General features: G+C 36.2%; 3 protein-coding genes across 3 annotated transcripts; 2 read left to right on the top strand and 1 right to left on the bottom strand.

Moving 5' to 3' along the window:
• The first annotated feature begins 24,606 nt into the window (after window positions 1–24,606).
• Window positions 24,607–26,311, top strand: LOC120766331. Its single transcript, XM_040091756.1, has 4 exons — window positions 24,607–25,057; window positions 25,117–25,282; window positions 25,344–25,875; window positions 25,941–26,311. Exons 1-4 carry the CDS (start codon window positions 24,672–24,674, stop codon window positions 26,117–26,119), a joined length of 1,263 nt encoding a protein of 420 aa, XP_039947690.1. The 5' UTR covers window positions 24,607–24,671; the 3' UTR covers window positions 26,120–26,311.
• Window positions 26,312–30,449: 4,138 nt separating this feature from the next.
• On the bottom strand, window positions 30,450–32,312 carry LOC120782690. Its single transcript, XM_040115085.1, has 4 exons — window positions 31,649–32,312; window positions 31,416–31,581; window positions 30,804–31,329; window positions 30,450–30,680 (listed from the first exon to the last, which is right to left on the bottom strand). Exons 1-4 carry the CDS (start codon window positions 32,032–32,034, stop codon window positions 30,499–30,501), a joined length of 1,260 nt encoding a protein of 419 aa, XP_039971019.1. The 5' UTR covers window positions 32,035–32,312; the 3' UTR covers window positions 30,450–30,498.
• A 23,189-nt stretch (window positions 32,313–55,501) lies between these two features.
• LOC120782431 lies at window positions 55,502–128,734 on the top strand. Its single transcript, XM_040114714.1, has 6 exons — window positions 55,502–56,460; window positions 66,551–66,937; window positions 104,766–104,920; window positions 112,185–112,395; window positions 113,530–113,787; window positions 122,938–128,734. Exons 2-6 carry the CDS (start codon window positions 66,868–66,870, stop codon window positions 123,426–123,428), a joined length of 1,185 nt encoding a protein of 394 aa, XP_039970648.1. The 5' UTR covers window positions 55,502–56,460; window positions 66,551–66,867; the 3' UTR covers window positions 123,429–128,734.
• The last annotated feature ends 15,445 nt before the right edge of the window (window positions 128,735–144,179 follow it).

Raw genomic sequence — 144,179 nt, 5'->3', positions numbered from 1 at the left:
TATAGCGTCACAAACACGGAGCAAAATAAAGAGAAAATACGGCATATTTTACAGTACTACTACGATAAAGGCAAAAATGCATCTCAAGCCGCCAATAAAATTTGTGCAGTTTATGAACCCGATACAGTTTCTATTTCCACCACACAACGATGGTTTCAACGTTTTCGTTCTGGTGTAGAGGTGGTCGAAGATGCGCCACGCTCCGGAAGACCCGTCGTCGAAAATTGCGATAAAATCGCTGAATTGGTCGAAAGAGACCGACATAGTAGCAGCCGTAGCATCGGTCAAGAGCTAGGCATGAGTCATCAAAAATTCATTTCAATTCAATCAAAAAAAAAAAAATTATTAAAAATACCGCAAGACTTTTTTGACAACCCATTATTAAGTTGCATGCATGCGCTGCTTCTGTGCGAACGGGGGCGCTCTTATTGCAACGAGTCAGCGAATGTGCTGCTAGAACAACAGCAACAATTCCAGCTTACGAGATCTGAGTCAGTGTCAATGCGACAAATAAAGATGTTTACATGGAAGAAACACTAAAAGTAGAGTTGGATTGACGCTCAAGGTTTTTGCGCTCAAATTAATGCGTTCTAAAAAATAATTCAATGCAAGCTGCATCTCTACTGCGACTACATTTGATAAATAAATTATAGAAACTGTGATCGCATATGAGCAGACATGTTAAATTCACAAATCCTCGTAAGCCAGTGCAACTCAAACTCAAAATTATTGCTTCATGCATAAAGGTGTGCACAGGCTGTCTACGGTTACACTTTACATACGCCAGTTGCTCTGCCTGAACTTGGATTGAGAAAGATGTTTGGTCCACCTGCATCGAACACATTGTAAATTAGTTTATATGCCTGCAGGAATATTAATTAAGTGGCCACTCAGGACTCAAAGCACAATGTGCTGAGTTGCTCTCGTGCATTTGCTGACCCACTGTTTACCAAGTACGAATCCACTATTTACATTGTTTGTGTGGATGAAAAGTGATTGACAAGCTTTTGGATTAGAAATCAACACTTGCAGTGAAGGTATAGGCAATGGCTTTGTGTTCACATATCGCAGATATAATATAACGAGTTTGTTTCTTTACTGCCTTGACACTGATGCCTTGGCTGCCACGTCAGCCTTTTTAATTTTCTTCAAGCTGCCTGAAACCGTAGACACAGCAGTAATTTTCCGCCAAACGACAATTTACATTTTGAGAAATTGAATGTTTCATATTCACATACACATGCAGCCACTTAGCTGATACACGTCAGTCCAGTGTCACCACGAGTTGACACTTTGATATGAGCAGGAGGGTGAGGTCGTGACTTGTGCGACGCACCGCAACTAAGTTGGTTGGCTGCAGCCAATTGACCTCGGCTATGTCGTTGGCTTTGATACATAACAATGGCGACTGGCAACACCAACTATTCCACGAGACGAGCGTATGTAACTGTATGTGCATGTGAGTGTGCGCAAGCTTAAGAACATATTAAGTGCACTAATATTGCAGCGTGCTATGGCTGAGTATAACGTTATAAAATAATATCACATATAGCCAATGGCAACAAAAAAAAATGTTGATATTTACTTGAGTAGGGGCTTTGGCTGGGACAAGCAATAGTTGCTTGAATTGTATAGACAGTGTCACCACAGCTCAAGTGATGACGACAATTGACCCTTTCATTATTATTTAACCTAAATGCTTCGCCAAGTCTTCTATTAATCTCTCTTAGGGTTTAATACCGGGAAATGGTCTTAAAAATAGTTTAGAATATGTGGGTTTCAATAAAGTTACAGTTATATAATATTTGAGGGATCTTCTCCAACTCCGGCTCTAGCTCGTTAAGTAAAGAGTTAAATAAAGTGATCAAGCCTCGAAAAAAGCGTTTATACTGGGTTCCCATGTAATGAGGATATAACGGGAAACGAAATAATGGATGAAAGTACCCAAAGTACCATTTCTCTGGCTACCGAAACTGTACAAGGAATGTCCATTGTGGAGTTTCTCATAATGACAGACGGATCAGGTTGAAACAGAATGCCTTAAGAACACATAGGAGTGCCAAGATCATGTGCACGGGCACTGGAAGAAAACACGCATACTTTTTGCTCACACGGTCTTGAAAAGTCTGCAGAAATGTTATTGGCCTAGTCACAGATTACAACTTACTGACATCACATGTGAGCTGGATGTCCATTCGCCACAATCATGCCGGGAAATAGACATGCGACATGACAGTTCTCTAGTATTTTTATGACTCATGCAGAAATTAAGGAAATTAGATATGAGAAAGACACTGGAACACCTTCTCTACTTCTGTCCGACCTTACTAAGACTCGTCCAAGATATCTTTGAGTTTTGCAGTTCAAGTGCTCTTGCGCAGTTGTCCCGCATAGGCAAGACTGCGCTGTAAGAAGGTATCGACAGTGAAGCCTCTTGCCTATTGAAATTCGGGGCAAGCGCAGGCATCTTAAAGGATTACTACTTCTCATGTAAGAAACTGAACTCCATCTGGTATCGCAAAGGGCCATTCGCGGCATATTGGCCTATCAGATTAACCTAACTTAACCTACAGTTCAAGTGACAAGATCAAGTATTAAAACCTAATATCAAGTCTCTCTTAAACTTTGAAAAAAGTGTTGATGTCCTCCATGCGAATTCTTTAGCTCGAAATAAAGTGAACCTCCAACTGGCATTACTAAGGACCACTAGATCTATGTAAGGCGTAACAGCTAGCCACTGTACTATAACCTAACATTTGGATCTAACGACCTACTTATATTGCATACCCATATTTATATATCTACTTCTAGATATAAATATCGATATATGGATATACATATGTACTATAAAGTCAACCAGATAGACGAGGACTTAAAAAGGTGGTATACTGGGGACCGAGGCATATTTAAACCGATTTTTGGATCGGAAAGAAATGGAAGTAGATGTACTTGTGAACCAAATTAGACCATTTCACAACTGTGAGAGGTGGTTGTAGGAAATATATTTTAAACAAAATTTGGTTCAATTTGTCGAAAGATTGGCATTTTTACCAATTTTAAGCTTGGCATGGACAGGTTAACGGTTGGATAGAGCAAAATAAGAAAATCTATTAAACGCGGTATTTTAATCAGGCTCTTTATACACCCCGATTTACTTAATTGCTATGTTGTTATAAATAATAAACAAAAAACAAAACTACTATAGCCATCATCAACAATTGAATGACAGTTCACCAACATTTCTGTTGATTATTTCATTTCCAAACAATTATGTTAGCTTAGTACGTGCAGCCAGTAAATAATAAACGCATTAAGCCGTTAAGCTAATCCGCTTAATGTTGTCCATTTGTACATACACAATGAATACATGTGCAAATGTGTAGGCAGAACACGGAAATATTACGTATACGCCATGTGGACGTAGAAAAATAACAAATTATGTCAGCATTGCTATTCCTGTTTTGTTTTTGATTTTTTTGCATCAATTCCCAAATACTTCTATGGTATAGTATAACTGAGAACTGCGAAAGACATTGGCCTTTAATTGGTATTTTCTACATCTCCTATATTATGTATATTATATTATGAATAGGCTTACATATGGCTATGTACGTACTTCTGGCGTAGCGCCGACAATCACTTTTGAATGTGTGCAAGAACAAAAGTAGAGAGACCGAATTATGTCTTGTTACTATTATACACAGATTATGCGCATGCGAGACGGAAAAGAGGATTAACTAAAGCGGACAAAACAGACGGTGAATGCGAGGCGCGCACACACGCAGACATCACAGACACACACATGCGTTAGGCTTCAATTGCACACAAATCTGCGAGTATTTTGTTTCTACCGTTTTAATTCTATTTAAGTGCACTTAAGCAAATATTCGTGCCGCACAATTGACGTATTAAATATGTGCTTACGCTCTTCACTGCCATTCAGATATTAAAGCTTAGCTTTTGATATAATTAAAATGAAGTATGCTCAATTGTGTGCTTCTTGATTTCAAACTTAATACGTAAACAACTAAATAAAACTGTTTTCCTAGCAAGGGCATGATTTTCATTTTTTACTTTGAATGGCAGCTATTTGCCCCGATATCGGCAAATGAGAAATTTCTTGGAGAGCAAAGTACGTGTGAAAAATTTCAGGTCGATAACGCAAAACCCGGGGTACCAGTTCACGGGCATGTAAGCGGATACACATAGTTATAAAGGTGTTGGGTGAATTTTGCATACTTGTAATTAGAAAGTATATGCATCGTTCCATTAAAATTTTGCTACAATTTCGTAAGTATAAGTTAATTAAACTTAAGCAAATGCTTTTAGATATTCTGAATATTTATGTGTACACCATTCAGTTATAACCCAGTAAAGAGAGCGACTACTCCATTAATGCTTTGAAATACCACTCGCTATTATGATTAAGTAATCAAATGTATGTACATAGCAGGCAAAATACGAAAACAGCGTAGTACTTAAGTAATTAAAAGATATTATTTTCAATAATAATAATGTAATCATTACTCTTTTATGAATATTTTGTAATCATTAATCTGTAATCTTTACTCCGTAATCATTACTCTCTACGATCTAATTTGTAAATATTAATATGTAATCCTTAATATGTAATCATAACTTTGTAATCATTACTCTCTAACATCTAATATGTAAATACTAATATGTAATCCTTAATCTGTAATCATTTCACTTGTAAACATTAATTTGTAATCATTACTCTGTAATCATTACTCCCTAATAACTACTTTGTAAACATTAGTATGTAATCATTACTCTGTCATCATTACTACGTAATCATTACTCTATAATCACATTCTGCTTGCCAGTCAATTTTGCAATGTGTGACGATTACGAACCCTAAAACACGAACAGTAATCGGATAGCAATGAGCTGGTATGCAGACGTGCTTTGATCAGCTCCTGTATCACAGAAAATCATTTTACAGAATACTCTAATATTCCACATATGAGCCTCATGATCCAATAATTTTTGCCAGGGAAAACCTTGTTTGCATTTGTGTATGTCTACATGCGACCAAGCATAAAAAAAGTCTACAGTTATGTATGAAGCGCGTAAACAGAAATTCGGTTAGAGATACCAAAAGTAACAGCTAAGTAAGAAGTAAACAAACTTTCTCTAAACGGCATAAAGGTCAACATGCTTTCGGGTGAACTTACTTACTTACATACGAGGGCTGCTATTTATATTCTGGCGTAGGGCAACACTAAGTGTTGCCAGTTGCAATCTGACATTTCCATTGGAAAGTTTGACATTTTTTAGCATAACATCACTCAGAAGGTTTGGTCATTTAATCGTGAATTGTTTTATTTACAGGGAATTAAAAAATTCATCTCGGCCAAAAAATGGAATTAACTCGTGTACATTTTCATGCGATCATTTTTCACAATTTTCAACGTGGATTATCACAACAAGAGTGCATCGATGAACTAAAATCTTTGTATGGCTATGAAGCACCATCCTATAGCACTGTGAAAATCTGGTACAACGAATTCAATCGTGGCCGACGCTCGCTCAAAGACGAATTCCGTGAAGGTCGTCCAAAAACAGCCGTTGTGCCAGAAAACATCGATGCCGTACGTGAACTGATAATGCAAGGCATGCCTATGCATTTCTCCCACCAGCATACATTCGATATTGCATGAACACCTGGCCGTAAAAAAGGTTTGTTCTCGTTGGATCCCGCACAATTTGACAATCGCTCAAAACAAGGTTCGTGTGGATTGGTGTATAGAAATGCTGAAAAATACGATCGCGGTGCTTCAAAAGACGTTTATAAGATCGTCACAGGTGACGAATCATGGATCTATGCGTATGAGCTCGAAACAAAACAGCAATCGACAAAAAAAATAAATAAAAAAAATAAAAATAAAAACAAAAAAAAAAAAAAAACATTTTCGTTGATATATATGCCTATTTACATTATTAGGCCAGAAATATATACAGCAACCTACGCATTATGTGCATATTCGAAGAAAGGGTTTAGGTTAATAAGCATAAGTACTGCCCGATATTAGAACAGACAAAAAAGTTTCGGTACAAGGAAATAAAAACAAAAATATACGCTTTTCGGAATAAAATTTTTAATTTAATTAACCGCCACTTAACATTTATTACAAAATATAACATTTGTTGAAATTGTTTTTTTCTGATATTTTTTATATATAACCGCAGATTAAATATCAGCATGTAACCAACACGATTCGTTAGTCAATTGATCTGCGAAATTCACAATTCGTTCACAATTAAACCACTCATGCAATAGTTAACAGGCGCGACTTTTACTAAAGCGTATGCCTGGGTATGTTTATAACTAATTAATTCTCAATAATCGCGATTAATGTTTTATTACTAAATTCAAATAGTCAATTGTAGGCTTAAATACTAAATTTGTTATGATGTCAAGTTGATGTATCTTTATTTGTGCAAACAGCTCTGATATTGCAGTTTTTCCCTAAATAAAGCATCCAACGCACACAAGCTCTTTATGTTCACACCGTACACCATGCCGTATGAGCAACACAGAACTTGTAATGCACTCCCATGAATGCACAACTGATGTGTAGAGCGAAAATGGTTGTATTAATATAACACCTTCTCAAAGTTGTAGATTTACTTGCTTAAAGCGAAGTATCAACAAATCCCATTTTATAATAGGTTGTCAAAAAAGTCTTGCGGCATTTTCGCTAGTTGACGCTGAAAGCGCGTAGTTCTAGTTTTATTCGTCGCATCGGGTCATGCTATACCTTTTTGGAAAGCTCATTTCACGCGCTAACACGTGTTTTCGTTCGTGAGTTATAGCGTCTTAAACATGGAGCAAAATAAAGAGAAAATACGGCTAAAATATGCCGTACTACTACGATAAAGGCAAAAATGCATCTCAAGCCGCCAATAAAATTTGTGCAGTTTATGGACGCGATACAGTTTCCATTTCCACCGCACAACGATGGTTTCAACGTTTTCGTTCTGGTGTAGAGGTGGTCGAAGATGCGCCACGCTCCGGAAGGCCTGTCGTCGAAAATTGCGATAAAATCCCTGAATTGGTCGAAAGAGACCGGCATAGTAGCAGCCGTAGCATCGGTCAAGAGCTGGGCATGAGTCATCAAAAATTCATTTCAATTTCAATAAAAAAAAAATGCAATAAAAATACCGCAAGACTTTTTTGACAGCCATGCGAGCTTAGATCGCATTGTCGACCTGAAATGTCTCTTTTTACTAACAAAGCTGCTTATTTGTTTGAACCACCGATATTGGACCACTATGGCGGTGGTATGTATTTCACTTTAATTTTTCACCACTTTATTTAATAAATTTTCCCAATAAAAACTGTTTCTCAAGCATTCTATCATCTTCATTACGCATTGCAATGTACAATTCGCGGTAGTTACTAAGAAATTAAAAAAAGTTTATAAATGTTATGCACACATTACAACGGTACTTGTGTGAGAGCGCAATGGCATTTACTTATAGAGACATGCATGCTTATTTTACGACCGCAGAACAACCCACTAGAATAACACCAATACTTTTTAATGGAAGCGCCGACACCCACACCGCTGAGTTATCGTTGGACGAGTTAATAATATAACAAGTAAGAAAGGGTTAAGTTAAGCACAAAGAGGCAATGTTATTATAAAAACACGCTTTCCTAAATATATTAATATAATCAAGTATTGACCCGATTCAATGCATTTTTAACAACTATAGGCACTGGAGTCACACATATTATTAGTTATTCGAATATAAAAATGTTTGGAAAAGTGGGCGTGTCCTCGCTCTTTAATAGATTTAAGTTGTTTAGATCGAATCGTTGTAGTATGTATATACAAAGCTGTCATAGAGACTGATCAATCGGAATCAGGTTTTTGTATGGACAACTTTTTCATTCGTGAAGGCTATTACACCGCCTAAGCAACGGAAGCTAACTTATTTTCTGGTCTTTATTTGAAAACATCAGAAACCACATATTTATACGAACAAATATGCAGGAAAAGTATATATTTTGAATAATATTTTCATGTGGACTACCCAGCACAGATTAGCTGCTTGAGTGGCCTTTGATTAAATTACTCGTGTGTGTGTATAATAAAAAATATTTTCTTTGTACATATTTCTCAATATTCAGCTCAAGGATTTTTCGTACGAAAATCTGTATTTCGGAAATTACTAGGAACTTTTAAATGTTAGATACATAAACATATGTACGTATGTACCTTTAGATTGCGTCGAAGCAGGAGAGACAAATAGTTCTTTTAAACTGCGTGGAAAATGACAAAAGCGCTCCACTGCTGTGATTGACAGAAGGAAGTACCAAAATATGTTAACTTTGAGCTACTAACTGAAAGAGTACAAAAAAAAACTTTTAAAGCTACTAAATGGAGTATAAAATTTTCGATGTCTGAAGCTCACTTCCAATAGAGATATTTTGCATAATAGAAAAATTATATCTACACATACGTGGATATTAAAAACAAAATAGTTAAACAGAAAGCAACAGCAGCTATGAATTTCAGCTCAAAGCCGTTGAAGGGTGTAATTTTACCTAGAAAAGCGAGTTGCTCTACGAGAAGATAGCTGAGAAAGCACAGGTATATCAAAATATCTTGAATATCTCAATTTCTTAAAAATATGTCTCAATATGGACCAATCTGTGTCTATGATAATGCTATTGAAGAACCGGCTTATTACTCCCATTTGGAAAAAAATTTAAGCGAAAAATATAATTAATTTGAAAGATAATTTTGATTTATATTTATATTGCTTATTTGCCTTTGGTTTCTCTCTCTGTTAGATCGTACTCGCTACCACAGTGGGCAGAAAATAGTAAGACTTTTTAAATTCAATTTCGCGCGAAACATTTTAATTTTTCGAAATCTTTTTTTTCCATGTGGTTATACCAACATTGACAGTGACATCAAAACAATCATTAGTGTTTAGTATACGCTTGTCTTTCTGAGGTACTTAAAGTGCATCCGACAATTTTTAAAAAGAGTAAAATTATTCAACAAAAAACTTCCACTAAATTTGGTAAAATTTCTATTACCGAAACGTTCAGAATGTTGGAAAGGCCTTCGGTGACAATTTTCAAATTCTTCAAATATGGCCGCGAACGCGTAGACGATGAACCACGTTCAAGATGACCATCCACATCAAGTGATGATCAACATAAAATAAAGGAATTGTTGTTTGAGAATCGATAATTAACAGTCAGAGATCTAACTGGCATCGTTGCAATGTCGGAAGATGACAACCATTTTAAAAGATCATTTGCGCTTAAGGAAATTGGAAGCATGATTGCTTTCGAAATCTTTTTTTTTGTTTTTTTTTTTTGGAAAACAGCGTCCCGTAAACGTCTGTGAAACAATATTTTCCGACTACCAGGATGCCATAAAATGTATTAATACTGGCGATGAGTCTTGCAGCTATGCTTATGATCCTTTAGCAGACGATCAAATGGCCGAATATCATGGCAAAGGATATCAAAGTATCTCAAAAATCAAGGTTATGTTGACGTTTTCTTCGATTATAGAGGTGTGGTGCACTCACTATCAACAAAGAACACCATTTGATTGTTAACCGTCGTTTGCCTGAAGCGATTCGTAAAAGAGGCCGCAATTATGGGCCAACAACTCTTGGTTTTGCGCTGCCATAATGCGCAGTCGCATAGTGCATTAATTTTTCGTGAGTTTTTTGCCAATTCTCAACCAATGTCGTGCCGCAACTACCGTATTTGCCTGATTTAGCTCCGTGTGACTGCTGGCTGTTCAGTAAACTCAAACGACCGCTTCTGGGAAACTGTTTTGAGACAAATAAAGACAGTAAACGTGAATAGCTCTTTGAAAGCTCTTCCGGAAATTGACTTTAACAACTGTTTCGAGGATTGTTAAAACCGTTGGCATATGTATATTGCGGCCAAGGTTGTTTACTTTGAGGGGAACGACATCGACTATGAAGAGTAAATTTTAAAATTATGCTCAAAGTCTTACTATTTTTTGCTCATAGCAAGTAGTAAGTATAATATTTTACCATATTTTTGTCTTTTAAGTCTATTCACACAAATAGAAAACGGAGTTAATTGTTTTGGATTTATGCAATTCACACGCAAACGCACACAAGCAGAAGCAATTTCAATTTCGAGAAACCGTTCCAGTTTGAGTGTATTAGCCACATATGTATACTATATAGTATATGTATGTATGTATACTCCACATATGCATAACGTTCGTTATGTGTAAATTCATTCGATTTCCAATATTGTCTATATTTAGCGCTGTTAGCAAGCTATAGGGAAATAAAACTGTCAACCCACTAAGTGACATTGTGAAAAGGGGCCAAATCTGTATCTATGCATATATGTGCTCACATCGTTGTTTGTTTTTGAAAAGTACGTTGTGTGCAGCTAAAATGGGGAAAGTTCAATAGACATGTGGAGCTAAAATGTTCTCGAGCAATGAAGACAAAAAAAGGAAATGAAATGGAAAGCGAAAATGTGCTTGTGCCAGCGCACTCGGTGCTATAATTGTGCAGTTTCCCAATGAATACTTTGATTGTGCACACAATTTGAGCTTGCGAATCTACACACCATATATATATATACATATATACATATATGTACTGTATGTCTGCATTGTGTGCGGTTCATGCAGTTTTATTAGGATTGCAGCCTTGAGCTACTAAAAAATGCAAAACGCTCACAATCCGAATAAAAGCAAAACAAAATTTCGAAAAAGCAAACAGCTCTGCCAATTGAGACTTTTACTTTACTGTTATTTATACACATATATATGTATGCATTTTTATATGTAAGTTATATAGAAATATCAATTCTTATCGATCACGTAGTCGGAGAGTCATGCTGTCACTGGCAGTGACTTTCAACGCTAAGTGGGTGATTTCGATGAAGTCAAGTGGTTTGCAACAAATATCGAGGCACGAATCATGGTGCGTGCCGAAATTCGACGAAAGAGACGCGTATGTGGAATACATGTTTGGCTTGTGGATTTGTGGCTCAAATGTTCCCCTTATTTTATCAACGAAATACGCTATCCGGACGAAGTGCTTCACATGTGTCGCCATATGTATGTATGTGTAGGTATTTATATCTGCCACTTGCGTTTCTGTATTTACTTTGGACAATTGACATTTTGCATTTTATTGATTTCTGATTTTTATAGTGAACTCAAAAAGCAGAAAAGGCGACTTGAAAAATTTATTTCGTTTTGACTGTTGTTGAGTGAGTTGTTGTATCGTTATTTTGTTTTGCAGCTTCACACGCGCCACAGCACTTGGCAGTAGACACGTGACCATTTTGCGATTGCAGCTTTTACGGCCAAATCAGCGCGAGTGTGGACGTGGTGAAATAAATATTTATAGGAAGTATTGTTCTTGCCGCACGACTCATACTGCCATAAATGGGGCCAAAATACGAAAATAATGAATTACATAGCGGAAAATCTGAGTTTATAGTTTAATGGGCATATATGTATCAGCATATACCCGAGGAGGGAGATCCCACAATCTGCGTCAACTATCGTGGGATAAGCCTCCTCAACATCGCATTTAAGATTATATCACACGTAGTGTGTGAATGATTAAAGCCACCATCAACAAACTGATTGGACCTGATCAGTGTGAATTCAGGTCTGGAAAATCTACAATCGACCAGATATTCACTAGCCTCCAAGTCTTGGAAAAGACGAGTGAAAAAAGGAACGACACACACCACCTCTTTGCTGATTGAAAAGCTCCTTTGGCAGCACGAAAAGGAGCTGCATTTATGCCGCAATGTCTGAACTTGGTATTCCCGCAAAACGAACACGGCTGTGTAAATTGACGTTGAGTGATAACAAAAGCTCCGTCAAGATCGCGAAGGATCTATCCGAGCCGTTCGATACCAAAGAGATTTCAGACAAGGCAACTCCCTTTCGTGCGACTTCTTCACTCTACTGCTGTAGAAAATATTTCGAACTGAAAAGCTAAATAGGGAAGGTACAATCTCCTATAAGAATGTACAACTGTTGGCGTACGCCGATGATATTGATATCATTAGTCTCAACAACCGCGCCGTTACTTCTGTTTTCTCCAGACTCGATTCGGAAGCGAAGCAATGGGGTCTCGTGGTGAATAAGGGCAAGACGAAATATTCAGTCGTCGCATTCGCGGCTTGGCTCACATGTCACAGTTGACAGACATAACACCCAAGCCGTAGATAATTTCGTCTCTCTTGCAACCAGCACTAACACCAGCAACAACGTCAGTCTCGAAATCCAACGCGGAATAACTTTGGACTTGTCTGCACTTGAGATCTCCAGTTGGCGCCAAACAGTGAAAAAGCGGTGTCTACGCTAATAAAAAAGAGGAACATTTACCCGAGGAATCTCGAAAATGTTCGGAAAATTAATAGAAACCGGTGCAGTCAAGCAAACGGTCTAAAAAGTGACAAAACCTTTTCGAAGTCCTTCGAAGTGAGGTTGTTCCTGTGGAGTTCAAAAAAGGAAACTATCTTTTAAGTAGTTTAAAGTAGTAAGTCTTAAGTTGACAAGAATTTGTAATCAGCTTTCTCTTATTTTATAGAATTTATAAGGTAATATTCTACGTGTTAGAATGCTGAGGTACAAGTTCATATAGTAGTAAGGACATTCTATAAAATTCATTGAGTTTAAAGCGTATTTCATTCTTGCACTCTTAAGATTGGACCAGTTTTCACCACATTTCAGAACGAAATTAAAGCTCTTTCTTGTTTTATAATAATTTTTCCCGGAATGCACCAAAGTATATTAGCATTTTTCCTACAATTCTACGACTACGCAATTTTCAGTAACTACCGGCCTTTATATGAGACGTCTCTCATACATATATTCTTATCAGGCCTCTCTCCAAGTTCAACGTTATTTATTTGTTTGTTGTATAAACTCAATTATCGCAGAAAAGCAAATACTGTACAAAGTAAGTATGTAGACCCTTAAGAAGGTACGATTAAATGAACGTTAATGAAATGATAAAATGTTAATTTAAGGTGCTCTTCACAAACAGTCCCTCAGAGAGCCGCCTCATCAAAGAAGAATATTGCAATAAAACTGCTCATAGCACAACACACATGCGCACTTGTGTACACAGGCACGTTGACTCGCGTTTGTCAGTGGCGCTGCTGAAGTATGATAAACATAAATCTTAATATTGTATATTTGCCAAAACTGTCATAAATAACGACTCAATGCGGCGGCGACTGTAGTTGCGGCTGGAAGATGTTGTTGAGCCTGAGCGCACGAATGTGGAGAATGTTCGTTGGAGCGTATGCATTCGAGTACATACACTCAGTTAGTGTGTAGAAAATGCATGAGCGTATATGCATGGCTATATCACATATCTATTGAGTGTGCAGTTGAGTGTCTCTCTGAATGCGTGAATGGGCATGGCGCGTTTATGACACGAAATCATGATAAACTACGTTTGCCAAGTAATACGTATAATGTTCACATATCTACATACGCAAACATGTACGTGTATTTGACAAATTACCGTATGCACTCGTACGGCAGTGAAATCAACTAGTTGCAAGCAAATGTGCGACTAGTAAGAACCTGATAGCCTAACCAGTCCGACTTTACAACTGGTGCGCGCTGGTGTCTTATTGCTAGATTGTGGTCAGGTATACATAAATGAGGTTTCATACTAGCGCAAAACAGATGAATAACTTACTGGCTAAATTTACTTATATTAAAAACATTTTTTTTTGGTCCTCACGCTTTTACTCTATTAAAATGCTCCTTTCCAACCTAAACTTTCTAAAAACATGTCCGTATTCTGTCAGTTTTATGACTAGTGCGTTGTAAGTCAGCCAATTGTGGTTGTAAATTAATATCCAGTTCGGTTCGATTTACCTCCGGTTGTAGAAATTTCCATGCTGTTTAATGCCTTGTTATTCTATGTGCGTGTAGTAGGGGGTGTGCTGTGTGTGATATTATAATTTATGATGTCTCAAATGCATAAAGAAGAAAACGTGCATAGACCTTCTCACACATGCCTATATAGGTATATACATAGCACAAAAACATGAATGTACAAAAATTAAACACGCCATAATATGGTACATGGAACCACTCACTTATATGTGCTCTCAGCAATGTCTAAGTGTGCAGCGAACAAGTACAAATTCACTCCAAGAGAGCTATCCCACACACTATGCGAATATTTATTAGAAAACGGACTAAGCTCTACATTTTCCTTAAGCGAAGCAAGTGTCTAAGTTTTTTGTATTTTTCGATCGGCAAAAATTCAGTACAGAAAACTGGTAGGTCTTTGTATAAAGATCTATGAGGAAGACAGAAATTAATGGTAATTTCGCAGGTTTAAAGAATCCAATAGTGGAATGTTCTTTTGTTATGTTGATATACATATATACATACATTTTCCTGATGAACCATAAAACTTTCAACAATATTCATTGTTTACTTTATCTGTAGCGACCGTTAAAGGCGGTCCCTACGTTGTTTGTTTGTGAATTCTAAGCCACAAACAACACTGTAAGCGCGGTGCCTACAACGAGCATCCGTATTTGCCAGACAAGGCTCCGTATTATTTTTTCCAATTTCCAAAAGTCAAGAGAAACTCAAAGAACTGTCGTTTTACAGTTGAAAAACGCTGAAAGAGCTAAAGGCTGTCACAGATATCGAGTTAGAAAACTGTTTCGGTGATTGTAAAGCCCTGCCAACGCGATTTTCAAGCATTGAATGTGTCACGGAAGGCATTCTCCGAAATAAATTTAAGAGCCGAGGTGCATGCTGCTTAAATCCCTTCTGTAGTGTCACAATGCTTGCCTTTCATCGGTATTTTCAGGCAAGAAAACAAAAAAGTCCGGGCGGGCCACAAGTAAGTTATAGGGCGGCAGCTGTTCACAAGAAAGCTGGTCTGAGCCGGGGCGTTGTCGTGGTGCAGCTTTCAATCGGCTGCAATGTCTTGTCGGACTCGATTGACCCTTAGTTTGAGTCTCTTGATGACTTTCACGTAAAACTTGGCGTTGATGGTTAGTCCAGCAGAAAAAAAATCATGGTTAACGATGCCTTTGATGTCAAAAAAAACAATGAGCATCGTTTTCATTTTGGATTTTCTCATTCTTCTGGTCTTCATCAGCGACCTCTTCCCGGCCCATCAAAACGGCCTTGTGCCAATGAGACACACCACTTCTTACTAAAGCAACCTCTAGGTAAGCCTAATTGATCATATCAAACGTCTCTGTCGCCGATTTATCGAGTTTCACATAATATTTCATCGCGTACCTCTGCTCTAACGGACGCTGTATTTACGGCTTGCACACTCACAGGAACATGACATGCCAAAATTTTTGTCCTGACTCTCCGAATACACGGAGACTACTGACCAACCGCTCGATCGCTAGGAACGTCTCTACCAAATCCAGTCGGACGCGCACGCTCTGAAGTAGAGTCGCGGCGGAAGAAAATCAGTCCTATCACTGTAAAGTCACCCCGAAGTTCGAAAATCTTTATTTTATGTACATGGTAGCTAAGAGAAGTATCGACCTGGTTCAACCCATTTGGCACACACAGACATGTTACTATCAGGAACGGATTCTCTCTGAATTTCAATTATATTTGAACATATTGTCCGATATATTTGGTAAAACGTCAACTGTAGGTACTGGGGTCCAAACATTCGGCACCGGGGGGTTTGAACAGTTTTAATTTTTGGACTTCAACTCATCTCATCATACCGATCACTTATAACCCTATATCTTAGTCGATTATTTTGAGGTGATACAAACAACCGTTATTCGAAAAATGCTGTTTTAGCAGATTCAACTGAGGTCAGTCAGTACATTTTAGTAGTCTGTAAAGCAAAACCCTTTGTTTAAAAGTGCCCTCCAGCAGTACCCCTTCAGTATATCTGCACCTAATTCTAGCATATTGTTTGTTTTTACTATTTCTTTTATTTTCATTCAAATACTTTATTTCGCTTAACATTTGATATTAAAGATTATAACAATTAAGGCTCTGTGAGTGTATTCTAACATCGAACTCTTAGAAAACGTGGCGCTCAGTCCTTTACTTCTGCATATTTTTGTAAATACATGCCAATGCGTCTGCGGTTCGTCCTTCAGAATTCAGAAACCTCATATGTTAACGAGTTCTAACTCACGCGCACCTTCAGCTGCACTTCTTGATGTTGACGACTACACATTACTTACTCGCACTCGTCGAAATTTTAATTATAAAAGTTTTTCAAACGAAAACAAAGTGAAGAAGTTTAACACAAAAAAAAAAAAAAATAACCAACAACAAAAGAGACTTTCTTTTGGATATGTTTTCCTATTTGAATGTAAATTTTTTTTCCTGACACTCATACCTCGCCGTTCTTGCTTTCCTTTCGAGACGAATCATCTCAAGACTATTGTAGTGCTCTTTTATTTGGGATACCAAAATTTCAAAGCGCTTGGCATTGAGCTTCGTGTTGAAAGCGCCCGAATCAGCAGCAGCTCAAGTTGCTGCGTGTGCGAAGACGACGCGCATTTAACTACACATCGAGCACCTGTTGGGCAACAGGGGAGCGGAATTTAAGTACATGTTTTGGAGCCCACTCGTATATGCGTATATGAAAGTTTCTGCACAATTATGTGTAGCTAGATTCACACAAGTCAGCGGATAGGAACGTTTACACGCACGAAGAAGTAAGCTCGTTGGGATGCGTTTTGTACTCGATCACAGTGCGCCTTTACTTTGAGCGTTTCGAAAAACTTTAATTAAGAATTTCAATTTTAAAGTTTGAAAAATAATTTTACAGAATTTCAAAGGATGTAAATGTCAGTCGAATAAAAGAAAAGTGTATCGTTCTGTAAATGCCATTGACCACGAATAATCATTGAAAATATGTTACATCTTTGAGCAGTTTCTATGTGTGACCTCATAATACTCTCTCCTCTCTTCCTTAAACTACTGATTTTTGTTTGGATATAGCACCGGTGTGATTGTACAACAACATTATTAATAACAATAATGTTGTACTGCAACTGATACATAGTATATGAATATATATGTACATATATATTCACTCACAGGTTGGTAAGTGCACTTCGTTTGTATTATATTAAGCTGGCTCATGACGCTTTTGTTTTATTTTCTTTAAATATTAATTAGTCCGTGTGCGTGTGCCTGTTTACCAAATATGAACAGCTCTCTCTTTAAGTTGTTTGCTGTTACAAAAATAATAGTCAAACAAATGTATGTATGTATGTATCTACCCACAAAACAATAACTGCAATGCATATGCGGCGAATTAGATGGTACGACTCTCACTCTCTCTTTATTAGTCGTGCTGCGCGTTGAGTGAATACAGCAGAAATGAGTAATTCTCAAGTGGCTCGTGCTGAGAGCGAAAGCTCTTATGTGAACTACCGCTCAGCATAGGTATACGTATAAACACAATTAATTTTTTTGGTTTTCTTTTTAAGCAAACTTGATAACGAACTTTCGCAAGAGATTGTTAACAGATTACGACAAATGGTGAGATTAACATTCGCTGCTAGAGTTTTGATAACCAACTTCTGTATTCAGTAACATTATTCGATTATACTGCAGCTCTGTTAATAATATGTTATATGCTGTTATAGTCATTAACATTCCGCGGTTATACTGCAGCTCTGTTACTAAAATTTTTGTTTTAATTGAGCAGCAATGTAATAATAATGGCCAAGCGTAGGAGAGTAGTCAAACGAACAAACCATACTTATAGTACAAAGTTTGCTTCGATGTTAGTACCACCCAAAAGGTATCCTATAGAGTAAGAAAATATAAGTGAATAATGTAACGAACTGAGTCGATTTAGTCATGGCGCGTTTGTGTGTATATACTGAACTGGTTTTTGAGTTTTTAAAATATTGATCTTATGCTTAGCACACGTTCTTTTCTGCCCAAATTGTTGGTCATTTGTCGGAACCGTTGATATTGGACCACTCTATCATATAACTCCCATATAAACTCATCCTCGGAATCAAGCGCTTGCGTAGAAAGCTTTTTCATTTGACGAGATATCTTCACGAAATTTGGCACTGGTTGTTATCTAAGGTAATTGTGCAATCCTCGAAGAAATTGTTCAGATCGGAACACTATAGCATTTAGCTGACATAAAAACTGTTGTTTCAAAATCAAGTCTTGTAAGAAGTCTTTTCTATGTATTTATGCAGACTATGATAGCTTTGGGGAGCTTTATGCAAGACATTATTATTTCAGACTCTTCCTATTCCATGGCTATTGCGTTAATTATAATTTTGCTTGCTATTTCTCCACTGCTCCAGAACATTCAAATTTTTTAGTCGTAATAAAAATATAAGAACAATAACGTTTCGTTATCCTTCACCAATTGCAACTTATGTAACAATTATGTCAGCTGATTTTTCTTGCGTAAAAAGCTTCAGGCACACAAATTTTTATGCGCAAATTGCTGACCAGAAAGTGCTTGACACATTTTCAATCTCAGTAACAGCGCTGTCAATAATTCATATTAAATTATAATCGAATATGCTGGAAGGGAACTTCGCTCATAAAAGCAGCTGCACACCCCAAAGAATATAACTAAAGTAGAAATGCATAAGAAAAATGCAATAAAGCGTATTTGACGCCAATATGAAGAGTTTTAAAATATGTTGGAATGGGGAAAAAAATTGGAGACATGCTAACAATGACACCGATGAATGAAAACGCTGCTTTAGATGGTCAAGTAATGACAAATTATTCAAAAAAACTCAGCGAAATGCCATTCACTTTTTTTTTAGGAGATTTCGTTTTCAATTTTAACAATTTTTCGCCACTCTTTGGAAATCCGTAGAAAATGCAACTAATTTTTTTCTGTCACCATGAGAAGTGGCATTTGCGCGTGTAAAATGCGCGATTGAGCTTTTAAATTGAAACTATTTGCGTCAGCTCGTTGCCAAGCGCTTTGCGCCCTTGCACGATCACACTGCTGCCAGCAGACAGAGTCATCAATATAACTTTATGCTGCTGATAGTTTTGTTCGTGCTCAGACAAATGCGAAGTTGCTAGTTTAGCACCGGCATGCCGGCGTTCTGCGTCCACGCACCCACTCATATGTTGGCGCGTGGCCACCTGTACCCGCACAGCTTGAGCTAGTTTCTGCGGAGTCTAACCATTTAACGGCAGGAATTCAATTACCAAAGTTTTGACAGTGAAAAATTTCAAACTCACTTGTGTCATTGCTTTTGCGGGGCATGATGTGGCAGACGCGTATACAGGTGTATGAGAAGCAGATAGACACATGACTATTAACGCAACTTCCTTAATGTTTGAATACACATTCTTATGTAAATTTTATAAAAAAATACAGAAAATAACAAAAAAAAATAATAAATAAATAAAAAATAGATAGACAACCAGAAGGACAAAAATCGTTTTATTGGGTATATGAGTAATAGGGAAAGGTTTGGACTAATCTACTTTTGACATAAACCAAAAAAATTAATACAAATTATTTATTTTCATCAATTAAACTTTTTAGTAATATATATATTCACAATATACCGGCATATTGTTATTCAGAGCATCATAAATCAAAAAGCATAGAGGGGCTCGGGTAATTCATGAACCGATATGGCTCGTTTTTGACACTAACGTATAATTCTACTTCTACTGTCTATACTACTCGTATATACATACATGTACGCGCACTAGTTGGGAAATTTTCGAGATATCCATCAAACATTTTTCACACGTCTTTTTCTCCCCGCAAAGCTATTCATCTGTCAGAACAGCCGGTATTATGCCATTCTAGTATATAGCCACCATAAAAACGGAACGATCGGAATTAATTTGCTTGCATCTGAAACTTTTTCATTTAAAAAGAAATCTTCATCCAATTCGGCATTCGTTGTATCAAAGGCAGCGGTGCAATTTACATACAAACTGAACGATCAAAGTTCTCATAACGAGTTTTTCAAAAAGAGCGCAATAAAACAAAAACGGTTTGGGATTTCACATTTCTTATTCCTGTGAAAATACATTCGATGCCATTATGTATGGAACTCGATTTCTTTTGCATGGCCACCACGGGCACGTTTGCAGAAGACCAGACGCCGAATCCAATTTTCGGCGGCTTTGAAGCATTAATCGACCGATACTACTTCAATTTCACTTTCGATATTTGTACGAAGTTCATCAATCGCCGCTAGCTTGTTAGCATAGGCCACAGACTTGACGTAGCTCTACAGGAAATAGATTCACGGCGTCGAAATGCACGAACGAGGCGGCCAATGGATTGGGCCATTTCGTGAGATAACACTCCAACTCATGAAGTACATGTGGATTGCTGCCTGACCAATAATGCATATTTTGCTTATTGACGAAGCCGTTCAGTCACAAATGAGCCGCGTCGCTGAAGATGATTATTCGATAAAAATCCGGATCATTTTCAAGTTGTTGCTCAGCCAAATCACGAACACGCGACGATTCTGCTGGTCAATCGGTTTCAGTTCTTACGTTAATTAGATCTTGTAAGGATATAGGTTAAGGTATTTTAAAAAAATTCGCCTCTCACTGATTTGGGTCTTCCTTAATTGATGCGCTAGCGGCAGCAATATTCTCGACACTACGAGCGCTTCCTTGTCTCACTGGACGTTGCGCTCTTAAAGGTTAGGTCACTGACACCGAATTTCGGTGGTAAATTTTAATGATTTCGACTCGTTGTTAGATCGTACATCTGTTCATGATGAAATAGCAAACCTTACTGAAGCGAAATGTCAAAAGAGCCTAGAAAAATATGGCGTCGTTTGTTGTCCTTATCGCTTTTGTAGCGTTCGTATTGAAAACCCCGTTATGTGGAGCTGTTTATTGATTTGATTTCTAATTTACCTGTAAAAATTAACTTGCTACTTTTTTTTGCAAATAGAAATGCTATAATATTTGCATTTCTATTTGCCGCTTTTATTTTCACACCTGCCCTTCGACCACAACTTCCGTCTATTCTCACTTCATTCTATGATCTACTTGTCAATGCATTTATCCACACTTTTTTCTTGGGTTTGCAGTTTTCGTACAGAAATTAATTCGATAAATTACAAATAGCAACAAGTTAGGCAGATAAGAAACCAGCAGCAGTAAAACCACGGAAGGGACACCACGCCATCAAGCGATTCGCACTGCTCGCTTTCCAACTCACTCAAGCGAATTCATTTAATTTTGATTTTCGATTAAGCTTTGTTAGTGATTCCAATCGGAGCATGTTTCTAATTGCATTACGCTTGTTGCAATTTAACAATCAAGGTCGTCTCCAAGCGTCCACGTAACCGAGTAGTAGTAATCAAAGCGACCCTCCGAAAAAGAAGTGTTTGCATTTGAAATTGATTTTCAAGAGCTAGCGATGCAACTCCCAGTTACTGCGGTGAAAAGAAAAGAAAAGTGAGTTTGCGTAGACCTTTAAATAACAGTATTCAGTATAGTTTGGATTTCTTCAAATCACTTTTAAGCTGTCGTGGAAATTTAGAATCGCAGTGACTCTAAATCGATCGAACTATTTTTTATATTTTATTTACAGATATACTTTTTACCGTTATTTTGTACTTATCCTTTATCCTACAACATCCTGAAAGAGTTACTTCACATCCAACGCGATTTTTAATTTCCGTTTACTCAGTATTTTTTCTTAAAGCAAGCATGTGTCCTCTCTTGTGTGAAAACATTTCTTATACCTGCATGTATTCCATTTTCCTTTGCGTACTCCGGCCCTGCTCTTTAGTGCATATACAAGTACATATATGCGTTTCTCCTACTCTTTAGCTACAGATACGTTTTCTTCGGCTGAAGGGCTGATATGTTGAAAGCAACTTTGGTGCATAATCAATCTTGTTGCCTGCTATAATGGTTACATCTAGCGCCACAGCCACTCAACAGCGGCGCAAGCCCCAACCCAGGTGCTCACACACACATACACCGCCGCATTGCTGCAGAAGTTTTTAAATACATTTTCGGGTCGCACTTCCGGTGGCAAACTTAAGATGCCACGCATACTAAAATAGCTGGTAGCAACTGTCTGAGCCACGGTGGGGATGGGACTGAAAACAATTGTACTTGCTTAGCTTAGAAGGATATAATGAAGAACTAAAAGAAATTTCAGCAGCAAACGGTAAGAACGAAGTTGAAGATATTGCTTTACCTTGCTGGCTTGCGCTGCTTTCTGCGTGTTTGTATTATTCTGCAAGGATTACCTGTCCATCGGATGTGCTTGTCTCAGCCGCAACAGGCGTTAAAGGTTGCACCTCGCCTTAACAAGCAGTGCAAACTGTACGTTTATTTCGCAGCATTCAGCGCATTCACTTTTCTAAGGAGTCTTTATTCCTAACTAAACCAAATGGCTTGCTAAGAGAATATTGCTTGAGCGCAGCTTACCGTTCTTCGTTATGGCGTTTGCAGTGAAGAATTTTAATCAGGACAGTACTACAGTGGTAAGACCCAAGTGCTCCAAATCATGATTAATGTTGCGTATCTAATTTTACTTCTGTGTCTTTATTAATAATGACAGGTAACGAGCGCGCTACGCTTACTTAGTACAGCAATGTGGATAACTAATTGAGGTCTAAACTAGAAAGTGGTATCAAATGGGTTTTAAAGTGATACTTCAATTAATTAATAAACAAGAAAAAACGTCAACTTCGTCTGCACCGAAGTTGTAATACTATTCACAGGTGATACCCTATACATATCTTTATATATAAAATTACGTGTCACGTTGTTTGTCCGCAATGGACTCCTAAACTACTGAACCGACTTTAGTAAAATTTAGCACACTGCGTACAGTTCGAGCCAACTTAGAAGATATGTAGGATAGTAAAAACCATTCATAAATAAAAAAAACCTCTATTAAAAGGACACTATTTTAAACGTACAACGCTATTAAGTGGACGGAAAGGCTGGCAAACATTGAGAAGGCAGCCGTAAATTCTTTATTTTATCCAATGAAATTTATTAGTATGAACATATTCAAAATTATATCTGAAGTACAATCCATTGGATTCTTATTCCGTGAAAAACGTTTTCGCCTTTATTTGTAAAGAAAATTTTCACTATTGAATAGTTTATTATATGAATAATAGTGTAAAATATATACCACAGCAACGGGTGGCCGGATCCACTAGTAGTTTATATATAATATATAGGGTATTAACGGTCTTTGGATCAGTCAGTTTATATGGCAGCTATAAACAATAGTGCTCTGAGCTAAAACATATGTTAGAAGCTAACCTTTGACAGATAATCCATGTCAAATTTTATGAAGATATCTTAACAAATATCTCGTACAGCTCATCGTTCTATCGACTGCGATACTCGCAGTAGCAGTACTTGACTCTCAAAAAAGCGTAACGTCGACTCAACAGATGCTGTCATCGTGCATGCCTCTGTACCGTATAGAAGGATAGGAATAACAAGTGGCTTACATGTAGTCACATAGTCCCAAATTATTGCTATTATGTATTAGATTAATATATGTACATACTTTCGCCTAACAATCCGTTACGTTTATACATACTATATTTCCATTAATAAAGACAGGTTTTACACAGGTACAGGTATTCTCAATTCATTTGTAGTCTAAGTGCGTTGGAAAAATAACACTTAAATGTGCAATTACTACTTGATATTCACATAGTGTGGACAGTAAATATTTGATAACAAGTATAAACATATATGTAAATGTATGTTAACTCACAATTACGCAGCATATTTTTTAAGCGTGCTGTTTAACACAACTTTAACTGTTTCTGAATTATATACCGATTTTTTTTTACTGAACACACTTATATTTACTAATGTAAATTTGTCTCTCACATAGAGCAACAAAAGTTAAGCGCTCACAACTCATTTGCTTGCGGACTGAAGAGAAAATTCGTTAACCAAATACTTGCTATATATATATTGCCGCAAATTCAACCGGCTCAGTGGCATACTTAGCCAAGAGAGCATGCTAACTACTACTACTAAGACGTCTTAAATAATTTCTGCTTTAATGGAAACATGACAGCAACTCGATCACTTTGTGGTCTTAATTATCAAAATTGCCTTACAAATAATATTTCAATGTGCCATTTTTAATTGCTCTTAAGCATTATTTATAATAGTTGAGTACTTATTATCTAACTGAGACCGTCTTATGCCATTTCACCTGCAGTTTTAAACCCTAAGTGCTAGTATATTGTTGGGTATATACACTTGTGAGTTAACAATGCTCAGCTAAGAACCATCAGACAACTGCTCGAACGGTACTCGAACTGAATATTTATACAAGTATTTATCAAGCAATTTTGCGCTAAGTTAAAAATTATACCCATTTTTGAGTATCAACTTACTATATCATTTATGGTTGTGATGACACCACCAAAATGCCAAAACCAAAACAAAACAAAAAAATACCTGTCTACCTTAAAATACTCTATTTCTGCTACTTGTATAGAATTTCAGAGTAATAATCTTATCTACCTATAAAATGTTGCTTGGTCATTTGAGAGAAATCGCACTCAACGCTTCGCGCTTTAGTATTTAAAGCTACGTTCATTTATCCGCAGATCGCAAAATACGCACAACGATCGACACATAAACAGTGACTGACAATATAGAGACAATATGGCACCTAAAGCAGAGGAATACAACGAGGATGAGCTGCAGCCGCCACAATGGTTGGATAGTGAGTTTTTTATGCAAGTGTTGCAGAATTGTGAGCAAAACGCAAGTGATGTGGTGTTGAAAAGCTTCAAACTCACTCCCGCCACTGTTAAGGGTGACCACTATGCCAGCATAATGTTTCGTGCATTGGCCGAGTATCGGTTAGGTGGTGTAGAGAAAAGCAAATCGATGATCATTAAAACAATGCCAGAGGTCGAAGGCATCAAAAAAGATATGTTGGAGAAATTTGACATATTCGAGGTTGAAATTGGCATGTATACGCAGGTACTGCCACGCTTCGAAAAGCAACTGCGCGATATTGGTGATAACACAACGCTGAAAGCACCGTAAGTACCAATCATTGTAGCAAAACATAAAAGTGATACATTTTTTTTTTGCGCTGAAGTGTACTCTACCATGCGTTATCTCCACACAAGCTCATCGTATTTGAGGATATCGTGCCACTGGGCTACAATGTAATGCGTGGACGTTTTGCGAATGAGCAAGAAGTAAAAGCTGCTTACGCCAAACTGGCCAAATGGCATGCGATCAGTCACAAGATAATAAAAGAGGTATGTGAGGAGGTTAATTTTGAATTTCATCTAGTAATTTTATTTTACAAACATCGCCTAGGAACCACACTACTTCGATCAATATCGCCACAGTTTCTTCTCGCAGGACAGTATTAGGGAAAATCCATTCTTCATGAACGGTACGAAAACTTTTATGAAATTTGTGCAAAAAACACCAGAGTTGAAGGAATATTTGCCAACTTTTGAGAAACTTTTGGAGAAGGTTGATCTGCTCGATGAGGCTGTTGCTTCCTATAACGAATATCGGGTTGCGCCGCTTGATGACGCTTACTATGTGCTCAATCATGGTGATTTCCATTCGAAAAATATGATGTACAAGCATAATCCAGATACCGGAAAATTTGAGGATGTTATGCTCTTGGACTATCAATTTTCCCATGTTGGTCCAATAACCAGTGATTTGATGTACTCCATATTCATGTTGTTAGATGATAAGTTGCGTCCGCGTACAGCTGAATTCCTGCATTACTACTTCACGATTTTCAAGGAAACTCTTGAGAAAATAGGATACGACGGCCCTTTACCGAGTTTGGTCAAATTGCGGGAGCAGTTGTTCCGTCACAGATATACAGGTAAGTGCACAGATATACATAAGCAGACCCAAGATTGCTAATTTTATTTTATTTTCATTTGGAAGAATTGCTGATGATGATGATATTTCTGCCGATGTGGCCTAAATTTTGTAGAGGAGATATCTCACCAGATTTGCTGACAACCGACAAAGAGTACGCTTTTAAGATTTATGACAAAGAATACCTCGACGAGTTGCTCCGGATTATTCCGAATTATTTACATTTGGGTTATCTTGAGGTTTAGTCCAAAATTTGAAGTAAGTTTCTATAAGGTGACAAATATGTGAAGGATTTAAGTGCAAGTTAGCGTTAGTTTTATTAAGGCTGTTGTTATAGAAGATGCGATTCAAGCAATAAAGTTGTTATGTCCGGAGAGTTTAATACTTTGCTCGACACAAACAAATAAAGAACCAAATAAAATAAATACTATATTATATATTAGTGATTTTTATTTTCCGAGAATTAATATTAGCGATAAATTTTTTTAAACGCCTTTTCGTTACCAAGAAGCAATCACTATAACGATATTGCATCACTATAGCATACAGCTGATATTTAAACTGACCGAGCAAAATCAAAAACAAGATTTTTACTGGCGTAGACACCGCTAACGCGGCTATAGCCGAGTTAACAACAGCGCGCCCGTCGTTTCTTCTTTTCGGAATGTGGCGCCAATTGGAGACTCCAAGTGAAGCCAGGTCTTTTACACCTGGTCTATTCAACCTAGTGGAGGTCTTCCTCTTTCTCAAAAGTGTATATACCCAACAATATACTAGCACTTAGGGTGTAAAACTACAGTTGAAATGGCATAAGGCGGTCTCAGTTAGATAATAAGTACTCAACTATTATAAATAATGCTTAAGAGCAATTAAAAATGGCACATTGAAATATTATTTGTAAGGCAATTTTGATAATTAAGACCACAAAGTGATCGAGTTGCTGTCATGTTTCCATTAAAGCAGAAATTATTTAAGACGTCTTAGTAATAGTAGTCAGCATGCACTATTGGCTAAGTATACCACTAAACAGGTTGAGTTTTCGGCAATATGAATATCCGCGCAGATGCAAGTATTTGGTTAACGAATTTTCTCTTCGGTCCGCAAGCAAATGAGTTATGAGAATTTTACCTTTGTTTCTCTATGCAAGAGATAGACTATTCTAACAATATATATATATATATATGTATGTATGTATATACTAATGATATAATCTTTAATTAATTCATATATGACAAGATGACTTTGCAATAAAGCGATGGAGCGGCAAGCGTGCTTCTAATTATATGCTTTGTACCTAAACAGTAGCATATGACGTTAGCAGAGAGCAAATGAGCACGATTAGCAAAAAAAAATTGCGGTAAACAATTCAAAAACAGTTAAGATTGTGTAAAAAAGCACACTGAAAAAATATGCTGCCTAATCGTGAGTTAAAATATATACTCGTATATATAAGCTTATACCTGTTATCAAATATGTACTGTCAACACTATTTGCATAACAAGTACTAATTGCCCATTTAATCAATATTTTTGCAACGCACTTAGTATTCCCAATAACGGCGTTCAAAGTTTTGGTCGAAGATCCTTGTTGAGCACCTCAGAATATGGCGCAAGCTTTTAAGATTATGGTTTCGTTGTCAGAATATCATTAAAGGTTTGAATACTGATTTTGATCGTTCTATTTTGATGGCAGCTATATGCTACTGTGGTCCAATATTGATGGCTCTGGCACATAAGCAGCTTCTCTGAGAGGAAAGATCGTGTGCAAATTCAGATTGATATACACAGAAGAACATGACTAAGTCGACTCAGCTCATCATGCTTTATATACAAGTACATATATAAATTTTATAGAGTCTCCCATGTTTGCTGCTGTGTGTTAAACGTGATAGTAAACTTAATATATCCTGTTCGGGGTATAAGTATAATAAAAGTTTCGATGATGATCGTTTATTTGAATTCCATTTACATATAGGGTCTCTTTGTGAGCCACTTCATCAAGAACTGCTCACTTTTCACACATTATTTTTTAAACTAAACATATTTCCCTTTATAGGTGTATGGTATACTTATATGACATAACGACTTGTGTATATCATGACATATATATTAAGTGGCTTTGGGTCAGAGATCGGCATTTTATAGCACTCTTGCTTACCTCACACCTGCAGCTTCACTTTATAGTTGGGGCATTGTCCATACAACAATGAGAAAACATCGCGCATGTCAATATGCGAACCATTATATAATTATTAACGTTTTCTGGCGACGTTTAATACATTTCGTGATGTATTTCAATATTTAAATAAAAAATATATCTATGCATTTTTACTGCTGATATGAATAAAAAATAAATAGAGAAATACGCGAATGAAGATAGTATCCAAAGATAAGATAGATAGTTTTCACTATGCTATATTTCCTCTCCAGCCGTCCATCAGCTGAAGTAACGTATGGGAGAGGCAAATGAAATAGAGAATCCGTAGGAAAAGAAAAAGAAAATCAAATTCGTTCTACATGCGAAGTGCAACTTGAAAAAAAACCAGTAGTGATATTTGTTCTAATTAAATAAAATTAAATATATCTATATATATATCTATGTATGTATAATGTGTCAGTGCACTAAAAATTAATTAATAATGTTTGAAAGCTTGTGGCAAGTGTTCTCTATTATTAACGAGTAAGTTTGAGTAAAGTTGAGTCAAGTAATTTACTGTTTAGTTCGAAAACTACTTAAAAGCAATTAAAAGCTTGCTGATAGTTCATAAGTACCACCAGTCAAATGCTTTAACCGTTATATAAATATTTTTTTTTATACTCATGCAACATGTTGCACAGAGTAATAGTTTTCTCAGATAGTTTTATTGATTTAAAAAATTGTTTTATTCAAGCAAATTTGTTGCGTAAAGTGGTTTCTGGGTCTTAGTATTGGGATGATGGGCGAAATCAAACTGCGGTCATGCCTACTTTTCATATATTACAATTTCATTCTCCATTACGGTACATACCTGTATAACGGTACTTATGTATGTACATATAGAGCGCTCACGAAGTTGAAAATTGTACTGATGAGGATATTTTGGCCGAATTTGTGGTCATCTTAAAAAAAGTTGAGTGGAACAAAGTTCACGAATATAAAATACTCGTTACATCCGAACTTTGCTCTGCTTTACTTTCTTATTAAAAAAGATTTGGCACATGAGAACACTTCACCACCTTCCGGTTATTCGTTCATTAAGCACTCCGCACCACATTATTATTATTTCTTTAATTCTTAGGTACTTATGATTAATAATGACTTTTTTCTTATCATCACACCTGCATTGATATTGAGTTACAAATATATAAATAATGATATCAAGTACTATAGTAAGTGCTTAAGTTTGAGTCAATACTTTTATCTGTTTAATTTTACAATGGTTTTTTCATAAATTGTCGACATTTTTATCTATTTGTTTCTTACCTTTTGGCAAATGCGTTCCTTCATTCCGTTGTGAAATAAAAAAGGTCTGATGTAATTCACCAAATGAATTACGCTAGCCGTGGGGAACATACAATTTTAGAGCTTTTTAGTTTTGTTTGCATAATTCGCGGAAAGTAAAGACCAATAACCATTTTAACAGATGATCATAATCATTTCAGAAATAAAAAGAATAAGAAACAAATACTGTTTGATTAATTTCGCTATTTAGCCTACCAAGGGTTTAAAAATATTTTATGCCTTAATCTGTTTGAACCATCCATACTTTTCTGAGCCGAGCGCATTTTCCTATTTATGCAATACGCGAATTTACGCGAAACAATGGCATGATAATACTATCTACCGAATTAAGTTGAAATCGATCGAGTAGGTCCCGAGATATGAATTTTCACCTAAATGTAGACGGCGTCATGCCCATTGTACATTTTTGTTTTCGGCTCCTATAACACTCCTAATATCATATCGAAGAATTTAATGTATATGGCATATTTATTTATTGACTTATCCCACTTTTCTTAGTTTTTAACAAAATCGTTATTTGAGAAGTGGGCGAGTTATAACCGGAATTCATACAATTTAAAAAAAAATGCTCTCAGCGAACTTGGTAGTTGTAGCTTAATTGATGTGGAAGATATGTATGATACAATAAATTAAAATTATTAGGGAGCGAAACCAAGCCCGCTTTAAAAAAGTGTTTCAACCAAAGATGCCGCTCTTTAATGCAATTCGTTGTAACAGCCTTATATCTTATTGTGGAGCTTACTTAAGACATTTTAAAAGTTTGTGATTAATGGACTTTGGTGGGCGGGGTAATGGTCCGATTCCAGTACCAACTCTCCTTAGATAGCAAGTAACATGAGACCAAGTTTCATCAAGATATCTAAATGTTTACTCAGGTTATTGTTTGCTCGTACAGATGGACGAACGAATCGACATTATTTTTTTTCGTTCTTATTCTTTACCCATTGACTATTGACGGCTACACTTATAAAAGCTATAACTTAAACAAAACACTTTCAAATACTGGAAATAAGCTGCACATGCATGTGACGTGTTCCTTACTTAATTAAATTCAATATAATTAAAAATAAGTTATTAATTTCAACTTTAAAAAATAATTTTTTTTTTATTGTTAATATACAATTTAATCCTCCAAATAGCCTAGATGCAAGTATTTAGGTAAAACGTGCTCCAAATATTTGATATATTCCACCGAATCGTAGAAAGAGCGGCGATATTCGTCGGATGTCATGATAAGTTCCACTTTAGTCTCCTTTTCATTGAGCGCGTACCACATGGGCAAAAATGTCACCAAGATAAACAGTTCTAATGAAAATAGAGAAAGGTATTCCATTGTATATTGGTTAGAAGTATTATATTCGTTATATAATTATTCTACACCGTTATTTGTGAACAATTTGTAAAAGTAATTAAGTGCTCAATACTTGCCCAAGTTTTTATGACGCATATGTTCTTGTCTTATCTGCAAAAGTGTTGGTGAAGTACCCTTAAAACCGATATTGACTAAAGTGTCTTTGAAAACGGTGTAGTAATAGTAAAGCAGTGCTGGAAAGTCTAAACGTAACTTCTCATCCAGCAGGCAGTAGATGGAATATATCAAATCATTCACACTCGGACCCACATAACAAACTTGGAAGTCTAACAGCATTACATTGACCATGTCATCACTTTCCTTGTGATGTTTAAACATCATATTTTTAGTATGAAAATCTCCATGACAAAGAACATAACAAGCGCCCTCTTTCGGCGCTTCATGGTACTCTGCATAAGTTTGGCGACAACTTTCAAACAGTGTGGGTTTCAATTTCTCAAAATATGGCAAATAAGCCTGTAAAGAAGGTGTTTTTCTTAGTAGATCTACGAAATTGACTATGCCGGATGTCATAAATGACTGCTTTTCTATGTTCGGCATGTTGAAAAAGCCCTTCTGAAAGTCGTCAAAATACTGCGGTTCCTGAAAATGCATGGAAGAATGTATTTAAATAAAGTCGGATATCCGGTTCAACCAAATATTTTCATATTTTCAAGTGTAGTAAGAACCTCTAGATTGATTTTATAACTGATGGCATGCCACTTGGCTAACGTAGAATAGGCCGCTTTCACTTCGTTCACGGTAAGAGCTCGATCACGCACCACCTCATAACCGGCGGCCACCAGGTCTTCAAAGACAATCACTTGCTTAGGGCTTAAAGCGCTGTATAAACACCTGCAATTATGCGTTCATTTAATTGTACTGTGAAATCGCGAAACATTGTTGTTTATGAAATACTAACTGTACTTTCAGCACTGTATTATCGCCAATGTCGCGTAGGATCTTTTCGAAGCGCGGTAGAATCTTAGTATACATGCTTATTTCCTTTTCAAAAATATCCATCTCGCCTAGCATCTCTTTTTTATGTCCATCGCTTTCTGGCATAGTTTTCAAGATCACAGATTTAGTTTTGTGCACACCATTCACTCGATATTCCAACTGCGCCCGAAACATTACGCTTGCATAGTGATCACCCTTCATGGAAGCTGGTGAAATGTTCACATTCACAATTTCTATTTTGCTTGTTTTCTGCTCACAGTTCTTCAACACCTTCAAGAAGAAATCATTGTCCAACCATTCGGGCGCCTCCAGTTCATCGGCATTGTAATCGTCGGTATTTCCGGTCATTCTTATTTACACACGCTTCCGTTTATTTTGCGAATTCAATGTAAATTCAATGAAATCACAATTCTAACTGAACGTAAATTTCAAATTACTTAAGCAGCTGAGCATGCATTGATAAGCGATATGGCAAACTATTTAACTAATAGAATACACTGACTGAATGCGAACATTAGTTTCACAACATTACTAAAATATTGAATCAGTGGGCAATATAAAAATTAACAAGCACAAGTAAGGAAGAGCAAAGCTCGGGTATAACCGAACTTTTTATAGCGAGCGAGCAAAGCGAGAGAAGTACCTTCAGCTGCCTAATGTTTGTTAGTTATGTGTATTCTAGGGCAAGTTTTCACCAAATTGTATTCCTTCTAAGCACAAGTGTGCCTCGTTATTAGAAAAATAAACTCTCTAAATTGTATTAAGATAACTCACGTATTGGCCGATGTACCTGTATGCATTATAAATTCACCCGGAAGTTCGAAAATCTTTATATTACCTTTAGGTATATGGGGGCGAATATTGAGCCGATTTAACGCATTTGTGCCACACATACAAACTACTATCAGGGAAGGACTTTCTCTGAATGTCAATTAAATACTGGATAGTCGAAAAAGTCTTTTCGTATTTCTAATCAAATTTCAACTTTTTTTAATATAAATAATAATAAATAAATAAAAAAAATGTGTGCCATTTTGGTCAACCAATTTTTGTCATTTTTCCGCTAGAGACATTATCAGCCCTATTCTGAAAAAAACTCTCAACTGAGAGGAAAAATTTGAGAGATTTCTTGTGAGGCATATTTTGTGTGGCTATTCTTGCTCAAACCTCATAAGAAAAAAGCTTAAAAAAGTCACCACGTGAGGTAAAAAGCTTTTTGCAGTCAAACAGCTGTTTTAATAAAAATAAACAAACAAAAACACAAGTGGATAATAAAGATATGTATGCGTCTGTGCTTGAGGGTGAAACAATCCCAATATGGGTACAATCGATTGCGCCGATTGTGCCCTTGATCCCAAATTTCATGCAAAATCTTTAAGAGAAAATTTATTTATTTATTTATATTTATTTATCTTGCCCCTTCTTTGTATCTGAAACATCCTGCGCGCTTGAAGGGAAATAAATTTCACTGCCCTTAACATCCATAATTAATTTCGAAATAAAGTGCAGAGCTCCAGACGCAGAGGACTGGCTCATAGAGAGCATATAACTATTACCAACGAATTTTTGGTAAGAGCCATGCCCGTAAAAATACAAACACGCCAGGAAACGCAGATCAAAAGATATATTCGACTTCTGCACATCATGCGGAACTAATTCACCTATAAGTACTTTACATAGCGATTTTGGGAATCGAAATGTATTTATAATTGTTGTGTCTTGCATAGTAAAAGGATCGCTTTTGTCTCGTAAACCCTTGAAAATTTTCCTCCTACCGGCCGATTCCCCCTCCTCAACAATTGTCGCATACACAAAGAACAGTTCCTCCATGCTATAACATAACATCCATAACACTCAAATATTTTTTAAAAAATGTCAAATATTGATGTAAAACAAAACAAACCCAGATGTTTTGTATTATGATGGCTGCTTTCACACGTCACAGATATTTGTGATAATAGTGAGCATTTGAGCTTTTGAATTTTCGCCAGAATAAGGTAACCCTCACTATAGTGAGAAACATCACTGTAGTGAGGTTGGTGACTTTTGTGAGGGTATGAGAATAGGGCTGTATTCTATCAGTGTAAATCGAAATTTCCAGAACGGAAGCGAGCAAACCATTGTTGTGTTACCCGAACTGATACAACATCGTCTCCGTAGACTTCTCAAATTTCATTGGTGGCTTGCGTGACATTCTTCCCATTTTTATACAAAAATTTCAAAATATAGCGAATTTCTTCATTTTTTCACGCACCTTTGAAAATTTTCTCTTTTTTTAACTTCTCCGAATTATTTTTTATGAATGCTTAAATGAAGCTTAAGATCTCACCTTTCCAATACTATATATAGTATGACTCAATGTGATTGGTAGCACTGGAGATGTACGACAGCAACGACATCTATTGACAAAATACGAAAAGACTTTTTCGACTACCCAATATAAGTAAATAATCAGCTTGACGAGCTGAGACTTTTTCGACTACGCAATATATTTTGTATTTAGATTCTCCTTTATTTTCTTCTATGTATTACAACTTATTGAAAAACTTAGTATAACATCTACAGGGCATACAGACGACTGTAGACTTTGTAACACGTTTGTAGTTAATTTGATAAAGTTTTTTTTTGTATACTTATCTGATAACGTTGTAAAATAAATGCTAACGTTTTCACGAAATTCTAAAGTGTTGTTGATTTTAAAAACCGCCTTTAACAACGGGCAAAATTATAGTTTACAATTGGCGTAAAGATAATAGAATTTCAAGTGGCATTTGCGACGTCTCTTCTTTACAGCACAATAAGAGTGGACAATCCAGATAATGTGACTAGACATTAGGGAAGCGTCGAGCAAACTAATCAATTACTAAGTATTTTCTGAAACTCGTTGCTATCTCATATGTGCGTGAGAGCTTCTACTATGAAAGCTTACAGAGTTATGGGATTTTTTAATTAATAACCCTTCAGTTCAACGTAATAATTTCCACATCAGTGTAACATGCAATTATCTTCGCAATTATTGATTTTATAAATAATTTGAGAGACATTATAATGTCTTATAATTACATATCTTAATTATAGATAATTAACAATATTGTAGATTTATAACTAAATTTTAATTAAGCATTGAAAAAACACATTGTAATATAAAACTAAATACATAATTTTCTTATAATGTTATTTTATATTCATGTGTGGGGTTAATTAAGGGGAATTTTTTTCGAAACAAATTATTTTTAAATGCTGGTTGTCATTATGGAAAATATAGTAAATTTGTGAATCATAAAAACGCAATCAAATTGATACACATACAAAGTAACGGGGTTGCCTTTTATATTTAGAGATTGGAAAACAAAAACAAATAATATACTTGGAAGATTACTATATTGTTTTTCAACTTATTCTCCATTAAGATCTTAACACTACAGATAAATGACAAACAAATAGTTGTAACTGGTCAATTGAGAAGTCTCCGGCCTAGCATAGTGAAGGACATTTTCTGGCAAATTCGTTTCTTTCCTATTCAACATTGTTCTCTTCAAGGGTGATACACTGATTAAAGCAACCCGCCAACTTTTCGATACCTTCCTGGTAGTACGATTCGTAATTTGCTTCAAAATAGGCCTCAGCTTTGGCGATCAGCTCTTAATTCATAAAAAATTTATTCCTAGCGAACGTTCTTTTGAGATCTGAAAACAGAAAATAGTCGCTGGGAGCAGGATTTGGAAAATACGCTGGATGCGGAAGCAATGTGAAAACGAATTCATGGATTTTTGCAATCGTTTTCACTGATCTGTCACATGGTGCACAGTCTTGGTGAAACAGCACATTCTGCTTCTTCGAATGCGGCCATTTTTCGATGATTTCGTACTTCAACCGATATGTAATAGTCATAGTAACGTTATGTAAAAGACGCTGTCGATGGTCCTTCCTTTTTCGAGATAGCCAATAAATATTATTCCATGCGTATCGCAAACTAAAGACGCCATAATCTTTGCCAGCCGCCTGTTTTTTGCACGTTTTGGAGCGGGTCCATCGTATTCAGTCCACTCGGTTGACTGTCAGTTGGAGTTCGAAGTGAAATTATGAATCCATTTTCCATCTATTGTCACTCGGTCTTATTACGCTTGAACATATCCAAAGATTACTTTGAATCATCAACTTCACCATCTTCACTGAAAGTTTTGTGCCACTCAATTACATGTGTTCGTAAAAAGTCAAAACTTCAAGCAAAAGCTAGACGAAAATTTCACGTCTTAAAGAAACAGGCGCTAATTGATAAGAGGCGAATGAATTACAACGGCTGCACCCAAAAATCTAAAGTATTTTGTAACGATTCGGTCTGCGCGCGTAGTTTAAATGAGCCAGCTTCGGTCAAATTGACAAACAAATAGCTTCACTTTGCTAAACTCCCTAAGGAACAGTAGATTCGACGTCGAGCAGTGATGACGATCTTCAGGAAAGCAGACGAATGTGTTGCATTCAGATTACTGATCCACTACTAACTCGGGAGTATTCTGACTATTTAAATATCATAGAAACCATTTGACGCAATAAAATAATTTTTGCAATTATTACACCGACACTTATATGTATATGTGCCTACATAAACAACCGCATATACGTATGTATGTGTACAAGACCTTCCTGGTAGGAAATTCCACAAGCATTGTAAGCTCATTAAATTTAATCTTCTTGATATGTCTTATAGGTTCAAAAAATAAGAAACAAAACAAAAACGTATCCATACAAGAAGTTGTATTTGATCAATCACTTTATATCGCAGGTATGTATGTATATGCTATAGTGAGCTGAACAATTTGTTCGAGTATAAATCCATGCCAAATTAGAAATTTGTGAAGATATCATCTAAAAATCCAAGAGTTTGATCGACAAATGAGCAGAAATGCCTTGTTCTCTTAGTGGATCTAAGCCCCTGTTTCACGACAAAACCGCAATGGGTTCCAGGATATTGAGATTTCTGTGAAAACTGTGAAACAGATGAACTAATCAGAACAGGCGCTAAACTACAAAAAAGAGAAAACTTATATGACACCTCTTAACACTGTCAAATAAGCAGGTATTCCAGTAGACTAGGATCGTCATATAACAACTATTATAGAGGTAGAGAAGACTGTAAGACGCTATACAGGAAACAAATTACAATCACTTGTCGGGGTTTTCTTGATGACGTTTCGTTTTCGAACTGAAAAACTTTATCACGAGCGCGCGATGGTTCTGAGTGGAGACTGTATAATGAGGAAATTATAGTCCCGGTGGTATTACCTAGATGCGCAGTTAGACAGCCACTCCAGTCATCTACCTATCTACCTAACCCTGTTTAAATAAATAAATTGCCAACATGAAAAAAACTCGCAATACTAAGCTTGAATTAGCTTGAATTAGCTTTAAAGACTGATTACATGCAAAATTTCTTATAGTGCTGACGCAAAGCACTCATATTTATAAAGCTTACTGTAATTTATTGCTGTTCTCTCGCACAATTACATAATAACCTACAAGCACTTCACATAAGCACACTTCTCGTTCTCTCCTATAGCATACTCCGCCGTTCACATAAGTATAACCTCCCCGCCCCAACTGTTCTGCACATACGCCAACGCACATACATGGAATTACGCTCATGGCTTGATAGCAATAAATATTCATTCATATTTGTAATTTGTGCGCTCTCTGGCTGCAGTTTTCTGCTTCACGCTGATTTCTTATATCTCCCGTGCTGTCGTTGTTGTTGTTGCAGTTATTATTGTTAAGCCTTTTGACTTACAACAATGCGGCGGCGATAATTTATGAGCTATATGTGTGAGGATTGTACGGTGGCAGGTAAAAACTGCCGCACAACACACACGCATACTCACATACACAGTAACTCTGCCGAGCAATGTTTAACATACATTTGAAATGAGAATACAAAAACGGCATAGTTAACGTCATCAGCAGCAATAACGCTAACAAATAAGCAAAATAATTGCTGTGCTGTAATAATGCTTTTTATTTATTGATTCGAAATTAAAATGTGGCATTTACAGTACATACCGCGTATACATAGTATTCTGTTACGGATGTATGTAGTGCTCAATTGGAGGTAAAAAAGTTTCGTTGTATTGTTGTAAGTGAAATATGTCAGGCATGCAAAACAATAAAATACCGTAACATAAGTTATGACAGTCAGCACAGGACATGACATGATGCATATGTATGTACATACTTACATATATACATACATATTCGAAAAGCCGCACTATATATTTAAGAGTTATGAGCTAATTATTTATACTTATTAATTGAAAGAATAAAGCTTAGTGAGTGAGGCCTCTTGCTTTCATTTTCCTGAATACTAAAAGCAATATTGTTGTGAGAAATTTCTCGCTCAGTTTGTTCAGCAAATGAAAAACAGTTTATGTGTTCTTGTCACATTTGACTTCCATGAAGTCTGCTTATATTCCTGCTACCACAAACATTGTTTATATTATTTAGTCTCTCACTATATTCGTGTGGTGTGCCAAGAGATGGCGTAACTTGATTATTATGTCATTGTTTCAATATTTCGAACATATGTTAGAAAGCTATTGCCGTTGTCCTTATTTAGATATGTATATGTCGTTCACTTGAAGCGTAATTACATATACATTTTTTGACGAAATCTGTAAAGTTTTGTGGCTGAAAAAGTGTTTTGCTTCTTAATTTTTTAATATGAATAAAATCTTAGAAGAAAGTCATTGTAATTTGGAGACAATTTATGCTAAGTATAACGTATTTTTCAATAGTGCATCAAAAGTTTTTTTTAAATAAAACAAAAATGGTTGCGAACTTGATCATCATGGAAGAAGTCCAGCTCAATGGTGCCCGCGGCCCATAAACCGCATAAAACCGTAATTTTTTTTGGATGCAATGGTGACTCATGGAGTACGTGTGAATTGCTGCCTGACCAATAATGCATATTTTACTTATTGACAAAGCTTTTCAACCAGTTGCTTATTTGATGAAAACTCGGATCTTTTTCAAGTTGTTGCGCAGTCCAATTTACAAATATTCGACGATTTTGGTGGTCAAGCGGCTTCAGTTCATGCGTTTGGAAAAACAGCGCGTGATAAATTTTGTCCCAAACGCCTTACAGCACTTTCAATTATCATTTGCTGCAGTCGATGCAGAATGCTTTTAATGGAAAATGGTTTACATCACAAAAGAGAATCAAAAAGCTTGGCTTGATTCATTCATGGTCGCAAGTCGTCGTTGTTGTTCGAATACTCCTCTGCATCTAAGCAAAGTTAGCTAGCAAATTCTGGATGTGTGAATATGTGCACTATACCATTTTGCACGACCCCATTTTGGCATTTTTCCTCTAGAGTCATTATTCAATCAGTGTAAAAGTTTTCTGGTTTCTCGTCGAAAAACTGCGACAAGTATTTTTCACAGGTAGTCCAACGGTGCAAGGTCAGAGTTATATGGTGAATGCATCAAAACTTCCCAGTCAAGCTCTCCCAATTTGTGCCGAGTCATCAAAGATTGTGTGGTCGAGCCTTGTCCTCGTGGAAGACGATCTGTTGATCAGTTTTGGCCGCTTTTTTCGATTGCTTGCTTCAGTCTCATCATTTGTGGAAAGCAAAATGTAGAATCAAACGTTCGACCAGGCTGGAACAGTCCATAGTGATTAATTCTTTTCCAATCCCACCAAACACTCAGCATAACCTTTCGAGGTGTCAATACTGGCTTTGCGACCATTTGTTGAGCTTCACCCCGCTTGGACCATGACCTTTTTCGCACATTGTTATCGTTTTTGATGCACTTTTCGTCGCGAAATTTTTCACAGACAATTCATGTGGTACCCAATCACCGAGCTTCTTTTTAAAGTCAGGCGTTTTTAAATAGTTCAAACTCGTTAGATAATGAATTTTAAGTTCCTTAGTGATGTCATGCCTGCTTATGTGACGGTCTGGGTCAATCTTTTCCATAATTTCTTGGACTTTTCCAACGATAGGTCTACCAGAGCGAGTTGCATCATTAAAATCGAAATTTCCAGAACGGAACCGAGTTAACCATTGTTGTGCTACAAGAACTAATATAGCATCAGTTTTCGTAACCTTCACAAAAATTTCAAAATATAGCGAATTTCTTCATTATTTTCACTTATTTTTGAACAGCTGTAGCTTTTTTCAATTTCCCCGAATACAATTTTTGTTGAATGAAGCTTAAAATCTCACCTTTCCAACACTATATGGTATGAGACTATGTGATTGTTAGCACTGGAAATATACGACTGCGACGACATCTATTGACAAAATACAAAAATTCTATAATAATATATGGCTTAATGCTGTTGTAATGCTGCTGTTGGCACTTCGTCACTTGTCATAACACAATAGAACATCTGAAAATCACAATCCAGTCAAATGCTAATTTTAGCAGGCTGTTTTATCGTTGCCGCTTAAGTAGAAATATAATCACCTGCTGCCAAGGGGCAATTTCTGTATGATAATTTAGCATGCTATTTCCTTTCAACATAGGTTGAATGCGTTGTGCGTTATGGCACAATAGTTTCCAAATTGAAGACAAAGCCTGGATTTGAAAATCTTCCTCAACTTTGAAGAGTTTATCCACTTTATTTAAATAAAATAGACACACAAAGCGGAAGAGAGCGATCAGGGCACATTCTTTATCACATACTCAGTAGTTTTACGTCTCATTGTGTTTATTTGCTCTTCATAATTTTTTGGCAACCTAAAAGCAAATAGAAGGTAGTAAGCCACATATTTCAAATTTTTGTGCAGCGAAAGCCCCACGGCAGCTTAATCATTTGAAATTGTTTCACAATAACCAAATCTAGGAATGAGAAAAGAGCATGGCTTTGATAACTCCTCTGTTTATGGCATTAAGGGGGTATTCTGGTTTAGAAATTCGAAAAAGTCGATTTTTTCACAGCCTTTCTCAAACTTTAAGCTCTTTTTTCTCATAACTAATTTTCTAGAAACGGTGTGCATGATATCTCAAGTTCTACTCAACCGATTCACATGAAATTTTACACAGAGCTGTCTTATACATTATAGTATCGCACTACGAAGCTTTCGAAAGAATCTTGTTTTTTATTTTTAAAAAATTCCGAACCACAAAAAAACAAGGAAAATACGAAACTTTTTTTTCATACCTCCACCATTTTGTAAAATTTTTTTTAAGCGTTTCGTAGTGCGATAACTACACTTTCACTCTTCACGGATTTCGCATAAATTTTCATTTTAGTTCACGGAAAGGATTTATATCCAGCACACCAGGACAAGCCATTGTTTCATCAGTCTCTACTTCGCCGACCTGCAGTTTCTTAAATTTAATTTTTTTTTATATTATTTAAGTTTTGTATTCCTAAAATATCAATAAAAACCATGTAAGAAAATGGATAGTCAATATAGTTTTTGATTTTTTTTTAACAAGTCAAAAAAAATACCTAAAATTCGGGCTTCTAAACCAGAATACCCCCTTAATCGTCGTTGAATTTAGCATAGTTGAACAAATATTGAATAAACGACATATCAACCTTCGGTTTTAGACACCGAAGTGATACATATTTTATGTTTTGCCGAAAGGTAATTGTCTCACGTCGTCTGCCATACAGCAACAACTATTGACGCACGTTTCCACAAGTGTGTTATGTTGAGTGTTGTTATGAAGTTTAGACCTCACATTAAGAGGAGATGGCACAGGCGCTCACACCATTCGGAGAAATGACGGGCTTTACGGTGTTCCATTAGCGCAACACGGTTAAATTACTTTCCTCATTACCATTACGTTGTCCGTTTTTTGTGGCAGCCAGTGCGTGTGATTGCTGCGTCAGCTGTCTTTTATGCCATTTTGTCATCGCTACACGTGTTAATGCACCATTTCTTTGTAAAAAAAAAGCTAGGTAGCTGCTGTGTTTCCATTTTGCGGTCTCAGCTCTGGATTCTACAAAGTACTCTGGTTCCGCTTTGACAATGTGCTGCATCACACATTTTCTATGTGCTCAATTTCACGTGTTTACAACAAAATGACACATTGAAATTTTGAGCAGACGCAAAAACAGAGGCAACACAGTGTTTTGTGTGAATTTTACTTGTTTAATGATCGCCTATACAACATGTGACAAAATATTAAAAAATAAAAATAAATGCTAACACTGATGCAGCGATGATTTTAGCTCACCATTACCACCACTCACTACTCATGCCGTGGTGCTACTTGGGTGGGCGCTGCGCTAATGAGCATTCCCTTGTCATGTGCTATCGAGCAGCAAGAATTGTCGCGAATGTAGAAAGTTAAAGTTGCATAATCACAGGATTACTAAAATATTAGCAAACACAAAACTGTTGACTGCTTCTGGTAAAATATTTCGCCCTCACTAATCTTGCTTCATTTGCCACGAATGCAACTAATCCTTATTCTTGCCGAAACTTATGCAAAATTATATAAAAGTTGGTGATTTGCCTAATCCGTTTCACATTAGCACCGTTAAAGAATACTAAATGCACGAAAGGACGAGGAATAAGCCTTAGGCATAATCCATACATCGATGAGTAAAGAAAGTAGCAAATTTCGAAGAAAAAACTGAATTGGTAGGGGATTTATAAAATTATACCTAATAATTATTATATTAAAGTGAAAACCAAACAGTCCAGAATTGGACATCACCAGCGGGTCTGCGGTTGAATCCGCAGAATACGAATCTGCTTGTGTTGTCAAGAAAATACAAAATCCCACCATGAATGTTCCTTTGCTAAAGCGGATATAACTCTCTCTCAAGGAATATAACAAGAACATTGGGGTAGTATTGGACAGCAAACTGCTGTGGGAGCACAGTGTGGAAGAAAGAGTGCGAAACAAACGTAAGATTTTCATATAGAACCTTTGGGCATAGCTTGGCGGGTAATGGTGCTTTGGCAAGTACCGATTACATGATCCCACTTTTTAACTGGGAAAGAAGGTTCAAAGTAAACATTGAAAAAGATGGTTGGCTGCTCGCGACATACCAAACAATGGGTCGAAAATGAAGGATAGATTTTGTGCCTAGACATACTGTTCATCAGTATATTTTCAAGCAGAGGTCTGTGCTTTTGCGAAAGCAGTGGAGCAAGCCTCTAATGCACCACCAGGCAACTCCAGAGTTAGTATCTACGTGGACAGCCAAGCAGCAATCATATCGCATATTTGCCTGAAGTATCTTGGGAAGCAAGGCAGCAGTGGAAAGTGTCACCAAAACCTAGAAGGGTATACTGGGTATCAGCTCACAATGGCAATGAGATATTGGACGAGATTGCCTAGAGTGGTGTACGGTTGGCACCCGAAAATGAATACTCACTGGTAACTGACTGATGGCGGAGCACATCATCAAAATCGAACTAATAGATCAAGAAAACTACAGATAATGTCAAGAGCAAGGCACCAGGCAAACAATAGAGCATCTCTTGTGTGTCTGGGAGCCCCAGTATATGAGAAATTGGAGGAACTATCGATGGTGAGGCCGCAGAGTCTATTGAAATTCGCGTCAAGTGCAGGCTTCCGAAATAATGACTACTCCTTATTGACCTCGCAACTGAACCCCATCTTTTATCGCAAAGGACCAAAACTAATCTAATATAACCTAAAGTGAAAAGAGAGTTCTAACACTCTTTTGCATGATTTTTTTAAAGTTAAAAAAAATAAAAAATACAAATTTTGGCGCCTTTGGTTCGTGAAAATATCGCCATATCAGAGTTATGCCAACACACTAAACCAGCTAATCAGTGATCGTGCGGTACAGGGTCACATACGTACATAATGTTACGGCCGTAGTGTGCATTGCATGTTGCAAGCGCCAATCTGCAGAAGAAATGCGAAATCGGAAAATTAAATTAGCCAACTAGTGGATCAGTAAATTCTCAAACGTAGTCTCAAACATGCATGCAAAAAACACACAGTGATAGAAGGGAAGATACAAGCTTTCAAAAGGATATATGAGGGCTAAGGCAAAAAAATTTCTTGAATTACATGCGCAGCCATGTTGACGTCTCCTCGCATTTCAGCATTCAGCAGTTCGAAGTCAGTCCACGTAGGAGTAAAGCGGAGGCCATTCAATGAATTACTATCTTCGTATACGCCCCAATCCATCAGTTAGTCAGGCAGGTAGTCTGTCAGAAGTAGCATTCAACGCGCTCATCGCTCACTAATGCGATAAAGATCTGGGGTTGGAACACCGGAAATGCGCTTGCTCCACTTTCAGCGTGTTGAATTGAGGAAAGAAATAAACTTGAAGAAAAACCGTATGTTCAAGATAACTGTAAAAGGGTGGAAATGTGCTAAAAATCTATTTGCATTCAATTTAAATTTATTAAGCGTTGCTGCGCTAAGCCAAACACACGCACAAACACATACCTGCACCAGCGAAATCGGTCTAAAATGTTGTTAGATTTAGTTTGTACGGCTTGCTTACCCTCTTACTAATTATATCTGCGCATCGAGCAGCCAATTTCTAGCGTAGACACACATGAAGGCAATACACAAGCTTAGTGCTGCACTTCGTTAGAAACAGACAATTGGAGAAACACAATTCTAACGTATTAATTGCATACCATAAATCGTGGCCTACAGTCAGGCGCAATACTATTGGACTAGCGTATTCGTGCTTCTTGGTGAGCATGTAATATGTAACAAATTGATTCAGTTAGATGCCAGTGGAAACGCTAACGGTGCTCATGTCTATCTGATTCTAATTGTAGATAATGAGCGTGTATGCGCAAGCTGCAAGCAATAAAGGAATTTATTTCACATATATCCATTAAACAAGCACTCATTACCTTCATAGGTACGTGTATTGGTAGAAGACCTGGCGTAAATTCAGGTGAGGCAAAAGCACATAAGACACTCAATACTTAAAGACATGCCGTCTACTGATTTCTCTTAACCGTGGTAGCTTTTTGTTCGAAATTATTCGAACTCGTTGTATGCGTTGTTAATGCCGTCCAACTCTGTTATAATAAGTATTTTCTTAAAGCTGATACGGTGGTCCTACTTGAGCAGGATCATTTTGTATTTGTTGTTTATATTCTAATCGACATGTAAAAGCATATAGATATGGGGATATAAAAGGTTGTGGTTGAGATTTTTATACTCTGAACAGATCAACACGTCGGAATCCCTACAATAAAGTATGTATTTTAATGATTTGACCACTACTTCATATGCAGCTGTTGACAGCTAATTAGAAACGACACCTGTTTTGAAGTAAATTCAAATTTTAATAGTAAAAATTTTGTTAAAATTCGTTTTTGTTTTGAAGATTTTAACAAAAATATGTGGAATCAGCGATTTGAGCGCGACACTAATTTGAAACGAAAATATTTTATCAACAAAAAATAGTGATACCACAAAAATTTGCTTACTTTCAGTTAGTATTTTTTTGGTTATCTCTTTTACTTTGATATTGCCTCACATCGATTCCGAATTTACGTTATAAGATTCTGACAGCGCAAAAATGGTGTAGGTAGCCATGCCATTATAGTTTCATCACAAGAAACATTTATATTTGGCATATTTTTGGTACCTACAGTTTTTTTGACATCACCCAGAGATGTGCTATAAGGTTTAAGTCTGTGGTGGACGATTCCCACTACAAAACATTGATAGAATTTTATTTTTATTAAAAAACTTTTGTGTTAACATATGTTCGATCATCAGGTCCTATGCGATTAATTTTTTTTACATCGTTCCAAGCGACATACCTCCGTTGATTTGTTGTCTTAGACCAATAAGAGTTGGCAAAGTCTACGCGTCGTTTCTACGAATTTTAGTCAGAAGTGGGGTTCTGCGTGATACCCTGCCGCGAAGTCCAGATTCGACCAAAAGCCGGGCAATGTTTCTCTTGGATATTTGGATTCCTCTAGAATTTTACGTTGAATGTCAGTGGAACTCTTTTTTAGGTCTCCTCGGGAGACAGTAGAAGTTCTGCGGTATATTTCTGTTGAAGTCTTTCGGGTTTTTTCTTTCCGTACAATATTGAAAATGGTTTTAAAATTCTGCATATGCTTAAGGACATTCAAAACAATTTTTTTTGAGCATTTGATCTTATTCGAGATTTCTATGCACATCTTTTCAGACCGAAAATCAGTCTTTGTATGAAAACTTATTTCTTTATTCTGGAAATTCAATGTGGATTTTTATCTAAGACAACAGCACAATCTCCAAAGATTTTGATTGGATCGGACCACTATGGCATATAGCTGCCATGCAAACTGATCTACCACAACATAGTCATTGTATGGAAAACTTCTTTATTTCAGAAGATATCTTTAGGAAATTATGTATGTGCTATAATCCAGGAAAATGACACGATATCCGAAAAAATTGCTCAAGTCGAACCACTATATAGATGGCCTACAAACAGACCGATCAAAATCAAAAAAAATATTTGTATAGCCTTTTATCTTATAAGAAAAACACCTCCGAAGCAGCCGAAGTTAACGATTTTTCTTGATTTTGTTTTTTGGCAAATTCCATTTTTTTCCGAAACGTAATCAGATCATGATCTGAAGAAACAGCCCAGTTGTAAAATAAAGGGGAACTAAACTATTATCCTTCGATTATATGCAGTATAGCTAATCAGCAAATTATCTGGAATTACGCCTCTAAACAACTTGAACAACTTGGCACAACAGTAAATCATACCATAATTATTGCTAGCCACCACGAAGGTGCACTCGTGTCAACTCGGAAACAACTCTCTGCCCGGCACGCATAAATGTGTACATACAATTGTAGGTGTAAAATTTATGCGAAGCCTCGTGTGCACCGATTCCCTTGCTCATTTTGCAAGTGTTCCTTAACAAAAGTTTCCTCTTCGTGTGTGTGTGTGTATGCTTTGTTTGTTTGTGTAGATCGCAAAGTCATGTATGCCACGTACTGTGGCAAGTTTTAATGCTTAAGCATTTCATACATAAGTCTTTTAAGCCTATTCTCCACACACGACCATTTGCGAGTACGCTCACGCGTGTATGTGCGCATTCGGCATTGCTGTTTTACGCGCTAATGCGAATAAATGTTTTGCTTGTTGTCGATGTTGGCTTATTTATGTTTTGTGCGTTGCACGCACAAGTGAAAGCACAGCAGATTTATCAGGTGTGATTTAATGTTGCAAATTCCAAAGTGACTTTATTTACTAATGAAGAGGATACAACGCATAATTCACAGAAGTTTTCAAATTGGCCTGAGCTCGATTTTATGATAACAATTGGTGTTTGCCGGTTTTGTTATTTCAGTAGGATCAATGGATTTAATGGACAATTATGTATGCTTCAGTTTAGTCAGGTATTTAGATACCAGGATAATTGATATGTACTATGTCTCAACCAGAAGTTCATTCGATTAAATATCGCCAAAACGATTTTTCAGTCAGTTTTTATACCTTTAATAGTGTTTGTCTCTATATGCCTAATCTATCGCCTAAAATTTGGAATTATCGATCTGAAATTTTGCACATACTCTTTTTTCATTAAAAACTGCTCTTATGGCGGAATCGCCTTATCGAACCACTAAAGAATATGAGTGCCATACAAATTCACCGTTTAAAATCAAGTTCTTGTGTGAAACACATTTTGTTTGACGAGATGTCTCCCGGATATTTTGTATAGATTAATTTCCAAGACAGCGCTACAAGCTTCGAACCTATTATTCAGATTGGATCATTACTGCATATAGCTGCCATACAAACTGACCGTTCAAAAACAAGTTTTTGTGTGAAACACTTTTTTGACGAGGTAATCAAGATGAAGCACTTATCTATACCCCTTTATGCTATGAGAAATCCAACTATGAAGAGTATTAAGTAAGTTAATGTTTTTTGCTGTTTTTTCTGAAGACTTCTCTTTAATTTGGAATATGCCTGGCGCTAGCCATCAAGTGAAAACCTAGTTTTTCAACATAATAATAATATAAAAGAGTGTATTTTCTGAGCTTTTTTTCATCGGCTGCATAGTTTTAGATTAAAACGCTTTTTTTATAAAACATATATCCGAAGCTTTGGATGAAGTCATCGATGCAATCAAGTCTTCGCTTCGCACTTATCATAAACAGGTGGTCGTTTGAAACGCATTTAATTGAAAGTCTACAAAATATTTGGGGCATTTCATCATTTTACGCGACTTCGTGACTAAATTCCCACATTGAAACTAAATTGATTTTTGCTTTTGTAATTTCGCTTTAAGGACTCATTGAAAGTGTCGAATCTTGCCATCAAATCGATTGGGTTCACGTGCGATTTCTGCTCAATTGAAACGCTGCAAATTGCGTTCACAGCAAGTGCATCAAATTATTTGAACAAGTGTTTGTGCGCGTACGTACGTGTGTGCGAGTGTCCTTCCAACTTCGCAGGCTGAGGTACAAAGCAGTCATACATCTATTGTAGTACAATCGTGGAACGCAAATGTAAAAGTAGACGTAAGCAATGGTGAAGGAGAAATGGCAAAAACAAAGCGACAGCGGCGCTGCAGCTAAAAAGTATGCGATAAAGAAGCGTGGGAGGGCACGAACTGTGCAAAGTCAAAAAACTTTCTGCAATAAATCATGAGCGAGTTTTTCGCTTACTTTCTTTCGCACTCGCGCTGCAGAGGAATGCAGAAAGTTTTTCTTTTCGCCACTCATTTATACCTGCTGAGGTGTGTCAGTGCCAAGAGAGGAAGCGCCGCCAGAGCCAAGTGGAGTGGAGCGAACGCTGATATATGATTACTTTTGTTAGCCAAGTGTACATAGGTGGCTGGGCTGTGGGTCTTATGCGATTTTAAGAAACGACAGCAGCACTTTCTCGAACTGATAAGTGTAATTGCGCAAAACTTTCGGTATTTATTATCAAATTTCTACACAGCAAAAATGGTGAGAGAAAGAGGCATATTTAGCCATGTGGAAATTCAAAAAATTTAAGTTGCTAAACTCCTTAGAATTACTTTTTTCTGCCAGACTTTCGCAACTCACAGAACAAATGCATATAAAATTAAATTTATGATTTATAAATAGTGAAATTTCATGCGCGCAGTCGCACCCTGCCTTCCACATTGCTTATTCTGTCTTGCTTATGAACTCAATGTTTGGTGTTGAGGAAATGTGGGGAAGCAACAGTGGACTGGAATTCAAATACTGAAGGAAAACAGCAAGAAATAAGTACAAACAACATAAAAGAAGAAACCGCTACAACAAGCAATAAAAATAAGTACAAGTTCGTATAACTGTATTGAAGGCGTTTGTTACGCCTGGTCTGCAATATTGCTGCCCGATCAAGTTTGGAAAGACTTTAAGTATGTTAAGCGAGGAGCGCGTCTACAGCAGCTGCCACACCGACGCACTCTCATTATCAATGCGAAAAAAGATACATGCGACGCAATCAGCAGGCGTAGCAGCTTTGCAACAAAGCGTGGCTGATCATTAGGCAACTATTTGTTGGGCTTTAACCGCTCGCGAAATGCAACCCCTTTTAACCCACTAAAAGAGCAGTGTAGTCGGCAAAGAAAGTATTATAAAGAATTGAAAGTGCTGCGACCTTGTAAGCGCCATGCGTTGGAGCAAAGACAAAAATAAGTCTTTAATTCGAATTAATTTCAGATATTTGCTGTTGATTAATAACGCGGGCTGGATTTAAGTCTGTTAATTAATGTTGCGAAGCTGAATATTTGCAGGTATTTCCATGTGAAGTTTAGGTTCGCTCGCTACTAAATACTAGTGTGCACCATCAGATCATATTTGACCCCGTCCACTCGACTGATCCGGAAAAACTGTGCACGGAAACAGAAGTGATAAAAAAAACAAAAAACAGTTTTCTATTCGACAAGTAGCCGAAGTATGTCACTTGGGAGTTTGATTGGACTTTAAAACGCAGGTGGCAATCCACGTACCCGGTTCGTCTTCTTCCTTCGCGTCGATCAGCTGAGCCAACTGTGGAGAGCTTCCGTGCGAATTTCGCTGTCTTTTCCGGTCGCAGTAGGTACATCCAGCATGGTGGCATGTTATCGTTGTTGTCTCAGTCATGCTCTTCAAACAACGAACGCTTCTTTTGCGATACAGCTTCTGAAAACTTAACTTTCGTTCAGTTCCTTTGTCGCTTTTTCTGTTAATTTTTTGTTTTTAATTATTCTTTTGGTTATTTTTTTTGTTACTTTTTGGGTATCAAGTGTGTCAGTGCTAAACTTGCTCCAAAAAATCTATTGCAGAGGTTCAAAATTCAAGGCTTCATTTGTGATTATGACGTCGAAACAATTCAACAATCCAAAAAATAGCGTTCCAAAAATGAAACCGAAAAAATCAAAATTTTGCTGAAGGCAGTGAAGTCATCGCAATCGAGATTTATAACAAGTAAAATACTGATTCAGAAGCCTATTTTGATATACATTTGTATTTTGTGGTGGAAGTTCGCGTGAAATTTGAACAGATGATACCTTTTATGCGACGACACATGCTTCTATGGTGATTATTTGTATTAAAATATGTAAATATACGAATAAATGTCAATCCGAGTCAATATTGATCAGAGGGTGCATCTTACGTGGCTGCACAACTTTCGCAGGTGTTAACTTTTAGGGGTTTTAAGTGGATTTCAAAATGACAAAAACTCGGAAGTTATCTTCACTTGAGTATATTTCTTGCATGCCCTAACAAAACTGATGTTATAAATTTCAATTAAATACAAAACTTTGACTTATGCGTTGAAACGAAAGTAAAAGTTTGACATTATTTGACTCAGTTGCGATAAGAGTAGCAGGGAGACAACTATAACAAAAAGAAAGTTGAAAAGCTTTGAAAACAGCCAGAACAAGTGCTATTAAGCGAGAACTGTGAGTGACTTGGAATGTAATTCAAAAACAGACAAACACATTCGGATTCACGACAGACTGTTTGCGCGTCACAACGTGCAATGAGCAACATGTGTGAAATTGCCAATGACAAAGGCAACACCACAATAGCTATTGACACCGCAAATATTTACAAACACAACCATGTAACTAAGAACATGCGTCGGTGTGTAAGAATAATTCAAAACAGACAGAAGGGAAAATTTCAATGAAGATACGCAACAACTGTACCAACAGCTAGCCAAAGTAGAAATCACATCCTATAATTATTGCCAACAAAATCAAGTTTATTTGAATGAGCTACACGCAATTTGAGCGCGCAACAGTTTTAAAAATATTTTATTTTTATGAAAAACCAAAACGGAGCAGAACATTTGTCATTTAAGGTTTTCACGCACTTCTCGCCAAGATTAGTTCCCATTTTTAGACTTGATTTTTTCATATTATTGAAGAAGCTTGGAGTTCGAAACTTTTTGCTATCTAGACTTTATGCCATTTCAGATTATTATTCAGATATTTTTAGTCTGACCGAAGACAAAGCTTTAAAGCAATTTTATTCCACTCGATTTGCAATTTTTCATCACATATATACGCTTATTTTGAGTAAGACGAGTGAAGCTTATACTATATACTGTATTCTGATAGTAAATATCTAAAATTCCAAAACTATGTCTAAGCAATATGCTTATGCTAGAAATTACCCATGCGACACCTGGAAATTTTATAACCGAGAAGTAAAAAACGAGAGTACATACATATGTACATCCTGTAGAAGTGGGTTCGCAGTTCGCCCTCTGCTGGCGCAGAAAATCAATAGTGAATGGTATCGAAGCCTCGAAACTTATTTGATCCAATGCAACCGTATATGTGCTTGAACAGATTTGCTTCATATAGATTGGCGTTTTTGCTACAACATATATGTATATGTAGTACATATATACAAGATACATACATACATATATACAAGATACGCATATATGTATGTACGTATATTGATTTTGCTGAGCAATGAAGCACAAGTGCTCACAACCACACATATTTACCAAAGCAGCCGATGAAATGCTTTTTTCAACAATAAGAGTATAAGGTTGCAGCGAAAGCAGCCGTATTTCTTCATGGTCACATAGCTTTCTTGGGATCACTTTTAGCGAAATTTTTTAAAATTTATGCAATGTTGTTGTTTACTACATACTCATGGCTTCATGCTGATGTCAGAGTGGAAGTGAAAAGCGATGAATCGCTCAAAGTTGTCAGAGTGAGAGCGAACACCAAAGCGAATTTCAGGTCAAAGCCACAAAGCAGGTTATGCATTGATTTCTCGTTTGAACTCTTCTTGCTATTTTTAGTCTTTGTTGCTTTATTCTTTAACGTTTTGCAATTTTCTTTGTTATTATTAATTTATCATACGGTGAAATAGCGTACTTAATTAAAATTGTCCAATTATTTTGAGGGGAATGGGGTGCAATTTTATTGAGGATGTAGCTAAATGCAAGACTTTCTGCTCCGTAGTCTAGCCTTTGCAAGACTGAGGCTGAAACATGTCGGTAATCTTAGCTGTGGCGAACCAAAAGACATAGCATAGAAACTGTATTTGTAGGCCTAACAAATTTGTGATAGGTTCAAAGCGCTTTGTTGATCTGTAAGAATTTTATGATCCAGCTCTTTGGAGTCAACAGGTACCACAGCGGACTGGAGTTAGCTGTCCAGATGAGAACTTTCTTGGATAGTCATTTTAACTTAACCTAACCTACCTGGTGGAATGTCTATATTTGCGTAGTTATAAAATTTTGCTGAATATTGGTGCAGTTTTAACGATAACATGTTAAATTCACGGTTTACATTCCTTCGTTCATTAGTTGAATGTATTCCCGGTCATGTTAACCATAACTTTAAGAATATAAATCTCTTCATCTCAAAAAGCCATGTACAATTGCCACTTTCACTCTACCATTTTAGAGCATCGATCTACGCTTGAACTATTATATTATCGCTCCAGTCTTTGTATCGCTTTTGCTTCGCTTTGTATCGACCTCAACCTTAGACAAAAAGGTAGAATGTTTTATAAGAACGATGTACAAGGGCCTTGAAAATCCTAAAGTTTATCTCATAATATTAGAGAATGCTCATGCTCTAGTATTGTGAAAATATTCGTCATGCGCATTCGTTTTCAGTTCGGTGATATCTGAACTTTGGTCAGGAAAACTAAGAACTTTTGAGCAGTTATACGAGGACTCTAACTTGGATTGGTGTTCTTATGATGTAACCTGAAAATCTTTATATGTTGGATTAATTTGAATTTTTGGATCGACAAGGAGAAACTGTAAAAACGGACAGCATCGAAATGATAAATAATAAAAGCTATGTTGCAATTCATATATCAAGCGACCTACGATTTGCTTTTGAAACAAAAGCACATGTTGAACGAAAAGGAGACGCTATTTTCTACGAACATAATTAAAAAAAAAAAATAAAGAACCAACAACAAAAAAACCACCAAAAATCTATTCAGAGAACAATTTTAAGCTTTGATGGATCTTATATTTAGCATCGCAGTGTTTTCGTAAGTTCACACAGATGAGTATTGATTCTACAATCCTGTGCAGTATGACTGAAGACCATCTGATCTTATATCATTTTAGGCTCATAATGTGGAAAATAAACAATGGCTTACACCTATACTACACGTATGCATATATATTTAACACATAAGCTGATCTCTTTGCCATAAATATTGTTATCACAAAGGGAAAATCAACTAGTATAATATAGAAATATATGTGCCTTGCACAAACAAATACAAACACATCTAAACTTGAAGCCTTTTCGGCACACGTGCGGCAATAGTGAACCATACAACTATCCCAGGCAATCGAAGTTATAGCAAAATCACGCTCAGTTTTATTTTGATGGTATTTATTGATGTTTGCTTTACTCTTCGCTTTATTGCGTGCCGTTACTTAAATGCTTCGAATAAATTGAGATGAAAGTCGGGCTGCATACTAAAGTTTTTCGTGCAAAAATATGCAAAATGTAAACGGAATTTAATAATGAATATTCAAAGACACTTGTACTTTGATAATTTTGTACCTTTAGATTTATACGCATTTTAGAATAATCGGAGCCATTAGGTGGAATTAAATCAAGTGCAATAGCGAGCAGAAGCATGTAACGTTATAAAAGATATAAAAATGTGTTTTCGACTCGTTATTTGCCTATAGACACATACTATATATGTATTTATAAGCACTCTAATAAATTTCCGATAGCAGATAAAAAAATGTGATTCGTTTTGCAAAATTTTAGATTCGCTTCATCTCATAGATGTTCCACAGAATGGCCTCTTGAAACGGTATCTGGCATTAAGAATTTTTTTTTTGCTTAAAACTGTCTCAAGTCCAAAAAACAAACAAATATAATATATAAAATATTGAGAAGTAACTGCGACCATACCACGTCAAGGGGTTTTCTTAAGAAAATTGGACCCGACAGCTTACCGAGTTGAGCCAAGGGTCGTAAGGAATTGACGTGTGATAATGCTAAACAAAAACAAAAACCAACTACAGACACAACAAGGCAACAAACAAGGACAACGAGCATGGTCAACGAGAAGGACAACAGAATCAGCGCAGCTGCAGGTAAGGGAGGGCAAGGAGCTAAGCGGAAGTTTAGAGGAGCGGGCGCTATTTGAGAAGCATGCTAGAGAGGACGACGACGCCATGCCCTCATACAGCGGCGCTCTGCAGGCAAAATCGACTGCGGCCGCTGATGAAGTTGCGAGCACATTCCCCCTCTTTCAGCGGCTGGGCACGATGAACCTCACAGGAAGGGCATGAGTGGAGCCAGCCTGAAGTGGTGCCTGCGGCATCTCCGTGAGGGGAAGACTACTGAGGTGGCGGAGGTTCTAGCCAGGAGCAGAGCCAGGGGTAGTGGTGAATCCCCCGCAAAGGAGCGTGGCAAACCGCGTCTTGCCGCGACCCCGACTTTAAGGCTAGCTTCCTGCTGATCCAAGAGCCTTGGGTCTACAAAGGAGAGATTCCAATAAGGTAGTCTGAGATCTCTCTAGCGAGAGACCTAGAACTTGTGTAGTAGTCAGGAACAATATTGACTTCTGCTGCATTTCAGAGTTCCTGACGCAGGATCTGGTGGTGGTGCAAGCCAGGGAATTTGAAGGTACAGACCTTCTCCTGGAATCAGCCTATTTTCCAGGGGAGGAATCTACAGCACACCCAGAGGCTGTGGATAGACTAGTGATGTACTGCAGGAGTTTAAAACAGCATTATTAGCCTAAAAAAAATATTTCAATGAATTTTTTTTAACAATTGCGTTCAAAAAATGGCGAGATAAACTTTAATTGAACAAAAACAGTGTTGCGACAAAACTCAAAATGGCTCAAAATGAAATTATTAACTAATATTAGTTCAAGACTTACTCATATTCGTTGTTAAGCGCCAAAAATTATGCCTTGCATAGCGCCAAAGTGTAAAGAGAAACAATAATCAACCAAAGAGTGTATGCTGCTACCAAAAGAGTACTAAAGAGCAGCTAAGAAGAGTGCCTTAATGTACGTAATAGTTAAGTAAATTAAATACAATTGCATAATTAAAGTGTTTTATGGATATACCAAATTTGCACTGAGTACCTTTGAGAGCCACACGCGCTCTAACGAATTGGCTACAGGTCATTTCTTGCTCGCGCTAGCTCCTCTCTGAAAGCTTTGCCATTCACTCCAGCATACTTGACACTACCAAGACACGTGGCTATATTTTGGTATGTTGATATAGCTATTGTGCTGTTCGCCACTAGACACTCTCACCGCTCTTCGTTTGCGCTCGTATCCATGAACTTAATGACGGCGAATAGATGAAATGTATGCCGCGCTTTTCGGTCACGCTGTGACGAGGGTATGCAAACAGCCTGGCATGCGACATTTCTTGAAACAGTTTCAGCACGAAAATCCTTCCGAGAGGATGTTAAAATATTAAAGGCGCGTTCGTTACAGCTAACGGTATATACAACAAATATTGTGTTAATAATGCATTGTGAAAACAAATAAGCAGCATATGCAAAAGTGTGTGCATGAAACACTTCAGTTATAATATATATAAACAAATATTCGTTATAATAAAAAAAAAACAGAAAAAAACAAAACTACAGATATTAAGGTTTGAAGGAAATGTATGTGTATTAGTGATGTTGCAACTATTTGCAAGCGAAAATATGTACCTTTAATGTTTCTAAAGGTTTAATTAAATTATTAAATATGTGCTCACCTTTGCCGAATAATAAAAAATATTGCTTTTGAAAAGTAAAACTAGTGAAAAGCGAAAGAAAATAAAATCACAAAAATCGTTTTAGGTAAAGCTAAGTTAAATCGAGCAATCGATGAAAGTGGCGGCTATCTAGCAAGTGTCCATTCTGGCAACAGCCGTTTGGTGTACTCAATTCTTGACGATCCGTTGGATTATACAACATATATGTATGTATGTATGTATTAATGCATGAATATATAACGGTAGTTGCAAAATAAGTTGCATCTGAAGTTATTCGTACATGTGCTGTGAAGTGGTTCAAAGTATTTACATATATACATAAGTGCAAATGTATATGGTGCTAACAGTGTGGTTGTGCAGCCTATCATGTGGAAGATGAATTATGAAAACAAGAGTGATTCACAGAAAATGAGAATTCGATTTGGAAAGTTACTTAACAAGTAATCAGTTTGAATAAAGTGGTGAGATCCAAAATTGCATGTTCGGAAAGTGATACGTTATACTTTAGTTCGACTGACGTATTTAAGGTGTGTGCAAATACTTGGAATACAAAACCAACAAGCAGGTGTACTAGGAAGCCACAAGCTACAGCAAGCGATTTGGTGTCAATCGATAATTAGGTGCAGAACAAATATTTCAGCTATTAAATCAACAATGTAAGCAAATAACGGATACCTTTATCATTTCATGTCATAAAGCAGAGACAAATATTGGTTTAAACCGTAGGCAAGCAATAAATTTTATTTTTATTATTATTTTTCTCTTTTGAATACTTGTATTAATGAAAAGGTAAGTTCTTTGAAGGCATGCTTGAAAACTGGAAGAAATTCGCTGCTCATATACAGAGGTGCAATACATTTTTTATTGAGGTCAAGCCTCTGGTTGCACCGAAGCTAAAATGCTCTTCATAAATAAATACATAAGATTCCATAGAAGAAGTAGGTTTTGTAAGTTCAGTTAGTCTGACAGCTGTATGCTATATGTAGATGGGCTCACTATTTCACCAATTTTTACGGGGATTGTTCTGTTGCTTAGGCGATAAGTCGTGCAATATTTCGTGAAGATACGTCATCAAATAAGAAAGTTGTCCACATAAGGATATGTTTTTGATTGTTCAGTTTTTTTGGCAAGTAAATGTAATAAGTGTCCCATCTGAAAAATAAGTTCGGAGGTTGTAGTGCTGCCTTGGCAAATAATCTATGCCAAATTTCTTGAAGATAACTTCTCAAACAAAAATTGTTGCACACTTTACAGAACTTGGTTTTGATTGTTCAGTTTCTATGGCAAATATAGTCTATAGTGTTTCGTTAACGGCGCCTCCGACAAGCGAGCAGCTTCTTGTTGAGAAACAAACGTGTGCAAAATTTCAAACCTACATTTCAAAATTTGAGAGACTAGTTCGCGTATATACATTTCGTATATTGCCTTTTATATTTTGGATTTGGCAACCCTAGTGTTGCAATCTGGCAACTTACAACTGTATCATAAATTTTGGCTTTTTTGTTGTTATGCATCCACAGAACAGCGCTCGTTGTTTGAGTTGTTTGCAGTAACTTAAAATATTCATCTCTGCCAAAAATTTAAATTAAATCACAAACATTTTCGCGCGATTGTTTTTTATAACAGCAACTGCGCAAAGCTGAACTCAGTTAAGTTTTGAGCGATTATGCTCAATCAAGTACCAGTGTTTATCGATTGCAGAGTGGATTCAATTGAGGTTGTAGATCACTTCAATGCCATTCTCGTATAGGCTAAGGTTAGGTTAGGTTAGATGAGTGATCCAAGATCGCACGCGGACTGCTATGTATATTCTATTAGAACTATAAATTAGCAAAACGCTTTTTAGCCAATACAAATTTGCACAGGCGTTTAATTTCTATTCCCGCCAGCTCTTAAGTCTTCACCTCCCAAACGCGGAACAGTCAAGAAGGAAGTGTTGAATTGTTTCCACCTCATCTTGTTTCATAAAGCTTCTGCAGATGGCGTCTGATGTCATTCCCAGTGTTACTGCATGGACGCGAATAGGGCAATGGCCTGTTGAAAGCCCAAAACCTAGGGAGACGCTAGTTTTACTGAGTGCAAGGAGATCACTATATCTCTTGGAATCGATTTTCTGTCAAAAGGCTTTTGCAACAGCGTATGTATCGAAGATGGCCCAGCGCTGACCAAGCTTCCGGAAGCCCAGCTGTTTAGTAGTAGAGAAATTTATAGGTCTTTCAAAAGCATTTGTTATTCGCGATTGATGCTGTGCGTATGCTGCGAGTACCAGATCGTCATGTGACCTGCCGTGAGATTAAGGCAACTATAGGATTAGCGGGTCATGCATACATGAAAAACTGCATGAACATTTGACTAAAAAAAAAATTTGCTCAAGTTGGATCGCACACAATTTGTCAATCGCTAAAAAAAGGGTCGTGTCGATTGATCGAGATAAATGTCAATAAAATGTTAACAGGTGATGAATCGTGGACTTACGTATAAGTGTTGTCATATGAGCCGAATATAAAAAAAGTTGTTCACGCACGCAGCACTTCCCAAAAAATGGTCGCCTGTTTTTCTTGCAAGAAATCTAAAAAACCAACCGCCAAAAACAGATCACTCACATACACTGAAATAACTGCATTTTTGAGCACTCAACACTTTGAAGTTCTGAATCATACACCATATAGTCCTGACTTGCACCAAACGACTTCTTTTTATACCCGTTCTTAAAAAATGAATTAGAAGTCAGCGTTTCTCGACGTTCTTGAAGCGTCGTTTGATACGTTCAGAATGCATTCTTTGGAGATATCTCAATCAGAGTGACAAAAGTGCTTCGACAATTGGTTCAAACGAATACAAAAGTGCATACAACTTAATGGAGAATATTCTGAAAAATATTAAAGCGATACGATGACTAAAATTCGTTTCTGTTCTCGAATCTCGAAATAAAATCTTCTGCATTCCTCGTTTACATATTTTTTATAGGGATATAAGCAAATCTCTGCTGGTTTTGATACACAATTTTACAAATTCACTCCTCATTTTCGCTCGTACATATTTTGAAGCTTCATTGAACTAGCCACAATATGTTGCCAACCTAACCTCAAATCAATGAAAGGTTATTTATAGACAGTTCGACACAGTAAAGGCTCTTTAAGTGTAAATGTACAAACAATAAAGTATATGTACATAAATATACTGTGACAATGTGTTCATCAATATTTATTTTGTCGCGCTCAAAGTAGTCATCACTAGATATCAAAAAATTCCTTGAAATACTTTCCAAAAACACTTTTTGGGGTGGCCTTCAGCTCCTTCATCTGTACGATCGACTGAAAGCGGGTTCCAAGGAGCGGTAATTTCAGTTTGAAGAATAAGAAAATATCACACGAAGCCAAGTCTGGTGAATACAGTGGTTGCTCGATGGTATCCATGAATTGTTCTTTCACAATTTCGGCCATTTTTCACAGATTTTGTTACGCAAACTCCTCAACATAATAATCATATTGACCGTCTGTCCCTCTGAAACAAATTCATAATGCACCAAACAACGAATATAGAAAAGAACAATGAGCATCACCTGAATTTTTGAACGGCTTTCGTTTTTCCCTCTATTTCCATGAGTGTTGACTTGTTTACATGTCAAACTCATAAACTCATGTCTCGTCGGCAGTTGAAATGCTCTCTGAGAATGTAAGGTCGGAAATCGCACGCTTAAGCATGTTCAAAAAGACCTTATTACGGAACTCTTTTTGAAAAATATTCAGCTTTATCGGGACGATTCGAGTAAAAACGCGTTTCATACAAAAATATTCATCAAAATCTTACATATGCACTCCCGAGAGCTGTCGAGCTTTTTTGTCATTTCTCTAACGTTTGCCTGATGATTTTCAGTCACCATATTCTTAACTTTTTTAATATGTCTTCAAGGAGCACTCGACCGTCTTTGAAGGCTTTGTCTCACTCGTAAGCTTGTGATTTTGATATAACTGAATCACCGTGAGCCTTTTCCAGCAGTCGTAATGATTGCGCATACGAAATTTGGTTAGAAATATTAAATTTATAAAAAAAAACTTTTGTTCCATATTTTTATCCAAAGTAAAAATGGCAACTTAGTACTAATGTGTACCGACTTAAGCAGCTGCTCTAAGCAAACTGGTCCACAGATCGACTCATATTTGGCGTACTAATTAAAAACAGTCCAGCTTATTAAAAAAATATAAAAAAAAATGTGAATTTAATTTTTTTTAAATTTTTAAAAAATGTATTAACAAAAATGTTTTTTTTGCAAAATCATTTACCCGGTGAATTTTTTACAATTTCCGGTTGCTTTTTTGTGACAATGTTATAAATATATTACATTATATTGTATTAATTGCAAACAAAATTAGACCACCATTAATCATTGGGGCGTGTGTGCTTACAGTTATATAAGCGCTTGACAATTACTTTGTTTTGACTTTTCTAATCAAGTAATGATACTACTTCCACCACTTTTGATGCTTCTCATCAGAAAAAACTATGTCCGCTTAGATAGGAAAGGGAAAGTCGAAAGGGAAAGACGCAAGTCAGTTACCTTTGTCGTTAACTTAATGAATTAGCTGAAATTTTCGGATAATAATTTAAATATCTAGATATAGATAAGAAAAATTTATATCGCGTTCCAATATGTCATTTGAAAATAACTGCTTTTAAGAAGGACTAGTGAGCTAAGTTATATTCTGATATTTGCTCGGCTCTTTTGTTAATCTATTGTAAAGGAAATTATATAAGATTTTCCTTAGGGAGTTAAAGCCTTTGAATATAATATTTTTCTGAAGGGTGAGTGTAGCTATCGAATTTCATGCAATTTTACGCTACATCATGATATGCAAAAATAAATATTTACACTCAGTTTAATTAGTTTTGTTTTTGGAGACTTGAAGAATAGCTTTTAGGGCGTTTCATAGAGATATGTACGATTTTACTCTTTTCAGAGATGAGAACTGAACTTAAAAATAAGTGTGATGACTTTCTCGCAATTTATTTTTGATAAGGCTTTTGTCTACATTAAGCAATCAGTTGGTCTGAAGATTCTAGTTTCAGTGACAAACTGAACTGATTCTATGATACTCTGTAGTGAAAACTTATAGCGGAATTAATTACAATTGATATTTCCTTATTTCCATAGATTTCACAGTGTTTAAGCACTCTCATTAGTCAAACAACCTAAAAAATATCTTGTCAATCACATATTTCTGTTATAAACTCACCTATTGGAAAGAAGGAACTCCATTATTTGTAAAAAGTATGTAATTCTACAGATTTATGGAAATAATTGGAAAAATTACGAGGTTTTCCGTTAAATATGGTGGGTGATTTCAACTCTCGAATTGAGCCCCGTGCAACTGATATAAAAGAGAAATGGTAAAGTCATAGCTTTACTCCTTCGGTTAAGCAGCAACCGCCTGATACAGCAACAATAACAATACACAACTGGTACTTGAAAACAGACGGTTCGGCTGCGGGTTTAATAGGGTGTAATATTTGCGCAGTTTCTATGGAATTTTGCGCATTGTAAGTGTTAATGAGTGAAAAGTATCCTCCAACTGCAACAGTTGTTGAGCATTTTCGCAAATCTTCATGCACAATTCGCCGTTCGCCTTTTGCTATTCTTTTTTCTCATTTTCATTTCGTGTTATTATTTTTGCCAACGTCGTTTTCACCCCTGGCACATATTTTATAACACAAATAAAAGACGGCGGAGAGAATACGAAACTTCCAATGCAGAAAATAGAGCGAAATAAGATACTGTAATGCAAAATATAGTAAAGAAATAAATAAAAGCTAAAGTGAGGACAATTTCAGGTCAATCTAAATATAAAGGACCTGTTACTGAAAGTGCCGATGACTGCAGCACTTGTACAAAAACTACAGCTCTGCCACTTGTGCACTGCTGAGCAGGTCAAGTAGCACGATGAGATAGTTTCATAGTTGGGTAGTATTAAGAAGGAAATGCAACTACTAACAAAAAAGAAAAAAAAACAAGCAAAATGCTTAGGGCGATGAATGCGATGTTGCCTTGAGTTTAAACATTCGGATTATTGAAGCTGCAGCGATCGATTCGATTTCCTTATTCTCCACTTATTATATCATATTGTCGCTGGAAATTTCTACAGAGTCGCAACGTGCAGCTCACCTTCATTTCAAAATGACAAGCTCGGCGTTATGGCATGCTTATTAATAGTTTTCGAATTGATATCTACAGATTTATGCGCGTGTACTGCATTGCCACTGTTAACTTGTCAAAACAACAACACGGTTAATCCACTCGCCCCACTGCGTGATGCATGCGACACGGCGCTAAAACCACATAGTTGCATTGTGATGACGCTGAGTGTGTTCAGTTTTTTAGTCGAGAGTGTTAGAAGGCAGCTGAAGCGTTTTTAATGACTTTGACGCTCTAACTTCTCGCCGCAGTTTGGCATTATAGCAACACTATTTTGCCGCAGCCTCGCACAACCATCTAAAAAAATCGACGGTATTGTGTGAGTACATTGTACAAAACTGCAACCCTAGGCTCTTAGGCAACCTTGTATAAAGTGGGGCATATCATGCGGTATGATTTTCTTTCTGTTTTTGTCTTCCACTCTCCGTTATTACCGCACTCGTTATTTTCTCTTTTCATGGTTATGAAGTTCAAGCTGTCGAGCAGCTGTTACTTTTGGCGCCTAATGGACCGGTGTTGCAGCATAGTGTATATAGAATGCAAAATACACTGCAACAACAAAAACAAACTAGATTTCTGAATGCAAAGCTTAAAGCAACTACAATTCATGTTGAGAGGGGAGAAGCCCCCTTCCAGCGACTGATGTTGGGGTTAGCAACATTTGTGGCTGCTCGACTGTCTGTAATCGATGTCAATGCCGCCACTTCCAGTGAATGCTCTGTGTCAAGTTTAACGCGAACATTTACAGCAGCAAACGGCGCTTGAAGCGTGCTTCCTGCAATTACTGCTGTAACAGCTGGTTTTGAACTTTGCAATCCAGTGCGCGTTGGCAGAACTTTGTGTTTTCCTAATGTGCAATAAATACATTGCAAGGTTGTGTCGTTTCACAAAATAAAAAAACTTAAAAATTGCATTTTTTACAAAATATTGAAATTCCGTTGGATTTCAGGATTATAAATACAAGCTATCTACAAATTTACAGCAACTTGTTTGTAAACTGAAAGTTTGCCTTGCTTAGTTGAATTTAATTATATCCAATTAAGCATTTATGTAGTTGTCGAATTACAAAGTTTTGACACCATTCTTCCTTTCAACCTCATCAAGCAATGAAATGCACTATTAACCCAATTCTAGCAAGGAGTCTAGCTAATTGACTTAGCTTGACTTTGTCTTTTCGAAGTTGAAATTTAATTTATTTTGCCAGGATGTTATAAACTTTCAGCGAACTGAATAACTTATCAGTAAAAATCGAAAACAGTGAATTGAGAAAAATGTTACTTATACGCCATGTAGGGCGCTTTCCTCGCTGTTTGAATAATATACTAATACATTGAACAGGGTATATTAGGTTTGAGATGTTTGCAACATTCAAAAAAACAACTGTTGGAGATTCTATAATCTATATATAATGTATGCATATATATCCATACATATAAAAGGTTAGCATAACGTTTTGGGCATATCTGTCTTCCTATCCGCTTATCTATCAGCACATACGCTAACTAGTCCTATAGTTTTAGAGATATTAATCTGAAATTTTGCACACGTTCTTAACTCATCAACTGGCAGCTTCTCTGTTAGAACCGCCGTTATCGAAGCAGCATAGCATATAGCTGCCATACAAACTGATCGCTCAAATCCAAGTCCTTGTATGGATTTTTTTTTTATTTCAAAAGATATTTTTTATTTTTTTGAAATTTGGCGTGGATTATTACCTAAAATATTGCTACAATCTCCGAAGAAATTGTTTCATATATAACATATAGCTGCCATACAAATTGCCAGTTTGAAATAAGGTTTTTGTACAAGAATTTGTTTATTTGAAAAATTTTCTTGACGAAATTTGGCATGAAATATTGCTTAAATAACGCTTTAATCTCCGAAAAATTTGTTGAGATCAGGCCATTATAACATCTAGCTACCATAGAAACTAACCTATCAAAATGAAGTTCTTGTATGGAACACTTGCTTAGAGTATCAGAGTTTCGGTGCCAGCGCAGTTAAATATTTTTTTTTGTTTTTGTTTTGCAGTTCGGATAACTTTATCACGATGAATTCTGTCAGTACATATATTACTTTAATGCACTTCACTCTTGATCGTAAGATGGCGTTCGGTTGATTAATTAAGAGTGATTTTTATTTGGAATGAGCAGCCTATGTAAAGCTACTTAAAAGTGCGTAAAATATACTAAAATCTAATGAAATGCCGAGAAGTGCTTTGAGTGATTGCAAATTTCATGTTAACTGCAGACTATTGCGTATTTGTGTTTTTACATGAAACTTGCTACAAACTTAGAAGCAGCAGTTTCTCAGCGATTCAAGACTACAACATACATAGTTTCTCACTGTAAAGAAGGCAGCGTATTTGCGTTCAAATTCGTGTACAGATTTACTTTCCGCGCTAAAAATGCTTACCTAGTAAATATTGGCTCATTATGAAGATACGATTTCGTTCGTGTGCCTTGCAACATTTAAGTGCAGACTTGTGCAATTAAAACAGTATCCACAAGTGCACTGCTACTGGTTTATTATAGAACGTTTTTCAAATTAGCCCTGCCGTAAGCTGAATGCAAGCGCTGTTGAGTGCATGAATTTGTATTTGCTTTCGTTTCGACAGCAAAAGTGAGCCACATGGAGGCAAACATGAGCTCGTACGTAGTTAGTATTGAAATGCATATAATATTGTATGCTATGTGTATGACATACTTACTTGTGCATATCTGATATATGTATGTAAATAAAAGTGAGTGTACCGTCTATTGCCGCTGGTGGCATTGACACGGTCCTCAAGTGAATTGTGCAGCTGGCAAATACATTTTTTTTTATTTTGCTTTTATTTTTATTTTTAAAAATTCACTATAAGAGCAAGCGGCCGTCACATGATTTTCTGTGCGTTGCACTATTTTCCACTCATGCACCAATTTATTTATATACATACATATGTATATATTTTTGTTGCTTTTTGAAGCAGACATTTAAATACTCGTATCATAATGCAACATAAATCTTAATTGCAAATAAGTAACGAAGCAAAGTCAGCAGACAACCGACAGAAATGTGTTTGCTTAAACCCACCCCTCACAAACACACACACGGACATATATATGTATATATTTACGTATACACATGCGTACCTGCTGTTGTGGGGGGATTTGCATAAACGATCCACCAGTGAGTAGCTTAGCGAGACCTTGCATGCTCAACTTTCGCTTTATGCCTACTGTATGCCAACAACAAGCGGCACTGCACTGAATTAAAAATACTTGAGGATCCTTGAAAATGTTGCAATTACTGCAACATTACAATGTGCAACGCAGCACTTGCAACAGTAGTGGCAAACTAAACTTGGGAAACTGAAATACAGTAATCTTACTGCCACACAGTTTATGTACTAATACATATACATATATACATAGGTATACACACATTTATTCACATACATACTGCTTGTTGTGTAGAAGCAGCCATGTGCATAATTCTAAATATGAAGCAAGCAGCCGTCGGTTGCTGGATGTGCTTATTACAGTGTACCACCGCAGTTGCAAACCAAGTTATACCCATGCATACAAGTTTGCACTGCTCACACCACGCTTGCTAGTGCAGTGGCTTTCAGCTTTCTGTTGCTTTCATTGCTTGCCTTCAACCTCAGCGCCGCGTCATTGCTGCCAGTTGTCGGTTAGCAATTGAAATCTCCTTCCACTGCCTACTCCGCCCGCTGGGCTGGCTGTGCTGCGAGGCCAAGTTGTGTGATTATGACTGCCGCAGCGACACATTTACACTTTAACCGGCAACGCATCGGAGGTTAAATACACCGCAACCGACTAGCTCACTTCTGCACAGTCTGAACCCCTTTGGGGCACTTTCCTCCTGCTCACTTTACTGCTGTAGAGGTTCTTGTTTCCGCTTTTATGCCAACGCCTTTTGTCTGGCAACCTCGTCGTAGCTGCGCCTGTTGCAGTCCATTTTATTGTGTTGGCTTTTTTTTGCGAGCCCTTCGCGGTGGATAGGAAATACCTATTGTTTGCATGTGAACGTTTTTCTCATTAAACATCACTCAATCGGCGCGGCTTCCTGTGTGTGTTTGGTCTCGTGTGGCCGCCTCGCCTGCAGTGCATATTCACGTTGTTGCACTCATATACATTTTTATTTTTGTTTTTGTAATTATTTCTTAATTAAAGTGTGCATTTGTTAAAAGGCACAAGTGGAATATGAAATGAAGCGAAGCACTTGCAGTGTCTTAACATTAGAGCGCCAAATTGCATTCTATGTATGGTCATAAAATGATTTCAATGGCTCCACACGCGTCTCCATGTCTCAATAGCGCTCGATAGGGCATGCTTTTGTGACAAAAAGTTGACTTGGCAGATTTTTGATGAGAAGAATTCAATCTGCAGGCAGGTACTGGCAAGCACACTTTACAAATTCCGTTCACGGCGCTTTCAGCTAAATTTCGCTTGTGATTTAATAGAGCTCTCTGCATACCATTGTCTTTAGTACATATGTATGTACATGTTGTTGTTGTCGTTTTTAAAAGCTTTTCCTTTCTATTATTGCAGACTTTTGCATGAAATTAATGAGATTGCCGCACACAGCATACCTAAAATAAAACGCTGCAAACAAATCATCATTCCAATGCCAAATTTTGCTGTCAGTTACACGGGCAGGACAATGTGAAAATATCGACCCATAGGTGAAAGTCAACAATGGCGCAATGACAAGCACGGCTGTTAAAGTGAGCAGAAAAGCGAAAAGTGGTCGCGAGTAAGACTTGCTGCGCTACGTGTATAAGACAAAGGAGAAGTGGCCGTGGCGTGAAGGGCGCCAGTGTTGGTTTTGCGTTACACAAATTGCTGTCGAAAATTAAAAGGCAATCATGCTGATGGATCACTTGCGTCGCTTCGGCTTGCTCTTCAGCACCCATTTGTTGCTGCTGATGCTGCTAGGTAAGTGTGCGTTTGCGAATTGTTTGTCCTACACATGCCTGCATATATTTATAAACCTATTCTGGCGTATACATGTGTACTAGTGTGGGTCGTTTTTTTCTTTACAAGCGCGTATGCTGGAAATTTGCTACGGTTTATTCAAAATAACATTTATTATGGGTCGGAAACCGGTTGCGAAACATAATAATAATGAATAATCGGTTGTATGGCAACCCATCCAAACCTACTGATTTCGACAAATTATCAATAGCTACGTATTAATTTTCGAAAATCTCAAAAATTGGCGGAACAGTTTCTAACCCCTAAAAAATACGCCTTAAAAAGCGCTGACTTGAAACCGGTTTTAGACCAAAGGTGTCTTGCAAAAAGTTCTTCAGAATAAACTGTAGAACACTTATCGCAAACGCGACTTTTCCGTGTTTTTTTGTTTTAGATTTCTTTTATCGACCCGCTCTAATACACATGCCTATAATTATAAACTAATGCTTGTGTATTCATGTTTACACACATACTTCGTAAATATCCAGTGTTGAACTAAAAGTGTTTCATTTCTGTTGCAGTTGATTTTAATAAATGTTATGAGATATTTCCGAACTCACAAACTCCTACGGTGCAAATTAATTTTGAATAAATCTTTGACGCAATAATAGTCCAATTGTACTATTCGTAAATGTATTTAATTAAGTTCAGATTTCAGGCCACTTTCAACTGTTCTCAAATTTCAAACAAGCAGTGCTTCTATGACATTAATTAAAATTTATATGTCAAAGTTTTGCCCAAATACGAATTATTCAACAGAAATTATTTATATCTGTATTCTTTGGCTTCCAGGAATTGTTTTAGGAAAATTCAATGTCTTTGAGCAGAGAAATAAAAATTGCATAACTTCATGCAGAGACCGATTGATTCAATTCTATTGTAAAGGAATATTTCAAGCTTTTCACGTTTATGCACAAACCCAAATTACATGCAACAGCAATTATTTAATTATTGAATATATTCGGTGTTAATAGTATTTGAGCATTTAAAGTCATATCAAATTGCTTGAGTCATATTTCAGCATTACATGCAATTTTTTTCAAGAAATTCACATAAATATTTTATTCCTCGAATCATCATGTTACTCACGCACATTCGCACCGACTTATCCCGCATTGCTATACACGCCCTCCGCTTTTTATAAAGGAATAATTATGTTAATTTCGCTGTGGTGTAAGGTAATGACACTGCCAGTCGGGCACCAAATCGTCAGCTGGGTGTCAATGGCCGCGGTGTGTGCGTATCCAGTGCGCTTTGAGTTGGGCCAGCCAGCCAGCTCCCGCCATTCGCCGCTTTGATGTAATATTTTATCAGATAATTTCTGTTGCTTTCACTTAAATTCGCTGCTTGCGTTTAACGTATAGTCGAAACACTATAATTTGCTAAATTATTTCCTTTTCTTTTATTGCCCACGGTATTTTTAGATATTTTTGGCGTGCGTGCTGTTGATTTGCCGAAATTAACACCGGCTTCAGTCTGTATTCAAATTGTCGACATTGCACGGCAAATTTCAGTTAAGCGTGCAATTGGGAAAAGAGAATTTCGAGAACTATTAAAGGGAACTATTAAAGGGAGTGGCGTAAGCCGTTGCGAGTGGAAAATATGCAGCCGTCTGTTTCAGAGCTGAAAAAATGTGCTGGTTTTAATTTTTATTAATATTATTTTTAGCTGGTTTTTGTTGTTTTTAATTATACTTTCCAGAATTTAGTTTGCTCGTTATTACTCTCTTTGGTCTTGCTATTAAATCTATGAAAATATTTTTATGAGTTTATTACTTAAGTATTTATTTAGGCATTTTGCTAATATTAACTGAATAAATGCTAATTTTTAACTGAATAAATTCATTTAGTGTTATGATTTGGTTAACGTGAAACAATTGTTGGAAGGTAAAAACCGTAAAATTAAATTTAGTTGATTCTATGCTGAAATGCATAAAACATTTTCAAGCATATTTACGACATAAGTAATATTAATTACCAGCACCCAGTAAATTTGCAATTGTATGATGGCAAATTGTTTCATGCATTAAGCAAGCTCTAATTTTTCACAGTAAAGAAACAAAATAAAAGTGTCAATCATATTTTTTGTATAAACGCTGAATTTCTGTTTCATTCTATTTGTAAATTTCACTTTTTACGGGCGTAAACCCTTACCACTCTCTGGTGGCGGCACACGCCGGCAGAATGGAGCTGACAGATTGAGAAGACTGCAGGAAATGTTTAGAGCAGTGCATCAGAGAAACAGTGGAGCATCTCTTGTGTACTTGTCCCGCATTGGCAAGACCACGCTGTAAGCATCTGGGGTTCCCGCGGTATGATACTCAGAAGGAGGTATCGATAGTGAGGCCGCAGAGTCTGTTAGAATTCGCGTCAAGCTCAAGCATCCTAAAGGATGACTACTTCTCTTGGACCTAGGAACTGAACTCCATCCGGTAACGCAAAGGACCAAAACTACCAGATTAACCTAACATAAACCCCTGAGTATAATGTTGCAAAAAATTTATTTATTATATCAATACATTTGCGGGTAGAAACTGAAATCAATATTCCATCCTGAATGAAAACATCTTCAGCCCATTTAGCGAATTTTGGCTTGTTCAGTGTCGCCTGCTTTTTGGAGCGACATGTCCGACCGTTTTGGCATCATGTTCATAAACTCACGTCTCCACACTAATAAGGAAGCATTCGATGAGTGCAAGGTTCTCAGTTACGTTGTCAGCCATTTCCCTTACAACCTTTGTCCGTTGAAATTTTTGCATAACACTCAGGTATTTTGGTACTAGCCTAGCTTTTACCCGCTTCATACCCAAAACAATAACCAAAATGTATTGAGTCAATCGATATAAGACTTTGAAATCCTCTCTTATGTCAATATGAGAATTTTAAGCACATTTTCTGTAATTTCTCCGATTTTAAAGTTATTAGTCGAGTTGGAGGGAAGCCTCGCATTCGTATGACATCACAACTTTCAGTGAAAGCCACTAAAATGCTAATACGAGCTTCTGCAATACTCTCAATGATACCATAGCTGTGATTCTAATCGAAAACAAAATTTTAAATTTTCTCTCTTTTAATTTTTTTTCCATGGTAAAAATTGCCAAAAACACTTTCAGCGTCGCATTCAAAGACACACTAATAGATGTATGGAGTGCAAGCTCGACATGAACATTGAAAAGTGTGGCACCAACAAAGCAAAATTTTGTGTATCTATAATCTAGTACGCGGTCAATTTGATCATACCTGCTGTTCATAAAAAAATTTGTATCAATATTTTAGGAAAAATGTGTTTTTCCAAAGACCAGTCCGAGTCAGAAGTGATCATACCATCTGACCTGTACTTTGCTGCACTGATTACTTCTGCTTGCAGACTACAGTTACAAACTGGAAATTGAAAATTTATCTCATATATTTTAAGTAAGAGCCTATTCGGAAAACTATTCAGTCATAATTCTAAAATATTATATGCAAGTATGTTACAAAACCGCCTTGCTATTGTTGCTCACTATAGAAAAATGAATGCAGTAAAAGCTTCGAGGCCCATATGTATCAATAAGTCAGAAGTGCATAGCAAATCTAAACACCATCAGACAACAACGCTTCTTATTTATTATAAAATTAGATTTTATTGCTGGAAAGTTTCAACATAAAGAAACATAGTATGTTTTTACCGTTTTATATGTGCCGGTTGCTGCTGTTTGAAATGAAGCAACTAATTGCTGCTATTCTGCTCACAAATTGCTTTTAATTAACTAAGTTAAGTTAATTTATTGTACGATACTCCAGCTAACGCGCACAAAAGAAACATCGAAACTATGGAAAAGCACAATAACGGAAAAGTTGAAAGAGAAAATAGAGTAAGCGTTAACGAATGTACTGTTTCGTTTGTACAAATAAATCTATATTAATGTGCAGCTAATTAGTTAGCCATTTATGCGAGTAATCGAATTTCCAGCAAGCCTGAGGGGAGCGGAAAACTCCTACTCTCATGCGTACATGAGAGCTCATGCCAAACTTTCGACATAGATAACATGGCAAATCCAGTGTACGCATTAAAATGGTAAAATGCCGGCCTTCATGGGGCCAATTAAACACAAACTCCGCCAATGAAGCGACAAAACTTTCACCCATCCAAGCGCATTTACGAACATTGTGTGTTAGTCCATGTGCATGAGTTCACAGTTTCGTATTCGATTACTGACACGGCGCATAACGGACATCGCTGAATGTGGTGAGCGCACCGCAATCAGACATTCAAGAGTTAAATGGACGCGAAAATAGCAAAATAATTGCGAATAAGCAGAAAGTTTCATGTTAGCATGATATGGCGGAATTACAAATATTAATCAGAATATAAACAAAAATTTACAACACAAACTACTTTGAATTTGCAACAATACATAAATATGAAAGTTGCAAGTACGCTCGGACGCGAGTTACGCATACCCAGCGCACAAACTTCGCAGGCGAACATTTCTGTTGCATTCGAGTTGTGCCACGAATTTTAAATAAAATGTGTTTATTGCATTTTCAGAAAATTGGACAATAGAAATGTATATTTTAAACAATTATCTAAGCCACGAATTTCAAGCACGAATGGAGTAAGTAAAGAGGTGAACGCCGAAACAAAGAACAAATTGTACTATTGTAATGGTATCGAAAAGTTGGAGGGTGACTATATTCGGTGTATCATCTTTGAAGGGAACTATGTTGAATAAAACAAAAATTAATTTTCGCAAAAATAAGTGTTTTATTGTGGAAGGTCGGCGATTCTTCAATTGACCTGTTTCATTATAAAAAGGTATTGCTTAATACAGAAAAAATACATATGATTTTTGTAAATAAAGTGAAGTTTTACATAAGCGTACACTGGCCGGTTCAGCCTTTCTGTACGTTTAAGGAATTGGCCGCTTAAGGGGTTACATGGGTTTCCTTGGGTAAAAAAAAAACATTTTTTCAACAATTTTTTTCTCATACAAAAAATAAAATATTGTAATATATTTTTATTGTTACAAACATACACTATTGACAAAAAAAAATTGTGAAATTTTTGGAAAAAAATTTTAAACTCGGCTATTGCGACGAAAGTGAAAATTTGTGTTTTAGTTAAAATCTTAACTGAGAATTTGAACGAAGGAAAAACGAAAACTGAAAATTGGATTTTTGGCAGACATTTTTACAATAAAGTGAAAGTATCGGTATATTTTTTTCAAATAGCTGTAATCGAAAAAAAATATCTCTTCCAAGTCCTTAAAAATTGTACCCCAAAGAACTATGTTTAATTTCATGAAGAATGGTTGAATAGTTCCGAGAGATAGTTTCGAGAAAACGCGTTTAGCACAAGTTCTCAAGGCCGTATTTCCAAAACTATTACTCCGAACAACTTGAAGCTTTGGGACAATATTCTGGAGATATTGTAGAATTTAATAAGATAATAAAATCCGCAAACCTATCTTAACCCTTATTAGATTGTCCGTCTTACTAGAAAGAAATCCAGTTGAGAGTCAAGTATATGTATTTTTAAGAACCTATTACGTCTCATAACTTTATAATATGATGCTATGAGCTTATTTATTTAAGCTTTGTAATTTTTCGATTCATGGTATTACAGAAAATTGTGGATAGTCGGATGGTCTTCACAAACCATTTCCAGACAAGTGTTTCCTAATCATTTAGTTTTTCTTCAAAGTTCTTATTCAACATAAGCAAAAATCAGCACAAAGCCCGTGTGACGAAAACAGTATTTATATGTGTTCGCTATAGAGCAAATTAGATAAACAAAAAATCCCATATACAACGCCAGCCGCTAAAGGTAGACTCTTTTAAAATTTGAATTAAACCGCACACCTGCACAGACCATAGTCGACCGCCACGCCCATTCATAAATAATCGAAATAATGCCATTCGAAAGTGTATACCAAAACGTAATGGTGATTCACCACATTTATTTAATTTCAAATTCAAACCAACTGGACTGGTGGTATGCGTGGTATAAAAATATTTTCCAATAAAAACTTTCGCCAGGAAACAACCGAGTAGCAGAGCAAATAAATATTAATACAAAAGTTTGCTGCGGAAATGCCAAACCACGTTAATGGCATGAATGTTGACCTATCCGTTGTAGCCACTATTGTTATATATACATATATATATATCTTCATACTCATAAATATATTTATATATAGTTGTATGTATATGGTATGCTCATAAATATGCTATAACAGCGCAGCAAAAACAATAACGACAATAGTCGAGTTGAATAATCATATGCGAAAGTTGCCTCCACCGTTGGCCACACCTGCGTATGTATGTGCACGTACATACATATACATTTACATATACGAACCTACATACATACATATACATATACATACAAACAATACGACATGAATCTCATTAGTGTGTATTCATTGGGTGGAGTGGTATGTTTTGACATTTTGCGCGTCGAACAGGGCGTATACGTAATGTGAAAAGTTGTTCGTTCACTTCTCATTAGGTTTGAATGCATAAAAGTGTGCTGTCACGCATTAGCTGTGTTGTTTGGCCGTGCGGGACTATATTCTACATTTTCGAGGTATTTCTGTGCTAGAAAAATGTGTTCAGCAAAAATTTATGACAATTGGTTAGTTAGCAAAGTGGCTTATATTTCATTTTCCCGCATAAATGTGACAAGCAACGCAGCTAACTCTGTACATAGCCATATAGAGACAAGTAGCAGGTAAACGCGTTATATTCAATTTATGATCTTAACTAATAAACTAGCTAGAGAACTAGCAGTGATCATTATAATTGAGGTGGCTTGTTCTAGGCAAAAAGAATTTTTTTTATTTTTTTTTTTAATTGGCTACTACTGTGACTACTTGCCTTTTAGTCACAGCAAAGAACGTCAAAGACTTCTAAATTGCATACCCTTATTACTAAACTAACGTTGTTAATATGAAGTGTGAATCTCAAACTGAAAAGTCATATAAAGCATTTTGTGAAAAAGATTGATACACATACTTGGCTACACAAACTCTTGAAATTTTAATAAAGCTGGTACACTGAATTTTACTGTATCCTTAATAACAAAAATTGGCTGCAAAACTTAAGCAAACATTACTACAAGTAATGCTTTTTGCCATTCTCCTGGTTCAAAGTGTACGCCACTCATGGCTGTACATTTGTGACATGTGTCACAAAAATTTACACTCTTCTTGGTTTTCCCTACTCTGGCATTTTATGGCGCATGTGTATGCATTACGCAAAGCTTTTGTGTTCAACATCTCGTATTTTCGTAAATATACGTTGGATATAAAGCACACACAAAGTTGTATAGCTCTTAACCGGGTTACGTATACCTACCGATGAAGCGTACCCTTTGTGAGCAAAAATGTTGCAGCTGCAGGGTGCGCACGGCAAGAAAACTTTCAATGACAGCGCAACACATGAATTGAACTTTGTACGCAGATGTGAAAACCTTCGCCAACTAGTTGGACAAGCTATTAGCTAAATGACAATGAAAATGTAGCTAAAAGCAAGCAAAATAGCAAACACAAGCTCATAATTAGCTAACTTTGGGAAGTATCTTTTGCTGCTTTGTATGTTATCTAATGTATTGAGAGTAAATTTATTAATTTTAAGTTGTGAAAATTTCGTATTTCGCATATGAACAAACAACTGTGAAGCCATGCACACTTAAATATCGTCACCTAAAATGCAAAATAACGTAACATCACTTTTCATAAGTTTACAGGCGCAAGAAAAAAGCTATAATAGAAACCACTTGTATTGAATGAAATTTGAGTTTTGGTTATAATTTGGCTATTAAAAGGTTTTATGTTGGTTATCATATATATATATATATAATGGTTATATATTGGTTATTATAACCGATAACGATTTAAATTGTTTTTTTTTTTTTATGATACGCTGTTTTGCGTTTTAGTTGACGATAAATAATAATATTTAAAACATTGAGTTGCTACACGTCTGAACATTTAGGCTGCGGCTACCACAGTAAGCAAGCACTAAGTCAATCCGAAAAGACCGGTGTTGCAAATAGGAAGCAATTTCACATATAGTTCGGTTCCAATGTTGATGGACATGTAGCAGCAATAGCAACATTACTCATGATCGATGGATCGGAGTCGCAGTGTGGATGTGTAAGGCACAGGCAAATCCCGCTGACGTTGTTATTGTTGGGTGGGTTTACTTAAAATAGCTATACCACACACATATCCAACGGTAAATTGAATTGAAATGCGCACACATCTAGCAGGAGACAAGCGCTGCCATAAATATTTGCAAACCAAACTAACGGTAAATGCTATGTAAATTCATCTGCAGTCGTACGTGACAGGGTCGCATGTTCAGCGCATAAATTCTGCATATTTGCCAAATGCATTAAAACTTGTGGGTATCAAACTGATATGTATGTACTATATTTTCGATATGCACAATTGCTATGCATTATGCGTAATAGTATATTAGGCGAACTAGTTCGTTACCTCTCGTTCGGGCTGATGGGCTATGAGGTGATAATGTAATAAATTATTTATTTATTTAACACACACACATGCTCATATAGTTCATATGTAAACTTATATATAAACTCTAACATTATTTGTAGGAAAGCTGAACAATTTTGGGCATAAAATCGAAATAAATGTGTCCTACCTGTACGCGCAAGTTGAAAAAATTAATAACTCTGTCCAATTTTGTAAAAATATTTACTTGTAAATAGAGAAACCGCTACAATATTTACCTGGAAATGTAAATAGTGCAAGCAAATAAAAAAATGGCAGCATAAATTAATATTAATGAAGCACTTGCGTTGTAATATATGTGAACGTAATTATATATATAAATATTTAGTGGCATTTTTATTGACTCAGAATAATTTCTATACAACATATGTGCAGGCTTAAACTTATTTATAAATATTCTAAATAAAAAATAAAAAAAATTAATATAATTCAAAATTAATAAAGTTTCTTATACAAAGACTTGATTTTGATCAGTCAGTTTGTATGGCAGCTATATGCTATAGTAGTCCGATCTAAACAATTCCGGATATTATAGCGTTACCTTAGATATCAAAGCATGTGAAATTTCGTGGAGATATCTTGTCAAATAAAAAAGTTTCCCTTATAGTACTTGGTTTATATCGGTCAGTTTGTATGGCAGCTATATGCAATTGTGCTCCGATTTCAACATTTTTTTTAGAAAGTGTACCGTTGTCTTAGATATTAATCCAAGCCAAATTTTATGTGAATATTTTTTGAAATAAAAAAATATTCCATACAAAGACTTCATTTTGTTCGAACAATTTATATGACAGCTATATGCTATAGTTGTCCGATTTCGTTGATTCCGACAAATAAGTAGCTTGTTAATGTGCAAAAACGTGTGCAAAATTTCTACTTGATATCTCAAAAACTGAAGGACTCTGCGACATTTTCTACTGGGAGCTACACTTTTCGGCGTGAACTTCTCTGTACAGTTAAAATAATTTAGCTAATACAGTCTTTGTTACGCTGGCACAACATCTAAAAAATTTATATAAAATTTTCAAACAATTTAGACACTGATTTTACTATAATATTTTATATTTTAATACAATATGCAGCAAAAAATCGCACCTTTCATGTTGACTTGTGCGAAAGTCTCATAAAAATTGAATCGAATTCCAACAGCGACTCCATACAAACATTCATTAATGCAATTCAAGGTGCAATAAGTTGTGTCTAAATTTTTAAAATTTTCCAAAAAAGAAACTATGAGCCCTTGTTTAGAAATATGCACCAAATGTATTACCTAAAATATCGGCATACGCTTTCAGTTATATTGAGCGTTTTACCATTTGCTCAGCGTTTTTTGCTTAAAACATTTCACCATACTTTGTTTTTTTTAATAATTTTTCTTGCTATCCAAATAACCTAGTTCAAGGCCACTGCAACATCGCACTGGCGAAAGTTGCCAGTTTTCACATTACTGTTTGCGACTTTCGATTTCACTTCTTTATTATACTTGAGTGAGGTGCCTGGTTTTTTGCGTGGTTTTTATAAAACACTGCTACTTGCTGACACATCAATTAACGAGTAGGTATTGAGGCGCCGTTTCATTTCCGCTCCGAGCATTTCACTGGCAAGTGCACGTCGCTGCTCTCAACCAACTAGTTTCATTGTTCATTTTGCTTTTGATTTAGCAATTTTTCGATTCCTCCAACTTCAATAATATGTAATTGTCTATGTTTGAATGTAACTGAACTTCTACAAACTTATAATCAAGTTTCCGAACTTTTCATAGTGATTTCTGTGCTGCATTTCGGCACGCCTTGCCCTCCCTACCCATCACTCTGTGCGTGCTGTTGACTGCATGCTTTACTGCAGGCAAATGTTACGTATCGTTCAGAGCAAACTTTTCCTTCCAACTCTTCTCAGTTGGCAGCGAAGTGCACTGAAATCGGAGGCAGTCATATTAGTTTTTTCACGGAACTGTGTAATAAACTGCTGCTGTAGAAGGTTCGTTTCAAGGTTGTTGCAATATTAGTTCAAATTACAAATTTACCATTTGTTTGCTCCTCGTACTACATACAAAAATGTGGTTTGGGTTTCGGTGTTATTTCCCTTCAAAGCAAAATTCTTCTTACATAACTAATACTCGTCATATTAGTGTACGTAGTCTTTAAGAAACTTATAAATTAAATAAGTAAATTGTTGTAGACAACCTTTGAATCTTTGCGGTTAATAGTTGCGTATTTATATTTCTCATTTTTAATTAAATCTCCTTAAACTTTAAATCGAAGAAAAATTACTATATTCCGCAAATATTCAATATTAATTTAATTACCTTTCATCAGAACAACTTTTAATAAATATTAGACAATATAAAGTAATCAATGTGAGTGACGGTTCCTTACCTCAGCTTCTTATTTTTCCCAGAAAGTCTAATTATAAAAATCAAAATCAAATACATAGAAGTGCATATAGCAAATAGAAGCACCAATGACCACATTTGCATTTGCAAATACTGCGGTTGTTCCCAAAGCAAAAATTTTTCAAACAAAAACAAAATATGCTGACGAATGCAGTGAACGGTAATGTCGAAATAATATGGCATATTGCAGATTGCATGATGAAGAAATGAGACAACTGCACATTTGTAATGAGAGTACTTAAATGGAAATTAGAAATTTGGTTGAGTTCTTTTGAGCATTGCCATTTTTCATGTGCTGTCCAACGTCTTTATGACTGAGTGAATACACAACTGTAATAAGAAGAGGCTGTGCCATTCGTTTGCTTGGCAACTGTATCACTTACTCAATACGGGGACTGAAAAGTTCGTATCCTTTAAAGGTACACATATATTTTTCCTAAAATTAAGTGTTTTAGATTTTAAGATTCTGCACAGACTACTATTGCAATATATTTTATATATTGCTTTAAAGTATTCCTTAGGTTCGATGATTTGCACTGCAATGTTACCTTGGAGTCCGCCGTTTCTTCCGTGAAAGTTGCGCTTGTCCAGTTTTGTATGCGGTTACGGAGCTTGAATCACTTCAAATTAAACTCCTGGTTGCTTTAATGGACTCCTGCCTCAAACACTATTATATATCGTTGACAAATCTTTGCATAGATTGCGACGACCCACTACTAATAAACGATATGTCTACGAGTTTATTGTTATTATAGGAACATTACTGAAGTAGTTTCGAGGACTGGAGCCGGCTAAAAATCCGAATCTGTTTCCATTACTTAGACTGAACTGTCTTGGAAAAGGAACATCCTTTCGTTGATATCTGCGCAACGTCAGTTTTCTCGATCGACTTCCAACTGGTTGTTTGAACTCGTCATGCATTCGAAATGGTACTGTAAAGTTGAAGCTTAGATTATTCAGTTCTAGTGGATTTTAATGCTAATTGTACGGTTCTCAAGAACAATCTGTACTTTTCTTTGTGTACATGCTTGGCCAACGTCCACTACACTTTAAATAATACAATTTAGTTCTCTAAATTTTCGAGTTTTAGAAAACAAGTGTTGGTCCATATCGTCATTTATATGATTAGAATATTATAGAAGTATTACTAGACACTGTGGAGGGTATATTTAATTTGTAAAATCAGAAGGAAACATTGTAGACATTGTAAAGTATACATATATATATCATACAACATATAGCTGCCATACAAACTGATCGATCAAATTCAGAACAAATAATTATTAATTATTTTAGTTAATTTCCTTTCTATTTGTCGAGTAAGTTTGGTGGTTACGTAAGTTGCCTTTGATATTCACATAGCAATAGCAATAAATGCAATTGTGTGGAATTATATTGCAGAACGCAAGAAAATCTGATGGCTTAACATTGCTTTGCATGGAACTCTTTGCCACTGAGAGAATATTTGTTTTCAACAATTTCAATACGATACTTGAACACATTTACTAACCAATCTTAATGCATCGCTGACATTCTACTACAAATCGTAGCTTAAGGTAATACAAGCGTACTAAATTACGTTTGAGCAAACATGCAATTGAGAGAATCTGCAGATGCAAGTAAAATAAATATTTGCATGCCCACAATGAAGCAGAATTTTCCTGTGGACGGCAGCTAAGTGCATGCCAATATGATATGTGGATCGGGTGGCATGCCAGGTAGCATACATGTATAACTGCTTGCTCCCAAAGTGCTGACCAATGCATATACTATACATACATACATATATGACGATATTGAAATTCTATGATTTTTCAATGGTCCATTCAAATATAGATTACAATTTAAATTGATCATTTCTCCAGTTACATTTCCCTTCAGTACGTATTGCTGCTATGTAAATATAGTATATACATATGTATGTAGGATCTGCAAATAGCTAGCTACATGTGTACATAGCTATATATAATATATAAACGAACGTTTTCAACTACTTTGTGGACATGTGTTAGAGTGTCAAACACGACTTGTTATGAATTTTACAAAAAAAAAATTGGAAAGTTTTTGAACTCAAGTTCGTAATTAGGACACACGAAGTACCGCTCAGTTTCTTAGCATTTCAGTGGCAAATTTTTTCTTCAAAATTGTTGAGAAGTGTTATATTAATATCTATATACATATGTATATACCATCTAGCGGCTGAGCAAAAATTACCCGGACTGACAAAAATTAACAACTTCAAAATCGGATCTTGAACCAACAAAAGCTTGCCAAAGCTTAACCTAATTTTCCATACATTAGCTGTAAGCCCCGGCTGGAATTTGCTAGTTAAATGTCTGTATTTTGGTTTTTATCGGTTTCGGATCATTTTTAGAGCGCCATACGCTAGTTAAACCAGGCTCAATAATTTTTGAAAGGAAAAGAATTTATTATTCATTAAATTCATCGAAAAAGGAATTTAAATAATAAAAATGAAAGGAACTATAATTTACTGGCGATCTGAGATTGGAAAAAGCAGGAGAACTTTTAAGGGTTAAAAACGGTGTAAATCGACTTTCGTTAAAACGATGAAATCTATTGAAGAAAGTTGATAAGCCAAGTTGGTGCTATGAAAAGAACTACAATTTTCGATTTAACATTTTTACACATAATTTCAAAACTTAAGTGAAAAATTCAAACAAACAAGTTTTTCAATATTTTTTCGAAATTTTGGAGTAACCTTAACTTTGAGACTACCCAACACAGCCCTCTGTTTTTGATTTAAAATATTTAATTTGACACTTTATATTGACTTAACATCAAGAAAGGATCATAATTGTCAATCGAAATATTTCTCGGTAAAATATTCCTTTTTTTATTTTTTGTTGTTTCTTTCTTAAGTCGCGAGGCTTTTTTCCTATATTCAATAATTACAGATTTTTTAAGTCGTCATGAAACGTAAGCTCATTCGTTGACTGTTTGCTTATTTTATGACTTGCACAAATAAAATTTATTGCATGACGCCCACGCAGACACTCTAATTAATACTGCAAACAGATAAATGCGAAACGGCCAAGCAAACATGAAACAAACAATAAAGTAAAAATTAAAAAAAAAAAAAAAAAAAAAAAGCAAAACAAAAAAGTAATAAATATATTACTTAAATAAGGTTATGTGACCATAAAGCAATTTTGCGTTGATCGCTTCGAAATTTTCCACAAAAGTAATCGATATATCGATATTACAGAGTTGAGAAGTTATGACATTTTGAAACTGATATTTTTGGCTACGGTGAAAATCTACAAATATTTATTGCAACTGAAGCACATCAATAATATTGCCTAATCAAATTAGGCACCCTCGCCATTTGAAGTATAATTTTCACCACCCACAGATATTTCAACCGAATATAATGTATATGTATTATATAGAAAAGTTATATAATTTTATACATATGAGCGTGTGTACAAGGCATAACTATGTCTGGCTAACTGCGTGAATGCACCAACATTTGCCTTTATATCTAATAATATAAGTATACCCAAGCACGGGGACTCGTTCAAGCAGATGAGCATCATAGCCTATGAGCGCATGAATTACACATGTATGTGTGTGCACCTGCCCGCTAATAATATACGCATTATTTATAGTCCGCGTACACTTAAGAGCGTATTATGTTGCCACATAGCTACTTATATACACACACTCTAAGCGAGCTTAAATTAGTTCAAGTGTGACGAAGGGCTGGTTTGTTACTTAATAGCTCGATAATTACAAGCTGAGGTAGCTTTGAGGCACAATACATTGGATTTACCATTAAAGTATTACATATCCATAGGCTTAGTTGAAACTGGAATTGAAAGTCGATTCACAATCCATTTTTTCGTATATCGTTACCTTTAAAAATAACATTTTTTACATCCTTAAAAACAACATACGAAGATTTTGATTGAATTTTGAAATATTTTTGAGCTATAGCCCTCCAATATAAGGCAGTTTATCCTTAAACTCATTTTTCTCAAAACTAAATTTTTTGAAATTAGCTTTAATGATTAAGTGCAGACAAATGATCCGATCAGTAGCAAGTTTTTTCTTCTTTGTTGTCATGAAATGAACTATCCATTTTCTAATCGGCATTTCTTGTAGCTGCCGATATAGACGCACTATGTCATATAGGATATGCTATGATATGGCTGCCAAAAAAAAACTGATCAATAAAAGCCCGGTGCATATGTATATGAAAAACTATTTTACTTGATATCTTCTCGAAATTCGCCACAAATTATCATCCAAAGCAATGGAAATTGTTCAGATGAGACTTCAAACCATACAAGTAAAGAATAATTTGGGGTTTTGTGTTTCAGACATCCAATTTCCAAACAAGCGAAATCGTGTCCGCCAGTGAAAAAAACACATCTCATTCACACAGCCATTTGATGAAATGGACAAAATTCACCCTTCAATTTGATCACAGTACATTTGGCATAGTAATTAAGGCCAGTCCCCCCAACTTAGCAAAATACATTTTTTTGAAGTATCGTTTACCGGGGGAATTTAAATACAATTTTTGTGTGTTTCTTTGTTTCAATGTGTAATATTATATTAAAAATACAAGTTTTTCAAATTAATGTTCGGAGTACTTTGACAACTGTTTGTATTGCCTAAATGTTATATTTTCTCTAATCTTGCCAACGGGAATCATTAACGGTAAAATGGAGAGCAATAATCGAAACTTATTAAGAATTATGGGTTTACGGGTTTCAAAATATCGATTTTTGAATGTTATGTTAAATTCTACATCTCTAAAATGTTGTTCTAAATTTTCAATTTGATCCGAGAAATAGTTGCGGGGATACAGCTTTGAGAACTTGTGCGCTCGAGGCTAGTTAGGCTAAGTGCGCCGTCTTTGAAGGCGTTTTTCCCCACTATATCTCTCCAATTCAATATAGAGCTCATGCTGACAACTACTGGTTAAGGCATGTAGTTTTTCCAAACCAATCCAATAATTTTCATCCAGCACCCCTAAACCGTTCTTATACTCCAGCCAATCTCTATAAAAGTCCACAGCATCACTGACACGTGGTTGTATAACCAACCAACCACCATAGTCCACCTCTTCGTTACAGTATACGGCAAACGTTGTGACACTAAACTTCTCCAGTGTTATATTGTAAACACCACTTTTGAAGCTCTCAGCTGCTGCCTCTTGAACAGCTTGAAGCACCGACTTTCGAACTCTGAAATTTTACCTAAAATAGTAAGAATAATCTTTACTAATAGTAGATTGCAGTACCTCTGCTGTTCCTCAACCGATTGCAGTTTGGTTTCAATGAGAGATATTTGTGCCAAAATATCATCTTCCCGCTTTTGCACAGCTTCCAATTTTTGAATGAACGTTTTAACGACATCTATTTGCACACCACAATTGCAGTCATAAATCGTGCTTGAATCTAGCGTTTCACCACAAAAGTTTTTAATGGGAAACCACAATAAAGAATGTAGTAACAGGAACAATATACAGCGGAGCATTTTCATTTCTGCGACGTGCTCTAAGCGACTGTTTCGTTTAAGCTAAGCTGGCGTGCTCACAACTCTTCAATATTATCACCGTATTATGCGTGGACGGGTATTACCTACATCTGTGATAACCTCCGAACTTCTTTGTTATCAATTCCTGCTCACAGCAATTCAAACACATTCTTGTGAAACTCAGATTATTGCTTTCGTTTGAAAATATTTCCAGTGTTCAGCAAAGTTCAGACTGTTTATCCTTTATGCTTATATTCGTCAAGGGTAGAACCAATAAATGAAAACAGGGAAAAACGAAAAAAACCGATTAGAAATGAAGCATAAGCGTAGTATATATTTCTTTTAATTTTTGATGAATATATCCGCATTTGAAATAGTGATTATTAATCGCTCTTAAGGCAAGAAGTAGGATTATCACTCAAGTATAGTACTTGCATATGTTGTTGATCTATTGCAAGTTATTTCGAAAGTGCATCAAATATTGATTTTCAGCAAATTATACTTCCAATCAATTTCAAGGGTTGCCTATTATTTTTCGGGTCTCGAGAACAAAAATAGATTTTAATAATCGAAAATCGATTTATTCTTTATCTATATATTCTGCATTAAGATCTAAATACTATATTTGCATGCGCTGGAACCAATTTTCGAAAATCTTTTGCCACTCACATTGAGGTGTCTTCAAAACAAGCATTCTAAACACATCAACCGCCGCTTCACGTGTTGTAAAACGTTGACATCTTAGTTTATTTTTCATGTACGGGAAATAAAAGGAATTATGCCACGCCAGTACTATACGTTGAATTACTCATCAAATCGTTGTTTTAAGCGCACAAAAATGCATCGTTCCTTACTTGTTTAACATTTCTTTGGTCTAATCGACACCGGATTTGCCTTGAGCTATTGATAAATTGTGTAGGACCCAACGTAAACAATGTTTTTTATAGTCAAAGGTTCATGCAATATTGAATGTATGCTAGATCTACTAATGCTTATAGTTGTCGTAATCACGTGATAGGTCACATGATGATCTTGCAATATCAGTTTGATTAAAGCGTCATTGGTTTCCGGAAGAACAAATGATTTAGACGAACTTAACGGAATTCGGAATTTGGAGTGATCTACGACCTCGATTGAATTCACTATCCACTATATATACATATGTATACTTTAAAGAGTCTCTGACATTTCTATTTAGGTGTTATGAAATTTGTATTGAATTTCATATACTCTTCTCAGGATTCAGGTTTATAACTCTCTTTGATTGTTTTCAAATGTTTTTATAACTCAATCAAACAAACATTTTCTACTAAAACTGCCAAAAGTAATGCTGAGAATTTGCATAACATTTCCTATTACATTCTTGGATTTTATTTATTTCTATTGCTCTTCATTTCTTTGCGTATAATAATAAAGCCGTAAAACAATAAAAATAATATATGTGAAATATAACACACGTAAGAGCCCCGTGGTGAAACAAACTACTCTACAATTAGTATGGAAACAAGTTCGACTGTTCGGACGAATGCTCCCCCGAAAGTAATTTTCGCCGAAACTGAGGGCTATTTTCATACAAGATAGAAATCTTACTACAAAAATTGTATCGCAAAGTTGGAGGATCGCTTTAATCACACTTTGTATCACTCTTGAATGAAACTAAGTGTGTTAAATAAAAAAACGTATTTTGCGACCAAAAGAATTCGTGGTAGGCCGCGGAATTTTCATTTGTCCTGCTATGATTAAGAAAATTTATTAAGCAGTTATGTTATGACAAAATTTATGTAAAAGAACATGAGGAAAAATAGCAAAACAAAAAAAATGTTAATTACTTTTTTATTTATCAACATTTTTTCATGATTTTAATAGGGACGATAACCATTCACATACTTTTTAAGAATAAAAGAATTTGTATTTCAGATGATCCAAACATGAGAAATCGAGTCCGCCAGTGAGAAAACGCATCTCATTTATCCAGCTATTTCTCTGACAGATGTCATCAAAAAATTCCGAGAAATTTTGTTGATGCACTGCACGATAGACCTCAGGATATGTGAAAAAAGTTGTGTTGTAGAAAAAAAATTCTATAAAAAAAAATGTGAAAAAAAGATATATAAAGATACGACCCCAAAAATTGTCTATTCTCTTCCTTGTCACAGTAAGTGTTTCCTTTAACCTCGATTATACTGAATTGCTATTGAGAACTCTCTTCCTTTTGCTATTTTCACTTGCTATACGAAATCATTTGAAAGCAAATTTTGTGCAAATTAAATTCAGCTGCCACCAAACACATTGGAACTCTAAGAATCTGCTCGTGTATGTATATCTGAACACATTATCCATTTGCTGTTACTTACGCAAAAAAATTTAATCATGTATTTATAACTTATTCAAGACGTACTCAGTACGCATTTGAATTGCTTTGCAGTAACTTCAGGAGAGGAGCTCACACATTTTTTATGTTTTCCATTTCGCTTGGACCAAAGCACCGTAATATTTCGTTTTGCTATTAAATTGTTTACAAACTCAAATTCTTTCATTTGCTTTTCTTCAGTTTGTAACGCTGGCAGAGATAATATTTTCATATTTATGCATTTTTAAATTTTTCGCTTGTACTCAAGTTCTTGTTACTCAACTTGTGTGTGTTTAGCTAGCGATTCGGCGAAGTAATGCGGAAAGAACCATTCAGAATCCTTCAATGGTAGTCGATTACACCTGAAATTGCGTCCTTGTTGTTAGCAATATAGGAAGGGGCCATGTGTAGAAGTTCATGAAAGAGGGGAAATGAAATGAAAATAATAAAACAGCCTTCAAGAAGCTGCAATCACAATAGACAGCCGAATGATTTTCTACTCGATTTGTACTCCTGCTCTCTGAGAACACTCATCAGCAACACGATATTGATATCATTAGCCTCAACCACCGTGCCTTTAGTTCCGCTTTCTCCAGACTGGATTAGGAAACGAAACAAATAGATCTGGTAGTGAACAAGAACAAGACGAAGTATTTACTGCCATCAAACAAACAGTCACCGCACTTTCGACTTTTTTCCCACGTCACTGTTGACAGTCATAACTTTGAAGTCGTATATAATTTCGTCTGTCTTGGAACAAGCATTAACAGCAACTATAACGTCGGACTCGAAATTCTACACAGAACAACTCTTGCCAACAGGTGCTACTTCAGACTGAGTAAGAAATTGAGAAGTAAAGTCCTCTCTCGACGAACAAAGACCAAATTCTTCATGTCACTCATCTTTCTCGTCCTGCTATAAGGTGCAGAAGCATGTATGATTATGGTCGACTTGCTGTGCTAAACTCGGAATGTGCAGTAGTGGGAAGATATTCAGCAATTTAGTACAGCCGAAATTACTATGAAAAAAATTGCCTCCATACCTACACTAATGTTTGCTGTTGTATAAAGTACGCAGAATTTTAAAAATTAGTGAAAGTCTCGCATGGCTTATACGCCCTGCCATCCTTCATGGGCTGTGTGTATATACGAGTAAATAGCTATTGACATTGTTTTTGCATACGACCACTTTATCAGTTTCAAATTATATTTTGTGAAATTCCATGGAATATTTTCACTGCAAAAACAATAACATGCTTTTCCCAATAAAAAAACAATTCAATTAATGCACACACAATATTTTTATTTACATTTAAAATATGATATAATAAGTTATATTGCGCCTGATTTAAATGCCACACTTGATTTCATAATACACATTTTTGTAGGCTGCTACTTTGCCATATGAATACACATGTACAAATTTACACTTTGCAAGGCTGAAGCCTTTAAAAATGGTAAAAAAAAATTATAATAAAATAATAGGATGAAACCAACCGGAAAATAAAGACAATACAAGCAAAATGAAAGCAATAATTATTTGCGTGCGATATGTGATCGGGAAGTGCTAGAAGGGGGATGTTGAGTTTTAAATGTAAAAAAATTGTTTATCTAGATATTCGGCAAAATAAAAACTATGGAAAAATTAACAATTTATGCCATACAAAGTGTTGCAACTTTTTAATTAACACTTGTTTAACATAAACACGGAATTTATGTAAAAAACTGAAATAAACAAGTGTTTGGTTTTTATTTTTATGTATAGAAATTTTTTTGCAAGAAAATATGAAAATTCTTGCTTATTAAGATTTTATAACAAAAAACACCAACATTTCTTTTCATCCCTTGTGATGGCCGTTTCTTTAAAAGTTTTTTCGTAATTTTTTACATTTACTGAAATGAAACCTCACACAGCTCCCCAGTTTTAACTGTACGAGTATGTATATTAACAAAGCAAATTTCTAAGATTTTGATTTTTTTTAAGAAAAAATATTTTAGATATAAATGTAGATAAAAATATGGCGAGATTTATCGCTCAAATGGCATTCATGAAGAAAAAAAGTTGACGATCGGTGTTCATGAAACCAGCAAAGTGACTAACCCTAAGTCAACAACAAGTAATGAATAGCTAATTTCGGGTATAACAGAACATTATATACTCGTGCACTTTGATTAAGTCCAGGCAGGTACCTTCACGTCTATAAAGCTTCTTAGTAATATAGGATCGAGGGTGGGTTTTCAACTGTTGTAAGAAAAACATGCGCCCTCAATTATCAAGATAACATACAAATTGGCCAATTTAGCGGTATAAGGTCACCCGGTAGCTCGAAAATATTTATATTAAATATATCAAGACTAAGGGAAGTATCATCCCGCTTCAACCCTTTTGTAACACATGGAAATACTACTATCAGGAAAGGATTCTCTATAAATTTTAATTGCATATTTCACATATTGGCCGATATTTTCTGTAAGAAGTCAACTATAAGCACTGGGTCCACATATTCAGAAGCAAGGGGCTTGAACAGTTTTGGTTCGACTCTTCAGCATGTAACATAAAAAATGACTCGTACCACATTTGATTGAAATCGGTTTTCCGATTAGTTTTCGAGATATGTGATTTTACGTAAAAGTGGGCGGGGCCACGCTCATCGTCCCATTTTGACCACGGCTCCATTAAAGGCTTCTCATGCCATCCCGGCATAGCCAATGTCTCTGGCGTATTTACCTATTTATTTGTCGAGCTTTTTGTAGTTTTTAAAATTACCGCTATATTGGGAGTGAGCGGGGTTTTAATCCGATTTCATTTACTTTCACATTGTCGGTAGGAGTTTTTATGGTATTTGCGCTTAGCGAATTGGTTTGTGCGTTAGGAGATATGTACATACATGACACTTATTAGAAGGCGGGGCCACTCCCATTTGAGCGTTTCTTCGCTGTGAACTTGACGCTTGAATTGATTTATAGATTGTACTAACAAGCCATATGATTGCCAATATTTTTCGATTCAACGCAGAAACTAACAACATGAAAACGATACACAATATTCGCTTTCCACAAACATCCCCTCCTCTACTTATTTCGCGATAAACGCCATTTTTCGATAACAAATGATTTCGTATTCACCTTGCAGCAAATTTATTACTATCATCTGTTGTAGCGTTTCGGTGAAAAGACAGTTCCAGAATATTCGAATTTACCAGCCTAAAGTGCCATCATTAAATAGCGCGCCAAGAAAGGCACTCAGCGGTGCGCGGAGCACAAGTGAACGTAGCAAAGATAACAATGATAAAATATAGCAACGTAAGTGCAGCGCATGCAACATGACTTGATCGAGAGATAATATTATATAAGAGAAAGTGCATTTTAGCAAAATGGCTCAGTTTTCGAAAAGCAAGCAGAAAAAAATGTATAAGCTCTTATATAAAGCACTTATATAAGACACTTTCGTTGCAACTACTTACTTGCTGCCGCACAGCAAACATTATGCGTGCAAAAACAACAAAATACTTAACATGCTCGTAACCGACAACATATGCGTGATAGTGAATTTAGCTTCCATGCGCATAGTCTCAGCCCGGCATCAGTTGTTGCCTCTTCATTTGCTAGTACCTAAAATCCTGTAAACACTTGCACTTAGCTATATGGGTGCATGTGTGTGTGTAATATGTGCTATGCACATGCCATATTTCTGGAAATTTGTTTACCCGTGCCTTGGCAGCGCGTGGAGGGTGGATAAACATACTTGTAGCGGCATAATATTTAGAAGGCAGCAAGTGTTTGGCTAAGTCACTTAGAATTCATAGCTGTCAGTTGATAGAGCTTTTGTTGCCGCGTAAGCCTGCGCTTGCTCACTTATTTGTATTATATACATATATTATCCATTTGCGGCGTGGCAAGGACGTTTCGAAGCCTGCCTTTTTGCCAGACCGCCGCCCCATGCCCGCTGTATGCGCTACCAACAGTTTGTAGTGGTACCCAATTGTAATGCACATCTTCACATCTGCATATAAGAGTGGCAATTCGCCAACAATGACTTGCATAATTGCATATAATTAATAGAAATAACAATGGAACTGAAATTCTGGCAGTTTGCTGTAGAAGAATACGGAAAGTATTTATACACATTACTTTTTCCTCATGTGACGGCGTCTTTTGTGCCATATAAATATGGGAGTGCAATAATTTTACCTTTGGCAGCCTCATATGCAACGACTCTCTTGCTTTTGGATTAAAAATATTTCAGTTTTTTTGGACTTATTGCAAACAAATATTTCTTAGCTCTGCCTTTAAGTAAAGCAACCGACTTTCTCTCAATCCATTGCAGTGTTTGCTTTTAAACCATGGTCCTTGATTCATTTTAAATTCACTACTTTTTACTTGCATGCTCGCCGGTAGTTAAGTAGTAAGCTTAACTTGGAAGTAGAAATGGTGAACGTCTGTGTGGGGACCAAATACAACGTAGCGCATAAGACTTCGTTAGTAATTTTTTTGTGGCGACTTTATCTCCACTACCGCAGCAATATTCACATAATGAATAAGAAAATTCAGGATTTATGCGACTTTATTTACTGCTACATGATTTAAAGTGAAAAGATGCAAAACGTTAAGGACAACTCCAAATAAAAGGAAAAAGCAGAAATCATGTGCTCAACCTATTTGCACATTTTTGCTTCTTCCACGCACAACAAAATAAGCCAACTTTAATACACTTCGAAACATTAAAGAAATGACTTATTTATTTCTATAAAAAATTCTTATCTTTGGGTAAGAGACGAGCTCTTCATCTTTCTTAATTTTTTAAGCTCATTGTAACATATCGACTCAAGGTGATTTGGTTTTTATTGTTGCTTCAGCTGGTTCTAAAAATATGCAAATCGCAATTTTATTGCGCAATAGTTGTATCAGAAAAAAAATACTGAGCTTCGCTTTAGAGAGCTTAACGATGCGATTTATTTACAATAATTTTTCATAAAATGTAATGCAAAGTGAACATACATGCGTATCTATTAGGGTGTGTCATTCTGAGGCAACCTTTTTTTTCAACTGAAAAACAGGCTAAAAACTTTCAAAAATGTTGGGATGGTAAACTCGATTCTCGAGTGGAATCCGAATCGAGTTTACCATCCCAACTGGCAGCCATCGCGTGCACATATAATAACCTCCGCCTCCTATTAACATGCCTCATATCAAATCAACCATATGGAGTAAAGTCAGCCGGATGTTCGAAAATCCTTTTATCATTTATATAGAGGCTACCTCAAGTTTACGCTCAAATTGATCTATTTTAGGCAAAAAGTTTCACTTTTATGAGTAAAACACGCTCTGGAATTTTCATTGAGTTAACTCACATATTGGGCAATATATGCAGTACACAGTCACCCAGAAGTTCGAAAATCTGTAAATTAGGTATATGGTGGCCAGATAAATAGTAAATATTGAGGTTTTGCACTATGACCTATGGTCTATTTTGCCCTCCTCTATACCACATATGGTTTCCAAAGTCCAGCATCCTGACAAATCCAGGAGCCTGCTGGGCGCGACTTAGGTGATGTTATCCTTGTCCATGTAGATGGAACCTAGAACATTTAGCCTGGTTCTGCAAGTTGCTGGGTACCCCAGAATCAGGTGTTCTGTGGTTTCCTGTTTCACATGGCAGAACCGGCAGTTTGCCCAGGAGACTATGCTCATGTTGAACAAGTGCTTCCTGCGCCTGCAGTGCCCTGTATAGGTCGCGACAAGAAGGCGGAATTAGTATATTGGGAGTTTGATTACTTCCATAAACCTTGCGAGGGTGTACCCTCCTAGAAGCAGCTTGGTATGGCGTATTCCTGCTGCCTGATGCCAGTTCTGTTCTCTCCCCTTTTTCTTTCCTTCTTTCAGAGCAGCTCCTTAAAAATGTGGGACCCCACTGCAATGAATAGTGTCTGGCCCCATCATAACGAACGGAGTTCCTTTATAACAACACAAGTATTTCGTTGCATTTTATTGTGCATTTTATTTTTTTGTGGAAATTTAGTGGAAATTTGTATAATCATTCAATGATTCAAATATTTATTAATATCACAAATTTTACCAGAATTAGTTTTTCGTCAATTTGAACGATCTTTTCAGATATCTGGGAAAGAAATATTAAACGTATTTTTTGGCCCTCCTTAATATATACTCATACAAATGTAAATATAAATATCATAATAAGCACTCTAAGGATAAGCAGTTTCCACTGCAATGAATTTAAATAAAAACGAATCTCCTTCTCCGTTTGTGAGTGCTTAACGCTTATTAGCACTTCATAATGCAAATTATTCTTAGAGATTCCAACAGTTCATTAGCACCAAATTGTTGCAAATTAAAGAATGCTTAAGATATCTCTCTTACAAGTGTATGCCGGTACGCTGTGCAAAACAGAAATGTTTTCAAATGCAGCAAACAAGAAAGTCGAAAAAATATTCTTGCAAAAAGTTTCGTAATTAAAATCCTTTTCAAGTAATTGAAAGGTATTTAAATGCTCTTCCGGCCCCTTCACACATTTTGGCAAAGTAAATACATTACAACAAATACTAGAGCCATATTTGTTTATATACTGAGCGTGTGTGTGTGTTAAATCTAAAAATGAACACACATGCAAGTATATGTTTATGGTTTTATGCTATTCGCAGTCACTTAAATGCTTTTATTCGCTCTGCTGCCACAGCTTCGACTTTAGATGCACACAGCTCCCAAACATCGGGTTGGAATTAACGAAATACTATTTGGCGTAAATATATGTATATATGTATGTATGTATGCCAAGTATCATATACTGCTCTGAATATTTATGAATACATATATGTGAATAAATCGGGAGTCGGAAAGCCAAATATGCGCCTGTTAGAATAAATGCATTTTACGAGTGTCTGAATAAACCTCCACGTACATACATATCTGTATAATATAACGGCACAAAAATTATTATTCGAGCGTACTAAAATTTGGGATTTACACACAGACGCAACGATTATTTGTAAGCGGAAACATTGGAATATTTAAGTGTTGAAATTGAAAAGCAAATATTATGCTAAAATAAATAAGGAAGCTTAAGCTCGTATCAAACATTCTATAATTAAGGAAAATAGTCGAGAACAGGCTATTATGACTAATAAATTGTCTTTAAATTTATTCACCACAACTCAAAAATTCACGATATGCTATGCAGTATAAAGTCAGTCGCAAGTTCGACAATTTGTTATATGTGGATAAATCAGGGATAGTGAAACTTACATTAACCTTTTTTTGATCAGGAATAGATCCTTTCATTAATTTAACTTAAAGATTGAGCGCTATTTTTGGTTTAAAATCAGATATAGACACAGACCAAAGAGACCAGTTTACGACACTATTTTTTGCAAAAAATGCATATTTATCGGAACGAGTCGAGTAAGAACGCGTTTCATACCAAAAATATTCACCAAAATCAGTCGTACGAACTAACGAGGGATGCTGAATTCTCTCCATCTCTCTAAAACTTGTCTGACGAATTTCTAGCACCATATTTTTTAATATTTTCATTAGTTGAAGAGATCGATGGTCGTCCAGATTGAGGCATGTCTTCAACGATCTCTCGACCGTCTTTGTACCACTCGTAGGCTTGTGTTTTTGATAAAACTGTATCACCGTAAGCCTTTTCCAACATTCCCAACAATTCTGCACTCGAAAATTGGTTAGAGATACTAAATTTGGGACAAATTGTTTATCGATTACAAAAATCGCAAAGCACTACTGAGGTTTACCGACTTAAGCAGCTGCTGTAAACAAGCTGCTTGACAGATCGCGCTCATATTTCGCATAGTAATCAAGGATAGTTTTACCTAAATTATTATACTCTATTATGCAAAATTCTGCCCGAGTACAAAAACAACAACTATGGCTATAGCCACATTTAATGGCAAGATGATGCGATTTTCTCCTAAAACACTGAATTAAATCTTCTTCATTTGAGGAATATCTGCACTAGATACTCGACTACGTTCTAAGTATTATTAAATTACCAAAAACAACTTAAAAACTAACAGGATCAGCGAACAATGGTGTAATATTAAAAGGAAGACATTGCAGCACAGCATGTTGCAAGCATGTCACCAGCAGTAAAGTTGACGCAGAACTTCAGCACTGTGTGGCAGCTAAGTAACACAAGTAAGGGGACTATGTCAGAAATAAAAGAAGAATTCAAGAATAATGCAATAAGTGGAAAGTCAGTTAGCAGGAACTGCCTGCGTCGTTGGCGTTGCACGAATGCCTCTGGAATGCCTGACAGCATTACGGAGCAGCATGTTACGCAGTAAAGTGAAAAGTATTTGAGGAAAAATGTGGAAGGCAAGCAGCGCGCTGTTGCCGATGACATTAGGGTAAACTTATGCTATTATAGGTGCGCCTAATGGCTAAATTGAAAATTTATGAAGATAATTTCAGCATAATTTCACATCAAGATGCAGTAAGTGCATTACAAAATTTACATAAGTGCGGGTGGGTACGAGACGGCTTGCAGCACTGTGGCATTTTTAAATTTTATTTTTATTTTTTTACTTTAATGCAGTTAATTGTCTGTAAAATATGTATATTTTATTCGTGCAGTTTTTTTCGAATTTTAATGCAATCACTTCTTGAAGAAAGCGGCAAATTTCAATTTTTTTGAAATTCACAAATGGATGTAGCACGTGAAGAGCATTAATAATATTTAACATTAGTAACAAAACTGATAGAGATATGTCGAGAAATATTATCATGTCACCAATTTCATTAATTTTCTTCTAAACGCCACTATTTTCCCTTGACTTTTAGTTTAGATGTGTCCTAAACTTACTCAGTAGCAATACATTCAATAACTTCTAATTTGTTTTCTCGCTTGTAGCAACAAATAAATGCAAAATGTGCCTGTGATATACAAACAGGAATTGAACTTTTATTTTCCCCTATTTTTTAAATATTTTTATCTCACAATTTTTTCTTTATACTCCACCAGCTGCAGCTTTTTTATTAAACTATATATAGACATAATAAATAAGTTTGTCCATATATAAATATACATATGTGTATATATATTTTTAAATTCGCCTCGGAAAACTTATTCATAATTTATGTACATATTTTATTTGCTTAAGTTATTTATGCAAATTCAATTCACTCAAAGTTGGCGCAAACGCAGCCCCACTCACTTAACGGGTGATGTACTTTCGTCAATTGGCTTTTTTTGACAGACCATGCGAGAATGGTGTCAAGCTGTTATGTTATTTTTGTTCAGCATTGTTTGGCAATTCATCGTGGAAGGACTTACGCCTGAACAACGTTTACAAATCATGAGGCCTAGCATTTATTTTTGAATAATATTCGACCAGATAGAACACGTCTAGCATGCAGTGAGGAAAATGTAGCAGCAATAGCAGAGAGTGTACACGAAGTCCGTGGGAGTCGATTCGGCGTATGGAACGACTTTGAGCATATTAGGTCGAGATCTTAAATTGAAAGCGTACAAAATACCTTCCCAAGCGACATTGCTTCGCTCTATTGTTTTTTAAAAAGTTCCGAGAGGATTCGACGATTTCGTGATAAATTTTGTTCAACGATGAGACCCATTTCTGGCTCAATAGGTATGTAAATAGCAAAGTTTACGCATTAGTTATGAAAAGTAACCTGAAGAGATTCAAAAGTTGCTATTTAACCTAGAAAAACTAACGGTTTAATGTGGCTTGTAGGTCAGTAGAATCACCGGTCCATATTTCTTTAAAAATGATGCCGATGAGAACGTAACCGGCAATGGTGACCGTAGCGCGCCATGTTTACCGAATATTTGAAGTCTGAAATTGAAACTTGTGATCTCTGCGAATCACACACATCTCATCAATCATTGGTTTCATTGAGAGAACAATTCGGTGCACAAATAATGCCATGTTTAAGGCCGGCCGATTAATCAAAAAGATCGTGTGGTATCAAATCTTTTTCTATGGGGATACGTTAGGTCTAAAGTCTATGTTGACAATCTCGATTCAAGCCTTGGCGCAAAACATCACGCATGTCATTCGCCAGTTACCAGTCGACATGCGCCAACGATAGAAAATTGGACTCAACGGATAGATCTGAGACGTGCCCGCGGCCAACATTTAAAGGAGAAAACCTTCAAAAAAATAACTAAAAACGAATGTAATTTCGAATGATAATAAAAACTTCCCATTAAATTTGAAGTTTCTGTGTTTTTCTTTAAAAAATTGTAGAGCCTCGAAATGGCTCACCCTTTATATGTACACATTGGTTTTTACGTACATTGTACATTGCGTATTTAAAAAATTACAATAATTTTATTGACATACGATAAAAATTGTGTGTGGGTATTTGTGCAATGCTCAAAAGCTTTAAATTCCGTTGTAAGTGCTGTGTGTGGATGTGAATTTCATTTGTAAATTGCGCCGTGAATTTTGTTTGCAGTGCCTCATCGGAAAATGTCAACAAAAAAAATAGGGAAAGTTTAAAATGCTTTAAATTTATGAGCTACCATTTAATATTAAGATGAATAAAATATTTAATTCTTGACACCTAATACTTATCTCAACATCCGAAAAGCTTTTGGTGAGTATGTAATAACTAAGGAAACCTGCCCAAAACGGTTTCCACGATTTAAAAGTAGTTATTTGGCATGGAAGAAAAACAACGTTCTACTCGGAGAAAAGGGTTTGAAAATGAAGAACTAGAAGCATTACTCGATGAATGTTGAGCCCAAAAAGTGCTCGCAGAATCTTTGACTGTCGTTTCAAAATGTTTAAAAGTTATCGGATATGATCAGTGGCAAGGAAATTGGTTGTTATATTTATGAACTGAGGCCAAGAGATGTTGATACACCATATCGCATGCCAGAAATGTTGTTTTAGCGCTGCATTGGTTTGTGACTCGGACTTGTGAAAAATTAATCGACTACTACAATAAATGCAAAATCGTATGCGAAACCTGGCCAATCAGGCAAATCAAAGCTCAGTATCTATGACACTAAATTAATGCTATGTACATGTGTTTGGTTGTATCAGATGTGTTCTATTTGGAGCTTATAAAAGAAATTCAGAAAACTGAAATTCGCGACTAGCAATTCTCTCATGAGACAAAAATTTTCCAACATGTTTCATGTTTCAAACCGGTTTAAAAACTATTTGGTAAACAGCGAAGTTTGATATCATTTTGTTTAGTAAATTTGAGAAGCTGAAAATTTCGTATGCACAGTTATCACTGTTATAAATATTAGTTTAATCATATTAAGACAATAAAGAATATAAATTCTTAAAAATCAGTTCTCAACAAAAAAGAGTCCAAAGGCAAATATTTGAAAACAACATAAAGCATTTATAGGTTGACAAAACTTTGATCGCAATTAACCATAACATTGCAACAGTTTTGAGAACTTGTGGCTAGCACGCTTAATCCAGTACATACGCAAGCTGCTGCAATGAAACGTAACGGAAATAAAACATTGGGCAGCATTTCCTGCTGCTGCTGACATTCATTGTCACTTTGTACGCAAGTGAGAAGCCTGATGCTGCCAAGTAGGCCTAGAGACGCAATAGCCTCAAACGGCACTCAACTAAAGTGAACTCGCACGAAATAGGCAACAAAAATGAAAAAACAAAAAACGCAACACATAAAATACAATGAAGCGAGGCGACACATTCAAGTGGAAGCGTTTAGATACAAGCGTTTACTTTTTTGCACTTTTACTTGCAAATTGTGCTACATAACGGCATACTACTAGGGGGGCTGTTTAGTGCAATGCTCCGAGTATTGTTTGGGGCCAGTTCAGAGAAGAAAGTTTTGCCATACAACCGAACACACGCACACACATACACACAGTAGAGTGTGAAAGCAACGAATACACACAGGCAGACAGACCGACTGCTGCGCTCGTCCACCGTTGGCGATAACTGAAAATGTCTGCTGTTGGAAATCTGGGTCGAAACGCTCAAGCAGCACGTCTGTGTGTCATCACTTTATAGTACTGTTATTTTTATAGTTTTCCATGTTGATGTTTTTAATTTGCACTTTTTTCTATTTTTTGTTGTCTGTTTTATTTACTTGCCTCCGCTGCGTCACCGGCCGCAGTGGAAGTGCCAGCGTCAGCGCCAAACTGCCGCAATGATATCCACTCGAGCGTGGGTATGTGTGTGGTCGAGCGCTCGACTTTCAGTGCATATGTTCGTTCTGGTAAATGTGTTGATAAATGAAAATGTTTACTTGCATTTAGTTGTCCACATTAAACACAGCACAGTAGTGCTGTGCTTGTTTGTTTGTATGTGTGTGTGTGTGTGTGAGCACTCACTGGCATGCATATGCGCGCACACACGTGTACTCCGCACGGAATTCACTCAAAGTGTGTCACCAACTGCTTGTTTGCCAGTGCCGTTTGAAAGTATGAAAGTTCCTATACAAGAACGTGTGTGTATTTGTGCTTGTATTGGTACCAACATAGTTGTGAGGTTTCGTTGAGATTCCTGTCCGTTTTTTAACAAGAGTGTGTGTGTTTGCGCTCATGAATATAAATTCGACTAAATTAAATGTGACATTGTAGTTGTATCTACCGCCAGTTTGGCTGTTTTTCGTACACATTCACTCGCGTGTTCAACATAAATGTGGTTAAGTGCTTTTATGGCATAGCCTCGTAGTTGCGCCCTTGCGCCCCACAATATGCGCGTTTTTAGAAATGCAAATTGCTAAAGAAAACATGAGAAGCACAAGTGGAAAGGCACGCCGAATAGGTCAAGAGTTCCGGAGATTCACAACTAAAAGTAACAGCGAATTGTATTAGCATGCATATTTACTCATGTTCATGAGAGCTGATATTTAATTCATTTGGCAACCTACGGTTATAATAAAGAAAACTAATACAAACCATAAAAGAAAATAAATATCCAACAAGCGCTAATATTGTTTTTATATATTCACTCAGATTTTGTTTAATCATGTCTAAAACAACAGTACATTTCAGTTTACAGATTTATATTAGAAGAATCAGAATCGTTTTTTCAAAACTGGAAGTGAGAAGCAAAGTGAAAAAATTGTATGCGCAAAATATTTACTTGGCTTCAGAGAGATACTAGAGGCTCTCGAAATACAAATTGAGTCAGTTCACTACATTTGGGTCTGATACGTATATAAGTTATGACTGTCAAAAAATATTGGGTAGTCGAAAAAGTCTTTTCGTATTTTGTCAATAGATGTGGTTACAACCGTATATCTCCAATGCTACCAATCACATTTTGTCATACCATATAGTGTTGGAAAGGTTAGATTTTGAGAGCTTCGTTTAAGCAAAAAAAATTAATTCGGGAGAGTTGGAAAAAAGTTACAGCCGTTCAAAACTGAGTGAAAATAATGAAGAAATTCGCTCTCTTCTGAAATTTTTGTATAAAAAAGGGAAGAATGCCACGCACGCTATCAATGAAATTTGTGAAGTCTGCAGGGGCGATGCCGTATCAGATCGTGTAGCACAACAATGGTTCGCTCGCTTCCGTTCTGGAAATTTCGATGTGAATGATGCACTTCGCTCTGGTAGAGCTATTGTTAAAAAGTCGATGAAATTATGGAAAAGACTGACAAGGACTGTCATATAAGCAGCTTTGACATCGCCAAGGATCTTAGCATTCGTCACCAAATGGGTTTGAATCATTTAAAAGAAGCTAGCTGCAAAAAGAAGCTCAATGTTTGGGTACTACATAAAATATCTGAGAAAAATTTAAGGGACCGTACTAACATCTGCGATTCTTTACTGAAAAGAAAAGAAATCGAGCCGTTTCTGAAGCGAATGGTAACAGGAGACGAAAAGTGGATCAAATATGACAATAACGTGTGAAAAATATAATGGTGCAAGCGTGATGAAGCTCAACAAATGGTCGCAAAACCAGGATTGACGTCTCTAAAGGTTATGCTGAGTTTTTGTCGGGATTTGAAAAGAATCATCCACTATGAGCTACTCCAGCCTGGTCGAACGGTTGCCTCTACATTTTACTATCAAAAACTGATGAGATTGAAGCAAGCAATCGAAAAAAAACGGACAGAACTGATGAACAGAAGGGGATTCGTCTTCCATCAGGACAACGCTAGACCACACTCATCTATGATGACTCGGCAAAAACTGGGAGAGCTTGGCTGAGAAATTTTGATGAATCCACCATATAGCCCTGACCTTGCACCATCGGAGTACGATTTGTTTCGGTCAATGCTGAGCTCCGTTAATGTAATAAAGTTGGCTTAAAGAGAAGCCTATGAAAATTACTTGTCGCAGTTTTTCGCCGAGAAACCAGAAATGTTTTACACTGATGGAATAATGTGTCTAGCGGAAAAATGGCGAAAAGTGTTCGACCAAAGTGGAACATATTTGGCTCATTAAACTTCATTATAAATATAAAGAAAATAAGCAAGTTGAAGTTTGATTAGGTATACGAAAAAACTTTTTCGTCTACCGATATTTCATTAGATTTTTTTATCGTATTTTTCGTATATATTTCTTTCAAATATTTCTAATCGAAAAAAAACCCTTCGTCCAAATTTTTAAGAATTGTATCTCAAAGTGTGTACAATTTGATAAAGATCAGTTTAGTAGTTCTCGAAAAGTCTTGCCAACCGACTTCAAAACCACCGTTTCGAGAGAAACGCGTTTAAAGACGGCGCACTGAGTCGCGCTAGCTTCGAGCGCACAAGTTCTCAAGGCTTTATTTCCGAAACTATTACTCCAATCTACTTGAAAATTTAGACAATATTCTAGAGGTGTTGTGAGATTTTATAAGGTACTAAAAAAAAATCGATTTTTTGATATCCATATACCCTTGTAAGTTCATAAGCAGAATCACATAAAAAAATTAGCGGAAAAAGTCCCTTTGAACAATCAATTTCAAAAACAATAGGATTGGAATACGAAGTACATAGCGTTTCATTTATTTACTTGCTGAAACCGAACGCTGAGCACAATTGCTTCTGCCCCACATACAACACAGCAGAAAGTGAAGCATAGAAAAAATCACAAAGAAGCTAAGTAAACAGAAAATGTGAGAGGAAGCTTATGTAAAACCGAATTTCGGTGGATTGAGGTGAACTTAAACAAACACTGTTGAAAAATGGCACAGAAGAATAGTAACAAATGGAAAAGTAAGCAAATGCGTTAGCTTTTCGTGACCTTGCACACAGTGCGCTAGGAGAAGGAAGAACAAATATTTACTTCAACCAAAATGGTGAAGTGAAGTATTGGCTCGAGTCCACTTTTGGCAAATTAAAATAAGCAAATGGAGACGTTTTTATGAATATTCAAGAGTGTTAAGTCAAGTAGGTGAATTTTTTCGAAAAAAAAACACTAAATTGGCAGCCGGGGACTCCAGTCTGTGTCTAACATTGCTGTTCTACAGAGACATGCTACTAACATTTTAATATTTAATGCAGTAATGTTGAAGGCAGTCGCTTTTTAATTGCTCAGCAAAGAAAATAAATATTTAAATGGCAGGCGGTACGCAGCGCAATTAAAGAGTCAGGACAAATTAATAGAAGTCAACTGAGGCTAATCATTTTCACGTGAATGTACAGAAAAAATTATTGTAAATACGGCTCTTTATAAACTTAGAAAAGCAGTTAAAAGGCAATTAACAGCAGCTGTAGACTTCACAAACACTTTATTCCTTGATGAATATATGTATATTATTGGAGTTTTTTTTTGATATACAAATATATATATATATATATATATATATATACATATATATGGTGTATATATATTTTTTTCAAAGAACACAATTTTTAATAGATAGCTGAGATAGCTCTTAATTATGTTAACTAATGTTCCCAATAATCTACTAGCTTCACAATGGCATCAGCTTATTCTATCTGAATTTTTCTCAAGTGACCTTGCAGTAGTCGGTTTTGCTTCAAAAGCACTACATGCTAATATTAGCGTTAGCCGCGCACTCATGCTATAAAGCTAAAGAACTAAAGATGATTTAGTAGCATTTTTAGTTGTCATCACACATGAGCTCCTTCCCACACTATTAATTGCCATACTTTGCCAACTGCCTGTGAATAGCCCTTGGAGCACACGTGCGTATAAGTAACCTTTCTGAAACAATCAAATCGGTGGCGTACACTTGCGTTTGCTAATAGTCTCCCATGCGGTGAACAAATTCAATTTACACTCCATAAAATAATCCTTACAACACGATTTTAAGCACTTTATCTGCAAAGTACACAACAACAAACTGTTCAAACAGCACCTTTAATGCCTATAAAGCCAAGCACAACTTAAATGCTGATATGCAAATCGTCAACAAAACCCATAAAATACTTTCAATTAATGCCCAAACACCGCTTCATAGAAGAATTTTGATGTGGATAACATTTGAATGCTGTGCGCTTATTCCAAGCAGGTAAATGGCTGACATGGAAATACTGGCATGAGCATGCAGATGTATATTCGTGTGTAAATTTTAGGACAGTTGGCAAAGTTGGTTGACGATTATGAGATTTGAGTACAAGAAAAGGTGCGTCGTTATGTGCTGTGCCGAAGATGTGTCTACATTGGCCAATAGGTATGCGCTGTTAATGAAGGGCATGGCGAATGAACTGCTGGACTGTAAATTAATTATTTTTTAATAGCAAAGTTTAATGGCACGCCAGGTGCGACATTTTGATGGTGTGCATAGAAAACTTGGTAAGTGGATTGAGTACGAAATGCAAGATACGAGTAATAATTGCTTATCGTTTTGAGTTAGGGGGTTCCTCAACAATATGACGGCGCTCCGGACTAGACGCCTCTGCGAAAGCAGGGGAAGCGATAGTTGAGTCGGTTTTTACATTTCGCGTAGCACAAGGGCGTCCCCTCTTCTTTTGAGTAGAACAGGAAAACACAGGCGTAGCGCTTAGGAGCTCAGTTACGACATCCATCTGGAATTTTATAAGTGACACATGCTTGGCGTTTAAATTAACGATTTTGAGATGTCCCCGATAGAGGAGCAAGGAATACTGTGCCTAGGCTCCATTGAAATTTTTTCATGTACCACTTATTGGAGCTTTGTTTCGCATTTCAAACGATCCCCTGCCAAGCTTTTTCAAGTCTGACTCAGACTTCAGTTCATCGTGTGAAAGCTCGCTCTAGACTCTAACTAACAAGCCTTATGTACCTGTATGTATACATACTCGTACAAATTAGATCTTCCTTATTTGAATCTCCTTACCTTTATCTGCGAAGGTTTGAATTATTCTCATTTAGTTGGTAACAATTATGATCAATGTGAACGAAATAAAATATTTATGTTCAGCATTTAATCAAGCCTACGCAGAATACCAAGCATAAATGCGAAGTGCCCGTGAAGGCACAAAAACATGCTTTTGTTTCTTGTTAAGAGTAAATTTTCCGCGAAGTATATGCATATCATAAATATGAGTCAACAATAAAAACAACACCTGCTTCATATTATTTTCAGCCACCACTCTAGGACTATTCTATCAACCCTTAGGCCAAAAGCTGTCAGTGTGGCGTTTCAATGAGTTCTCCGTAAGAAATACAAGCTTTTACGCTCAATTTTGTTTTGTGTTTTTTTTTACTGTTTTTACTTTCAAATTTATTTTTACTTTTTCGCATTTAACCGAAACTTTACTACTTTGTGGCTGCGTGCTGTGCGTCAGGACACATATACTGCAGGCCGCCTTTAAACGTAGCCTTGGTCGGCTGTCGGATGTTGGTGTGAATATAATAAAAGCGCAAGGGTTGTGGTCTTAATGCAGTAGTACGCAGAATTATTTGTTTGTTTTTCTGTAAGCCATTTGCGGTTGACCTGAAAAAGAACGTCGAGTGTCTGAAAATTACTCTCGGCTGGTCAGCTGTTCGAATTTGGCAAGGCAAACATTTGGCACATATATAAATAGCAGAAAGAGCATTAATAAAGGCAATCAGGCTGAAAAGTTAAATCATGATTTATATTAAGGACTTCACACGGATTACTTATGTACACGCGGCTGAAATTATGGCTGCGGTCGTCATTGACAGGTTTGAAAAGCCATCAAGAAGTCAATCGGCTTTATGCTTTCAATGCGGATTGTTATTAATAAAATAGGATATTGCACACGAATTATGTGTATTTATGATGATCTTTTTTTTAATATTTTATATATTGTATATATTTGAAAAAAATTCATTAATTTTAATTTAAGGGGCTATACCAATGTGACGCAAGAGAAATTATGCGATTTTCGTGAGTTTTTTTTAAGAGAAAATACGCGCGTGAATATTTCGAACTTCACTGAACGTAATATGGTATATTTTCAGCTATAGTTTAAGATTTTTTTTACAAAAATGTTGAAAAATAACGAAGTTATAGGCTGTCTTAGGAGGTGCCACAAAAAAAGTGCCCCAACTGCTGGCATGGTTCGGCCGAATGAGTAGCTGAAACAAAAAAATTTGAAAAGTTTATTAAACTTAAAGATATTTCCTATACAATAATCTACGATCTTTGAAATATAAAAAAAAATCGTTTTTGAGGTAAAAAATTGTCGTTTTTTCAATACCAAACTGACAATCAAAAAGATCGTAGATCATTGTATAGTAAATGTGTTCAAAAATTCTCGTTGAGTTATTTATTTATTTAACAAAAAAGAAATTTTGAAAAATGTCGTTTCGAGGAAAACGCTTTTAAATTTTTACTTATATGTGTTTGCACCTCTGAGCGGCCATTCTTTAGCACGCTGCCATCCAAAAACTATTCAAAATACGATCTTCCCGATTTCAGGATATTTATAAAAATATAGCTATCGAAAAAGCAAAAAAAAATTTTTTTTTTAAAGTGTTACACTGGTATAGCCCTTAAAGTTTAATCAGGATTTATGTTTTGTATTGACTCTACTTAGCTTGTATCAAAAAATAAACTGCAACTGTATACACTCTTCAATTTCACACTGCATTTTTTCCTTTATTCAGCAATATTTGCAATTTATGCTGGCACCAAATACAAAAAATGCATTTTCTTCTTTTACAGAGACCAAGACAATATGTGGAGATGTGCCGCCTCACTATTGGGAAACACCTTATTCTCAGCCCTACTTTGACAACTCGTCGAGACGTGAAGTGACAGCGACAGTGGGCCAGGCGGCGCTGTTGCATTGTCGCGTGCGCAATTTAGGCGATAGAGCGGTAAGTTGCCTACTTTTAGGGGCTCAACACAAATAAAAATCCTTCAAGTTCTTCGCATAGAAAATACACTAAGGGAAAAAAATTTAATTTCTACGCCTACAAAAGAGCTGGAAATTGTTTACCAGGAAACACAAAAAAAGACACTTTCCCTTGAAATCGCATCCAATACTCTATATAAATGCATATGCACGCATACTTATGCGGTCTACGTTCATTACATTTCACGAAAAATTTCATAATGGAACTCTGTTTTTAATTTCAAGGTAAAGTCTCTCCACAATTTGTAGTAATTGCACTATTCGCACGTAATTCGCCAAACACCAACTGCGAAGTAGATAAGCGAAAGAAATATTTAAACTGCGAAAGCAAAGGCGCGAGAACAAAGCACATTACAAACAATGAAAACGGAAGTGCCCAGCAGGAAAGAAAGAGACACAAAAGAAATAAGCAACAGCACGAAAATGCACGTAGATGTGTAATTAAATATATTGTGGCCGCCAACATAATTGTCTATCTGTAAATGCAAGCTGCAGGCGCAAAACAGCATTGCAGCGAGTTATACTGCGCGCCGACAGAAAACTGTGGTAACGCTACAACCGCCCTAGCACGCACAAACCGCCACCAACAGGGGGATAACCACATTTTATTGTTATCTTTAAATTTCGTCGGCACAACACAATAGGCTGCAGTGAAAATGAAGCACAAATAAATACTTGTAAAGAAGCGAACAAACCGAAAGTATGCCCCGCGGTATTTGCCTCAGGCTTTCGTTTAAATGCGAGCGTGTGTGCGATTTACACTCAAGCATTATCCAAAGCACTCGCAGTGGCAGGCTTATGAAGCCTCAGCTACTGCTTGCACAAGTGCCCAAAACAATTGCGGCCCGACAGCAATTGCAACCACATACACATATGTTGATATGTAGATATGTGTATAAAGTGGGCTTTGTGTTTGTGTACAAACTTATTACTTTTATCTGTCTGCGGATTTGCATTCACCTTGGCACATAATAGAAAGAAAAAATCTTAATATAAACTAATAATTTAGCGCAACTGCTGCATTGTGCTATACAAGTATAAAGTAATTTCGCTGTGTGCGGACAAAGATATTTCTATAGCATGTCTACACTTCCTTCTATGTTCTCATATCTGCATTTACATGTGGCGCACTGCTATATAGTCAAACCGATACGTATTCACATCCATTTGCATAGCTGTGGTAGGTGCGTAGGTGCAGATGACTAAATATTAAAGCATTTGTATCGCAACTGCAATTCTCATTAATCAGATAGTGGTTAGCGCTACCCTGGTTATATCTTGAAATAACTTACAAATATACAAAATATTCTCCATATAACTGATATGTTGTGTCGTTGCGCTCAGGTCATTTGGTGCTCTTAATGCAACTGCTAAGATTCATTATGCTTTTTGTAGACACTTATTATTTGGTGTATGGAGTGTTCCAAGTTTCTTGTGTCGGGTTTGTAATAGGGCTGGCCATTCACAGAAATTATCGGAAATCGTTTCCGTATTCCCTTCTATTTTGAAGTAGCGATGCATATTCTGGTGTAAGGCAGGCACATTTTTGGCACATGGTCTACAAAAGGCCAGTGCCCCGTTATAGTGGCTGGTAGTCTGTATAAAATATTTCTGTCCCTACTTAATAAGTTCTTGGTTCTATTCCTGCCATACTTGCGCTATATCTGCTTCGTCATCTTGCAGCTTGCTATTGATTTCCATCTCATCTAAGCCATTTTTTCATAATCATTAATGCACACTTTCGATCGTTCCTAGTGGGTATGGTCTTAAGGAGCCTGCTAGGTTTGCCAACTCGTCAGCCTCTTCGAGAGTGTTACTGAGACAGAGAATCCTAATTGAGGGCATAAATCTTTTCTGCAATTGCGACTTCGAAATATAGGTTAGATATAGGAAGAGGTTATAAAATATCATCCATTTACTTCTAGAGGGTTGCCTCAACTGAAATATACTACTGAAATTTAACCTTCTATAGACTAACTAGCTTACGTTTAGCAGGCTTAGGTTGGCCTTATATCGATAATTTTCCAATTCCAACAGCTTAATTCATTTATCCTTGTAGCACAACTTACATATTTCGGGTAAACACGTCTTTGGGAGTTATTGCCGATATATGGTTACCATGTAAAAATCAACCAAAACCTCCGAAATTGTTGAGTTTGTCTTATGGGTTCTCGGGAATTACTCAAACGAATTTATGCATTTTAAACGCCTAATCACAAAAGTTGCCTATTTATCAAGATATTTTGCTATCTAATCGATTTTGCCATAAGCATTCAATTATTTCTAAGTTTCTCATAAAATTTTCCCATTTCAACTATTTTCATAATATATACCAATTTCAAACATGGAAGACACTATTGGTGCTTAGTTTTGTTTCGATAACCTAAGCTTGTAAAGTTTAGTTGTCCTTGGAGCTGATAGTATTGTTCAAACTGTATGGGTTTTGAAGCTTACCTTGGACTGTTGGTTAAAAATATGTGTATGTATATGGGTAGTATGTTAAACTTTTTACAGACCGGTGATGCCCATAAATTTCGGCACTTAAAGGTTGAAATAAATTTCTTTGTCAGAAGAGCGCACAATTTTGTGAACCTTTTTTTTTTGAAAAGGCCATTATTTAGTAAATTAGTAAAACTGTGAATAAAGAAAGAACGTTCTTTAATAATCGGCTCTTTAGTAAATAAAACAAACCTCCGTAGAGAGATATCTGGTGATGAGCCAAATTTCAAAAATCTTTCATTCACTGGTGCTACCCAGCTATTGTTATACCAATTCTCCTTTGCGATGCAGTAGTATGTTGGGCAGGCGTACGGAAATCCACCTACCGGAACCCAATGGCCACCTACCGACTATATGACCCCGCTTTTCAACTGAGAAAGAAGCTTTAAGGTAAACATAAAAAAGGATGTCTGGCGTAAAGATATTTTGGCAAGACTAAGCATCAGTACGGATGAATCGAAAATGGAGTTGGTGCGGGAATACATATACTGGCCGAAGTTAGGCATAAGGCAACCTTTGAAGTTGCCGGACCACTGCAGTATATTTCAAGCTGAGGTCTTTGCTATTGGGAAGCAGGGCAGCAGTAGAAAGTGTTGCCAGTAGTAAGCAATTGTCAAGAATGGTGTACGGCTAACATCCGATAACGTGATAAACATTGGGAAACCCATGCATTGTGTATACGACAAAAGCATGGTAAAGAAAATCAAAACGATGGAATGATCTGCCTGGGTGTAAGACTGCAAAAGTCATGTGCAAAACGGTAAATTCACAGGAAAACAATGAAGCATTTCTTGTCCATTTGTCCCGCATCGGCAAGACTACGCTGCAAGCATCTGGTATCGGTAGGGAGGCCGTAGGATCTGTTAAAATTCGCGTCAAAGGCAGGCATCCTAAAGGATGACATGAGGATCGCAAATCACACTTTACACTACGTGCAAGTAGAGGACACCAATTTATTAGCTTCTCATAATATCTTTAACTGGTAAAAATTCTATTCAATTGTGTGCAGTTCCTGAAAAGGTCCATGTCATAATCGAAACACTTTCGATACTACAGAAGTGAAAATAACTTTCTTTAGTGCTGGCAGTTTATTTTTATCTCTTTTGAATTGCGAACTCATAAAATGCCTTATTAATGGCGCATCAATTTATGCAAAGGAAGCTGAATTTCTTATTGCCAAACAGTTCGAGTATGAAATACCTTTTGAAAGGAAACTTTACTTAACTCACTTAACGGTGAGGTGCCTTACCCCGTTGTTAATACGTATATGAGCTAACATGAGCTATGACACACACACGTGCGCTGAGGCAACTATTATCGTTTAGATTTATGCGCATGTGTTCAGATGCTCAATTTGCTGCCAGCGCCGCATAATTTCGCCGCCACAATGCCCAGCAACAATGGAGGTTACCACGCCAGAATGGGGGTTAAGTTATTACCGAGCGCCAAAGCCATAAAAAATGTTCGCATTAAAAAAATAAGTAATAAGTTTTAAACTCAGATTCGCAGCGAAAAAGATGGAAGCTTGCACATAATTTTTAGTAACCAACAGTTATGGTCTACATACAAAAGATTTGTGCCTGTGTAAGTGCCTTGTGCGCTGCTGGAAAGGTTGCACCTTTTATCCTTTAGGTAATATTTTATGACAACCAATTCGCCATTAAAAGCCATAGAGACAGCTGGAGAATAAAGAAAAAAGCAAACAAGGCATCAGGCTGATGCAGCAATATCCTAGAGGAAGCGAGGTGAAAATAAATATAAAAGCAAAAAAAATTAAAAAAAAACGATAGCGTTATTGAAGTGTTACACTATCGGCCCATAAAATTTACATAAGCGCATTGAAGGCTTAAAATATTCATGGCATGTGAAGGGTCAGCCACTAAACAAGCGCTCGTACACACGCGTACACACAAAAGCGCACGCTTCAGTGTACACCGTGTAGCCACAACTTACACCCAGTAGAGAATAGAATTGAGTGATCAATCACTGAAAGCTTCCAACAGATAGTCAGCAGTACATATATACCACTTAAATTCAGTAATGCTGGTTACGACGGGTTATTAAGTGTAGTGTAGGCACACTCGCGGCAGCTTTCGGGTAGTTACTTTTTGTATCGAATTCCAAATTAGTCAGATTCGTATTTTTTTCCTGTACACTTTACTACTGGGATTCGTACGAAATTAGGCACATACATGTGTAGGGCTGGCTTGCGTGGCATAGGCCACTAGATTGTTCGTTATAGGCATTAATAGATAATGACATTTTGAACGTGAGCTGCCAAGCAATTAAGGGATCGAGCTTGGCAGCATGTGCACAAATATTTAAGCTTTCACAAGCGTTGAAATATAGAATTTTTTGCTTTCTCAAATCTGAACCAATCTATCAGCTAAATGTTGGTCTGTAAAATAATTATTAAAACTTTTGTCGTAGGTTGATTATAAAAATTTGAAATTATTTCTGATATGAAATTGAAAAATTTCTTAAAAAAATTGAAGAAATGCACTTAAGATGCAGATGATATCTTAAGCGCAGTTATAAATTTAACTTTTAATTACTGCATTGCATCTCAGATATAATTTTTATGTTAACACATACATTTCGCGTATTAAACAACAATCAGCGGTAATATAATTTATAACAGGAAACCTGTTGAGCAACTGTAATAAGTAAGAATAGTTCAAAAATTAAATTTATTTTTTGTAAAAAAATCTTTTGTATACAAAAAAATACAAAAGTGCAAGGAAAGCAAAAAAAAAAATTGTAAAGAGTAGGCCAGCTACTTATTTTTATAATGAAATTATTACCTTCGTACAAGCAAATGTTTAAACTTTCTTCATAAGTTGAAATTTCGAAGATTTATATTACTAAGCTTTTCATATTGAGTCGAAGTAAAAAAAATACGTGTCCCATATTTTGACTCAAGGAACACAAACAAAAATTTCACACAAAAAAATATTTCGCTCCAAAAAAAATTTTGAGGTAAACTTTAGATTGAATGACCCTTACAAATTTGTATACCCGCAGGCAAGGTATTAAGCGTTATTGCTCATACTAATATTTAATTGCCGGATATAAATGAATATGCAGTAAAAAGTTTGATAAAGTGGTTTCCTAGGGCCAAAAACAACCTTTTTTCAACAATTTTTCTCATAAAAAAACGATATATTTTCTTGGAATTTTGTTTGTTACAAACATACAATATTAGCAAAGATATTCGGAAATTTTTGGAAAAAAATATTTTAAACTTGGCCATTGCGATGGCATTTCCGGTGGTTCCTCGGGAAAAAAATGCGCCAGTGTTGGCAGGATAACTCCTTACAGGTACATCCAATATAAAAAATTACGTGTTTTAGTTAAAACCTCAACTTAGGACTTGAACGAGAGAAAACAGAAACTTAAAATTTGATTTTTGACAGACATTTTTACAAAAAAACTAAAATTTCATTATTTTTTTTAAATAGTTGTAATCGAAAAGAAATCCTTTGTCCAAATCTTTAAGAATTATATCTCAAAGATCTGTGTAAAATTTCATGAAGATCGGTTTAACAATTCTCTAGAAATCTTTCCAACCGACTTTAAAAACACAGTTGCGAGAAAAACGCATTTAAAGACGGCGCACTTAGCCTAGCTGGCCTCGAGCGCACAAGTTCTCAAGGCTATATCTCCGAAAATATTACTCGGATCAACTTGAAAATATTCTTGAGGTATTGCAAAGTTTAGAAAGACAATAAAAAAATTCGATTTTTTGAGACCCATGTAACCCCATGTAATAGATTATATCCATGTCCAAGTCAGAAACACGTGTTTTATATATATATGTATGTTTTTATTTTTAGTAAATATTTCATGATGTAATTGACTATGCTAAAACAATCGTCGATTTACTTTAACAAATGTTGTATTCAATCTTCAATCTCACTGAGTATCCAAAATATGTTGTCTGGCGTTGCATATATCTCAAGTCCAAAAATCAAAACAAGTTTTAACAATGGGTCAATACACCAAGCACCAGTTTTCTGTCTTACAATTTCAAATTGGCTTAAAGTTTTCCACCCAAAGTGAGTATCTTTGAGAAGAGTGCGGCGTCAAAGTGGCAATAAATCATTTTCATTGCGCTTCTTTTGCATTTTCTACACCTATTAAAGCTTTCCTCAGCAACTTTCAGTTTCAATTTTGATGATGATGATGACAAAATTTACATTTTTGACCAAATGGCGGCTACTCCAAGAAAACAATTGTTTTTTTTGTGAAAGAAATTGCACTTAAGCGTAACTTATAATATCAAAATTATTGTTAAAAAATTTTGTTACCTGACAAGTTTATCTAAAACATTCATGTGAAAATTTAAATATCGATCGCTTTGGAGAAATTTCTTCACCGTCTGAGATACCATTTCAACAAGAACTATAATTACATTTATGACTTTATCCAGAAAATTTGTCGGAAATTCAAACCTTAAATTAAAAAAATAGAATCTCAAAACATGTCATTACTTTGAAATAAAATATACACTTTTTGTTATAAAGTGCGCGTAAAAATACAAATGCCATAAAAGAGCAGTTGTTAAGTAGCTGAATGTATTTTCAAGCTCGCTAATTAATAGCATAATAGCACTGGTTTAAGTGCTTAACAATCATATATCTTCAATCAATCACTTGAATGTGGATTTTACTTGAACGCTGAATTGCTCGAATGCTACTAAGCAGCATTTGGTTGGCTCTTTGCAGGTGTCCTGGATACGTAAACGTGACCTGCATATACTCACTGTCGGCATACTCACCTACACGAATGACCAACGATTCCAGTCGCTGCACACTGAGGGCTCCGATGAGTGGACACTGAGGATATCGTCACCGCAGCCAAGAGATTCTGGCACATATGAGTGTCAAGTGTCCACAGAGCCAAAGATAAGTCAAGGCTTTCGACTGAATGTAGTGGGTGAGTAATGATTAGATATTAGACTGCTTATGCATTTAACTGGTAGTTATATATTTGCAATACTATTTGGTCAGTTGTGTTAGAGTAACTTAAATGTGTTTGTGAATGAATTAAATGGATTTAGTTTGGAATTTAGTATTTTCTGTATATTTTTATTTGCGTTAGTAAATTGAAAAGGAAAAATTATTAAATTTTAAAGGCTCGTAAAAGTATACCAAGCTGGTATGTTGAAATTTAGGCTCACTTTCATATGATGCAATAAATAAAAAAAAGTCGATTCTGGTGCGAAGAAAATCCATAAATTATTAATGAACAACCATTACCTTCACCTAAATTGACAGTTTGGTGTCGTTTTTGGTCTATTGGAATCATCGGTCCGTACTTCTTTCGAAATGACGCTGGTGACATCGTTAGTGTCAATGGAGAGTGATATAAATATATAATATTTATATATACATGTATATTTAGATCGATAATGACCAACTTTAGATGACCGTAATTGGAAGAAGTATATCTTAGCAGCGTCCGATTCCACCAAAACGGCGCTACGTGCCACACAGGACGTGGAACAACTGAATTATTGCGAGAAAAGTTTAGAGATTCGGTAATTTCAAGAGATTATGACATTGTATGGTCTCCAAGAAGTTTAGATTTAACACCATTTGACCACTTCTTGTGTAGTTATTTGAAGACATTTGGTTTAAACAGGCTCCCTTCAAGCTTTAACAGTCAGTATTGAACGTACTATTCATGAAATAAGATTTGATTTAGGGGAAAAAGTACTCGGAAATGTGGTTCATCATAGTACTTTAATTGGAAACCCCTGTATAAACTTTATTTTAGACTTAAACAAAACTTCTCGTTGCAAACTAGTTTCAGTTGCTTAGGCGAAAGTGTAGCTTGCACTTAATTAAGTGCACGAGTGGCAAGGGAACTGTAGTAAAAGAACCGCCTTGAAAAGCTCGTTTAATTAGAATAGCAAAGATGTTTTTTGTTTTGTTTTGGTTTGCTGAGTGTTTCGTGGCTGCTTTTTTACTCAGCTGTTTCACGTATATATATACATATGTGTATGCATAACTGTATGTGTTTACTTTTAATTTCCTGACGCTGTTTTTGCCTTTTATTTTCTTTCAGTATCTCGTGCAAAAATTCTTGGCAATGCGGAACTTTTCATCAAAAGCGGCAGTGACATAAATCTCACCTGTCTCGCCATGCAATCGCCCATACCGCCATCCTTTATATATTGGTATAAGGGTAAACGCGTTATGAATTATTCACAACGTGGCGGCATCAATGTCATAACGGAGCGTTCGACGCGTACCAGTAAATTATTGATAGCCAAGGCAACGCCAGCCGATTCTGGGAATTATACATGCTCGCCGAGCAGTTCAGGTAAGGTCACACACATTCATCATATACATACTCACACACACTCACAACTAAAGAACCCAGCTTAATGCAACCGAGCGAGCATATTTTAATCCCCATCCGCAGCAACAAAGCTACAATAGCACCTTCTTCAATCCGAGACTCCGGTGTAGTTAGTGATCTTCTCCGCGGAGCGTGCCCCAAAAATGCCACATCACCGCAATAGGTACATATTTGTACGCCATTGTGTTAGTCACACGTGTCTTCAGCCGCAGCTCTGTGCTGGCATTGTTAAAGCACTTGTAGATTAAGTTTGTGGCATGTACGTGTTGCATTACCACTCGTGCATATTATGATTTTTATGGCGCTCAAAATATCATTGCTGCTATACTCGCACGTAACTGTTAGTGATAATATAGTGTTTGGGGATATGGTGAAACGCACACGTGCAACAAAAAGGTTTAACTTACCTTTGAACACAATACAAGCCCTGCAACAACAAACAAATCCAGGAAAATAGTTACGCTTGGAAATTTCTGACAAAAGGTGAAGTAGTCTGAGTAAAGTCCATATATAGGGTCGTTCTTTAAGCAATTTCGCTTTTTTAGTGTAATTTAATTACGAATTTTTATTATGTAAAATATTTTATAAAAATATTTATTCTGCATTTTGATCTTTTTGCCATATTTCGGGCAATAGATTGATTGAACGCTCATAAAATTTTTCATCTTTGTAAGCAACAAACTGGTCCAAGTGGTTTGAGGTGAAAGTTATACCCTTAGAAAAATTTGCAGATACTGAAACAAGTAATAGTCCGAAGGTGCCAAAATTCGAGAATGTGGTGCGTAAGGTAGCACATCACATTCAAGCTGCAGAAGCTTTTGGCAAGTCATCAAACTTGTATGAGTTCCCGCATTATGCTAATGGAGCATCACACCTTCTCTTTTGATCAATTCTGGCTTCTTCTGTATGAGTGCATCCCTAAATTCTTCCAGCAGATCACAATATACTTCAGAATTAATCGTGGTATTGTCGAGCAAACTTCGTGATCAACGATCTCATTGAAATCGCACCAAACATGCAAAATAATCTTTCATTTTTGGTGACCACAGTCTTCAAAGTGGTTTGAGCTGGCTCATCCTTTTTGGAACATGATCTCTGGCACTTTACATTCTTGTAAGCAACCCATTTTTCCTCGCCAATGACAATGCAGTTAAAAATGAATCACTGCTGTGGCTGCTGAATGGATCTTTTCAAGCCTAGGATTAATAGGCTTTTCATGAGCTATTGAACATTCGGGTTACTCAAAATTTTATTTTTCAGCAATTTTCCGACTTGTTATTCGCCGATTTGCATCGACCAACCACCTTAGTTTAAGGGGTCAGTAGGGTAATCTGGCCTGTTTTTTGACATTTTTTTCATAGAAATTTTTATTATCTAATAGAACTTTTCTCACATATCATGAGGTATATCGTGGAGTGTATAAACAAACTTTTTCGGAATTTTTTGCTGACATCTGTTGGAGAAATGGCTGTGTGAATGAGATACGTTTTTACTACTATTATTTTTGGGTCGTTTTCGAAACCTTCCAATGGTAAAGTGGGTTTCTACATTAGTTCTGAGGGTATAAGAGAACAAAAAATGCAAGAAAAAAAATTTTTTGAAAAAAGATTACCAAACATTGGCTTCAAGATGCCTTCAAAAAATTCTCAGTATCGAAATTGCCGGAACAAATTTTCGCAAACCAATTTTGGCATTGGCATTCGGTCACCACATCCCATGATTTTCGCTTTGCTTTACCTGTGCTTTTGACCCTTTTGATAGTAAAGCAGTAAAATATGCCTAAAATGTTGTTACTGACCTTCCATCTTCGATAGGGCGCGAAATAAACACTATTCCAAAAAATTAAGGAATTTTGTTTACAAACAAGCTTTTCTATATCAGCTGTTCGAATATATAACTGTTAAGTGTGAAGTTGGCTGGAAAAATTCAATAAGCCCAGCTATTGTTCTCAAACGAAATCACTTAGCAGCAGTATTTGTTTCAATAAAAAAGCTTAACGGCTTCGTAAAATTGAATTAAAATGCTTCCGAGACAGTAATGTATCTGTTTTATGATAGAGAATTTAAAAGTGGTATATTTCTGACCGACTGGCGAAGTTAAAAACAAGCGTTGTTTGGTGCACAATATGCCCGTCGTTTGTGGCTAAAAAGGTAGCAGTGGTCCTTTATGAAACAATTGAAAGGTTTGAGTCCATTTTTATTTTTTTTTTACTTGGTACTTGTAAGACGTTTCGCTGAATCGAGACACAAATCAATATCATAAATTTATAAGCTCTGCAGAGTATCCAACAAGGTTTTTATTTCGCGAAAACGCAGATGAAATTATGCAATACAGCAAATATTTGGCATTGTCAAACGTCAATTATTTATTTCCGCTCTTTTTCCCTACGCTAAAAGAAAAAGAGCAAGCGAAACAAGTACGAGAAATTAATATTCTATGTCAAACCTTAAACAGTTGAATAAAAAAATTATTAAGCAAAAGGCACTTGCTCTCATTCTACTTAAGTGGCAAAATCAACAAAGAAATAACGGGATGTGGCAATCAGTAGGAAGCATCCGGTTTCCACCACTACCCTTATCAAACAGCGTTTGAATGCAAATATTTTCAATTTACTGCTATCCCGGTATCCTTTCTGTGTTATGTGTCCTTTGAGTCAGCATTTGTTTTACTTCCCCTTTTGCTGGAACCGTAAAAGAGTATTTAGATTTTAAGGATACTTAATTGCTGGCTTGTAATCACCATGGTGAGTGCCACGGAAATGAACAACACAACAAGTGATTGAACAAAAGGCATTGCTAAGGGTTATATTATACCTATAAAGGGTGTAATAATAAACATACATGTCCGTCCGTTTGGTTACTATTGTATTATTGGGATTATGAAGCCCGTATCTTACCTTCTTTGTGAATTTTTTACTCTTCTCAGCTTATGTTCGTTATTCTCCTGGCTTTCGCTTAAATTGCAACATTGTTGTTGTTGTGTACTCGAACGTCATTGCCTAGGTCTTGACACTCCATTAGTTTATCTAATGATGCCACAGCTGTTGTTTGGAAAATTGGTTATTAAATTTTCTTTTTTTGCTTCAATTTATGCACTAACAGAGCTGCTTTTCATAGTCCAGCCAGTGTCTATTGTAGTTTTGCTCCTACTAGTCATTTTTTGTTGTTTCGCTAAACTAGATATTTTACAGATAACGAGGCGTAGTCTGTGCAGACGTCGTGCTACTGGTTTGGTGCTGTGTTCGGAACTTGCTCCAATAAACTATTTGTTATTTTACAATCACAAACATACATAATTGCACGTGTGCTTGTGAATGAGTGAAAACTAAACAGCCTATAGACTTTATATAAACCGATCAAATTTCATAGATCTTGAAAGAGTTTATCAGGTTGCCATGATTCATTTAAGCTGCTTTGTCTCTGTCAATACCAAATGCCTGTTGTTGATTTTATGGTTATTATATTGTCAAGAGGTAAAAAGGAGCCACACATTTTTTCAATGTTTGGGTTGGCCGAAATGTGGCATTTGTGCGAAAAGCTCTAAGCAACTACTCAAAAGACATATGACATTCACACAGCGGATTTGTTTAATATTACAACCAATTGTAGCAACTCTAGAACTTTACGGAAGTGATTTTGTAATGATCTAACAACAAGGTCTAAATAATTTTTTCCATAAAAATATTATTTTAAAAGTTATACGCATTTAAAGTTTGCGTAAAGTCAATCAAATGTTGTCAGCATTTTCACAAGTGACTTGTACAACAGTGTTGCTCATACGACATGGTGTACTGCACATGTGGTCATGGTGAAAAATGACGGTGCATGGCTGCGTAAATACTCATGCTGAATTATCTCGCATAACTTTCGTAGCACTATTTTCATCGAAAAATTCTTCAGACCTTTTCTGTAAAGTGAAAAATTGTGTAATAGAATATTCCGCATTCAAAGCTTTTGTTTGCTTTCCCATTTTATAAACATGGTAAAAGAAACATGATTAGGCACAAATTCAACAGAAAATCAAGCTTTAGATGACGTTGAAAAGTTTTCTAGGACAAAAACTGAAACTTCAGGAGTCAAAATTAAAAAAATAATTATTTTTAGTTGACGTACAGCTTTATGGAGTTTCATTTGGTCAGTTAAGGTATTTTTCATTTTTCTTGAAACAACTGCCGTCTTAACTAATTTCAATTATTTTGGGTAGTCGAAAAAGTTGTTTCGTATTTTGTCAAAAGATGTCATTATATATCCTTAAGCTTTCTATAGAGCAGTATATGGTCTGACATATACCACCGTAAACACAAGCAGATTTCCTGGTTCTGTATATTATGTATAATATATCAACAACAGCCGCTTCCTCTGGAGAGAGAAGTAATAAAGTAACTTTAAAAGCCATAAATTGCATTCCGACAGCCATAGTTGATATTGACGCTGTTATAATAATTTTGAAAACTTTTGATTGGCGTAAGCTTCTTTGGATTTAAATTTAAAACCTCAACAGCAAATCCTCAAAACTGAAGTATTTTCCAAGCGCAATGCTTCATGGCAAATATTTCCTTGACACAACAGAACAACACAAAACAAAGAAATATATTTCAATGCATGCAAAGTACGCAGCTTCCAACCAAAAATTGGTAACCGTGACGGTGACATTTATTTTTGCGCACACAACGTGTCGCATAATTAATTTGTTGTGACAGCGAAGAATTAAGACATACGATACACACACGTCGAAATACATTATATTAGTACACATATGTATGTATATATTTGTACGAAATTGCTTGTGTTTACACATAACTACCGACACATACTTAATTGCACCGAATAAAGACAAAGTGTTTTACCACAAAAATCCATTAACTGCTGTTAAGTCAAAAGTTTTATTGTCGTGAGAACATCTGGATTAAAAGGATTTGCTGAGTGAAGCAAACAGTACACAAAGCATGAGCCAAGTAAGTGCGCTAACACAGTATAGAGTGTACATAAAATTTTCAATGTTAGCGGGTGGTAAATTTAATGAAAGATTTCAAGGTTAAGTTTTCAAACATATTTGCTCATAATGAACCGGCGAAGTTTAGTACACTGTCAAGACAAGAGAATTCACTGCTTATAAATTCAGTTAACTAATTTCAGAGGCATCATTTACGAAAAGTCAAACTTTTCGAAACCGAAATTTCGAAATTTCATAATGAGCATAAATACTTGTATAATTATTTTTAGCTGCACTTAACAGCTATTTACGATTGAAAAAAAATGAAAAATCAAGTTGAAGACGCAAGAGACATGCTGCTGCCACATGCCGTTGTCGAAGATGAGCCGAACTGTTTTCGATAGCGCGACTTACCCAACTTAGACATATTTTAAGTGAAAGCAGTTGATGTAATTCCAGAAAGCACTTATAACTGAGACGCACCCAACTCACCTTCCCTGCTTCCCAAATGATTGATACAACGTTGCCGCAGCTAACTGTGTGCACAGCAATCACATGAATTATGCCTTGTAAGTAAGTCGGCAGAAATAGAATTACGTGGCTGTGATCACAGCATGGTCAAGTGCAGACAAGGAAAGTTCATTAGTGACGAAAACGGCAAATTCAATTACTCACCCAACATTACAGGTAGACTTTAGGTCATTGAGTTGACAGAAGTCAGGAGCCGAATTATTTATTTCTTCTTCTTCTTTAATTTATATCACACACTCATTTATCAAAATTGCGACTTTATATATGCGGCTTTCGTTACTCACTTATAAAGAAGACACTGACATTGTGACATACATATATACTATACTCCACGCACAATCGCGCTCTTTGTTTGCAGACACTTACACCCGGTCAAGGTGAAGTTTGAAAAATCATAATTTTCTGGCTTGACATCTGACAATATTTACAACTTTTCATCGCTCCTACAATATTTCATATCCCACAAGCACATATACATACATACATCACACAACTCAGCGGTAGGTATGGATTTATAAGATGAGAATTTCCCGTTAGTTCATTTAAAAGTTCAGGCGAGCGTTAATTCACTTGAACATATAAGTCCGCTGTCAGACGATTGAACGCTTACCGTTACAAAGATTTAAAATATATACATTAGGGTGGGTAGGAAAAAAAAATATTTCAAAGAGCAGTAAAAATTGGATACAAAACTATTAGTTTCAAAAAAATGCTATTGATTTAAAAATTCCTAAGCAAAAAATGGCTTAAAATAATCAAACTTCAACTGTTGATATTTTTTAAACAGTTAGGTTTACGAAACAATCGGAAGAGACTATTCTGTAGCGCGTTCAGTTTATTAGCAAATCTATGAAACGACCTTTTTTTCAACTATTGGCAGCGTGATATAATTTTTTCTATCTTATAATAAGAAAATAATGGAAAACTGTTAGGAGGAGGACCATCCTGTTACAATTAAGTGCTCTTATTTTGATAAACTTTCTTAGAGGTGTTGTTTGTCAAGCAATTTTTCAAAGTACAAAACAAAAAAAAAAATAAGGTGGCATTTGAATTTAAACTGCGCGCGTCGAAGGATTTGGAGAATTATTTTTTTTTAAGGTTGGTAGTACTGTCAGTCACATATATGTCAAATTTTATGTCAAAATATTCATTAGTGTTTGAGATACGTGTCGTTTTGTGAGCTGCTAAAAGTGAGTTTTTCGTTTTTTGCGATGCCGAAATTTGTTGAGCAAAGAATTTGCATTAAATTTTGTTTACGGAATCAATTTTCTGCTGCGGATACGTCGAGGATGGTGCAGAAGGCCTTTGGTGATGAGGCTATGTCTAAAAAAAATATTTACAAGTGGTATAATGAGTTCCAAGCCGGCCGTGAAAGTTTCGAAGACGAAGAGCGTCCAGGGCGGCCATCAACCTCAACCGGCGAAGCTCACGTTCAACAAATCAAAGATTTGGTATTGAAAAACCGTCGATTAACAATTAAAGACCTTGCTGATGAAGTTGGCATATTGAAAGGCTCAGCCAATACCAATTTGAAGGATGTTTTGGGCCTCAAGCGCGTCAAATCTCGACTGGTACCGAAAACATTGAATTTTTTGAAAAAAGGCGTCGCGTTGAAGTGTGTGAAACGATGTTTTCCGACTACCAGGGTATCATGAAACGCATTATAACTGGCAATGAGACTTGGATCTATGCTTACGACCCCGAAACAACCGATCAATCGAGCGAATATCGTACCAAAAGAGAGCCGAGGCCAAAAAAATCGCGCCAAAGTCGCTCAAAAATCAAGGTCATGTTGACTGTTTTCTTCGATTATCGTGGTGTTGTGCATTATGAATTCCTTCCAACCGGTCCAACAGTCAACAAGGAATATTATTTGAACGTTATGCGTCGTTTGCGTAACGCAATCCGCCAAAAAGGGGGGAAGGCAATTCTTGGTTTTTACACCACGATAATGCACCATCCCATACTGCCCTCGTAATTAGTGATCATTTCGCCAAAAACTCAACCCATATCGTTCCGCAACCACCGTATTCACCTGATCTGGCGCCGTGCGACTTCTGGCTGTTGACCAAGCTCTAAAGACCGCTCCGGGGACACCGTTTTTATATGATAGAGGAGATTCAAGCCGCAGCGAAGACGGAACTGAAGGCCATCCCGGAAAGTGACTACAACCAGTGTTACGAAGATTGGAAAATCCGTTGGCATAAGTGTATTGCATCGAGAGGGGATTACTTTGAAGGGGATGAAATTGATTTGGAAGAATAAATGAAGAATTTTCAAATTAAATACAATGTCACCTTATTTTTTGGGCACATGTCTATAAAGCACAAAGAATGTACGTGCTGTTCATTTTAAGTTTTACTATTTGCTCAAAATTTTATATTATTTTTTTTGCCCACCCTAATATACATATTTATACAAAATAATATATATACGGGACCCACCCTAATATGTATATTCTGTTCATGTTATGTTTTACTATTTGCCCCAATTTTGATTTTCATTTTTCGTTTATTGCGTCAGCCTTTGGTCGTCACACTGGCTGTCACTTACTTTCCTTCAACGCATTTATTTATATTTTTTTGTTGCGCTGTCTTGTGCGAAAATATTTAATATCTCAACTTTTATGTTTTTTGCGCTTGTCACATTTTTCAGTTTTTCTTCGAGCTTATTGATGCCGCGATGTCGCAAAGGGCTTAACAAATTGAATTATGCTTACCGAGCGCGAGGGAGTTCTACGAGTTGCTACACGAGCAGTAAAGTTGTTGTTGGTGTTATGCGTTGCGGTTACTTGTGGTCGGATATCTTCGCAGTACTTCTTCATACCCGTGATATTTCACACTGTTTGGTTTTTTTATGGTTTTTCAACGTATAAACTTTTATTTCTTACATTCTTTGTTTTCGCTCAGTTTATCTTCGCAATCCCCAGGCTGCTGCGCTGGGCCTTATTGTAGCTCATTTTTGGCATAATTTAATTTAAAAACTTTTTGTATGTTTTTTATGCGCGCTGGTCAGCCTGACGCGGCGGTCAAGTGGCAAAATCTTCATTTTAAGCAATTTGTTTTACTCGCAGAGCTGTCAATTTTAAAAGTTGTCGCTTGGAATAATTTCATGCTGCCGCCGGGCTCATATTGGTATTATCTAATTAAAGAGTGTAAAGAAGATCATTTTGACCGCAAATTACAGCATTTGTTCGAAGCGTATATATGTACATTCGAATTACTGTGAGATACTCTTCAATTCCATTAGTATATATCAGCGGTGTAGATAATTCTAACACTTTCGAATTATTCAAGTTTACTCTATTAAGTGTTAAGTTTCTTGAAATTTACTACAGAAATTGATCACGTATGTGTGAGACTTTATCCCAATTTTCTCTCTCTGTATTTCTGTTCAAAACCTATCTGTTTGAAATGTTTCTCCTTCGCCGTTGTGGTTTTCATAGTGAGAAACATTTTCAGTATTTGTAATGCCTATTTCTAACTCGCAATTTAGATGGTATACAAAGAAGCCACACTAATCCAAATCTCTGCGCAAATCCTCTTAACTTAAACTAATTAAATACGTCAAGCAATATTTTTACTACTACTTCCCCACGTTGCATTTGTCACTACTAATATATTTCTTGCATACTCTTCTCTTGTACAGATTCTGCATCTGTGGTGGTGCACGTCATCAACGGTGAACATCCGGCCGCCATGCAGCACGGCAACAGCAGCGCTAATCGCCTCTCCAGCACACTACACGGCTATCTCCATCGAATAACCCGACGCGCGCTCACCACACTGGCCGCAAGCTTTACCCAAGTGACAACAACAGCTAAATGTCCAAGTGCACATCGTTTGGTCACCGGCCTGCAGCAACGACAGACAGTGTGGCCGATGACGTTGTTCTGGCGCTTGCTACAACAACTGCTGCTTGCCGCGGCCACAACAAATTGGTGCATCGTGTCTGTGGGCTGGTTGCTCTCCAGGTGGGCCCTGCAATGCGGTCAATGGCAGCACCGTCAAGCACAACTGCAACAACAACAACAATTGCAAATGCCGAGACATGAAGTGCGACGGCCACTAGAGACGCATTGCTGGTGTTGGTGGCGGCATTGGCGGCGATGGTCCGCTAGCGCTTCGTTGCTTAGGTGATTGCGAAATTGAGCAAAAGCGCTCAACTAATCGAGTATAGACGGATACAATGGCATGTAGAGGAGCATATTGACTGCGATTTTACACGTTTAGTGATTGTAGTTGTAATTGTATATATGTAGGTATGTGTATTGTTATTATATTATTTTTTTTTCTACACTTTTGTTACACCAATCGCTCAGACTCGCTACGGTTCAAACACACAGCTGCATTTCGTAACTATGTGTATTAGAGCTGGTCGATTTGCAAAAAAAATCGGAAAAATCGCGTATGTGGAAAATGTTAAACGGACCATTCTGAACAACTTTGCCTAAGAGAGTATGGGTCTAAAACTGGTTTCGATCCAGCGAGTTTTAGGAAAAAGTTTTTCAAGGATTAGAAAGCTTTTTTCGTCAAATTTTGAGATAACTAAAAGAAATATTATTATAAAGATGCACTTTGATATTCCATTGTTCATTTGTCGAAGTCGACTGGACCGGATAACTATATAACATACCTTCCATACAACCGAGTATTTCGATTATTTAAACTTCGTCATAAAAACAGCTGGCTCGAAACCGGTTTTTCTCTTAGGCAATGTTGTCCAGAATGATCCGTGGAACATTTCTGTCAAAGGCGATTTTATAGAAAAAAATCAAACCGCTCTAATGTGTATATAAGTAAATAATAGGGTGTCCGTTATTTCCTTAGTTTATTGTTTTTCACAGAACCTCTCCCTGAATTATTGGTTTTGGCGATAAAAAATTAAAAATAATCCTAAATCAAATAACTTTGTTCATATACATGGGATTCTTTGATCTTTTGCTTTAAACAAAGACTTACAACTTTGAAAAGAGTATTTTTAAACAAAAAAATTTACGCTCTCCAAAAATATTATAACTAGTTTTATCATGAAAAACGTTTCTTTAAAAGTAAAACACAAATAAAGTCATTTACCATGAACTAAGCATTCACAGAGTACACCATGCCGCATGAGCAACACAGTTGTACCATATAAATCACTTGTATGAATGCTCAATATATTTGATGCATAACTTTAACTTCATACAATTTTTGAACGAAAACGTTTTAAAATCAATTTTTAGAAATCAAAATTTATTGGAATTACCTGTTTTCAAAATTGTAGGTTAACTTGCTTTATGTAAAATATAACAAAATGCCAACTTATATGCTTAAGAAAAGTAAATTGGTTTACGTTGGACAACTTTTTAGCGTGAAAATCGAAACTTCTGCGTGATCAGCTAAAAAAAATAACTTTGGAAATAACGGTCAGCCTAATATACTAATGTCTGTGGTGAATTTTGCTCACACAGCAGCACTTCATATCCAACAAAAGCATGACATGAGCAATCTCTGCATTCTCATGCACATACTCGTACATATTCATATATATATGTGAACAGGTGCTATTCTCTTCGTTAAATTTTAATATTGAATTTGTGTGATTGGTTTGCATGGAAATGTGCAGACAGTAACACAACTTTACTTTACTGTACTGCAATTTGATCGGTTTAAATGCGGATTTAATTTTCACGCTACTACGTTGGAGCGAGCAAATCGCATTTTAACCAAATCATGTTTTCAATGCAAATGAAAATTACAAATATATGTAAAAAGGCGAATGAAGCAATTGGTGATGTAAAATAAGAGAATAACTAAGCACAAGCGCCAGCGTATAATTAATGTATTGGCTGTGCTGCGTACATTTTTAGAACAATAATTCGTGAAAACAACGCATTTTCCCATTGTATTTGAGCAATGGGTTCATAATTGTAATTAAATCACTTGTTGTAAATGTATATGATAAAGATTAGCATTTATATGGCTTATCAATGGCGAAAAATATTAGTTACAATGCCACAAATTTGTAAAGACTATAGAGTGCTGTCAAGCACAGAAATTTCAAACAGTATTGCAATCAACGAAAATTCGAAAGTACTTTTTGGAAACGGTTAAAATATTTAGACATGCATTATACTGACGAAATTCTCTAATATGAACTGAGGTACAATGGACTTTTTTTTATAACAAATTATATTCCAAAACATTATATTTTGCTCTATTCGAAACGCAAACTCGACTATAACCCCATAAGGAATGTCTACGTCGGGAAAGAAGTTTTGAAATGCATTCTCTTATCCGATTTTTTCGAATTTTTCTAAATAAAAAAATTCTATGATCACAACACGATTTTTCATGCGCTTTCAACATCCCTTTTAAAATTTACATACATTTTTTTCTAACCAATAAAGGCAAATATGCAATCCAGAGTAAGTGTAATTAAAACAAAGTGCAATAAAAATGAAAGAAACTTAAATAATTTAAGGTTTTTTTAACTGACTGACGATTTATAAGCGGCATGCAACATACCTTGGTCAATTTCATCGCAAATTTTACTCTGTCCGATTATAGGTGAAGTTTTCTATTCGAAAATTGATGATATAAAGCAATACACATAATGCCATTCCTAAAACAAAAATGATGGTTTGTAATATGACAGATTCGGAGAAGCATTACATGTTAGTGTTAAATCAAAAAAATTTTTCTTTGCTTCAAGTACAACAATTCTATGAATTTAGGTCATGAGTAAGACAAAGGATAAATAAATTTAAAGTGAAATTTAATCTCAATGGCCTTTAAAGTGAACAAAAAGAAATATTTTACCTATCGTTGGTAAATTCTATAACTAACCCTTGCCACATTCTAATCGACTCATCACTCATTAAAACAGCGAAAATTCTTTAAAACATAAATATATATATATACATATATGATCAGCATCACGTGCTGAGTCGATTGAGCCTTGTCCGTCGTTTTTTTATAGTAGAAGGAAGCATCGAAAGCCGGAGTACGGGACTTTAAGCCGCTAAACCTAACCAGCATCCATCTCATGTCTCTTCCACGGGACCACTGGACAAAGCATTACTTCATGGAAGAGAATAAGACATCTAAGTCTCCACTATTGTTCAGACTGACTGACGCCTAATCTGCTGTAAATGTCTTTAACTTGTCATAATTAGAGCTGGCGCTTCGCTGACATCTTTCCATTACACAGAGAACTCGTACAAAAGTATAGTCAAATTTTCTACCGGAAAACTACCTCCAACTGTGGTTTTAAGCTTTTCCTTATACTTGAAAACCTATGGCAATGACAGAGTACGTGTTCATAGTATTCTATACACTCCGTACACATCGGAAAATATGGACTAAAATCATGACGATAGGTTTATAAGTTTCATTCACCCATGGCCACTGAGTTTTTGGGTCAGATTAAAATACATGTCCCTATGTTGTCTATCTATTCAGTCTGTGTGTCCACCATCCTTTGCATGAAGTCCGTACCGTTGCTGCCACTTTGGGAGGCTTTTGATTCTATCATTTCCTTTTTCTGCGGTAGACGTTTCTGATAAGTTATATATTCACGCGAATTTTCCTGCTTGGCTGTTAATCGGCGCAATATTGCCTAATACCTAAGCAGCATCGATGGATATGGTTCGGAAAGCACCTATCACGAGTATTGCAGAAAGTTTATGCACCGCGTTAATTGACCTATCATATGATTTTAAGTATAGCGCCTGTATCCATATTGAAGCCCCAGTATGACTGAAGTCATTACCTTAGCTATTAAAAATCGTCGGCTGGAACGCACACAGCCTTTATATGAAAAATATCTCATTGTGCCTGTGGGCAATTTATACTTAAAGAATATAATATAGAAGTAGCTTGCATCGGTCCTCGTACCTAATCTGCACATTTACATATGCATCAACACTCCAACCGTAGCCAATCGCAGGTTGTATGCATAGCAAATTACCATAAAATGAAATGGTCGGAAGTGTTATAAAACATACAAATTTCAAATTACAATATAATTTCAAACAATTTTGACTTTACTACTACTGTATTCAAAGTCCCAATGCACACGAGAGCTATAGCCGGTACTATATGTCCTTTCAGCATGATGGCTTACCTGCTTATGCTCAGCACCCTACGCATACTTATTTCGCATTACATAATTTTCTGCTCTGTTTCACTGCGTCGACGCACCGGCAGTCAAATCGACGGATGTACGCGCGCATACACTTAAACACCTTAACCACTTCCACGTGCATACGCATATATGTACATACATACATATTTTGGCATAGACCCCTGAGAATGTACGAGTACAAATGCATGTGTGTAGCGCATAAGCGCGCACGTAAGCGGAAGCAGCGCCAGCACTAAGCGCTCTTGCGTGGCCATGCATGAAATTCGTACGCATACAACACACTCACACATGGGTCCACTCATTTCCTCACGCCATGTGGCAATAATTTACTAAAATTTTTATGCACCCATATGTAAGTAATTGTCCTCCACAGCGCTCGTTCATAAAAAATACATTAGGACATAATTTCACGCAACGCCCTTGGTGGTTTGGTTTGGTGTGCGGGTTTAAAGCGCGCCAAAGAGGCTTAACTACGAGTGGAGGTTGCTTTTCAAGTGTGCGCATATTTTTCGTGTACACAACATTTTTGTGGTAAGAGTTTAGGTAACCAAAAAAATGTGAAGAAAAAGTGTTAGAAAATGTTTGTGTTGTGAAAAACTTATGCAAGTACACACATTTTCTTTATAAATGTAAAAAATTAAATAAAAATATTTAACGTTTTTCTGTTAAAAATTTAGTTAAGGGGGACTTCTTGGGTTTGGATATAAATCTAAAACTCTTGAGAGTTTTGTATACGATTAGGTGACTTACTAGGTGTTTTTGCAACAATAAAACTTGATGGTTAATTAAATTTTTTTTTAATTTTTTCGAAAATATTTGAATGGTGATCAGTGTTATAATGGATTTTTCAATAATTACAAATTATGTCTGCAACTCGATTTCTTTTGCATGGCCACCACGGGCACGCTTGCAGAAGACCAGAAGCTGAACCCAATTTTCGCCGGTTTTCTAGCATAAATCGGCAGACAATACTGCAATTTCACATTTGATATTCGTACGAAGTTCATCAATCGTCACTGGCTGGTTGGCTTAGACCATAGATTTGACGTAGTTCCACAGGAAATAGTCTAACGGCGTCAAATCGTACGACGGAGGCGGCCAATTGACTGGGCGATTTCGTGAGATAACACGTTTACCAAACATAGTTTTCAATAAATCGTTTGTGACATTCGCTGTGTGGCTTGTGGCTCCGTGCTGTTGGAACCATATACTGTCCAAGTATATGTCATCCAATTCGAATCAAAAATATTCGGTTACTATTGAACGGCAACGATTCCCATTCACAGTAACGTCCCGGTCTTGATCATCACGGAAGAAGTACGGGACAGTGACGTCGCCGGCCCATAAACCACACAAAACATAACATAACGGCTGTTTGTAAGTCCTAAAACTAAAAGAGTCAGATATAGGGTTATATATACCAAAGTGATCAGGGCGACGAGTAGAGTCGAAATCCGGATGTCTGTCTGCCCGTCCGTTCGTCTGTCCGTCCGTCCGTAAAAGCTGTAACTTGAGTAAAAATTGAGATATCATGATGAAACTTGGTACACGCATTCCCTGGCTCCATAAGAAGGTTAAGTTCGAAGATGGGCAAAATCGGCCAACTGCCACGCCCACAAAATGGCGGAAACCGAAAACTTATAAAGAGTCATAACTAAGCCATAAATAAAGATATTAAAGTGAAATTTGGCACAAAGGATCGCATTAGGGAGGGTCATATTGGGACGTAATTTTTTTGGAAAAGTGGGCGAGGCCCCGCCCCCTACTAAGTTTTTTGTATATATCTCTGAAACTACTATTGCTATGTTAATCAAACTCTATAGAGTCGTTTCCTTCAGGCATTTCCATATACAGTTCAAAAATGGAAGAAATCGGACAATAACCACGCCCACCTCCCATACAAAGGTTATGTTCAAAATCACTAAAAGTACGTTAACCGACTAACAAAAAACGTCAGAAACACTAAATTTTACGGAAGAAGTGGCAGAAGGAAGCTGCACCCAGGCTTTTTCTAAAAATTGAAAATGAGCGTGGCCTCGCCCACTTATGGACCAAAAACCATATCTCGGGAACTACTAGACCGATTTCAATGAAATTCGATATGTGACATTTTCTTAACACCTTGATGACATGTACAAAATATGGGTGAAATCGGTTAAGAATCACGCCTTTTTTCAATATAACGCTATTTTGAATTCCATCTGATGCCTTCTCTGTATAATACGAGTATATACATTAGGAACGAATGATGATAGCGGAATAAAACTTTACACAAATACGGTATTTGAAAAATATGTAAATGACGGATAATGAAATCTCGATTATCACTTTATCGTGCGAGAGTATAAAATGTTCGGTGACACCCGAACTTAGCCCTTCCTTACTTGTTTCGGTATGCAATTGTGACTCATGGAGTACGTGTGGATTGTTGCCTGACCAATAACTCATATTTTGCTTATTGATGAAGCCATTCAGGCAGATTCATCGCTGAGGATGATTTTTCGATGAAAATCCGGATCATTTTCAAGTTGTTTCTTAGCCCAATTCACGAACATACGACTATTCTGGTGGTCAAGCGGCTTCTGTTCTTGCGTCAATTTGATCTTATAAGGTTGCAGGTCAAGATTTTTTAGCAAAATTCGCCACGACAACGTCACAGAGATACCCAACGCTTGAGAACAACGTGTGTGAGATTGATTTGGGTCTTCTTCAATTGATGCGCCAGTGGCAGCAATATTCACTAAGGGCATTTCTTTCTCTCAATAGTACGGAAACATTTTCTTCAGTGCCTGTGTATTTAAATTTTTCCTTTAGGTGCTCAATTATTGATCTGACAGTACGATTATGACGACCATAAATTGGATGAAGCGCTCTTAAAGTTGAGCCTATGACTCCGAATTTCGGTAGTAAATTTTAAAATTTCAACTCGATGTTGAATCGTATGTCTTTCGATGATGAAATAGCAACCTTACTGAAGATAAAAGTCAAAAGAGCAGAAAAAACATGGCATCTTTTGCTGTCCCCATCGGTCTACTTTTGTATTGCCCCTATTGAAAAACCTGTTACATTCATTGAAAATAAAATAGAATTAATATTAAAAAAGTGATTAAAAAAAATAAAAAGTTAAATTTGGCGAAACATTCTGCGTAGCTTAATTAAAAAGCTTGCTGTATTTAATTTATTAACCACCCTAATGTTCATCAGCATGCTTTCATACCTGACTTACATACAGTAAACAGCAGCTGCTGGCGCACTTGTCTCTTTTCAACATTTATGCTTAACGGCTGTTTTGTTTGTGCGCCTGCACTCGCACATATGTGTGCATATAGATATGTATTTGTTCGCTCTAGGGAAATATAATTTTATTAATATCATCAAATTTTATGCCACAATAATAAAAGTAGGCCATAATGTTGCCAATGACAGTATTTAATATTTAATTTTGCTTTAAATATTTGTTTTTGTTTTTGTTTATGTTTTTCCTACTGCCATAATTACTTCCTTTGTGTGCGCGCACTGTCTATTCCACACGAATTTAATGTCACACGGGAGTTAATTTTTCGGAACCATGTCTCCGCCCATAGATAACTGGAGCATGTAATTTGTGAATGCATTTAAATTGCGAGAATAATGAAATTAATTTTTCATTGTCCTGAAGGATATCGAAAAAAGCTAAAATATTTGCATTTTAATTGCGCCCAGCGCGCGTTACTTTTGAGCATCAATCGAATTAACTTTCAGCAATTTTAATACGTTTTGTGCCTTGCTATAATGCCATATTTTGCGGTGTAAATATTAATTATTGGCATCGGCGCCGATACCTAGCAGACATTAATAACATTATATAGCTGATGGCAGTTCTAAAAGTGTTGGGGAAAATCTCAAAATCATTTTTGAAAATTGCGCATAATGTTTTGAAGATGATCTTGAATATCTAATATGACATTTCAGAAATATTGAAAATTGAGTTTTGTTACCACGAAATGAGGAATTTGCCACCAAAATGGTGCTGCATCTGGAATCTGCAATCGAATATTTCCGATACCCTCGAAAGTTCCTAGACCTCATAATTTTCTGCATTTCAAAAAACAGTCATTTAACCGTTTATATTTTTTAAGTATGTAAATAGTTATGTACATAAATATATTTGTATATATATAAATGTATATAGAAATTTTGTAGGTTAAATTAAGCAGTTCGTTTTGGCGAATAACGCTACTCATAAACATACATACATACATATACCTTTACATGTAAGAGAATATTACTCAGATGTTGAATGTAAAATTACAGCCACTTAAAACAAAAACAATAAAGCAAAGAATTTTTGAAATGTGAAACCTTGTAACCCAAGAATTACCTTACTCTACCAAGTTGAAAAATTACAAAAAAAAAAAAATAAGCTAAAAATAAACGAAAAAGTCGAATGCGAAACCCAAACGTAAAAACCATCTAAACTTAATAAATAAGCAACCAAGCATGAAACAAAGCTAACGATAGTAAGCATGTGAAACTACTGAAATGAGCGTTGTTCAAATCCAAACAGCACAAAATATAAATATATTAAATGCTACACGTGTGACTAGAAATGTAAGTTATTGAAAACACTCATCACAACACAGTTGTGAGTCTAAACGGTAAATGTAAGCAAATAAGAACCAACCGAAACGAAGAGAACCAAACTACAAACAACAAATATTTTATGCATTCTTGGCGCTATATGGACTAGAAAGCGGTACATTTCCGCTTAAGCCAGCGCGGGGATGGCAGGAATAGTAGCTGAACATAGTTCCGGTTACACTATTCAGCCGTTGATTACTAATTGTTAGCATTAAATTAGCGTAAGTGACATATACAGCCACAAGCAGTGTCGAACTAGCGGTATTTATAGACGAATAACATAAAAAAAACAACAAAAGTTAGTTAGTTAAGTTAGTAAAAATAAAAACCAATTAACTACCAATGTAAAAATATTTTTTATTTGTATTAAAGTATTGAGTGTTTTTCGTCGTTCTCTTTAGTTTAGACTATAGAAATTTAAGATTTGGCGGGAGAAGCGATGGCACGAAAGTGTTGTAAAATAAAAAGTATATGTTAAAATTAAAGAAAACAAATCAACGTCTTTTTCCTAATTTTCTGACAGCAGTATCAATGCGGAGAAACAAACTGGAGGTGAGTACTAACATAATGCACGCGTATATGATTTCTTTTTCTTCTTTACTGGCGTAGACACAGCTTACGCGGTTTTAATCGTGTTAACACCAGAGCCATTCGTTTCTTTTTTTGCTATGTGGAGCATATTAATTCCAAACCAAACCAGGTCCTTCTTCATCAGGTCTTTCTAAAGGAGTTGAGGTGTTCCTCTTCCTTTGCTCCCGCGGTGGGTACTGCGTCGAATATTTTTATATTATCTCGAGTACTTCTATGGCCGGCTCTTCAGATGATGTCATTGTCCATGCCTCTGCACCATATAGCAGGATAGGAATAATGAGTGACTTATAGAATTTTGTTTTTTTCGCCGAGAGAGGACTTTACTTCTCATTTGCCTACTCAGTCCGAACTAGCACCTGTTGGCAAGGGATATTTCACATTATTGTTGCAGTTAATGCCGGCTCCAAGATAGACGAAATTAACTACAACTTCAAGGTTATGACTGTCAACAGTGACGTGAGAGCCAAGTTGTGAGTGCGACGACTGTTTGCTTGATGATAGGAGATATTTCGTCTTGACCTCGTTCACTGTCAGACCCATTTTCTGTGCTTGATATCAATATCATCGGCATACGCCAGCAGCTGTACACTCTTATAGAAGATGGTACCTTCCCTATTTAGTTCTGCAGCGCGAACTATTTTCTCCAGTAGCAGGTTGAAGAAGTCGCACGATTGAGAGTCTCCTTGTCTGAAACACTGTTTCGTATCGATCCCGATTCTGACGGAGCGTTTGGTATTGCTCAACGTCAGTTTACACAGCCATTTTCATTTATCGGGGATACCAAATTAAAGCATAAAAGCAGCTCCTTTTCGTGCTGTCAAAAGCAGTTTTGAAATCGGTGTGTGTCGATTTCCTTTTCACGGGTCTTTTCCAAGATTTGGCGCATGGTGAATATCTGGTCGGTTGTAGATTTTCTAGGCCTAAAGCCACACTGATGAGGTCCAATCAGCTTGTTGACGGTGGGGCTGTTATCTTTCATAAAATTCGTCTTATCTCACGGTAGTTGGATAGACACTTAAATTCCAATCTTTGCGCATACTTTCATCCGACCATATTCGACAAAGAAGCTGATGCATGCTGCTTATCAGTTCTTCGCCGCCATGTTTGAATGGCTCGGCCGGCAATCCATCGGCTCTCGCCGCTTTGTTGTTCTTCAGACGGGTAATTGCTAATCGATTTGGGAATTGGGTTGGACCTCTCCTGGTGTTACGCTTTCCTGCCATTCATGTTCCCTCCGTAACTTTAGTATGCTCTGGGCATCAGTTATTAGTTCACCTCTGGATGTTCTACAAGAGTATGCTCTGGTCTTGAAACCTTCTGTTAGTCGCCGCATCTTTTCGTAGAATTTTCGATCATTACCCCTGTCGGCCAGCTTATCAAGCACTTCATACTCACGCATTACGGCCTCTCTTTTTTGTTTGTCTACAAATGCGTCTAGCTTTCCTCTTCAGCTCTCGGTATCTACCCCATCCTGCACGTATGCGTATATGAATTTTAGCTATATACATATTATGAGGCTAGCAAAAAATTTTGTGTTTCTTTTTGGGCTGTGTTGCCGTTGTCATATCTGGATACAATTAATAATGAGGAGAAGACGTGCAGAAGTACACAATGTTATTTTTCGCATTGTGCGTCAACGGGAACACAGATAAAACTACGTTGGCGCAAATTTAGCGATTTTCCTTTGCGCATCACTAAACACAGTCATATACAGAAGTACATTTCGCGGCTTTTCTATATAAGTAGGAAATACATATATTGAATAACGTTCACCGCGGACTTTTGGTTTGGATTTTTTTTTTTCACTTATTATTATACTATTTTTTTTTTGTAATTCGGCCGATTTTTTTCGATTGTTCATTCAATTAAGAATTAAGCCAAAACCAGAAATTGAACAAATGATTTTTATTTTCATTTGATTAATTTTTTATTAATATTTTTTTATTTATTTTTTACATCCTGCTTTAGGTTTGTCCACATTTTGTTCAAATTTTTCAATAAGCTATATATACTATTAATATTATTATTTTCTATTGGTCGAATTTCGACACTTAATTTTACATACCTAATCTCCCTTTAAGCGATAAATTATTAGCTGAAAGTTACCAATACATCAATTTCTATGGCAGCTATTTGTTATAGTATTCCGAACCAAATAGTTTGTTCGGATATTTTACCGTTGTTTCTAATAATAATAGCTGGGAAGTTTCGTCAAGATATCTCTTCATTTTTACTTTTCAGTTTGAGTGGCAGCTATATGCTATGGTGTTCCGATATCAGTTACTTGAGGAAGGGGACGTGCACAAAATTGTATATCAATACCTCTAAAACTCAGGGACTAGTTCACGTATAAACGACCGCTAAAATTAAAAATAACTTAGGGTCAAAAAAATTTAAATTGAGTTTTTTATTGCTTACGATTCACTGCATCAAATATAGCCAATACATAACCAATATATAACCAATTTATAACCAATATATAACCAATGTATAACCAATATATAACCAAAACTCAAATTTTGTCAAATATGGTGGTTTCAATTATTTTTTTTTCTTCGCCTGTCGACTTATTGAAAGTGATGTTGGGTTATATTGCGTTTTAGTTGACGATATGCAAAAATATTTTTATAAATGTATGTATACATTCGGGAATCTCTGACAATTCCTTCTGGGTGTAACAACTTCGTAGCTTACTTAATATACACTTTTCAGGATCTACAAACAACAAAATGCAATCGTTTTAATTGTTTAATATATTTTTATTTGTATTTTGAAATGTACAAAAAAAAATTTTTCGTTTTTACATTTTTAATATATTGTTTTTAAATCAAAATAGTCTCCAGCAAAAAAAGTTGTTCACTGGTCATGGTGATAGCGGCTGTTCATGTTGTCTAATACAAAAATCGAATGGATTATTATTCTGTAGTTCTGCGGCTATCGTCCCTGCCAAATATAATCAATTTCATTAAAAACAAAAAAATGTCGAACTTCAAAAAAAGTCACGAAAATCTAGTTTTTTTCGTTAAAAATCGTTTAAAAAAATATGAAAATATTTTCGAAAATAAACAATTCTGGTAGGGACGATAACTATAAATGAGTAGAAGAACATATGTAAATTTTAAAGCAATCGGTTGAATATTTTTTTTTAGAACCATGACAGTCTCAGAAAATGATCATTCGAGAAAAATGCGTTTAAAGTTTCAAGAGACTGCAGACTTGTCATGGCGGCTGGTAGACAGTCGCTTACGACACGACAGCGACTATGAGCTGTAACCTATCAAATAGTACTATGAATTTCGGTCTGAATTTTTCACAGAAAGTTTTCAATAGGTTTTACTGTTAAAATATAAAAAGAAATCGATTTTTCGAAGTCATTACATGAGAATCATGTATAAGGTAAATGCTTAGTATAAGACTCCCTCCAACCAAAATTTTTTGCGTTATTTTGAGTATATATTTTTGCCACCGAGTATTTTTGATAATTATGTTTATATGATTGTTGTTGTTGTTGTCGTGGCAGACAACAAGCCTAAAGTCATTTGGTGGAATGGTGTCGAGCTGACAATACTTGTCCGCATTAAAATCTGGATCCCTTGCGTTTAAGTAGACCCGACTGACGACCCGAAGTTAAATGGTAAGCGAATATTACTTCGTATTGTCATGATTTATATCAGTTCGATTTATATAATTTTGATTTATATTGAGTTGTAATTATCCGGAAATGTGCTACAATATTGCCATATTTAATGCAGCTTTTATCACTCCCGTTAAAAAATGCAAATATACGCGCATTAAAGTATGCAATTATTAATGCATAAAACTACATATGTAATCCTCATATATTATGGTTTTTCTATTAAGTCGCATATATAATGGCTTTCATAATCAAAGAGAATTATGTCGCGACCACAATTCAATGCACAAACAAGTACTTACTGCACAGCCATTCGAATAATTAACGAGCTCATTAATTTGAAATTGATTTTTTGTTCGTCATTTAGCTTTTGAAATCATACATTTATGACACAAATGTGATAAAAAAAAGGTTCGGCGAAAAAATTAATCGCTCATTATTTGTGATCAAACTCGTTTATTTATTAAACTAATAAATTTTTTGCCATGTTGCGCCGTCAAATAATATGTTACATGTATCCAGTTCAGCTTTGCACGCTTGTCATTTCAGCGGATAGTGTTGCAGAACTGCTCATACTTTAGGCTTCACCTTCCTGCTGCGCCCCCCACGGCTCCTTGCAACGTGCTGCGTAGTATATGAAAATGAGCGCCTCCATGTACATGACAATGTGAACGACATCCGGCATTTTGAGGCAGGGACGTCCGCAGCAGCTAATTACTATATGACCACGCACGGTTTTGTTTCTATATACTACGATCCAAAGTGGTTTCTTTGCTGCAATTTATTGGCCAAATCTTGAATTTTTTTATATCACATTGAGATCGAATGATTTTGTTGTGTTTTTTTTAATGAAATTAATTTTTGATTCTTTAAATTTGAATTTGATGTTTTGTTGACATAAAAGAAAAATATATTATTGCAAAGAAACTATTGAACTGTGACTGTTGAAAACGTCGCATTGGTTGTGCGATTACTCACATCTATGAAAGTTTTTACGTATTGAAAAAAGTAGTGAATTTGCTCATATTAAACCTAAACCATGAAGACCTGGTTTAGGTAAAATTATTGGGTAGTCCAAAAAGTCTGTTCGTATTTTGTCAGTAGATGTGGTTGTAGTCGCAGTGCTACAAATCACATTGTGTCATACCATATAGTGTTGGAAAGTTGAGATTATATGCTTCATTTAACCAAAAAGAAATAAATTCGAGGAAGTTGAAAAAAGTTGCAGCTGTTCAAAAATTAGTGAAAATAATGAAGAAATTTGCTATTTATTTTGAAACTTGTGTATAAAAGAGGAAAGAATGCCACGCAAGCCATCAGTGAAAATTGTGAATTTTACAGAGGAGACAATGCTGCATCAGTTCGTGTTGCACAACAATGGTTCGCTCGCTACCGTTCTGGAAATTTCGATGTGAAAGATGCAACTCGCTCTAGTCGACTTATCGTTGAAAAAGTTAATGAAATTATGGTAAATATTGACCAGGACCGTCACATAAGCAGCCATGGCAGCGCTAAGGAACTCAACATTCATCATCAAACAGTTTTAAACGATTTAAAAAAGGCTGTCTGCAAAAAGCAGCTCGACGTATGGGATACGAAAAGACTTTTTCGGCTACCCTATATTATTGTCACACAAACTGATCGATCAGGATCAAGTCTTTTTGTGATAAATTAACTTATTTAACAAGATATCTTTGGCAGACATAATTTTCTAAGATAACGCTGCTACAATCTTCAAACAAACTGTTTCTATAGAACTACTATAGCATTTAGCTAACATACAAACTGATGGGTCAAATTGAAGTTCTTAGCAGGAAAACTTTTTTATTTGACACGATATCTTCAAGAACTTTGCCATAGACTATTTTCTATGCCAATACTACTAACTGCTTACAAAGTGTTCAGATAGTATGGCCATATCATATAGCCGTCATACAAATTGTTGGTTCAAAGTCAAGTCCTTATAGAAAAAACTTTGTTTGAAGAAAGTCAGGGATTGAGGAATTAATTTTTCCACACAAAAGTAATATTCAGCCAGTAAATCAATAAAATTCAGACAACATAATTTACGTCACAGCATTTGCCGTTACATGCGTGCATTCAAGCCTTTGTTTCTGCTTACATTCTCAAGCATACACACAGCTTTTGCGAACTATTATTTTCCTTACTGTTTCAGTTCAGGTTTTCTTTTATTTTTTTCAAATTATCATCTGCAGGTATCGGTTGACGCAGCACTTTATGCAGTTAAACAATACTGGTGCAGCAAGTGGATGCAGTAATGCCGGCGCACTCACTGAATCAACGAACATTAACGTCAGCAGAAGCCATTAAGGCATGTCAATGGATGCGCGCATGTGTTGGTATTCGAATGCATATTAAGCAAACGCAACTGCATATGTGGATGTGTGCATAAGCACGCATATTTATGTGTGTGTGTGTGTGTCTGTGTGTTGGTATGAATTGCTTGTCGCTTTTTCACGCTTTTTGCCCCTGTGACCCAGTATACTCAATGCGTATGATGATCAAATTTATTGATATTGCAACAGTTGCACAAATACATGCATACGCGCCACACTGCGCCTTTCTTATGCGAATGCGTATTTATGCTCGCATGCCTATGCATCTGCAATCGGCCATAGTTGGTTACGCCAGCAAATTGAATTCATTACAAGCGCTGCATTCACAGTATCCACATTTGCACTCGAACGGTGAATGCAAAGTATAATGGACGATTTCTTTTTCTCTGTGCCCCTGTTGTTAATATGTATGCATATTAATATGTACTTATGTGCATATGTTTGGGAGTGTAACGAATAATGAAGGTATACGTACATATACAAGGGTGTGTGTACTATGACTTTCATTGCACCGTTGCTTATTCTCAGTTTGTTTGTATTCATAGGTGCAACCCTAATGATGTTATGAACAGCTATACATATATATAGTATATAAAATATACATGTTTTCCGAATCTTAATTTTAATGCAAATTATTTGAAAATATCTTAAAATACTTCCCACACCTTGATCAATTGTGAGTACGTCTTATTCCTAGCCGAAATTAGTGCCACTTTACTTGTTGTTATACTCTGAATAGCGTTTTTTAAGATTGCCACGAAGTTTATAACATCAAGAAGTATAAAAATATCGAAATTTGTCGTTGATTCAATTTTATCAAAAACACAAGCCTATAAGTGTTACAAAATCTTCAAAGACGGTCGAGAGATTGCTGAAGAACATGCCTCGTTCTGGCTGATCTTCAACCTCTTCAACTGAGGAAAATAAGTGACGCATATGGTGCTTGAAAATCGTCAGGCAAGTATTAGAAAAATACAAAATCGGCATACCTTCCGAGTCCATTCGAACGATTTTGGTGGATGTTTTGCGTATGAAATGCATTCTTGCAAGAAAGATCATTTCGTTTTTCATAAATAGGCCTCTTTTGACATGGTTGATCATGCGAACTTCGATCCCACATTCATAGAGAATATTATAACTGCCAAGGAGATATAGGATTATGAGTTTGACATGCAAAATAGTCAACAATCATCGGAATGGAGGGAAAAACGAGCCAAAACCAATAAATAAATTTGTTCCGGAGGGACAGATGGTAAACAATGAGTTATATTTGGCCGTATTGAGGTGTTTGCGTGCGAACATCAGTTGAAAACGGCCGAAAATGTGTAAGGGTGCACACACCGACTGGATTCGGTGGATGGCGTTCCTAGCTAACAAGCAGCGGCTGGTCAGTTATCTGCGAGCACCCGGAGAGTCAGGACAAACATTTTCGCATGACGTGTCTCTGTGAGTGGTCCAAACCGAAAATGCAGCCTTCGTTAGTGCAGAGGTACGCGATTAAGTTCTGTGTAAAATTCGTCAAACCTGCGACAGAGACGTTCGTTATGATCAAGTAGGCGTACCCAGTTGTTGCTTTAGCAAGAAGTGGTGTGTTTCGGTGGCACCCCGGCCGGGAAGAGGTGGCTGATGAAGACCGGAAGTATGAGCAAATCCACAGTGAAAACGATGCTCATTGTCTTTTTTGAAATCAAAGGCATCGTACACTATGAATTTGTTCCTCTTGGACAAACCGTTAACGCCAAGTTTTACGTGGAAGTCATCACCAGACGCCCTACAGCCCAGATGTGGCCCCCGGACTTTTCTTGTGTCCTTGCCTGAAAAGGCCGTTGAAAGGCAAGCATTTTGATGCTTGATGATAATGGAAAAGAACTAGCCACTTACATACATATGTATGTATATACTATATGTAATGTACATATGTATATAATATGGAAAATATTTCCAATAATTCTCCTGAGGTTATTGGCCGGTTCCTTCAAATCATTTTTTAATTAACTACTGAGGTTTAATTTATTCTCTATTTGAGCCAATATTGTTTGTGTTTTGTGCTTTTTAAGGTCGACTAACGAAAAATACAACGTTTGAAAATGTTGCCTTTCATAGCTCTCAAGAAATCGCTCATCTGGACCCACCCTATCTGTGGCAACATGTCGAGGAAGTTTGTAATTACATATTTTAATTGTGGCACGCTTGTAAATTCCGGCGGGCGGCCTGAAACTCATTTCGCAAACAAAATCTTGATAAATTTAATTGACAACAAAATGAGAAAACACGCATACTTTAAATAAAAAATTAAAAACTCATATTCATAATAACAAACAATGACAACAAAATCACAAAAACAATGTCACGCAGAGGCGGCAACGGGCGCAAGAAGAAGGAACATTTAATAAATATTCATGAGACTAAAATGTGCGGTAATTACTCGAGCGACCGTAAAACTGGCAAGCCAAAATGGATATACATACGTATATGCCTGAAATATATACTATATATGCGTGTATGTGTGCGTGTGTACTTCCCATGCACCGTCGTAAATTACAGGCGCCTCCTTGCTGACAGCGTGTCGCAACATAGCAACAAAATGCTGTTAGTGGTTACAGAAATATTTTCAAATAGTAGCAGTACCGAACAAATTACAACAACAACATAACATGAAGGTCACTAGTTAAGCAAAACATACGGATGCCGACGCAAAGAAGGTGGAGAGCGTGTTTAAGGTTATGTACCTACATAGGTATATAGGTAACAGTAGCGTGGTGCAACGGCGCGTAACGTGTCCTCTTCACTACCCATACACTCCTGCGACAGTTGCTTCTCTAGGGACAAGCACGTGCTCATGTATGTATCCTCCAGTACTTGTGCGTCAGCCGTGACGTTGTGGCGGTGACGGCGACTTTTAATTGCATGGAAATTTATGGTTAATTAAACGTTAAACAACAACAACTGTGCGAAATATGAAGTTTCGGGAAAATTAAAAATAGGCTTAACAAACCATAATAACAAACAAGCACGATAACCGAGCGCAACGAACACAGCCAAAGTAGCTAAACGCCAGCTCGAGGAGACCGCCGGTGTGTCAACTGCCTCTAGGAGCTGCGCACTATTAACGCCATACGTCGGTGTTTCGGTTGATGCACGCTAGACTACCGTTGCAGGCAATTTAATAACGCGCTCCGTATAAGCTCCCCTAAACATATATAGCAAACACCTCTTATGGGTGTATTCGTGGTATTAATAAACACAGCAACGGGCTACGTGCGATTTTACGGGCAAATACCACATAGCTCCCAGATATAATAACCACAAACAGGTACGAAAATCTGCAATTCATATACATATGTATGTATATATGTAAGTACATAAGTAGTTTTTTAAATACTCTATAGTCGAACTATATGTGTTTATGTGCTCGGGCGCTTTCTCTGAATGGTATATGTTTACAGACGTGGCATGGCTCATGCGAGCAAACTTTAAATTTGTTCTGCCACATATAACACATGACGCGTGGCACGCTAGTTCTGCTCTTTACCGCAAATTAGGCGGGAAATTCCATGAACTTTAATTGCTGTAAAAATTTACTGTCATCACGTGTTGCGTAGAATGCTTCCCGCTTCAGTAAATTAATTGGGCGAAAATAATGCAATTTTAGAAATATGTAGCTTGAAGAAATTACATGGGTTTCCTCGGGTAAAAAGAGCATTTTTTAAAAAAATGTTTTCTCATAGAAAAAATCAAATATTTTATTAGAATTTTTTATTGGTACAAACATATACTATTAACAAAGAAATTCTGAAATTTTTGGAAAACAAAATATTTTAAACTCGGCAATGGCGACGCCATTTCCAGGGGCCCCTCGAAAAAAATATGAAAATTTCAGGACATTTTTTTTTTCAAATAATTGTAATCGAAAAAAATCCTTCATCCAAGTCCATAAGAATTATATCTGAAAGGCCTGTGCAAAATTTCATGAAGGCCGGTTGAGTAGTTCTCTAGAAGTCTTGCCAACCGGTTTCAAAAACTTCGAGAAAAACGCGTTTAAAGACGACGCACTTATTCAAGATAGCCTCGAGCGCAGAAGTTCTCAAGGTTGTACTCCGAAACTATTACTCGGATAAACTTGAAAATTTAGGACAATATTCTAGAGGTATTGCAGAATTTAATAAGATAGTAAAAATTCTATTTTTAAAATCCGTAAATCCATGAAGAGCTGAAGATAGAAAGTTTGGAAAATTTAATTTTTTTTTTATTTTTAGTAATTTCGAAATATAAATAAGCTGTCGATATAAATATTGAGATGAATGTAATGAGACCTCACTGTAAGTTAAATTGTAAGCTAATTCAACAAGAGAAACAAAAGAGAAATTTAACAAGTAAGTAAGGGCTAAGTTCGGGTGAAATCGAACATTTTATACTCTTGAAACTTGCACGAAGCAAAGCCAGGGAAATACGTTTAGGTGCAACACGTCAACCAGAGGATCGCATTCTGAGCTTTTATACATATACTTATATATATACATAATAAGGCCATTAGGGTTTGCCACTTTAATAGCAAAAATTGCTCAAATCAAAACTTTCCAAGCCCTTAGGTACCGAATATTTGGACCCCAGGACCTATAGTTGACTTATTACCGAAAATATTGATTAATGAGTCAGATTTATAAATGAAATTTAGAGAGAATCCTTTACCAATAGCAGTAAGTCTGTGGGCTTTAAATGGGTTGAATCGAGTTAGGGAAGTATTACATATACTTAATATAAAGATTTTCCAGCTTCCGGATGAATTTATACCGCATTTATCAGACAAAATGTGAGTTATCTAAATCAAAATAAGATAATAAAGTGTATCTTTGTTTTTGAAATGGTTAAAATTTTCACTAAAACTTGATCTAAATTCTTATAACTAACATATAACATCCAGTTGACTTTACTCGATATGATTGGTGATGGTATATGAGGTACCATAATGAATGTCAGGGAACATTTTGTTAGTGTGAGTTGTTTTTCTGACCCGGGGTAAACTCTTCAATGGCTAAACGAACGAAATTCATGCAAAAAAAATTGAGTATCTTACTGATGCCAGCTGCTGTCTCAATACTTCCTAATTTCAAATTTTTCGACATCAAAATGGAATAGCGGCAATAGAAATAAAACACCTAAGAAGATTTCCGAAAGGTCCAGCGCGTATTTGCCCATAGCTGATATTGAACTACAGGAGTTTTTCGTCTGGCTTCATAGAAGACTATACATAACAGTTTCAGTGTGATCACGCGCCAACATGTGGGAGCCATCTAACCTAACCAAACCTGGGCTGTCGCACTAGGTCAGTCAGGGCTATGATCGGCGACATCACAGTGCACACGCTTTCCACTGGTGCTATAAACAGCAACACATTCTGTGCCATAGTTGGTGGGGTTCATAGCGCACCACAACTACTGATGATAACAGTTCGTTGAACACTCAATTTTCTTTCGGGTGTAATTTTTGCCAGCGTTTTCCACCAAATAAAAACTCCATAGAATATTAAATATAGGCTTCACTATGGTCTCATAGAGCCG

Source organism: Bactrocera tryoni, chromosome 1, assembly GCF_016617805.1.
Source record: "Bactrocera tryoni isolate S06 chromosome 1, CSIRO_BtryS06_freeze2, whole genome shotgun sequence".
NCBI lineage: Eukaryota > Metazoa > Arthropoda > Insecta > Diptera > Tephritidae > Bactrocera > Bactrocera tryoni.
This window is presented reverse-complemented; position numbering and strand designations above follow the sequence as displayed.

What these genes read in the sequence shown, in the direction of transcription:
- LOC120766331 (XM_040091756.1), top strand. Translation starts at nt 24,672, where the DNA reads ATGGCACCTAAAGCAGAGGAATACAACGAGGATGAGCTGCAGCCGCCA. An exon ending in AACACAACGCTGAAAGCACC is followed by an intron (nt 25,058 to 25,116) that starts GTAAGTACCAAT and finishes TTTGCGCTGAAG; the next exon opens with TGTACTCTACCATGCGTTAT. An exon ending in GTTCCGTCACAGATATACAG is followed by an intron (nt 25,876 to 25,940) that starts GTAAGTGCACAG and finishes TTCATTTGGAAG; the next exon opens with AATTGCTGATGATGATGATA.
- LOC120782690 (XM_040115085.1), bottom strand. Translation starts at nt 32,034, where the DNA reads ATGACCGGAAATACCGACGATTACAATGCCGATGAACTGGAGGCGCCC. An exon ending in AATACAGTGCTGAAAGTACA is followed by an intron (nt 31,582 to 31,648) that starts GTTAGTATTTCA and finishes GCATAATTGCAG; the next exon opens with GTGTTTATACAGCGCTTTAA. An exon ending in TATGCGTCATAAAAACTTGG is followed by an intron (nt 30,681 to 30,803) that starts GCAAGTATTGAG and finishes TATTTTCATTAG; the next exon opens with AACTGTTTATCTTGGTGACA.
- LOC120782431 (XM_040114714.1), top strand. Translation starts at nt 66,868, where the DNA reads ATGCTGATGGATCACTTGCGTCGCTTCGGCTTGCTCTTCAGCACCCAT. An exon ending in GCAATTTAGGCGATAGAGCG is followed by an intron (nt 104,921 to 112,184) that starts GTAAGTTGCCTA and finishes GGCTCTTTGCAG; the next exon opens with GTGTCCTGGATACGTAAACG. An exon ending in CTTTCGACTGAATGTAGTGG is followed by an intron (nt 112,396 to 113,529) that starts GTGAGTAATGAT and finishes ATTTTCTTTCAG; the next exon opens with TATCTCGTGCAAAAATTCTT.